At 37.9% G+C, this 144179-nt stretch overlaps 1 protein-coding gene across 2 annotated transcripts; it reads right to left on the reverse strand.

Moving 5' to 3' along the window:
- Positions 1–20165: 20165 nt before the first annotated feature.
- Positions 20166–69815, reverse strand: LOC149791614 (endoplasmic reticulum membrane sensor NFE2L1-like). Of its 2 annotated transcripts, none has more exons than XM_089970172.1 (9): positions 69476–69815; positions 52501–52632; positions 50642–50741; positions 43199–43275; positions 35068–35373; positions 34466–34778; positions 32927–33205; positions 29779–29861; positions 20166–29124 (listed from the first exon to the last, which is right to left on the reverse strand). In XM_089970172.1, exons 1-9 carry the CDS (start codon positions 69524–69526, stop codon positions 28300–28302), a joined length of 2166 nt encoding a protein of 721 aa, XP_089826298.1. In that variant the 5' UTR covers positions 69527–69815; the 3' UTR covers positions 20166–28299. The 2 variants fall into 2 exon arrangements, with proteins under 2 accessions (XP_089826298.1, XP_089826297.1); XM_089970171.1 differs by lacking the exon at positions 69476–69815 and adding an exon at positions 68137–69133.
- Between the last annotated feature and the right edge of the window lie 74364 nt (positions 69816–144179).

The raw sequence follows: 144179 nt of genomic DNA on the forward strand, positions 1-144179 counted from the left end.
GAATCGTTGCTCTAGATGTTAAATAAAAATGGAAAAATTACATTTCCATCACTCGTTTTATTTGCCTATGTTCTTATCGTAAAGATAACAAAAACCCACGATCATCTAAATTGACTGTGTTACGTATATCTGATTTAATATATATTTATTTTAATTGAATTGTTTGTTTGTCAGTTTTAGTTTTGTTTTTATTTTTCTTACATGCTATTGTAATGTAAATTTATTCACTGGAGATGATATTTTTTCCAGAAAATAGGTTGCCCTGAATCATTCTTATCATAAACACCAGATGTTGGCCTGGATGCTGACCTTGATTCAAAATTAGTAAACACAGTTATATTTTATTTTAAAGTGATTGGTTGTTGTCAAGGTCATGATGGGGCTTTGGATTTAAGATGTAAACAACTTTTTTTTAGTTTTTATTTCTTAGAGAAAATGATCGGTTTTCGTCAGGGTCATTTTTGGTGTACGTGACATAAACACGATCACGTGCCCCCCCCCCCCCATGATTTCGCAATTCTGTTTTTTCCTTTTTCCATAACTACGCATTTGTTAGTTTTAATAGAGATGTTTAAACAGAGATTTTTCCGTTTTGGGGCTTTTTACACTGATGTCAAGTTAGTTTCTTGTAGCCAGATTTTGAGCTATAATTGTCTTCAGATCAGTTGGATTTCAAAAGGATTAATTAATTTTTCTCTGGAAATACTTTGAGGAGTGCTTACACAGAAATTTTGGAAAGACATTGCTTACAAATTTAATTTGGATTTCCAACACCGGAGTGTCATTATTTGTATTTCTACAAGGAACTGTAGATAAACACAGTACTGACTACATCATACATCATCGTCATCCATCTTGGATTTTCCAAAAGGATTTGAACTTGAAATTATTAGAACATTTGTTACTAGGAGTTTTGCAAAATAATTCGTGGATTATTCTTAGATTATTTTTGGATTTGATTCTTGAAACCGTAAGTTCTTCTCCTTTTTTCATTTTTACAGAATTTGTCCAGGAAAATAAATTATTTGTTAAATTTTAAAAAGCTTGTTGTTTTCACTCTTTCTGTGTTACTGTTTATTCGAGCCTAAACACGTAACAACTTACTCCGTTGATATCTGTGTACAACGAACACCAATTAAATTACATACCCGTTATCAACCGTGTGTAACGCGGACAACTGAATTTGCACATTCCGTTGTCAACCGTGTATAACGCGGACCACTAAATGTACACATCCCGTTGTCAACCGTGTATAACGCGGACAATTCAATATACATATTATGTGGTTATAATGCGCGCCATTACAAATCCATTATTATGTGTGCGTAACATGTACCACTGAATTGATATATCCCGTTGTTATCCATGTATAACAACAATCTCTATCATGCATAGCTCGATGTTATGCCGATAAAACAGATAGGGGTCTTGCATGTTATGGATGAGATGAATCATTAATGCACACGACACAATATGTTATTAAACTGATACGCACATTTCGCTTCTCGCGTATCAATCTTTTAAAAAGCTAGCGATGCGACTCGACCTCTTACATCTCATCTCTTTTCTAATATGTGAAAATATGAACATGTAAAACATTGGGTCCGCTTTGTGTCATGTAGAACAGTTTTACCTAATATATGTACAACAGTTCATCAATTAGATATACAGATAAGGTAACTATCAATCAGATTATGTGATATACGACATTGCTTCACAAGAAATAACAGAAGCAAAACGTCACCTTTAGAATAATTTTTCAGAGAAAGATTATTAACTGTTTAGGAAATCTCAAGGAAAATCAGAGTAAAAATAGCACTGATTTTCTTCGTGACTAATACGATGCAGTAACAGTAGACTGACTCATTTAGTGTAGAGATATACATCGATGACTAACTTTTCAAAGCAATGGCAATGTATTTGTTATGTTATTTTTCCTATTCAAGTTTCGCTCATCACATATATCACGACCTGGCGAAAAATGCATCACCGAAAGTCTTTGGAACACAATTCCAAAAATTACAGATATCCAAAGAAAAGTATTTTGGAGAGAGAGAGAGAGAGAGAGAGAGAGAGACAGAGAGACAGAGAGAGACAGAGAGAGAGAGAGATTTTATGTATCAGACAAGTTCTTTTTCATGCAAACAGTGCACTTGTAGCCACTTTGAGCTGCACAGTTTTATCCTTTACTCTGAATTTAATGAACCACAAACTACTCCAAAATTAATCTTTATCCTTTTCTGAGGTATGATCCAAGACAGATGGACCACGATACCATGGCAGCGACCATAACGTACACTGCCCTTTATATTTACCCGCCACAATTACAGCTCCTTTGAGACAATCACGATTATGACCTTTGATTTTATTTATCTGGTTCATATTTTCAGAATGGTATCTTCAATTTTCATTCATGTATTGCGTCATTATTTCCTTGTGTTCCTTGACAACATGACATCCAATCCTCTTTAGAAAACTTAGTTTGTTCAATGCGAATCACCCCATGTACCGCGTGCTTCCATATATCAAAGTAATGTGTATTACAGCGATGCGTTCATGTTTAAATTTTTATGTGAACGACATGTAAACTGCTCAGTAAAACGTCGAAATATAGTTTTGTTTAAATTGTATTTTTCTTATTACATCACATAATTTTTTATGTAGTTGTACTTAAAGGGTATAACAACATGTTTATTGACTGAGTATTAAAAATATTGGGCTCTCATTTATGTGGCGTAAAATGCCCCGCGTCACGTGACCGCGGATGCAGCAATTTTTTAAAAATTCAGTTAACAACCTACACATTTTACTTCATGTGAAATACTAACTTTTATGATTTCCTTCCCGTTTGGGAACTGTTCTCCTAGAGTGCTCTCTAATGGGTACGCTGTCGTAGCCTTTGACTCGGGTACTAAACCCGTCCAGACAACAGCATAAGCGTCATGGCATAACTTTATAACAATCTATGGCTATTGTAATCGATGAGGAACATATGTCAGTCGTCTGAAAGTATTGACATATAACGAATACATCAGACATTGCCGCAGTACAAACAACAATACATAACAATTGCACTAGAAAAACTTAGTCCCTGATCAATACGACTTGTGATTACTAGAATTCTGCACATTAACTCGCGAAGAAAACAGCGTTTGCAAATTATAAAGATGAATATACTTAACTAATGGCTGATTAATGTCCCAAAACGTCATAAAATAAACCATGTATGTCAACGCCCATAAAAGAGACAGGCTGTCTCTTTATTCATATCAAGTGATCAAAGCTTGAAGCGTATTTTATGAGAAGGAAAAAACACAATCAATCGAATTTGCCTATTTTTAACGTTTGAAAAGATGTTACGTCGCCTATACAAAAAGTTATAACAACATGTCTCACTTTCTCAGAACTGATGGGATTCTGTCGTAAAAAAAAACAGTGTGGGAAACCGTTTATTGTTGTTTTTGTTATAGGGTTTAAAGCAATTTTTCAGCACAAGATAGGCTATACATGGCGGCCAGTATTACTGGTGGAGGAAGAACCCGGGAAAACCCCCAGAAAGAACCACCGACCCACGAGAAGCTACCAGCAAGCTTTCTCACATATCCACATTGGCCGAGCCCGAGACTCGAACCCACGCAGACAGAGGTGAGATGGCAGTGATCCGTGACGGAGAGCGCTTTAGACCACTCGGCCACTCGGGGCCCCCCAGAAACCATTTAGCCTTGTGTGGGCAAGAAAGGGATTCACTCCAGTAACCACAAGCAGGCAGTCGATCTCACTGCCAATATGCACTTGTTGTATACAGTGTTGCGTATTTAAGCTCGAATAAACAGTAACACGAGGAAGAGTGAAAGCAATAAGCTTTCAAAATTACAATAATTTATTTTCCTGGAAAAATTCTGTAAAAATGAAAAAAAATATGAACTTACGGTTTTATAGAATCAAATCCAAGAATGATCCACTAATAAAATTTTAGTATTCCTAACAACAAAATGTTCTAATGATTTCAAGTTCGAGTCCCGACGAAGAATCCAGGATGGAAGATGATGACGTATGCTGTAATCTGAAGTGTTGAAGTCTACAGTTTCTTGTAGAAACAAGAATTATCACTCCGGTTTGAATTTTTTTAATTTAAAAACCGTCTATGTTCAACAATTTCACATTAGCACACGTATTTTCCAGAAAAAAAGAATCCTTTTGAATCTAAAATAATTTGGAAAAACTCCAATCCAAGTAATTTGAAATAACTAAATCCAAGTAATTTGAAATAATTACAAACAGCACAAGATACCACTTCCAGTGTAAGAAAAAGCGAAACTTCTACAAGAATATCTCTCCAAAACAAAGGTTAAATCGTAATCTAAAACACAAAAAGGGGGTCACGTGATCATGTTTCAGAACCTCGTAGAAATTATGTACTTGTTAAAGATCACGTACACCCAGCGTGGCCCTGACGAAAACCAATCATTTTACTCTCAGAAGTAAAAAGATGGTTACATCCTAAACACGTATTCCCATCATGACCATGACAACAACCAATCATTTTAAAATAAAAATAGAACTTATTTACGTGGTTGCTACTAATTTTGAATCAAGGTCTGGATCTAGATCAACACCTGGTGTTTATAAAACGAATAGTCAAGGTCAAACTATTTTCTGGAAAAAAGTATCATCTCCAATGAATAAATTTACATTACAATATCATGTCATGAAAAATGAAAAAAAAAATGAAAAACAATTTAATTGAAATAAATATATATTAAATCAGATATAATTAAATCAAATATACATAACAACAGAAGGTTATACTAGAGATTTGGTCATTTAGTTTTTAACAAGGTTTACACATACCCCCAAATATCTTCCTATCCAAATACTACCGCTCCGTCCCAAGGGCCTGATTAAGGATTAAGACGCGCTAAACTACATAATACATAGCCTACTTTAGTAATAATAATTCTACATACGGGCCCCTTATATTAATTGTCTCACCCACTTCCCACCCCCACCCGCCCTAATCCGGCCCTGTCCCACCTGTGTAAAATTTATTTTTTTGTACCGATCTTACGACACACTCATTTCGTCTTTTACTACACGGGTGGAACAAAACTATGAGGTAATTAGAACGAAATAATGAAGTAGTCATTCGGACCTGATCAGATCAGTTCAAACTGGTTTGAGGCAATTTATGTCAGCTGAAATTTGTAATGCTGATTGATGACTATTGAATAACAGAACGACTTTATGCCCGATATTTAAAAAACATAATTTGTAATGTTGATTGATGACTATTGAATAACAGAACGACTTTATGCCCGATATTTAAAAAACATCATTTAATCTATCCGTAGATGGTTTTACAAAAATAAAAATCATGTAAGGCTTTCTAAACCAAAATATTTGCCGTAGTAAAGATGCTAAACGTGTCTCCGGCTCTTTATTATCAACTGTACTTTTCTGCAAATGTTGGAACTTGTATCAAATTATATAATCTTTAAATCAGACGAGTAAAGAATTAAAAAAGCGAGTGTTATCGGATCATCGTGCAATACAAACATTATCTAGGCTGTATCAATGACGAATATACCAAAGGTAGATTCAGTTATTTTCTCCCTCGTAGATTGATATACACATTTAAATACAACTGGATTTGTGTTTGTAAAACACGTATGCTCCTATGGCAGACCAAGAGTAAATGAACGCCCAAAATTAAAAAAAGCGAGAAATGGCTTTCATAAAATGAAAATCTGTTCAGTATATTTAAAAATATTTAGATATATGATATGGAATTTCATATGTCTATAACAAATGCGTTTGCTTACTTGTGCATTGAAAATGTATAAAAACTTGAAAACTCATGACAATTACTTACATGCGAATACAGACCCGCTTACTAAATTTTAGCGGTTTTCACGTAATCGTGCAAACAAGATGTCCGCTAAACAAGTATACGCCCCAAGAGTTTCTAAAATGTGGGAAAGAAACATTTAAAAATTGGTCTGAAAAACTAATCATGTCAGGTACATATGCAATAGAATATGTCTGCGAAGTCTCACTTGTCTATGTTGAGCAGTTGGGGGCACAATCTTTCTGACAAGCTTCTATAGAATGACTGACGAAAGAACAGGACCAAAACAAGAAGCGCAAGAAGTGGGGCCAAAATAATCACGTCTTACTGCACGAGATTAATATATATATATATATATATATATATATATATATATATATATATATATATATATATATATATATATATATATATATATATATATATATATATATATATGAATTTCCAGCCAGAGGATTAAGAGGAGATAATAGTACAGACAGTCGGATAAACAGAAGGAGGGCATTACAATATTACAATATCCTCCATGAAAGGGTGGGGATAATAATAATAAAAAAATAATGAGCAAGAATATTTGCCCTTATTTATTTCCATATTCAAAAATTGGATATTTTACTTAATTTTTACAAAACATAATTTAAAAAATATATCTTTACTTTTTATGATGTGTTATTATTCTCTTTGGATAGCTTAGAATGTATTTATCATAATTTGGGTTATTCACACTTTCCTGACCACCATCACAAGCTGCTGTGTTTCGTATACCTGGCTATCTACTGGAAGGATGCGAGTTCGAGTTCTGTCCATATCAAGCCGAGCTGGTCACTGTGGTATATCTCTGGGAGACAGTTTACTTCTGTAGCCTCGAGATGATGTAAGCTGTAGTGTGTTGGTGTGCTGTTGAGTACCATTCAGTTAATCCTAGCACACATTGGTAGATTCTTGTTGAACTGAAAAAAGCGCCAGCTGTCCCAATTAAAAGGGCAATCACTGTTGATGAACTTTATTTCTGTCCATTCGTAACATGATTCGATTACCTCGGCACTTTGGTAACATATGATGCGTAATTGAGCAAGTAATTTCATTGTAATGCAACGATGACTGACTTGCGCTTGTACGCATTGTTTATCCATTGTATTATTTATTTATCTGATTATTATTATTATTATTATTATTGTTGTTGTTGTTGTTGTTGTTAGTAGTAGTAGTAGTAGTAGTAGTAGTAGTAGTAAGAACAGTAATCGCTTATAGAATGATATTGATACAATAACTATATCAGCATTTTATTAGCATAATTATTGTCATATCTTGTTTTAGGTAAACATATATTTACTAACGTTAAGCTTTCTCCTAAGTTTTGTATTTTACATGTTCTGTTTAAACTTGACAGTTAGAATTTAGACAAAGTCAAATTCATCTACCAGGCCTGGAATTGACCCAACTTTAAAGTAGAGATAACCACGCCCTAACTCATGGCACAGCATTAATAAAAAATCAGAGTAATTTGTGAAATAGTAATACGAGTGATACTGTAAAGTATACTGAACATTTTGTGAACGGTTATTGATAACTCTTGAAATTAGGACGATCTGAATTTGCATTTGATATAATGTAGATACTCGACTAGCTCCAAATAAAAATGTAAACCATCGATGCATGCACCATTGTCATCGACAGCATAGGTACGCGGTTCCGTTATCCAACTGGAAAACGGCTAAGAAATTATTTCACAAAACTCACGTGTAATAAATCATAGTTCCGGAAATATTTATGGGATTAAGAGATTCAGAATCTGAAATTTCACGCAATAAATTGCTCCCCATGACAACGAATGTGTACTATGGACCATTTGGTTACTGTTTTGTAAAATCTTGCTCAATAGCAAAGCGGTTAGAAATAGAGAACAAGTCTATATATTCCATCGTATACTAAAGCCAGGTAGCGAATTTTATGAAAGAGAAGTTAAACAAAAATGAGAATGCAAATAAATGCTCAACGTAAACACACGAGCATCAAACTTACTCATTAAGGAGTCTACATATTCACCTGGAAAATGTTCAATAATTCCTCTTCTTAGAAAAAATCATAAAATTATATTTAAAACAGGATGATTCTTTTCTACAAAGTAAAATAGGACTGTGCAAAATGCCAGTGTCATTCGAATATTATTCACTAAGTTTATCATCAATCACATCATCATCGCAAGATCATTGCCTTCGTCGACCTCGTCATTTTAATCCAGGGGTCTCAAACTCACACCACCCTGACGGCCGCATGAGGGAATTTTCGATGGCACAGAGGCCGCACCACCTTTACTATCTCTCATGACATCCTGTAACGCCAATCATTTTGCGGTCCACAGGATACGGCTTGGCGGGCCGCATGCGGACCGCGGGCCACGTGTTTGAGACCCTTGCTGTTGTCAGGGGCGCCAGAAAAAATTCAGATTAATTGTTGAAGATAAAATTGAATGAATTAGGTCTATATGTGACCATTTCGATCTGCGTGTACGAGTATTTTGATTTGGAATGATGGCAACACTAGTATTTTCTCACCTTTTTAGCTTTTAATATCGTTTATTTGAGTTTCACATTTTGTAGAAAATTGGGACGGGGGTGGGGGTGGTGGGCACCATACTATTTTCAGTCATTAGGGCCCTGGCAGGTCTTAATCCTGCACTGACTGCAGAATCATCAATTTCATGCTCCCCATTAAATCCCTCTGCTGTGTACGTTCATGCAGACATGTTAAAACTCTGCCAGCAAAAGAAGAAACTTTCTTACACGTTACTAGCATGGACCTGAAATACTGGCGAATTAAACATTCTTTTAAGTTACCTGCTTCATAAACATTGCTTATAGATTTATGCAGTGCATATCTATGTTCAGAATTTTCCTAAGACATTCCTTAGAAAGTCTTAGACGGTTTCTTGAAAACGCCGAATGATTTATTTTTTTTATTAGCAAATAGACGCTAGCCAGTTGTGGGTGTTTTTGGTGTCTTTTTAATGTAAAGTTTTCTCCGTGCAATTTTTCCCAGAACTAGTCATTTTTGAATGTCACGTGGCCATAATGATGATAAAAAGTGCTTTATTGTCATTCCTATTTACTTTTTTAGTTTAACTACTTTCGAGATAATGTTATTGTCAGAAATAAATCTCTTAAAGTTCAGGTCATGACCCAGACTTTTATTTTTATTTTATTATAAAACCGTGATCAGACCATCAAAATTACATACAGAAATAAAGAGGTGGTAACTTGAATATTTAAAGGGAAGTGGTCGTGAATTTGGTGAGGAGGCTATCGATGTATCGATGTTTTAAAAAAATAGCTAGCTATCAATTCTAGAAGTCGGAAATAACCCTTCGGCAACCACTCATCTTTTATGTACGAACTGGAGGGCTTCATAAAGTTTCAAACAGATACAAAGAGCTGGCAAATTTGAATATTAAGAAGGAAGTGGTCGTGAATTTGGTAAGAAATCGGTTTTAACGTATTAATTTGGGGGATAAATTCTGTCACATTTGACCCTTAGGCAAAGTTTATGTATTTTTTATGAGAATGGGATCGCTCATTAAAGTTACACGAAAGAACAAAGAGTTAGCAGACGTCAAAAATTGATAAGGAAGTGGTCGCTAATTTGGTAAGAAGACCTTTGTAAGCTTATTAATGTGGGATAAATCAAGCATGTTTCGGATTCGACTCTCCGACAGCCATTCAGAATTTGTTCTTTTTTTATATAATTTTTAGAAAACAGAATCACATCTTCAATGTTGCCTGCAGAAATAAAAGATGTTGGTCCGTCGGTTGGTTGGTTGGTCTGTTGGTTGTTTGTTTGGTTGGTCGGTTGGTTGGTAGGTTGGTTGGGTGGACCTACCACATTTTCCAATATTTTATTTTTTAAAGTGGTTATGCAAGAAGACACGAGTTTATTGTATCCGTTTCACGATAAGCATCACATAAATCTACACTTCTGCAACCATTCAACCAGAGTACTTGCATCCTGCCTGATTTTTTATTATTATTTTCAAATGCTTGCCGGAAGTCGTGGATGAGTAACGTCTGAGGTATCAGCGTCTATCCTGAGATGAATGTCAAACATTTCAACAAAGCAAAATATGTATATGATCCTTGACCTTAAATGATTAATTGTAAATTTTAAAAAAAATTATTTACGAACATTTTCAACCCAAAATGTTTCATAAGAAGGAAACAACTGCATTCAATCAGCACCTATGACATGATTTTGATGTTTGGATAGAGATGACGTCATAAAATCACATGCAGGAAATCAGTTGTATAAAAATTTACATTTTCTACCATTGACATTGATCTTCGAACTTGCATATGGAAAGCAACTACAAATACTCAACAACAACGAAAAGAACAAGTTTTAACATTCAAAATGAATATTTGTATGGTTGTGTTGATTTTAACTGAACTTCCAACACTTTATTGGCTATATCATGCCCATGACATGGGAAATAAGTGTCTCTGCCAAGGGTACACCGAGGCAGCCGACCAGGGGTGGATAGAGCTGGTATCAAACTCATAACTATTGTATTAGTAGTCCGACTCTCTACCAACCGACCTACGGTGGTTCCCATATTTGAAAGTCAATTTTCAGAATATCTGTTAGAGGCTTAAATTAATTTGGATGAAAATGATGCTAATGCAAAAAGACTATTCAGTCACTACGTCAATTCCTCATTTTCATGTCACGCAACTGGGCAACATAGGTAGACAAAATTACTGCGCATTAATGGATCTGTAGCGTGTGCAAAACCAGACAACACAAAACTTCCTATTCGGTGCAATTCTTCAGTACAGAAAGAAAGAACGAAAGAAAAACAGAATGAGAAGAAGAAGAAGAAAGAAAAAAAAGAAGGAGATTAAACGAAATAAATGATAGAGATAAATAGAGAAAGGATTTACTTAGCAATTTTTAGGAAATCTACAACTCAGCCTTACAATGTACAGCGTTAAAAATCCAATAAAACAGTGCTAAAATAAAAGTTGTGTTGGAATGGGTTGCACATTGATGAAGCGTCTGAATTATATGTTTTAATATCTATGACATTTTAAAGACATTTGTCGGCACAGCAAAACTTGGCTATTTTGAGAAAAACAATTACGTTACACTATTCCCTGTGTGTGTGTGTGTGTGTGTGTGTGTGTGTGTGTGTGTGTGTGTTTGATTTGGATTTTTAACGTAGCTTTAACAGTCTTTCGGTCATATCGCTACGATGTCTGCAGTGTGGCAGTTTATAATGATGTCTAACACTGGGCATCATGCCGCAGACATGTAGCATTGTGTTCCACCCGATCACTATATCCTGACACCAGGCCGACAAGTCTTAACACTATCATCTTAATGCTGAGCGAGGGGCCCCGAGTGGCCGAGTGGACTAAAGCGCTCTCCGTCACGGATCAATGCCATCTCATTCTGTCTGCGCCGGTTCGAGTCTCAGATTCAGCCAGTGTGGGTATGTGAGAAAGCTTGCCAGTAGCTTCTCGTGGGTCGGTGGTTCTTTCCAGGGTTTTCCCGGGTTCTTCCTCTACCATTAATACTGGCCGCCATGTATAGCCTATCGTGTGCTGAACAACGGCGTTAAAACCCACAACAACAACAATGCTGAGCGCCAAGCGAGGCAGCTGCCAGTACCATTATAAGTTTTAATATGACTTGGCCGGGGTTCGAACCCGCGAACCATCCTTATATTCTGCAGATGAGAGTCATACAAGAGACCCGTGTTATAAATGAGATTTATACAATGGTATTTTCTAATAAGGCTGTGTCATAACATTAGCCATTAACTTCCCGTTAATCGGTGGTTCATCCATGGATCTTCCTTCACCAACTATACTGGCCGTCATGTATACCCTAAAACAAACAACGAAGCGAAAAGAAGGAAACAAACAAAGCAAAAATACAAATTATTGTAAGATCTCTCTTACCACCAATATCTTCTTTTCCAAGAAAGTAACGTGAAAGAGTACGTAAAAACATCTCTCTATAGCTACTTAGTCATATCAACATAATGGATTTATCTACGACTAAATATGACCTATCTCTGTCTGTCTGTCTGACAAAAAAAACCCCCAAAACAATACTTATTAAATACGAGCATTTCCTGTCGGGATACGTGCACGTTCATATTAAGTTCGCATAATACGCGAAAAGAAAGTATTCACAAAGTGATGAACACGTGACCTTTACGTGCTTTATTTGAACCGCTCCCATTTTATCCAAGTTAAATTATTACTCACGACAGGGGCTACGAGGAAAAGGAACTCGCAACCAAATAACAACATAGTTGTTGTTCAGTTGATTTTAAAATCCTTTTTGCGTCATTTGAAATAATGAATAGTTCAATTTAGGCACTGGAGAATAAGAGACATACATGCTGAAATAAATGAGATTAACCTAGCCATTACAGTCTGCATGCATATCCATCCGTTATTATATTTAATGGTGGAGGAAGAACGCCGGAAAACCTCAAAAAGAACCGCCGACCCACGAAAAGCTACTGGCAAGCTTTCTCGCATACCCACATTGGCTGAATCCGAGACTTGAACCCACGCAGACAGAGGTGAGCGCTTTAGACCGCTCGGCCACTCGGGGCCCCGCATACGTACGTACATAAATATATGTGCGTTTATATGTATAAAACAGGAGCTTAGGCAAACTGAAATACAGACTTTGAAATTATTTGAAACCTGCAAAGTATAAAATTACACTAAACTCCATGTAGGAGAAAAAATAATAATAAAATGCCGATTGTATCGCACGTTATAGTACAGCACACTAGTACATGTAGTTAGTAGTGCTTTATTATATATTAAAATATAAAATAATTAGTAATCGTCTAGGAATTTAAAACCACATTTATAAGCTATTTTAGTATCGTAATGATCGATTACTGTACGCTCTGTAAAGGAAGGGGTTGTGATATGAAAATAAATTTTCTAATCAATTATATTTTCCTTTACGTAAATATTTGATGACGTTTATCACTATAAAGAAAATGGTATTATACATCCATGTATTGTGAATTCTACATACTATTATGTAAATTTAGTTAGTTAATTTAGTGTGAATTTAATTAGTTAAGTCGCAGATATATATGTAAAGAAAAATCAAAATATCGATGAAACCAAAATCATCGACTCTGTTTCTAATCTTCTTCTGTGACACTGTTAGAGTTTGTGACAAATTCCCTTCATTAATTGTGTGTGTCTTTGTAGCGTGTAGTCCCCTCCCCTCGTTTTGTTTGCATTTTTTTTAACACTTGGTGAACGTAATCTACTTACACATAGTATTTGGGTCAATTTGGTCCAATGGCTGAATGTCAATATATAAAACTGGCATATAATTTGCTTGCATTGAACATGTTTCACGCGCAATCCCGCACTCACCTGGTATTCCCACCACCTAAATGTGTCTTTCTAAGCCAAAGTCCGAAGGGTTCGGCAAAATCTCAGACAACTAAAATTATTAATTGACCAGGGCACCAGTCTTGAAGCGCGCGGGCGTGTCTGTGCACACGGTAGAGATTATATGTAATACTTCGAGCTCAGGCCATTGACTGTAATGCCAAAGTTTAAGTTTTAATTTTTAATTTTCAGAGACATTTATCAATGCATTCAGTTCCAACATAGATTTTGACTGTGCACTTACATGAATCGATTTTTTTTTTCTTAGGCAAGTCAAAACTACCTTTTACATACACGGTGATTAGCGTTTACCGGTATCCTGCGGTAGAGTCATGTATCTCAACAACAGAATAAAATTCAGCGGCGCACCCCATTCTGATTGTTTAGAAGGCTTGTGTTAGCTCCGCTCAAGCAGAACCCGCATTGAGTTTTGGGTCAGCAAGTGCACTAAATATTTGTATTTTCTCAAAGGTTAAAATAAGTGTGAACGGAAAATTAATTAGTGGTCTGATTCCTTAGGAAACGTTCGAGGAACTACATAATATTGTCAATTTTTCTTTTCATGCCAATACATGTATTTATTGTTATAGGGTGGGGATCTTACCAGTTTCTAAGTTATGACCTAGTCGTCGCATCTGTATACCTTCAAGGTATGACCCGTGTACCTGTATACCTCAAAGACATGACACATACACCTGTAAACCTCCAAGGCATGACCCATGTACCTGTATACCTCAAAGACATGACCCATACACCTGTATACCTCCAAGGCATGACCCATGTACCTGTATACCTCAAAGACATGACCCATACACCTGTATACCTCCAAGGCATGGCCCATGGACCTATATGAGTCCAAGGCATGGCCCATGGACCTGTACGCATCCAAGGCATGACCCATGTACTTGTATACCTCAAAGACATGACCCATACACCTGTATACCTCCAAGGCATGACCCATGTACCTGTATACCTCAAAGACATGACCCATACACCTGTAAACCTCCAAGGCATGACCCATGTACCTGTATACCTCAAAGACATGACCCATACACCTGTAAACCTCCAAGGCATGACCCATGTACCTGTATGCGTCCAAGGCATGACCCATGGACCTGTACGCGTCCAAGGCATGACGCATGGACTTGTATGCGTCCAAGGCATGACCCATGAATGTGTATGCGTCCAAGGCATGACCCATGGACATGTATGTGTCCAAAGCATAACCCATTAACTTGCATGAGTCCAAGGCAAGACCCATGGACCTGTATGCGTCCAAGGCATGACCCATGGACCTGTATGCATCCAAGGCATGACCCTTGGACTTGTACATGTCCAAGGCATGACTCAGGGACTTGTATGCGTCCAAGGCATGACACATGGACTTGTATGCATTCAAGGCATGACCCATGGACATATGTGCGTCCAAGGCATGACCCATGGACATATATGCGTCCAAGGCATGACCCATGGACATATATGCGTCCAAGGCATGACCCATGAATTTGTATGCGTCCAAGGCATGACACATTCGTCTATAAAAAAGTATGCTTATTTAATATGTGCTATAATGATCATGTTGCAATTCTACGACAGAAAAGACCAAAAAGTCTGGAGATATGTTGACGCTATGAAAACCATTTGTACCCGCACCCTCATGTCCCCCCCCCCCCTCCGACCTGTACGCGTCCAAGGCATGACGCATGGACTTGTATGCGTCCAAGGCATGACCCATGAATGTGTATGCGTCCAAGGCATGACCCATGGACATGTATGTGTCCAAAGCATAACCCATTAACTTGTAAGAGTCCAAGGCAAGACCCATGGATCTGTATGCGTCCAAGGCATGACCCATGGACCTGTATGCATCCAAGGCATGACCCTTGGACTTGTACATGTCCAAGGCATGACTCAGGGACTTGTATGCGTCCAAGGCATGACACATGGACTTGTATGCATTCAAGGCATGACCCATGGACATATATGCGTCCAAGGCATGACCCATGAATTTGTATGCGTCCAAGGCATGACCCATGGACATATATGCGTCCAGGGCATGACCCATGAATTTGTATGCGTCCAAGGCATGACACGTTCGTCTATAAAAAAGTATGCTTATTTAATATGTGCTATAATGATCATGTTGCAATTCTACGACAGAAAAGACCAAAAAGTCTGGAGATATGTTGACGCTATGAAAACCATTTGTACCCGCACCCTCATGTCCCCCCCCCCCACCAAAATTCTAAAAACCTTGTGAAAGTCTACAGACCATCCTAAAAATGCAATTGTGCGACATTACGCATACAAATTAGGTCACAATAGCCTAGCCTTTTCTTAAAAGCGAATATGTAGTGATACTGATTTTTACAGAACAATATTGATAGACTTCTCTAGAATATAGATACATCAATGTATGTATATATATATATATATATATATATATATATATATATATATATATATATATATATATATATATATATATATATATATGAGAGAGAGAGAGAGGTCATTATATGCATTCGTTTGTTAAACTGAAAAGAGATTAGGGTAAAGCAAATATTAACATTTCAGAAAATTCATACCATTGCCATCTATTCGTGAATGCTGTTACTTCTGTCCACTTAAACACTGTGCAAATAATTGTTCAGAAATTCAAAACAACCAGATTATGTCTTTCAGAATTCAAAACCAATTCATCAATAATGCACTAAAGTAGATAGATAGATAGATAGATAGATAATGTACGTTTACTTTGCTCCTCAAGAATTCAGATCTCAAGATCTCTCTTACTTGCACGTGTCTATTTTTTTAGGTCCAAATTTCAACGACAATTTCAAAGTCTGCATTGTTACCTAATCCGGCCGGTCCTTGCCGGTTTGGCGGGTGTGATTTTATTAGCGCGGTGGCTTAGCTGGATTGTCTGGGCCCCATTGAAAAGCTTTCCTGATCGATATCGTCCAAAAATAATTCGTGGGCCCATAAGTTTTGCCTAGTCCTGCTATATGGTTGCTACGTCCCTATACTACCCACTCGGATTAATCGTACGTTCTGTTTCTGCATTATCGCTCTACGTTCGACTTTATCATAGTACATAAGGATTATATATGATAGTCGATGACCGTACGATCGTGACACCTCTGCCGTGCCGACGGACCAGTTTGAATTACAGTCTGAATAGGAATCAGGATCCTCACCATTGACTTGTCAATAATAACAGTATCAGAACTAGACTCAGCCTCAATAGCTGTCAATAATAACAGTATCGGAACTAGACTCAGCCTCAATAGCTGTCAATAATAACAGTATCGGAACTAGACTCAGCCTCAATAGCTGTCAATAATAACAGTATCGGAACTAGACTCAGCCTCAATAGCTGCCAATAATAACAGTATCATAACTAGACTCAGCCTCAATAGCTGTCAATAATAACAGTATGAGAACTAGACTCATCCTCAATAGCTGTCAATAATAACAGTATCAGAACTAGACTCAGCCTCAATAGCTGTCAATAATAACAGTATCAGAACTAGACTCAGCCTCAATAGCTGTCATTAATAACAGTATCAGAACTAGACTCAGCCTCAATAGCTGAGGCTGAGGTATCCAACTTACAACTACTCGTAGAATTGGATCTGTGGAAAGACGAGTTTCAGCACTGGAACTAAAACTGGATCAAATGCATCTACATCAGCAGAATGTAGTTGAAGATTTATAGTTCGTTCAGCTAAGCATCGTGAGTGATATTCCTGTTTCTCGCTCATTAAAGATTCACATCAGCGTCTTGAATTGTAAATAAATTTACCTTATGCAAACATAATCTGCACTCTCTAGGTTTCTTTATAGTAATTAAAATATGTACTCACTGTATGTGTTTGTGGTACAACTTATCTAATGATTAGACCCAGGCCCGGCCCTAGGATGTGCGGAGCCCAAGGCAGCATACGATGAGCGCGGGGCCCCAATAACAAAAAATGCATTGCCTGAACGTGCGGGGTTCATGGCGGTTGCCTCGTTCGCCGTGCCCTAGGGTCGGACCTGATTCGTTTGTTTACATGCGGCACGCGACAGCTCCAATAACTGCTTAGTCATGTATTTGAAATTTACTCTTCCATAATCCAGAGTCAACATGTTTGATTGCATGTACACACACCACTCCATATCGAAAGAGTAGTGTTGCTCTGTATTTTGATTCAGATGGTGTTGAAATTACTCGTGCAAGAAACGAATTCGGTAAGTTTACAGCTACAGTCGCATGTATCATCCACGATGTCGAGCTGACCGAGCTATAACAACATTGCCATGGTCTTAGCATGCATCCTGGTTCTATATTCGAAGCGAATTTTGTAATACAGCTGTTGTTTAATAGTATCGTATTAGCAGTAGCATACTAACGGGGACGGACGGGCAATTGCCCCTGGCGCTAGAGATCTTGGTGCACCAAAACCTTTTTGTGCCATCATCATAACCATGAATAGACCTCATGTTCATAGCTTGAAACTAATAAAATCTGCTATCAACTTTTTTTTTACAAGAAAGCGTGGTTTGGAGGAGATATTTCTTTTTGGAGAAAAAAAATCCATATCAATCATAAAGGGAATTTATACCTCGCTTTGAGAAGAAAAAAAAAGCGGAAATGTATGCCTACCTGCGCAAAGCTCCTCTTGCGCAATGTAAGACTGGGAATAGGTATCATGGGGTAAGATTGGTTTGGTCTGTTATGAGACTAGGCATGGGATAAGATTAGATTAGTGTGTTATGTACATAAAGGTTTGATAATTTTAATGTTATCTGGGGACGGAGCTCTTTGGAATTTATCAACACTTGGGGTGGGGGAAGACAATATAATTGAAAAAAGCGCGGGGGTATACAGTGATCACATACATGTTCCAAAAATATCGTTGCTTTTATCAGCTGGTAAAAAATAGACAATCTGCACTTAAAGGAAATAATCAAAGAATAAAATCCATTTTACATCCGTTTCCTCCATAATTTGAATCTAGTCTTGATTACTTTTGAATTATCTGGGAAGAAAAGCAGCATATACAATAATTCAAATGAAACGGCAAGTCTAGCAGTGCGGTTATGATCTTTACTTTAGAAAAAAATCACCTCTGAATTATCCGTCTGCAGTTCGGCAAGTCTGATAAAAAAATTCTATAAATGAAGAAAAATCCCTAAATCTGGCCGTCCTGGATATGCCTATAAACACAAACTTAACTCGACTAAAGAAGAATAACGATCATATAAAGCTGAAAAATTGAAAGATTTGGAGGAACAGAGGGAAAGACGTTCAAGCGAAGGTGATAACAGTATTGTGTTACTTTTCATCATCACTTTCATCTCCAGTGGCCAAGTGGTTAAAGCGTCCGCCTCGGATGCGGGAGGTCGTGGGTTCGATCCCCGGCCGAGTCATACCAAAGACTTACATAAATGGTACTAACAGCTGCCTCGCTTGGCGTTCAGCATTAAGAGGTTAGTGTTAGGACTGGTCGGTCTGGTGTCAGGATAATGTGACTGGGTGGGACATCATGCTACACGTCTGCGGCAAGATGCCCCAGTGCTAGACATCACTAAAAAAAAATCTGCAACATTGCAGACATCGTAGCGATATGACTGAAAAATTGTTAAAAGCTACGTTAAAATCCAAATCACAAATCACTTTCATCTTCTTTCTGTGGACGAATAAACATGATTTTCAACTAGGTATTGAAGAAAAACTACTAAAAACTGCCTAGGTGAAGTTTAAAACTAGTTTCAAAGGTGAAATCTCTAGACCTCACAGCAAGTGCGCTAACATTTCTTAGAGCCGATACAATTATTGATACTGCTCACGTAATTGGTGGGGGGGGGGGGCTGCGCTTCACAGTACAAAAAATACTTGTTAATAGTCTTAGCACCCACTTGGTTTCCTTGGTTCTCGTATAACATTTGTGGCTGCAGGTAATAAACAGATAGACGATGTACGAAGCTTATATGTTCTAACTATGTGTGAATTTTCTCTAATGTTTCATTCATTAATGCATATTACAGTTGGAACCATCGCAGTCTAGCTTCAAAAATAGTACTGGGTGAAAGAAAACATGTGAATTATATTAGGTACTTTGGGGTAGAACTGCATTTCCCATTATGTCGAGTCGTCAGTGTATGTAATGCATCAACACGTTTACTCAGTTCGGTGAGAACTGTGTAAACCAAGATCTGAATGACAGATTATTCCATATGACCTTCAAGTCGCAAAGATCTGATGTCGGTTAGTTTCAGTTAGTGTACAATCATCATCTAAAGACTATGTTAATTTTGTTCTTTTTAAAATGCCAAGATTTCTCCCAACACTACTCAGGTGTAGATAAGACTATACTGTCCAGCCACATGTATTTTTTGCTCATCATGAAGTGAATGTCGTATCCTCATAGGCGAAATGATGCACATGCTACGCGTGCCATTTACCTTATACTTTGCTATCATTTCTTATCTGTAATGTTGTACTTTTATTACAGAAGTCGTCGTCAAGGCACCAGCTTCACTTGGGCTTACAATTTCCTGGTGCATACACTGAATGTTCTTTTAAATGCGCGCGTGTGTTTGAGAGAGAGAGAGAGAGAGAGAGAGAGAGAGAGAGAGAGAGAGCATGTAAAAATATTGGTGTATTACGTAAATTGACACTGAATTAATGGTGCGATATCGTGAGGGCTGGGACAATAATATTTCTTTTTTTGCGGGAGGGAGGGTTAAGGCGCGGGACTATGTCGTAGGCTTCTGGTCTATTTCCTTGTGATTTAAAAAAAATAATAAAAAAAAATAAAAAAATGCTTTATTTCTATACCTAAAATGGTTTCTCAGTTTTCAAGTCCGAATGAATAAACTGAAGTCAGACACTTGTTTAGCAAAATATTTATTAGATAATAAACAACAAGAGCTACAAACACAATTCCATAGTTATGTCATTTTTATACAAAAGTGAATTTTAACTCATGTACCAAACATACAAGGGCCAGCAGGTGGAAAAACAAAAACATTCACCTGCAATTCCATTTAACAAAAAAAAAAAAAAAACACTGTCCATATTTATCCATATCTAACCCCATTTCCAAGCTGAGCTGTAAGTGGACTCAACTGAACAGTAACCAACGAGCGAAGATGATCTTAAATATGGCGTACCAAGTCCGTTTACCTACGGCACTGTGTAAATCAAACATTATGGAAATAAACTTAAGCAGATCGTATGACAGTGGCCAACACCCATTATTTGTCCTGTCTTGCTTTATGCCTTTTAATGTATTTACAATATTCTCACCTACATTTCACCTTCTTGACGGGGAGATTCAATGGTCTCAGATTTGGATCAATAATGCCAACAAATTGCTGCTGCATATAAATATACAGCAACTGTAGCATACAAAAACCGCGTTTTCTCTTCAGGTAACAACATATTCAGGAAGGTCACAATCACCTGCCCATTGTCGTTTATGACTAAGATACAACACACTGCTTTACAACTCATACCAATCAGACAAAACGTCACTGTGACACTTTTGTTCTTCAATTTATGGAATACAATCTTGTCATACATGACTGCACATAATGTTGCATGAAATTCTATACAGGCTGACCTCATCTATGTCGAGGTATAAAACCCGTGTTCTGTTACAAAATGAATTGGCAAATAACCCCTTTCGTGCCGCATGTCCCGAAGCAACTAAGGAGGAAGAGGAGGGGTATCAACCAAGCAAGAGGTGCTCCCTTCTTTTAATACAGCATTTGACAGATATATTCAGTACATTTCTGGCACTGGAGTCTTTTCCAAATCTTGGGTAAACATTTTTGCAGAATGAAATAAGCTGTATCATTGACCACACTGACCATCCACTTAGATGAAATACCCCCCCCCGTCTTGAATCATTTTTCTTTTAAATCCATATTCTCTCTGAAAATGTATGAAAATGAGGTTGATGCGCCCAGTTGTTTTAAAAGTGCTATACAAATAGCATTATGACTTTTGATGGGATTTTCCAACTCCTACAAAGACCTATAGAAAAAGTATTAGGTCTACTGATGGGACTCCTGGCTCCAACAATCTTGAGAACATTCCTGACCTCCCCTATGGGCCGTAGACTGTACGTCACCATCCAAGTACCCGAGTTGGGTGACAGACAAATGGAAGAAAGACAGCACAAACTGCAGGTTACTGCTCAAGTGATCAATAAAATTTGATTCTATGTCACTGGCCTAGGTTAAAATCGAAGTCAAAACATAGCTTGCTGATATGCTTTCTCTCTAGGCACAATCAAGAAGACTACAGGCAAATTCATTAAAAAATAGTCACAAAAAGTACTTGAGAGTGACGGGAACGCCGAATCAAAGGAATGTACTTTAATAACTAATACTTTTATCTCATAATTTTAAGCCTGTCAAGGAAAGGGAACATTATCAGTAAAACAAAATATTAAAATAAATAGGGAAGTTATTTCAGCCAGGATTTAGACAGTTAACTTCAACAGAAACCACATCCTATTTTGTATGTGAAATTTGAGCAATAAAACCAGCAAGGAACAAAACATTTCTTTTTTCCATGACCAGGTTGGAATAAAAGCTCCTACTCCGTTTACCAGTCAAATCAGGACTGTTAAGTTCATCTCTAAAAAACATGTCTGTACATTTTGTAAAAAGGTATGCAAGTGGTATATGAAATCTTGGAGACTGGGTTTTTCAGCAAATGAAAATACACACACACACAAAATACCCTGTAGTCTGATCAACATGTGAATTAAGGTCAGCAGCAATAATCACAGTTGTTGAAAGGCAGAGAAATTTTGGTTTTTTTTTTTAAATTAGCACATTATACTTACAAATCTGTCTGATGCATAAAGGCCATAACATCACAGAAATATGGGACCAAACTATAGGAGAGAAATCTGATATGATTTGACATTACCATAAACTGTTGTATACAAGCTGAAAAATGTACCAATAAATTATATCCAATGTTCGCATTTTGATTCTTTATCATGTCTTCTGACTTAAAAAATGTTTATTTTAATGTAATTGTTTTGGTCGCTTTCTTAACTTAATTCTTCAATTATTAACTCTTATGTTTGGGCAACCGAGTCCTACCAAGTCCTTGCTTTGGGTAAAATAAATTATAAACCTTAAAAAAATTGGCCTCTAACAGTGGAAGCAATAACCTCAGAAAAGTACAATCATCTGTTCACTTCAGTGCTAATTAATTAGTTACTTAGTTAAGCAGTTAATATGGTCCAATTATTTCAATACTGATTCTTAGAAATCATTCAAGTTTCTTAGAAAAAGACATAGCACTTTTCCTTGAACTTATTCATTAAAAAAACATGCTTAGTAATAGATTATCATGTGAAATGTTACCATGCTGAAACAAATGGACCCAAACATGGTTTCAGCAAGTTTCGAACTTGCACCATTCTGGTCTCAAGTCCAGCATATTAACCAATCAGTCACCACATCTCCCATTTAAAATGAAGGTACATTACAGAGATATGTGAAGGCAATACCGTCTCTACTCGGTTATAAGACGAGTCAAATGGTTAACAACAAACATTCTGATCTGCCATAGCATAATGTGCCTGTAGATCAGGGTCTATGTTACTTGTTCCACTGGCTACTCCTAACAAACTGCACTGACCCACATCTGCTGACACATTATGCAACGGCACATCTAGAACTGTGCAGCTTGCAGTTAAACTCATCTTATATGCAAGTATATATATGATACTGTTGTTGTTCCAATGTTAGAGACAGTTTACATAATCTAAAAATTCCAAATGACAATTTTAAAACCCAGTAGAACACATGCATAGTTCAATATGCTATGCAAATAAATTGATATACACACAAAAGAGTAACTATCACAGTATAATTCACAGTAAAGGAAACGAAGGAAGAGACCCAAACATAAAAAATCTGCATTGCGAAAATCACAGAGTCAAATCTTAACAAAGGCAGCATATGCAGAGTTACAACACTTTTTCAATGGTTTATTCTGTTCTTGTTCATAACAAAAAGGAATTAATCAACAATGTTAGTGTCAACATATTTTCTATAAATATAAGTAATAACGAAACCTATTTGTTTTTCTTAATTTCTGAAACATTACAGAATGCTCTTACAGGAAAAGTACATTCAATAAATTTTATCCTTGCTATTTTCCAAAATCTAAGAAAACTGGCACCTTTAGAATATAAAGCTAATTGGTTTGGTTATTTTATGGCATATCAACCCAAGAAGCATATTTAGTAACAAGACAACTGGAGTAAGGTGCCTTTCCCAAGGACACACCACAGCAACTGACCTGTCTGATTTAACAGTAGGATTCAAACCCATGTCCTGCCTCCATTAGTTACCTTTTATGCATGCAGGAGAGTGCACTGGTTTATTTAACACCCCTAAGCCAGCAGATTGCAATAAGAAATGAATTTAAAGTGTGGAGAGATGAAATTAAAACCAAGCCAGTTCCAGGAATGGATGTCTTCCACTTTTCATTGTCTCATTAAAATCAATCTGTCTATATAATTGTTTTGAAATGGAAAAAACAAAAGAGTTTTATAGCTGAAAAAAAGGTGGATGGGTCTGACAATCAAGGGCTGAAGCTCCACTAAATGATATAGAACGTTGTTAACTAACCTCAGCCATGGTAACATCAATGTCAAAATATATTGTTATAGTATAATAGAAGTTAAGGGATTTATTGTCGATACAAGAGTGGGTGGGTCTGATGCATACATGCCAACCGCTGGCGAGGAAAAAGTGTAATCTAAGGGGACAAAAAGAGTAATCTGAGCAGAAAAGAGTAATCCACATATAACATGATAAAAATTCAATGATCATATGTACAAAATGATTTATTTATCCCTCTGGACTTTTAACATCAATTACTGCTTCAAGTTTTTGTATATCGCGCTTTGTGCTTTAAAAAGCAACATACTCTCATACTGCATTTCAAAACACTTTGTACCAGTTGAAACTATGAATGTTTTGCACACCAGTAGATAACTAAGTGCTGGGTTACAGAACCTGGATCTGAATTTAGTTTTATTTTTGTTAACAATACTGAACAATCTCTCTCAGTCAGCCTTAGAATGGTAAAGAACCAATATTCCTTTCATAACCTGACAAAGAAGAGGAAATTTGTATCTTACAGTTACTGAGTCTTTTAGCTGGGAAATAAGATGAAAAAATCAACTCTATCCATATGAAGTACATTGTCAGGTAGAGTGGAGTGACAACTTGATACTTCAAGAGTTCTTCTTCTAATTTATCAGCAGCTTTTCCTGCAACATGATGCATCATACGACAGAGACAACCTGATATGTACAATGATGGAGATATTTTTCAAAATACAGAATTCAACTCCTTTATGAATTCCAGTCATCACTGATGCAGTATCAGCTGAAAACCCCATACAGTTCTGCCAACTTATGTTTATTCAAAGCATCATCAAGCAAATAAAAAAAATGTTTTCTCCAGTGGAATCTACTGTTAATTCTGGTAATAAAAGAAGATCACTCTGACTTTGCCCTTTCCATTGTCAAAGTCTCTTACACAGACTGGGTACAACTTTTTGTCATAATCACTACTCCTGTCTGTTGCAATAATGAACGGCCCAATTTTCATGGCTTCTGCAATTTTAATAAGTATCTTCTGCTAAACACCTAACAATATTTGATGATTTTGTTCTTGCACATGCATATTTTCTGCAATTTTGGAATCAGGAAACGTTCATTTGAACAAAGGACCAATGTAGTCTTCTACCTCTAGAGGTAGTCCGTGTTCTATTAAGAACTCAGTAGATAATGCCTCTGCAATTATAAAATTCGTGTCCACAATTAAGTTCTGCTGTAAAAAACAAGTTAGCATAGTACTGCAGTTAGTAAAATGAGCTAATTCAAGTGTCTTTGTTTTACCATCATGACCAATATTAAAATCCTTTCCATGTAGCCTGCAAGGGGCGTGAAGCTGCCCTGAATGGAACGCTGTATTGTGTAATTCATGTATTCATCTCTGAATCGGTTTTTCATCTTTTCTTAATCCATCTGTGAAATTATTTGAAAAATAATTTTGCTCTAGCACATGCATCGACTAGAATAAATCTGACTTGACTTCTAGTGCCAAATACCTACAGACTGGTTCTGTACCAGATATGAATTAGAACAAAGAATCTGCGAGCAAAGATAAAAAGTTAGAAAACCATTCTGTTTTCTCCTAACTTATTCGGAGAGCTGCTATAAACAGAAACCGAGGTCAAAAGTAGAAACGAGCATGTTTTTTTGGAAATAGGGTAACTGCTATAAATAGAACATAATACTGTTAGGAAAGTGCATGCAAGACTTCGGACAAGTGTACTCTTACATCGTAGTTACATAGAAGCCTTCTTTTCTACAATACGGTCTGTGTGATTAATGGGATGTTAATAAAAAGGAGAAAACCAATTATAATTTTTTGGGGGAGGGGGATAAACCGAAAACGCGTAATCTGAATACAGTTATGCGTAAGGCATAATTTAGTGAAAAAAAGTGTAATGATTACGCCAAAAGCGTAATGGTTGGCATGTATGCAGATGATTAGAGACCATAACTATCCTAAATGATGATACATGGGGCTGGCAAACTCAAAGTTTTCATCAATATCTAGGTGCATACCAAATATGTTTGAAATAAAATAATAATGAACTGAGTCACTGTGTGGAAACTTAAGCTGGATGGATAGAGAGGCCCTATTTAATGTCCTCCCCCTCCTCTTCTAACAGAATAAACTAATAGGGAACTAAAAATTTTGCAATGCATCAGGATTTTTTTCATCTGCCTCAAAATTTATCAAAGGTACATGGTTATTAAAATCTTTTTCTTCACACACGTGTTTTATTCTCTTTACTCTCTATTAAAGCCATACTTTACATGAAACTTTAAAACATAAGCTTGCAAAGAAAAGTTCTAGTAAATTCCTATGACAGACTCTTCACGTTTTCAAATAAAAAATGCTGTTATTCATACACAGTAGCACATGCAATTAAATTGGCTTATCATTCATTTTACATGCATAATTTTTGTGACATTTCCTTCATTACGTACTCCATAAATATTTGGCATAGTGTCAGTCAACACAGCTTTACATACAAGCAGTATACCCTAGTCTAGTTGTATATTAAAAGGCGAAGTCAAAACTTTTACAATGGTTGGGTGATTGGGTTTAATGGCACTTTTAACAAATTACAGCATATTTCATGAAGAGGAAATGAGAGCTAAGTGTCTTTTCCCCCAAGGAAACACCAAGGGAGCCAACCAGAGCTGGGCTGGGCAGCTACTGAACCTACGACCCTTGAATTACTAATCTGATTTCGTCCCCACCTATTTACTGTGGATCTATGCATTGAATGGGTGTATCCAGAGTACTGTACAAAGTAAAGATTAAAAGATAAATGCTAACTAAGCAAGTAGATGCATATCAAGTTAAAACTACCTTTAAGTTAAGATTAACTATTGGGAATATGATACTACATTCTTCCACACTAAACAGCTGCACCATGACCTTAATATGTCAATTTTTTAAATATATTATTAATGGAGTATAAATTATGCAGTAACAAGCAAGCAGTGTATTTTGTGTAGTATAAAAAGATGACATGCAATAAATGATAAAATTTAAATGCATAGGATATTTCTGTATCAACAAGGTTGTAGGGACAAAACCATGTCATGAAAAACACACTCTTTTAAAGAATACAATGGAATAATCTGTAAAAGGATAGACTTAGATTAGGAATGCAAACTGTACATTGTATACAGTACAAGAGAAACAATCAAACTTTCTACATTCTATGGCTGTATCTCTCTCCAAGGGACACAATAAACAAATCATTATGCATTTTAGTGTGGTACAGTATACACAAAGTGGATTTCTGTATTATTGGTCATGCCTGTGCCAATGCATATTATTGCTGGATGTATTTTGGACACTTCCTGTACAACACTCATGAAGTGCTGGCATATATTTGGGATTCTACTGGGTCCATTTAGGGAATAATGTGTGTAGCTGACTCTCTTCCTCAGGGATTCGCAAATGGCTGCAACTCAACTTGTAAAATCAGAGATCCAGCACCCAACAGGACAGTGTAACATGGGTCTGTCTACAACAATAACACATGGATAAAGTGGAGCTCTGTGTGTGTGTGTGTGTGTGTGTGAATGGCAGCTACACAGACTTCAGTGGAAAAAATGGTAAAATATGGTCAATACACTTTGTGCATACTGTACATTTATATTATCTGATTGCAACTGCTTTCTATATTTTACATATCAAAAGATCTTAACTCTGTGTATTATGTACTTTCACAACCATTATTTGGTACAATGCATTTTTACAAAATATTTTGCAAGGGTCATATTTAGAAGCATTGTAACTGATGTGCCGATGTTAAGATGTTTATATGAAAGAAACCAGTCAACATAAATGGTGTCCTGCATATAAACAAAAAAAAACAAAAACGTTTAAAATTTAGCCTCAAATTACAAACTAGTTGGATACTAATTAAAATTCTTTGATAAAAGTTTCCACATTTATTTTTTACTTCTTTGATTTCAATTCACTCCCATTTCCAGACAGTTAAAATTTGTTATCACTATGATAGGTGAAATGACTTAAAAAAATAATGACCCCATTTTCCCATTTGTTAGAGATTGGAATTAATGAAATTTTCCTACCCTTTCAAGAATCACTTTTGAGGTCCTCATACACTGTGATATCATATATATATATATATATATATATATATATATATATATATATATATATATATATAGCCATATTACTGCCTCCCATAGTTCAAGATATTTCTCATTATTATCATCTTCTGCATCATTTTCATATGTATTTATGACAATAATTTATGGTACATTTCCTTTTCATATAATGAGCAACATTCATTATATCTGGATAATGAATTATATATCTAATACCTCAAAAATAAAATTGCTCATTACTGAGTCACTTTTTGTCATTTTTCCTTTTCTTATTTTTATCATCATGATTTTCAGGTGCTGTAGTAAAATTTCTGGGTACCAAGAAAACATCACCATCACTGGACTGCTGCAACGAGAATCTAGCTGGATCATATGGGCGACCATGCTCATCTCGTAAGGAATGGAAAATTTCCTGGTAGAGGGCACCAAACTTTTCCTTTAGTTCTCGTGTTTCCTTATCAATCATAAATCTCTCCTGTACAAGTCTGTCTCGGTCTGATTCCAATTTTTGCATTTCATCTCCCAGGGTGTAAATTATGTCCATTTTTCGTTTCCTACAGTTATGTGCTGCTACTTTATTTTTGCCCCGCCTTCGAATATCCCTTATTAGTTGTATCTGTTGCTCATTGAATTTGTGATGAGACATGATGTCATTGAATTCTTCCACTGGCAAATTCACAATCTGATCCACGGTGAATGGAATCTTCATCTCAACCACTCTTTTGTGGTCACGGCAATGTGGGCCCTTGTGCTTTGGCTTGTCGTTACCAATTTGTTTCTTAACATCTTTTGGATCTGCTCCTGGCTGGAGAGGATAAGAGTGATTGTGGTGAATATGGTTTGTATCTGTGGGACTACCTTGGCTTCCGTAACCAGTATCATTAAAAGAGGAGCTGTAGTTTGAGTGGCCATTTTCACTATGGCTGTAGCTACATGAATGGCTGAAGCCGTAATCATCAGGATCATATTTGGAGGTCTTGGAGCTTCCAGGTGAGCTGTCATAGTCATGACCACCAGTTGCACCCTCCAAGCCATCATATGGAGACCCTGTGGATTCACTGAAGGTGTCCTGTAAAACAGAATAGTTCATTTAGACTAAAATTCTATTTTGTCACCTGCTCTATGGCCCCAAAAGCAACAATTTTCAGAGAAGACCAGTGATTTTTTGAAGGAAGAAATAAGATAAGAATTTTGCTAATAGTTTCAAAAGTTTTTTTCCCCCCAAACAGGCCGGCTCTTAAATTATCAAACACCAAAACTAAGACTAACTGACATGAAGCTGAATCTATTTTGAGGTATTACAACATTTCTTAACCCATATGCCACAACACAAAAAAGCCATCTTAAAGCTGGAGATGACACATCACTCCAGGTCCATGACATGCACTCTCAGTTTATACAGTACTTATCCTACTATTTTGTTTCCATGGCAACATAGACAAAGATTGGAAAATTTTAAGTATAAGAAAGTATCTACACAGAATTGGCATCACATGTACTTATAAGACTATGAAACTACATATAAGGAATGAACATTTACTTAACCACTAAGAATTGCAGTCACTAGTTTGTCAGCAGGACAGAATCATTATCTATGGTACAAGGTTCCACTGATGTCCAGGCTTGTCTGTGGGCAAGACAATTTATTCCTACTGCCCTAGCATTAAATAGCTTTAAATGTGCTGATATGCCATTAATTTAATCAATAATTTAAACCACTAACCTGTTCAGGTGACCCAATGGACATGGCTGAATCGCTGCTTGCTTCATCACTGTGCTTCTTTACGGGAGGTGACAGGTTGATGACTGTAAAAAGAACAATGGAAAAAATTACTAATGGGTTACTTTAGGATTTCAAAAGATGATGTAAAGTTAAATATTGTTATTACTGATAATAAGAATCATTCCAGCAGACTCATTTCTGGGTAGCAATGCCTTATTGTGTGTGTGTGTGTGTGCATGTGTAATAATTAAATGTCTGTTTATGACATATCACATTTTATGATACCATGGTGGGCATGATTTAAAAGGTATAATAACTAATAGGAAGCACTTTCTATAGCTCACAAGTCAGCTCTCTGCGGTCTTAGAGGTCCACCACAAACTTCGTACAGGCACTACATGCCCCTGTGGCTGCAGGAACTGGGGAAACAATCCTGAGACTACACAGAAGCAAAGTAAGCAAGTTACCACTGCAGCATCATGCTGCAGGTCCCACAGAAATGATTTCATGGAATGATAAAAAGTGTAAATTTTTCTTAGTTATTTATCCAATAAACAGATGACCCCATGCTTTCCTTTTGGTAAAGTTTGCACTGGCTTAAAAAAATATAGACTGTATTGTATAAATATGAAAGTTTAAGCATACATCGTTGAAGTAATTATTATTAATTCTTGTTTACTTTTCAGTTACACTCCAATTTAACAAGTCAACGAGCTTCTCTTTTTTTTTTTTTCCTTCTTTTCCCTTTTATTTGAAGGTCATTGTCTTTCAAGCCATGGAATACCAATATAATGAGAAGAAGATAAAAGATGGAGGAGAAGACAAGGATGGAGCAGAAAAAGGGAAACAAGATGAAGAGCCTTACATTTTTAAATTTGTTTTCTTCAAAATAAGCATTTCAGAAAATATTGGCTAGACTTTGTAAAAATGAGTAAAAATGGAGAATACTGCCAGAATGTCACTGAAATTTCATTCATGAAATAGATGAATCATACAGTTACAGTAAATATGACTATAGTGATTTATATATTGCATACCACCACCTGCATAACTTCATTTTTTAAAAAGGGTTCATACTGACTTTATCACTGTCTCATTACCATCTGATACAAAGCTTTGACATGCTAAATTACTGCATAACATGGTTTTCAGGTAGTGTTACATACAGAAGTTGTAAATTAACGTTGATAGCAACCAACACATATAAACTGTTGCTGGCACACAAAAAACATTTTTATTTCTAGTAAGTGAGGTCCTTCTACAATTCCTACTGATTCAGACACACGTGACACAATTTTTCGCTTAGCCATTAGTATGATATTTTTGTGGAACCAGGAATCTTGCTTCCAGTTTAAAACAGAAAAAAACCAAACAATCAGACATCAATAATATCTGAAAATGTAAATTCCTCTATTCTCATTTATATTAAATTTTGTGGTTTTGTAAATAATTTTAAGAAATGTTGGGCCTAAATTTGTGGATACCACTCTGATCAAAATGGCATTTAAGAATGATCCCCTGCGAAATGTATTTTAATTTTAAAAAACTGAACTTTTTACATAGCTAAGGGTCCCATGCAATCCAAAATCACTACAAAATGCATAGGTTGGTGTGCATTTTCCTGCTTTACTTTTCTTTTTATGTCTATCCCCAAGTCTTTACAAAGATAAGTATGGAAAACATATCCTATTGCTAACTGTCCACAAAAAGAACTGCTAAATCAGCATTTACAAATCCATCAAATAAGCACATACTGAAGATCAACTTACCTTATCAAATACTCAAAGACAAGGGTATGAAGGTGTTTGAACTTTTCAGTATCACACAATTATTGAGATCAAATCGGTTTTCTGCAACCAAAAGCCAGATGGACGATCTACAGGTAGTTGCATATCATTGCAGATTTCTCAAGGTCTAGAACACATTTTATTGACTTTTTCTTTCACAGGACTGTTAATGCCGGAAGTAAACTTTTATCAGTTTCTTTTTTCATTTTTAATTAATATACAGACTTTACAACCAAGTCATTTTACATACAATCTCTCCCCGAGTTTAGAGTGCTGCAATAATACCTACATAAAAAGTGATGACATTTTAATATAATAATCACATCATTTCAAGCTGTGAAGAAAAGGATGATTTTACAAATGCTGACCCCATTAAGCAAAGCCAAGTGAAATCAGGCATTCATGAAAATTTTAACCCATGAATATAAGTGAAATCATGGTACTTTTGAACTTTTTGATATCAACAAGATGAACTAAATTGCCAGTAAGATAACAATATACTGTTTCTATAATAAGAAAATACAGCTACTTCAAAACATTTTCATCAAAAACAGTCGACATAGGTTGATGAATTGAAGGGTGGGATCATGACCCCATTGTATCCATCATCCTGTAAGCATGAGTTGCTCAATTTCCTTTGCTTCAGCTGGTTAATGGCATGTTCTGTTATTGCATGGACAGTTTTCCAATTTCTGAATCTCTTATTATAGTTGTTACTGTATATAATGGTGATTCCAGGTTGGGTCACATAGCCGGCATATCTGGATGATAATGGATGAGGGATGAGGTCTGGTTTTAGGCACATTATAATGCTAAACCCAGACAGAATATTTGTAAAAACTTAGCAGATCTACTCCAAAAAGAAATTGTCAAAATTCTGTTTTGACTGTTTGTTTCTTTCTCCTTCTGACTGTTAAAGCTATTTTTTATGCTAGAATAACTATCATGCACAATATACAAATTCCAAACATTTGATGCAACATGGGTTGGATGTTTGGTATTTAATGACACTTTGAGCACATGATTGGCTAGATAATGCAGATGAAATGGTACTTTAGTGCATTTCCCAAGGACACAATGAGGAAGCCGACCCAGGCTGACCTGGGCAGGTATCAAACCTGTGCTCCTTTGAATATTACTCTGATGCTTTTCCAAATGAGCAACTGCAGATACTGCTGTAACATTAAGGAACTAATTTAAATCCAATGTCTTTACTGTCTGGTTCTAATCTTTTTTTGGGTTCTGGCAAACATTTAAACTTCACATACCCCAAAAAATCCCCATTTTACCACATTCCTTCTAGGCAAGATAATTATGTTGCAAGATACAAAAACTGAAGAAGAAAAAAGTGATCGGCTTACCCGTGTCATTAATGCCCATTTCGGCTAGGTTGATGCCATCCAAATCATCTTCTGTGATGAGTTCAGGCAAAAGTTCATCAACATCTTCCAATGATTCGGTTTGATTGATGCTGCCAGAAATGTTTGGAAACAGCATATTTGAGCTTTCCCATTCAACTGGTGTCATGCCACTGGTACTGGGAACAGTGGAGTTGTAGTTCTGTCCAGGTTGGGAGGACATGGTGTTATTCTGTCCGCTGGGGGAAAGCATTCCTGAGCTGTGGGCAGGGGACATCATTTCTGACAAAGAAAGTAACTTCATTCTATAACAGGCCTAAAACTGAAAAAAGAGTACTGCAGAACAGAATGATATGTTCATTTTATGACTTTTCCTTACTGATGACCCTGACCTTTATATGTGTGTGTGTGTGTGTGCTTTAGATTTTTAACGTAGCTTTAACAATTTTTCAGTCATATTGCTATGATGTCTGCAGTGTGACAGTTTATAGTGATGTCTAGCACTGAGGCATCATGCCATAGACATGTAGCATGATGTCCCACCCAGTCACATTATCCTGACATCAGGCCGACCAGTCCTAACACTAACCTCTTAATGCTGAGCGCCAAGCAAGGCAGCTGATAGTATCAATTTTGTAAGTCTTTGGTATGACTCGGCCGGGGTTTGAACCTGCAACCTCCTGCATCCAAGACAGACGCTCTAACCACTAGGCCACTGAAGCGGTCTCCCTGACCTTTAAGCAGAGAGATCTGACAAATGTATGGTAAGGATTGGAATTGGGTAAAGCTTCATTAAAATATTTGAAGTAGTGATAAAATGAAAATCAGGATAAGAAAACAAAACACTGACTTGGCATTATCCCTCATTTTGACCTTCACCTTGAGGTAGGGAGCCTGGTTATGGTATACAACATACAGTCTATTTAAATATGCAGGAAATCATCATCATGATTTATAACAAACTAAAATCTCTTTAAAATATATTCAATGGTTCCAAAAACTAATAATCATAGATGAACAGAGGTCACTGATATATATTTTCCATGACCTTGCTCTCCAGGCAGAGAGCATGATTATGGTATTCAACATACAGTCTAGTTATGATATGTAAATCATTATTTTAAAATATTTTCTGTGATTTTAACATTGTCCTCCAAAACAAGGACACAAGTCGTAGTTGATTTTCCCTTGCAGTGCCTTTCACCTTGAAATTATACATCCTTCCTTTTAACACAAAATTCTACTGTTGATGCTACCTCTGTCACCAACAACAAAGTCATACTTTGTGTTGTGATGCTTATGAAGGGAAGACAATACAATCTCTCAACTTTCTGAACATTTTCCAAGTCAAAATGCAGAGAATAACTCATTATAAACCCTTTCTAAATTATTGTCTTGCATGTACTATGGGATATCTGATTGGCCTTGATTTTTGATGTCTTCTGACCTTGGTCATCATCATCATCTGTAATGTCTCCTTTCCTTGTCCATCATATCTGATAAAAAAAAATTGTTTATATTAACTCTGCAGTAAATAAGTACCTGTGTTGTTGAAGCCAGTGAAGTTGCCACTAACAGCTGGGGGAGTAGGGAGGGTAGCATTTTGAATCAGAACTGAGCTTGTATTATCTGTTGGGGATGGCATCATCACTGGGCTGGAAGTAGGAACTGTAGTGCTGTTCATTCTGGTCATAATCATGTGCCCACTGGACAACTGACCAGTGGTGTTGGTCATTCTCTGGCTCTGATTAACCATTTGGCTGTTGTTCTGCAGTGGGAGTTCCAAAAGATTGACCAAATCCTGCCATGTCTGCTCAAAGCTTTCCTGTCGGCCATATCTCTGCTGTGGGGACATCTGCGGTTAGGGAAAAGAAACATTTTACTGACTTGTATGTGACAGTTTATTTTATAAACACTCACTTCATAAAAACCTTCCTATTTAACATACACTAGTTTAAAAATCTCACATCTAATTAGCATTTATTTTTTTAAAAATCTGTATCTAACAAACTGATATAGGATTTCATATTTAATGAATATTTCTTCACTAAAACATGTTTATGTAACATACTCTATTAACTCAACAACTCTCAACGGTGTGTTTGTTGTGTATGTCATTTTATGCTATGCATTAGGAGACTCACCTGTGTCATGGATGTGTTATTGTAGGAATTCATTTGTACACTGTATCCCTGCTGCATCTGAGAGTTGTTGTACTGCGGAACCACCTGGTGGGTCTGGTATCCCTGGTTATTGTAAATTGGCTGGGGGTTCGGGACATTTTGCTGTGACCCCTGATGCTGATGTTGAGAGTAATGTGGGGGTGAAGGTTGTGGAATGTGGTGATTAACAGGTGACTGTTGATGGGATACGGAGGGATACCCAGTGTTGGGGTCTGTTTGTGGAAGGTCCTCATTTAGGAGCTGCTCATAGTCATAGGAGAGGAAATTCTGCAATAACATAAATACTAGATATAGAATTGTCAATTTGTTACTGGGCCAAGAGAGAAAACTGTACACAGAAATAAATTAATGGTAAATGAGTTGTTTCTGAACATAAACTCTTAAGTGTTTTCATGCAATATACACAATGCTGTCAAGTAGGTTACACTGAACCAGATTTGATGCCCAACACAAATTCATACCAACATGCACACATACTGCAAATCTGATGCCAATAAATGAATACCTGTTTGAACATTTTTTTAAAAGCAATGTTGTCTAAACACATCAAAATGTTTATCACACTGATCTATATAAGTTGCATGAAGCAAACTCACCACATGATGCAACCATAAAGAGAATTAAATGCAACCATGACAACATCACCTTTTCATTTTTAGGCCTGTTCTTTGAATTGAAATTCTATCATAAAAAGCACGAAGCTAGTGGGAAGTCAACCAAGCCTTATTCTTCCAAACCACTGGTTAGTTACATGTAGGTAAAGGTCTATGTTGATAACAAAATAATACTAATACTAATACTACTAATAATAAAATATTTACCATGACTCTTTAAATTCTATTAATGACATGTTCTGATAGGACATTTTAATTTTAACAAGTTTAAAATATACACTCTATGTATAACCTCTGGTCATATTAATCCTGGACAGCTTTTGGCAAGTGTGGTAAAAGTGCTGATAGTCAAGTTGGTCAAAGAGTTTTCTAATAAGAATAACTGTATCTCTGAATCTGGCAGTCACGAGTTTCATCCCACATAGTGGTGGCCACAAGTACAAAATGTACCATTTAAAATCATATTTTAATGTTGATAAAGTCTGGTTAAGTATGTCCTGCAGAACTAATGTCATTGTGCTGAAACCTTTTTTTTTCAACAATAGTGACCCTGAGTTTTGACCTCTGAACTCCAAAATCAACAAGATTCTTCTTAACACTAAGTGCAAGCAATCCACAAAGTTTGGTAACCAATGATAATGGAGAACTGAGTTTTTGTGTGGAATCATTTATCTACTTTCAGTCAGTGACCCTGACCATTGACCTTTTGAGCAGGAGATTTCTCCTTACCACAGCAATCCAGAAAGATTAGTAACTGTAGACAAAGAACTAGAGTTATTTTGTGGAAACCATTTCGTTTTTAGTCAGTGACTCTGACTTTGAGATATTTAGCCCAAAATGGATAGGGTTATTCATTACCCTAATTACAAGTCATCCACAAAGTTTGTTAACTGCTGATGGTGAGCAACTAAAGTTTTTGTGTTGAAACCAAACTGGTAACATCTGGATGGATGGACAACATCATAATACACTATACCTTATGGGAAACATATAAAAAAAACTGTTCGTGTTCACACAGATGGTAAGGAACAAAATGACTATTAATTTGTGATCTAAAACCGTAGCAGCAGACCATAATGAAGGTAGCTTTCTCTAACAATACAGTCACATTGATAATCAGTCTCTTTATCTCTTTATTACTGATCTTCAAGAGCAATTGAACCTGCTGTTCAGGTATACGATACCATATTTACAAAAAAATAGTTTACATGTCTGTCACACATTACCCTGACTTTGACATAAATCTATTGCAACATACAGATCCATCTCAATGACTTCATTTGTCTATGAGTTACTGCACTGATTTTCACTGGTACCTAGGTAACCCCCATATATACTCACTTATAAGTTCAGTCAAACTGCAAACAAAGATTCCTTATCTGTATAGTATAATGCACCTACAGATCTGGGTATATATTGTTTGGTCTACTAATTACTCCTACCAAACTGCACAGACCCAGATCTACCAGTGCATTATGTGACACCAGATCTGGGTCTGTGCAGTTTGCTGCTGGACTTGACTTATAAGTAAGTATACATATACTACTGATTAAGCATCTTACCAACGCAAATTGCTTTGGTGCAAAACTAAACCTCAATTTTATCTTAAACCAATTATTACTCTAAATGTAAAATGTATTAATTTCTGTTCACATGTATGTACACACAACGTAGTACAAGTGCACTTAATGTAGGTTAATTTAAGAACAGCGACATCAAAATTACTTGCTCAATTTCTCAGTACATGCTTTGATATAAAGCTTATTGTAAAAATGAAGCCATAATTTGAAATAGCTAAACTCCATGGGACACTTTAGAAAGTATAGAAGTTTTGAAAATCAAAAATGGTTTTTGAGTAAGGACCTTTTTTCACTTTCTTTCTTTGTTGACAATGACAGTAGATTGAGAAATTTTCTCATCCTGCTGAATGTGTACAAGTTCTTCCCACAAAACTGACTCAAAACAACTGAAACTTTACCGGTCTGAAGGACTACTGAATTTACTTGCTAGCAGGCTGCCACTAATGTTGAGCCTGGAATTGACTTGTGTTTTTGTTTTGGATGACATTGCATTGTGCCCATACTACATGTACCAGTCTAGTAAGCTAACTCTGTTGCACATAAGCTGCATTTAAACTTTTTTCCCCACACATCTGACCCAATTAAAATATTTCCAAACTTAAGAGCAAGCCATCTACAAAATCTGGGGTGGTCTGTGAAGTGGATCTGATCTTATTATACAGAAACCGTTTTTACTATTTCATTTTTTTTATTTATTAAATACATTACCTTGACCTTTGATCTTTTGATTTAAAAATCAACTGCCTACTTCCTTACTCAAAGTGCAGACTGAACAAAAACAAATTTCATGACTTTTCCAAAACTTTTCTAGGGCCATTTCACAAAACTCAAGGACCACAATACATAATGTTTATTGATAATAACTGTGTCATGTTTGAAACAAGTTTTTTTAATTGTTGCTCGCTGCTTCATGAAAGTAGCTGTTATCAATTTTTAAACTCCAATCCATTCTCTGACATTCCATGACTTTTCCAAAACTTTGCAAGGTTTCGAGAAAATCCATATTTCAAGGTCCTTGAAATTAAATTTCTTTAAATTATGAAACTTTTCCACAGTTCCAGGACCTGTCACTAATTTTGAGACTGGAATTGACTCAAGTTTATGTTTAGGGTGACATGATATTGTGCCCATACTACATGTACCATTCAGATTAGGCACTGTAGTTGCATGTAGGCTGCATTTCAACTATTTCCCTTCAATACTTGTGACCCAATTAAAATATTTCCAAACTTACGATCACTTGCTTGTTATCAGCCATTTAGCAGCAATCCAAACTTGTCTCATGTCACGTATTTCTTTCGAATGAACATAATAAATACCTGATTTTGCACAATGCTTACATTTCAAACACAAAATGACGCTGTTTAGACAAGTACATGTGAAAACCCTAATACTGTTACATGCATTTGATAATACTGTAAGTGGTTATGATGACACCCATTATTGGTTGAATTAAAATTATGACAGGATCATTTTTCATAATCACAGAGATGTCAACACATGACAATATTTATCAAGAACCCCAGCACAAACTGTTCAGAATTAAGCAGAATGTCTGGAACATATAACATGTTCACTGGAAGTTAACATATTGCATTTACCCATGTTCCTAGATATATACCTATAAACAGTAAGAAACAATTAATGAATAATGTAAATAAATGTTCCATCCATTCCTCCAATACCTGAAATCCTTCAAAAAACTGTACCCCAAAAATAAATATATACATTACCTTTCCTCATGAATTACCTGAATCACAGCCTAACTGACTGGGTTTCTTTTTATTATTTAAAGTTAGGTTTTCAGTTACTCAACTATATTTTATGTACCAGCTTATCATCCTTGTGCTGTAGTACTTTTCTTCCTATTATATTCAGAACACTCCTGTGCAAAAGTTGTCACCAAAAATGTGATTTACTTTACTTTCATCAGTACAAATGTGAATGCTGAATATTTGCTAATATCCATAAAAATTACATCAAATCAGAAATGGTTGGCTATTACATAATCAATCAGCACAATGGATTTATTTAGGAAGGAAACAGGCATTATTGTGCTGATAATATATCTAATGAAATTAAAGAGCTGGTCCAAATTCATTAAAACCTCCCACACTATTAATACCAGTGTATTACAATTTACTGTGTCTAGAATATTTACTTTAAATATTAAAGCTTTTCAAAATATTTTCCTAAAATCTTAACATCCGTACTGACCACAGCACTAAGGAAACTTACACCCATCCTCCTGTGGTCACTGGAATACTGCACCGTCTATAAAGGAATCAATTCTTTAAATGACTTATAAATAATTAAAAGTTGTCGTATGCTCATTTGAATTCTGAATATAAAATCTCTAGCATTTGAATAAGCTGTAAATGCAACCGCAACTTTTTAAACTTGGACCACATGTGCAGGATAAAAAATTACTTTAGCATTTTAAATATGTGTGGAATGCATGTGATGGACTTCTATAGTTATTAGAATATGCACCATAATATTTCCTCCTGATTGTATAAAGAGATATTCTATTAATCACTATAATGAAGTCTTCCAACACTGAAAATTCCTTGAATATGACTACGTACATATTTACATTAGAGATTGCAGTCATCAATCTGTCATCAAAGTTAAAGAATTGAAGTATATCTGAGCTAAGTTTATAAATCAAGGTAGTAACACCTGTTCTAAGAGTAATACTAATTATATTATGCTCGAGGGCCATGTTTATTATACAGCACACAATTTTAATTAAACCAAATATGGTCTGTGTTTTAAGTGGTAAATTCATTTGTAGGCCAAAATATGAACTCTGATATTTTGAATCATCAACATATACACATACAACCACACACACACACTGCTGCAACATATTTTTTGTAATCATTCAACCGGAATTTTTTATATATAATGACAATGATCAATCAAAAACAGAATTTGTTAACAACCCCTCCAAAAATGAAACATTTGGAAAATCAATTTGCTTGGGTGTTTAAAAAACCACAAGATGTGTTTATTACTACACTTCTCTCTGGACAATTTGCAAACAATAGGGTCCAAAATTATTGACAGCAGCATAAGCGAGGGTGCAAGATATATTGACACCTCTGAAATTTTTTTTGAAATTTATGGACATCGACAGTGAGAAATGAAAAGACTCATTAGTACCATCCTTATTAGAAGTATCCAATTAGCTCAAGTTGACAAGCATGCGAAGCACCTTGTAGACAAGTATGGTAACATTTAAGTCCTTATGTAGTGGATGGAGGGTGCTGAACTGTTCATGTTACTATGTATCAAAATTCTGTGCTTCATGATGTTAACCTATTTTATTTTCGATTTTGGTTTAGTAAACAGCAAGTTCAATTTATTGCCACTGGATGAATTTTCAATGATATTTTGAGGGGCATAAGGCCCCCCCTTGCCAGATGAATCTCAATCTTCGTAAGCTAAACAATTCTACCAACAAACTAGGTAACATTGTTCCTTGCAACCCAAATGGTTGAAAGAACTCAAATGACTGAGGTATCGCAAGCAGAAACAAGTCACGTACCATTTGTCAAAGGAACGAACAATTTCAAAAGCGATATCATATTTCACAAGGCTTCTAAAATGCATAAAAAGTGCATTTCTCTTCTAAAAGATGCATCCAAACCAGCAGCAACTAGCATAGCAGCTCAGTGTTTAGTCAAGTTAAAGGAAGCAGAATAAATTCAGAACAGCACATACACAAGCAAACTCTCATCTGACCTTTAACCTCTATAGAACCACAAGTCGCTTAAACCAAGCAAAAGGCCTGGAAGTTGGTTCAAATGACCCGAATGACAAGGCAGCAGCACATTTATAACTGCCATAGCCAATACTCTCAGACAATGTGTAGTATAACAGTTAGTGATACTCAGATTTTACAGTTTGACCACTGATGGTACAACTGACAATAGAGTGTTGACTTTGAGAAGATACATACAGAGTATAATGGAGGATACTTGTTTGCATACTGGACCAGCAATCTCCTCCTACAGTACAGCCAAGACATATATCAACATGTTAAGACACTTGGAGTGGATGGAGACCATTATGAAATAGAAGCTTGTAGGATTTACAGCTGATGGTGCATCCAATAAAACAGGGTCAACAAAATTATAGTGTATTTCTAATAGGTTGGACCTCTAAATGAACAGAACCAGAAACTAAGTAATCATCAGAGGGTAGCTGTTCTGAAAGTGACAAATATATTGAATATGAGAAGGGGATGCTAGAAGAACTTGTTAATTTTATGATGTATTCTTTTATGAGAGAATAAGTAAGAAAAATATGTTATTTTTCTCATTTTTCACAGAATACATACTTGATTAAAGTCAGTTTAAGATTATTATGAGATAATAAGGAGTAAGCTAACTATTTTTATTTTTCTGTGACACAATACTATTTTTTTCAGCCAGTGCATTTCAGAAGTTTGCTGACCCAGTAGGCCAGTAGTATCAAAATTAAATTATAATGACTGGAATAAAACAAGATTCTTTATTTAAAAAACAATGACATTAATTTATGAATTTCATAATATTTTTAAAAAATTCTGGACTCCAAGCACTGTTTTTAATTATAAAACGATCAATATATCAAGGTTTCATTTACCAATTTTGATCACAATTTTATTCATGTTCAACAAATGGGAACCAATTTTTGAGGGGCTTTTTCTTATACAGAAAAGAATAAAATGGGATCAGTGTCTGACCCCGTTATAAGCAAGTTCACAAGTTACCCAGGCACATGTTACCAATAAAAAAAATGTGGTAGTTACAACAACAAAAAAATTATTTTCAAAAACTGTTCTTCTTGTGAAGGTGTGAAATAAATATGGGACACAAAGGTCAGTATTCAATTTTTGTGATTATTTTTTTTTAAAATCCTGCTTGTGCTAAGTTCACATACAGCAACCAATCTCAAGTATCCAGCGATCTAAAGTAACCAATTTGAAAGTGAAAAATGTGGCACATTTTGTAAACGAAATTAATTTTTGTTGCAGCTGTGATAAAAAGTTACATGATTAGGATTGTGAAAATTGGACATGTTTGTTTACTTGAACTGCACATTTTTCTTTCGCCTAATGCTTTGATTTCATTGTTAGACATTTCTTTGGCCTAATGCTTTGATTTCATTGTTGGACATTTCTTCAGTACATCATCATCAAGTAATCATGTTAAAAAACAAATTCATTCTTGGAAACATAACATATCTTTGAGAGTTTTATACACCTATTGGTTAATGTCCCATGGCCAATAAGAATAATTTTAATAAACCAGTTAATTTTAATAGCTTTTTCTATCAACAGATCTTTAACTGCTCTAAAAACTAAAATTAAAACCAAAATAAATGGAAGACTTACTGTATCGCACTGTTCAATACGGTGTAAATAAAATCAATATCAGAAATAGAGTTCAGTTACAACACTAACCTATCTAGGAATAAAAAATATGGGACCAGAAAAAAGTATGCCCAAGAATCGATTAGTGAAGTGTGTTTTTTAGATTTTTAACAATTTTTCAGTCATATCACTATGATGTCTGCAGTGTGGTAGTTTATAGTGATGTCTAGCACTGGGGCATCATGTCGAATAATTAGTGAAAAATATAAAGTTAAATATTGGCACAAAGACAGAGAGCATGTTTAGATCAAGTATTAATTTCAAAATGTATTTGTTTTAAAGCCTGACGATAAGCAACATCATTATCCCAATTTTCTCAGTTATCATATTCCCTATTCTGTATAGCCATTTCTAGTGGAATAGAATAATATAATCTCCATATTTTCTTCCAAAGCCTGGAAATAACTATTACTGCTGTTTGTATACATCAACTTTTTTGTGATTATATATGATTATCAATGCGAAAGCCCTACCTGCATCTGACCATTTGTCATCAGGTCGGGAGCTGGAGGTGGAGGTGGTACTCGGCGACCAAGTGGTACCCATTCACCTGTGATAAAGGGCAAAGGTATTGAAAATTAATAATAATAATTTACAAGGTTTTTACAAAATGTGGTGCCAGTCATTTTCAGATTGATGGCCATCCACAAAACTTAAACACTTGTGTTGATGTTGTTTTCATTATTGAATTCATCATTGTTATTTATCAGACTTTACTCCTTGAAAAAAATTTTTTGTTAATTTTTTTAAAGGACCCTAGAACTCAAAATTCCTGAGAAAATTGCTTTCCAATTTTCAAACTGTTTATCAAATTTCTTCAGAAATAAATATGATTTATTCTTATTTCTTAAATGGCTCCACCGAGTTCTTGATTTTGGCAGAACTTCAAGTAGACAATTAGGTAACATATACTGTTTTGATATAAAACATTTTGGGATTAAGTTGACATATGTTGAAAACAGGCTCACAAGATGTTTGGAGAGTGAACTGGCAGCATTTATAATGACATAAAAAATGTAGATTATGGGGGACTAATTTCCAACCACAATCTAACAGTCATCATATACAAGATTCCTTTCCACAGATGTACAAATCTTTTCATTTAGTCAATGAAAGATTTATACCAGAAGAAAACATCAGGATGGCCAGAGTAACAAGAACAGAAGATTATATGCACACCCTGTGTTTAATAGTATTTTGTGTACGCACTAGCAGGATATAATTTATCATGGAAATCTTTTACAACCAAACTTCTACAACCTGAACTTTACTAGAGAATAAAACTTATTCTGTAAAATCCATTCTTTCAAAAATCACAATGACATGGAGCATTTACCTGCAAATCAAAAGGCCTCAACGTACACAAACTTTGGTTAAGTTATGTTGTCTGAATTAAAGTTATTCTATATACAGCATGTTTCTTGTTTCTGTCAAAGTGACCATTACCAGCTGACCCCCAAACCAATAGACCTTTGTTTGTTTTTTTTCACCCAGCATGCAAGTTGCCCACAAACACTAGAATAGGCACATGGTCAAGAACTGGAAGGTTTTTAATGCAGAAATAACTTTTCTATATTCAGACATCGATTTATGACTTGTTGACTCCAAAACCGATAAGATCTACCTTATCCCACGTGCCAGCCATCTACAAAGTTTCCTTCTGATATGTGATATAAATCTAATAGTTTCGTTTAACTACTTTTTTCTTATTAGACAGTGTGTCTTGGACATGGAAATTTATAGCATTCTTCTTTGTACCCAAGTGCATGCTATACACAGTGTGTGGTAGATGTATATGGTGAGCAGCTTGAGTTTTGTGACAGATGGATGGCTGGATGACATCATAACATAGTATGTTCCATCTTTTAGTGTATATATTAAAAAATATGTGAAAATTAAAAAAATATTTAAGAAAAATTTTAAACATTAAAGTAAACAAACACAACAAATTAGCTTTTTTTAAATACAAAATATGTTGATATGCTGATTGAGTATTGTAGGAAAATGCTAAAACTGAACAAAAAAAAGTCATGTGGACAAAACAATATTCTCAAGTCAATACAATTATATCACTCAATTATGTCATATTTGATTCATTCAAGCTGAAATCTCAAAATTGTGCTCAAACTTGATAAAGCACCAGCAGATCTGGGTCTATGTTGTTTGTTAGAAGTAATTAGTAGAAACAACACAGATCCTGATTTGCCAGCACAATCTGATGGCAGATTAATGTCTATCAGGTATGTTGTTTGCATTTAACCCAATGTATAAGCGAGTATATACATTTTTTCTATTGTGATCTGGAAAGCACAGCAGTACAGTGGTCGCTCACTGTAAAGCACTTCATTATACAACTGCCCTTCTCATAAAATTGTAATTGGACAAGGGTCCCGCTAAATTGTCTGAATTTTATCTTAATGCTGCTACTTTAATTATTACACTCAATGATAGTCCTTGGCTTAGCCCCAACAATGTTTGCTATTGCACTTGATTTAAATTAGGATAGGCAGCAATGAGAAACAGGCACAGTTGGCTGACCAGAAAGACACATTGTTTTTGCCTTACAAGAAACAGCTATCATGTGATTTCATTAGATACAATTTTTCTTACTAATTAGGCAAATTAATTAAAGATATGGCATTCCAAAACTTGCAGAGTGATATTAACAATTAAAAAAAATGTGTATATTATAACATGAATAAAACTGCATAAGAACCAGAGAAAAAAAAAATATCACATGGATTATCATGCTGTTTATGGACGGTACATGCTAAATTTAGGTGCTCAGTGCATATGCAGAAGAAAAAAGATACAGGTAGGCATATTAGGATTGAGAGAAATAATAGGTCCTGTCAATTATGCACGAAAAATATTTATTTGGTAGATGATGAATTCTGTTTGTTTTTTGTCTGTCCACCTTATCAATTTGGCTTTCCATCTTTGACAATCTTTGACAACTTATACAAAACGCAAATTATATACCTAGTGGTAGTAACACATTTACAATTTTATGCACTGATTATCTATAGGAAAGTATGTACGTATAATTATGCTCAACACCATATTTAATTACCATACACCATGGCATACTCTATATTTACTTGTTGTTTGTAATATGGGACAGTGGCCTAAATTATTTAATCAAGTATTATTATTGAATACTTTATTTGTGTGTTTATGTATTATGATAATAGGGTTTTGTTTGGACATCCCTCACAATAAAGCTCTCTCGTTCATGTTGTCTATATTTGATTTAATTATATCTAATTTAATATATATTTTTTTCAATTTAATTGTTTGTCAGTTTAAAAAAAAATTATTTTTTATTACATGATATTGTAATGTAAATTTATTCACTCTCTATGATATGTTTTTCAGAAAATAGTTTTACCTTGACTGTTAGTGTATAAACACATGGTGTTGATCTAAATCCTGACCTTGTTTCAAAATCTGTAGCATCCACATAAACAAGTTCTATTTTATTTTAAAATTATTGGTTGTTGTTGAGGTCATGATGAGACTTCGGGTTTAAGATGTAAACAATTTTTTATATATTTTTAATTTCTCAGAGAAAAATGATTGCTTTTCGTCAGGGACACACTGGGTAGATGTGATCTTTAACACGTACCTAGTTTCTATAAGCTCTGAGAAGATGATCACGTGACCCCTTGTTTATGTTTTAGTATACGATATAACCTCTGTTTTGGAGAGTTATTCTCAGCAGAAGCTGGGCTGTTAAACTGGAAGTTGTATGTTGTACTGTTTGGAATTATTTCAAATTACTTGGATTCAAAAGGATTAATTCTGTTCTTTTTCTGGAAAATACATGTGCTCATGTGAAATTCTTAACCAAAGACAGCTCTTATAAGAAATTTATTGTGATTTCCAAAACAGGAGTGATAATTCTTGTTTCTACGAGGGAATGTGGATTTCAACACTACAGATTTCACCATAAGTCATCATCTTCCATCTTGATTATTCGTCAGGATTCAAACTTGAAATCAGTAGAACATTTTGTTATTAGGACTACTAAAAGTGTATTCTTGGATTATTCTTGGTTTATTTTGGGATTTGATTCTTAAAACTGTAAGTTCATATTGTTTCATTTTTACAGAATTTTTCCAGGGAAATAAATTATTGTATATTTTCAAAGCTTGCTGTTTTCACTCTTTTTTGTGTTACTGTTTATTTGAGCCTAAACACGTGACATAAGACTCATAACAAGGGTAATCTACATGGTTCCAATAAATAGCATTACACAGCGGATTCGATGTATTTTGTTTCCAATGACCCCCTCTGTCCTAAATAAGCAGTATATCTGCATATTTTATACATTTTATAAATGGATGTGTAAAGAAATTTAAAAATGCGACAGAATAATGCAAAACAATTTAATTTTATTTTAGTCGGTCAAAAATCGATAGTATTAATCCTGCCGAAGGCACAGACCATGTTTTATGATGGCAGGTTCAAACAATATAAGCTATGCTATTGGTGCAAGTTCCAGATGTTCTGGGCATGTTTGAAATGAAAGTAATTGATCAATGTGGAAACACTCCGACTTATAACAATCAAATACACTCATGATCAGCCTTGGTCACTAATCACATTCAAAAAGGTATGATTAACATCCTGCTGATTAAGTCTGGTATCACAAGTTTAAGTTTTAAAGTGTTTTACAAAATGCCCCATCAAATTTGTAAAACAAGGGCAATTAGCTAAGAACTCTGCTATTTGATCCCTGGTTCCAACACATGCCAGAGTATGTCTCTGTCCACTAGCAGATCTTTCTAAATAAGAAAGTTAATGGGCCCTCATGTTGGGTCGATGACATATTTTTCTGCTTCAATAATGCAAAATTGACAGAAGAAATTTGCCATGGCCTGCATGTTGAGTCTGCACCTTAACTTTTGGTAAACTGGTGTAGTACAGATCAAAATCAATTCACACAACAAGTAACATGACTGGCAAGCTGAAAAACTGACTACAAACAAACCTTTAACACTGACGTTAATCTTAGGTGCTGACAAACAAGAATGTACAACTATGCGCATGAACACCAATGTCAATGTTATGTCGAGTTTCAGCTAAGGTGAACTCAACAAAAAACAATCTGCCATTTCAGAAGTTTCAGGGCCATCAAGAAAATGTGACAGAATGTGACAGACTGGTAACTTTTAATATTGCTCTTGCAGCGAACACAAACGTCATATTTTAATTGGTGATATAAGGGACTCAAAAGATTATATTATCACATGGCTACTGAGTTACTAGCTAAAAATATACTCTTAACTTTTCTATATGCAACATGTACAATAACACCTAATGACATCATGAACAATGTCACAGCATCATGTAAGGCAAAGGCATAAGTTATACAAATGTCTTTCAAAGTTGTTTTACTATACTAATCTGTGGTTTCTTCAATAAAAATTGGCAGTATTTATCGCAAGATAGAATCTAACATCTATGCTCATTTTAATTTTTCTTTTACAAATTGAATGACCAAATTTATCCTTTTCTCATCAAGACTCAAGAAAGATGTACAGTGCAACCCCGCTGTAACACAGTTGTTGGGGTCCCGAATGTGTTATAAACTGAACCATGTTATAACCAACCAAGTCAATTAGCTGAAGAATATGATGCATTTACCTAAAATATGGCAGGCAGGGTGGGGTGTGTGTGTGCATGGGTAATAAAAATGGGAGCAAAAATAGGTGCATTTGAATAAATGAAGACAAACATGTCTGAAAAACACTTGTATATTGCAATCCATAATCCATCAAGTACTGTAATTGTATATAATAAATCCATGAATTCGAGTATAGATCAAATGTTATAAACTTCATGTATGACTCACATCCTGTTTGAAAACACAAAAAACACGTATTTATTAAAATGGTAGTCCTCGTTTTGATCTATATCCAATTATCACTTAACAATTCACTACAGTTGCCACAATAGCACATGGCTATAGCTGTTTACATGCTACATGTACATGTACTTAAACTGGCCTAGATTTTGGTCAGTTCGAGATAGTATCACTTTGCCCAGGCTGCCCAGAAGATGAGATTACCGATAGGGAAATGAAAACTTAAACAAATTAAAAAGTTTAAGAAACATCTTTGCTATATACCCCATCTTCAGTTAACTTGATGGCCATATATCTATGGTTTGAAAAGATTGGAAATTTATTTACATTTTATGCCGCCGTTGGTAGCGACCGTTAGCATATTGTTTTATTCCCCTGCAAAAATGAAACTTTCATGACACAATAAATGTGTAGCAGTCACTTTGGAAAATGCAACAGTCTATTAGATTCCAATGCTTTTATTTAAATTTGGTGCTGACTTCCTTCGATGAAAGGTTATTTGTTTTTATTGGAGATTGTAGTTGGCTTAATTTGATAAAGGGTGCATGTGTTATTGAAGTTACCGTTAAAGGACACATCTGGAGGTCCAAACAGATGTCTGTTTCTTACTGTGTTGGCAACATCACATAATTATAGAACACTGATTGAGACTGATTTATTTTCTCATTTGCTTAGTGTCTGTGCAGAACAATCAGTGCTTTAAAGGTGATCAATTTCCTTTAAAGTTTCAGCAAAGCTATTTTTTTTTTTGGGGGGGGGGTACATTTTAAAAACAAAAAGAATTAGCCATCTTTTGGTTGCTAGTAGCAGTTACTTTTCCAGCCTTTCAGAAGTTGGTTGCTTGTAGCTATTCCTGGTAGCATAAGGAAACCAAAAAGTAAATCTCGGGGTGGGGGGTGTTGTTTTGTGGCAGAGTGATGCTATATGCCATGCATGCATCAGAAATTTTATTTTAAAAAAGGGCCAACGGACAACTTATATATACGGGTGTTCTGTTATGTTTTGTTCCAAGAGGGATTACTACAAAAAATACAAGTGTTCTGAAGGATTTAGTTCTGTAAGTGAAAAGAAGAGGAATTTTACTTACCATCCACATTCAGGTCAGTTAAAATATATTAATTACTAGCGAGTAGCAGATAATCTGACACTCTTTCATCCGAAAGATCCATTATGACATAGTGCCTCGTCAAGGGTGATTTCCCCTACCAAAAATGTCATCAAGTAAAAAAATAAAAAATGCAGAGAACTCACAGCATACTGTACTCAGGTTGGATGTCAGAATAAGCGGATATGATATAACAATGCACTGTTAACACAGTTTGTCAATATCAACAATAGATAAACTCCAGTGCATTTTATATCAAGTTTGTGGCTTCCTCTCATGATGCCTCTGAATTTCTTCACTCTAAACCGAAGGTTGTAGATATAAGTTTACAGAGTCAATAAACTCATTTTTTTTTTAAATTGTCAGATGTTAAAATTTGTTTTGTACTTTTAAGAAGAAAAAGAAAAAACTTTCTTTTTGATGAGAAAAATACATGTATATGAAATTGCTTGAGCCAAGCCATGATGGTCTTATATAAGAATCTCTTCCCCAAAAATGATAATAATCTTTTTACATGTTAATTTTCATATTTTTAAGAAAGAAAAAAAATATTCAAGTATGAGAAAAGTACATGTATAAGAAATTTTGGGAGAGATGCTACAATTATGTTATATCTGAATGTGTTATAATGGAGCATGCTAAAGCAGGGTCATACTGTACATTATTCAACTTCTTTGAAATTCATAAACTACATGTGAAATGAGCATTCATGCAATATCCTCTACATATGCTATACTTTTCTTGTGAAATTACACTGGTCCATCCCAGAATTATTCCCCAAAGCTGATGGTTTCTTCAAAGCTTTTCAGTACCCTCCATTTTGAAGGCCAGACAAGTCTGATATCTGAGTGCAGGACAACACACTGGATAACCTATCAGAACATTTTATGCAATCATCAAACAAAAGAAATTCAGAGAAAATCCCCAAGGCAATCTCACCTGTCTCTCCATCTTGTGTAAAATTGTCAGACAGCCATCTTTGCTGCTGTTGCCTTCGCTGTTCATCTTGTTTGGCTTGTGCTAGTTCTAACTCTTTTTGCTGAAAAGGTCAATGAGACAAACTTTTAAAAATGCAGACAAAAAGACTAGATAGTCATACTAAAAATACTGAATACTGGTCTTATATTAGAAGAGCAAAATGGCATAGATAATTACCAACAAATAAACATGATTAAAAAAAGCAAAAAAAACAACAAAAAAATATATACCAGCTTAGAATAGATCATTTACCCCCAATTTCTTATTCAATGATCTTTTATGACCATGAAAACTTAGCAGGAATCCCCTGAAGTTTGCTATTCTACTCCATAACTACTGGCTAGGGAAAACTTTGAATGATAGCATACAGTCCTGACTTTGAGTCTAGGCCTTTTATTTTACATCTGACCAATAACCCAAATGCATTGAGTATTTATGCAGAGTTTTTCTTCATGCTCATACAGTAACATCTGTTTTGTACAAGCTTCCTATGAAATCTGCTGGGCTTGTTATGTATTTAAGTATGCATTTATATATGCTAACCTTTGAACTAAAAAAATCAGTAAACAGGCTGGAGGCTGCCAGAGGGATGGGTGGAACCAGATTCCCCCCATGGCCAAAAATTCTTTTTGGCATTTCGGATGCTGAAAATGTCATTTTCTCAATCCTCTTCATTGCCTTTGCTTATAGGGTAAGTGTTTTTTGGAGCACAAATATTTCCTTAGCTCTGTAACTCCTCCATAGCAAAGGGCTATATCTGTTCTCCCTAATTCTCTAAACGTTTTGGCACAAGTCTTTCCAAACCAAGAACTGCCCTGACATCCAGTAATACATTAGTGTACCTCATCAAGTATTGCACCTTGAGCACAGGATCAAGGATCAAGGGTGTCCTGCAATTTTGTCCTATGTCATTAAAATCTTGGTCATGTACCATTAATCAGATATTCAAACACATTAATGTTTCCACAAGAGTTACCCGAGCACATGATACAATGTTCACTGTAATAAATTTAAATACCTAAGGAAGCTGTAACAGTACAGTGCAGATGAAAATGTGCTGGTGGTAAAACTACCAAAGAAAATAAGATTAACTCATTCTTAAGCTACATTATGTGCTCCAATTTTCTGTTGTCCATCTAAAATGCTGCGTGTCCCCCAAATCAGGAGGGTGGGGGACACTGTAAAGCAAATACAAATAGTGGCTCTTTTATTGTATACTGGGATGGAAAAAAAAATTCCATGAATATGAAAAATGGAAGTCTCATAACTTCCTGAAAAGAAGGATTATGAAGCGATAATGTAACATCTGTTACGAGATTTTGATGAAGATTATCATGGATCTCCCTAACTCCAAAAAGCAGTAGACCAATGCCCCATCTTCCTATACAAAGCAAACTTCGGAATCATTTCAACTGAATCAAAACGGCTGGGGGGTATATGTAGGCATGTATCAATGTAAGTGTTTGATGGTACATCTGCAGTCCTTGCTATATAGTACTGATTAGAAGTCTGGTTCGAAAAGTATAAAAAAAATAGTCCTTGAATATAAAATACACATGGTAAAATAGGTGGATAAATTGATGTATGAATGGGCATGTCAAAATGCATTGTTCAGCTGCTACTGAAGCTGTGGAAACAAACAAGTGTTCCATGAAATCCAATGTCTTCTCACTTGTGACAGTGTATTGGTATCACCACTATATATGACCTGCAAAAACTGTTTATGTTGCTGCTTCCACTGGCATAAACACCAGCAAAGTGTTGCCTGTCTCTCACTGTACTAATGCAGTTAGGACAAAAAGAAAAGAAAATACACTCACCTTTTGTCTTTCTTTGGCGAGTTCTATTTCTCTCTCTCTTTCTAGCTGTCTGCGAAGGTTTACATCAAAAACCTCCTTCCCAACACCCAGATCTATGTCTTGCCTCCATAGAACCTCTATCAGATCCAAATCCTGAAGAGAAATGTTTTTCTTAAAGTATTCAATGCACAAGATTTAGAATCGATTTTATCTCTATGGTGAATGTTTAATTCACCTTCAGAAAATAATGTATCATTCACCATCAGAAAATAATAGTTTAGACAAAAATTACATTCCAGAGATCAATGCATGTGACAAATATAATACAGCAAACGTAGTACTGCTGTAACATTAATTCTGCATAATTCTGTCGCATCTGTTCTGCCAAGATATATTACAAACACCCCCAAAGTCACTGCAGTATGAAAAGTAGGTAAATGTGACTATTAACTACTATGGGATACATCACTCTTGTATATAGATTTGTAGTGAAGTGATATAGTGACAAATTCAAATTTAGATAAAAGAGTAGACTGCAAAGCAAATGACAAATAACTAATCCCCCGCCCAACTCATTTAAACTTTTTAAGTGCATGAGAAGGTTATGGAATTGAATCTACATGGTAAATAGTCAAATGCTAAAAATAAATCTTTATACGCAGGGCCGTCAAAAGTAAAAGGAAAACAGTGTCAAGCTATAAAATAATGTTGCAAGTTTTGCCGCTGTCCCAGCCATATTATCATTTGTTACGAGTGTAATTCTTGCAATGCTTTTCAACATTGTTCATCCATCCATGAAATATTCTTAAGTTGGAATTTAAAACTACACATAATACATATTGGTCAACTTTCTGCTTTTCATAAAATACCAACATTGTATTGTCCGTACTGAATTAAATTTATGCATATATTTTTCTTTCCGTCTAGTTGAAAGAGCTGTGAACAGGTACCCAGATACCTGCCCACTGATATTAACCTAGGTAATAAAACAAGCAACTGGGTACCTGTTTACCGTATACAAGTTTTATAACAGTGCATGTGGCCCACAAGCCCTTGGGTTGTAAAGACAGCACTCACTTTGTTTTCAATCTGAGAATCCACAAATATAATATATGTATTTTTTCAGTGCCAAGTAGAGCTCTGCCTCTTCCAGTAAATGTCTGACCTAAATCTCTTAGCTGTTTTCCCATGTGACAACCTTTGATTGAGCTGCAAGTGACACTTTGTGCTTAAAGACTCAGAAATATGAAAATATCATGATATTTTATTTATCTGTATGATTGCCATCACTTCCTGTCGAACCAGGAATGACTAGGAAAATACTGTCTTTGATCTGTTGTTTTAACTGGAAGAATTTCACTCCTGCTCGTGAATGTCATGTTCTCTTCACACAATCAGGAGACTCTTGATTAAATCGGGAGAGTTGGCATGTCTGCTGATTAAGCAGTTCAAGCCTTAGCATATTTTTCCCTTTAAAAAATCTCAGATGTATCTGTCCATTAAGGCATTAATAATCGTAAAAGAATATTGTTATCAAACAAGTTCTGATGAAGACAATATCATAAATGCAAGAGTTCCTTGATATTTACATATTTACAGAAATTGGAATACCACTCTCTAATTCCAGTCTGACTTGAAAATAACCCTGTGCTGTGAACATCTGCTATATTCAGGACTTCTTGCATGAAAGATAAATACAGACTGCTACAATAACAAACTCCTTTACCACTCCGGTGACCTAGTGGTTGGAGCATCCACCTCAGATGTGGGAGGTCACGGGTTCAAAACCCACCCACCCCAGAGTCATACCAAAAACTTACAAAAATGTTACTAGCAGCTGCCTCGCTAGACGCTCAGCATTAAGAGGTTAGTATTAGGACTGGTCGGCCTGGTGTCAGGTTAATGTGACTGGGTGGGACATAATGCTACATGTTTGCAGGATGATACCCCAGTGCTAGACATCACTATAAACTGCCACACTGAAGACATCATAGCGATACAACTGAAAAATTGTTAAAGCTACGTTTAACATCCAAATCACACACGCACACACAAACTCCTTTCAGAGAAGACACCTTACTTCATGCGAAATTTTACATTGATTACCCTAACTGGCACAATACCAGGTATAGCACCTCAGCACAATATTGGCTATAAGATGAAAATTAATTTAAATATAGAGTTCTAAATCTGTGAAAATGAAGGACTGCACAAACATTTTGGAAGATAGACCCTTCCAAATATATATGTACAGTATGTATGCATGTAGTACAAGATAAAACAGTAACGGTAAACAGGCAAAGATGTGAAATTTCTGTAGAAGTTTTATGAACAGAAAATAAAAGATGATGGTAAAGTAGGTAAAATTCACCAATGATCAAATTATTATATATATCAACCACATTTCCTAAAATAATCCAATATTTTCTTGGGTAACATTATAGCCATAAAGTTCTTCACTAAGTTCACATCAAAATACATCTGTCTCACAGAGTGGAAGCTGACAACACTAGAATGTGTTCCACTGTCAGTGGTGGTAGGATACATACTCTTGTCAAGGCTCACCCTTCAGCACATACAGAATATATGAATCTGGTGTCTGATATGTGATCGGTCCCAGTATCTCCATATCCTTGTGAATTGTTCTCCACGATAGATGTTGATCTCCAATAATTGATTTGTCGTTTTGAATCTTGTTTGTGGAGTTTTATTCTGCTAAGCATAAAGAATATACTGATTTGAAGACTATTTTAAAGTCAGTGTATGGTATCTTCCATTTGGAAATGGGCATCTTACACAGCAGCTTTGGCTGCTTTATCTGTCCTTTCACTTACCCTTAGTACCGATGAGACCAAACAGTCAGAATGGTGAACTATCAAGATATTTATTAATTGTATTTATTAACTGATCAATCTATAAGTAGACTGTCTGTAGACCTTATTATATTTGTTTCAATTTGTAATCTAAGAAATACCAAAAATGTCGACTTGCTCTACAGTATACCACATAAATGACAATATGTATAGTTTCTGGGAAAATTACATGAACTGCTAAATCCGAATACACATATAATCATCACATTATTTTTTTCACCTAAAAGCAGCTTGTCCTCAGAAAATATTTTTGGGGTGATCTGAGAAAACCAAATAAGTATACTCGACTGGTATACCACATTAAAAAATGCTGCAGAGTTTCTGAAGAACTACTATTAGCATCTAAAAATAATCATTATATGTATTAACCTTAAAGCTGCCTGTCCTAAGATTAATAAATTTGTTATCATCTATAATTTCGAACTACAGTGTATTAGTTTTAGATTTATCAGTAGACTACTGGAATGTTGGTATGCTTTTATTTTTAAAGTATATCACATAAAAGACACTGCAAGGTTTCTGAGTAATAACAGACCCTATCTCTCCACAATTCATTTTCTGTGTAAAGATTTTATCTCTTTTCTCTGGTTTGCACCTGCAAAACAGTTGTACTCTACACCTGTATTTGACCTGATGTCCAATATATCAAGTTAAGGCAAGGCAGGAAAAGTGAGTCACTTAATTTCTTCTGTGGCTGAATGAATGGTGACAGTGTATACTGAAACATTGTATTAATTTTTGAGTGCTCTTAAGGTACACCACAGTGGTTGAAAATGTCTGACAGGAACTCTTAAAATTTTATTTCAAAATTCATGACTTTTAAGTTGAAGAGTAAACATCTTCACTAGCAATGTAATCCTTATGTTTGATCATTGCAAGGACAGGCATGGACAATTCTTAACAAATTTGACAATTTCACCAAGATGATTATTATTATTTTGCCCCACACCCATATTAATGTATTCATGTGTTAAGTACATATATTTGATCCATCACAATTTTATTTCTTCTAAGTAGGAAAAGTTTCAGACTTGTAATCCAAGGGTATTGCAGGTTAAATACTGCCCATTACAGCTCAAGTTGGCTGCCTTGGCGTGCCACTGGGAAAGAAACTTGTGGTAGTTGCCAAATTTACCTGCAAGATATAGCCAATGTGTGTAAAGTGCCATTACAGCCAAAAAAAAAATAAAAAAAATCCATATGCAAAATTGGTACTCTACAGATAGAATCTTCTATTTTATACAAACATTTAAACTACCAAAAATAAATTGTCTGCTGCACAGAGAGCTATGTAAAATACTTGTAACCTCTGTTCAGTACGTTTTTCTTTGCAAATGCATACAAGGCAAAAACAAAATGGCTCTTTTCACAAGATATAGTTTAATTCTGTACCTAACTTATGTACCAGTACGGGCTTCCTGCTTCAGTGCACACCCACAAATAATGCTACCTATGTCAAATTTGCCAGTTACGATAAGGATGGGTCTCTATTCTAAAAACTCCTCGTCTCTGTGTGACTCTTGTGTTCTTGATATTCAAGCTTTTTTGTAGTACCAAGCTCTTTTCAAACAGCGGACAATGAGCTACTGTCAAGCCTGAATGCTCTATTCCAACAAAGTGTTCTGTGTATGATATATGTAATGTAATTAACATGTAACTTGTCTAGGCAATGTGGGATTTAAAGAGAGGGGACCATATTAACAAACAGCCATATCAATAAAAAAAAAAGTGTGCACTGGTAAATGGAAAACTAAAATGATGCAGACGTGTGTGGGGGAATGGCACTAACATAATATGACTATACAGGTAGATGAAAAGGCCAAGATCCACCTGTTTTCAAAATTGCCTTTCCCAAAAGACTCCTCCCCACCCCCTTATCAGTATTTTCTGTCCAATAAAGTCCTAAAATTTATAACCTGGGCTGCTCCCAAGTCTTGTCAGGAGCAGTTTGGCTTGCAATGATTTCAGACCGTTGCATAGAACACACTTGTTCAGTTTTATGCACTGAGCTTTATAAGGTTTTCATTTTAGGGTTTGGCCAGTGCCTAAATATGTGCCTTTTTATGACTGGTAAGTTCTGAAAGACAGACACCCACCCACCCATTTTGGTTTCTCATATCCAGCCATCTCTCTGGCTTTTCCTGCACTCCAAGTCATTAGAATTTAAGTTTGCTATATAACAAACAATAATTTTTGGTAAGAGTGGGGCAGTTGGGAATTCTGTGAAGACTTCAATTCTCAAAATCATGTAGAGGTCTGCCCTGACAGCTTTTGAGATGTTTAAGAATTAAATGAAGAATTTTAAATTTTACAGCTAAAAATAACACAAAGGCTATTTTGAAACTCACATCTTACAGACTATTCTGAAACTCAATCTTACAGACTATTCTAAACTCACATCTTACAGACTATTTTGAAACTCACATCATACAATTCTGAAACTCATGTCTTACAGACTATTCTGAAACTCAATCTTACAGACTATTTTGAAACTCACATCTTACAGACTATTTTGAAACTCACATCTTACAGACCATTTTGAAACTCAATCTTACAGACTATTTTGAAACTCACATCTTACAGACTATTCTGAAACTCACATCTTACAGACTATTCTGAAACTCAATCTTACAGACTATTCTGAAACTCACATCTTACAGACTATTTTGAAACTCACATCTTACAGACTATTTTGAAACTCACATCCGCATGCATATTTCTTGATTGTTTGAATGATCACTGCAAAGACTTTGGCAATACACAAATTTCATATTCTATAATTAGCCCAAATAATTCAGGTAAATGAATGTACAAGTTCCAGGGAGCTTTGGTAGCTCAGTTGTTTGAGATTCAAACTTGTAATCCATGGTTCAGCTGCTTAGATGCATCCTTGTGAAATGTACTTGTGGCTATGCATCAGTTTTCAAAATATGTTAAATGCTATGAACATGTCATCTGCACGTTTAGTCTTAAAGTTCTTACAGTTAATACTTTCAAATTCTGCTAGTTTTTTCAGCTCTTATAATTACTAATAAGCCAAAATAAAATCCTCTCTATAAGCAGCTTATGGTTTTCTTGTATTTTAAGTCAGAATTATTCTGCATCCATTCAAATCCAGCTTAAAAATGCCTAAAATTTAGCTGAAACTCAGTATTTTTGTCCTGTTCCGGTTCTGACAAATTTTCCTCAGTAACACCTGCGCTCATATGGAAATTTGTGTACCTGAATTTGCCTTTGTACTAATCTGAAAAGATCATATTGTTTTAACCTCACCTTAAACACATTTAGTTTTTAAACCTGAACAGTCACTCGGTGCATAGAGTTTCACGTTTGAACCCTGTGGTAACCATACTGGGGTAAATATCTGCAGCTTCTGGTACATATACTATATGGGTAAACCAATATAATTTAAGCCAACATACATGTAAGCATTCCCGGGTTCTTCTTTTCATGAACAAATGACCCTATTGTTCCTACGTCGTTATTCACTTTTTATTCAGAAATTCGCCCCAGTGCTAAAATAATGAACTGAGGAGTGTAACCTTGTCTCATATTTCTTTTGCATTATGTAGCCAATAATGTATTAAAAGTACCATGAAAAAAGAACCAATATACTTCAGTTTCACAAGTAAAAGTACAGTTTAAAAGATTCCCCCCCCCCCCCCCCCGTGAGACTTGTGTGAACTCGATTAACTTAAGGAACTGGATGGTGATACTTTAACCAGAGGAAATCTTATCCTTTCTGAGGGAATGTGGATTATATATTGATATGATATATACAAATTTATTCTATATACTTTAAGGAATTTAGAGTTTTACCTATATCTTCTATTTTATAAACATTTTACAGAATGTTAATGTTTACGTTTTTTTTCTCTAAATTTGTCATACTACATGTTTATGCTTATTATGGAAGTGCTTATCCTCCAAAGATTTTATATGGTTCTTGATATAAACAATTTTATAAGTTAACATTTAAAGTGTCCCTTATTACCTCTTTTTGTGTAGATGTCTGTTAAATACATATATATATATATATATATATATATATATATATATATATATATATATATATATATATACACATACATGTACTCTATTTACTTATCTTGGAGGTACCTGTATGTATCTGTATGTAACAGTGATGAATACATATGATAGGCATAAATCTGGGTTGACCTGCTTTTTGCAATGTGTGACACCTGGATCTGACAGTAGTAACTTAAAGCTACACCAGAAAAAAAATGAATGCCCTGTTTAAATTATGATGGCCAGATTCTGTACTGTAACAAAAAAAAAAAAACCTCACACACACATTTAAGAAAGTGAAACAGTTTCAAGTTTGGACCCTGATAAAACGGATAAAACCACTGTTATAATGAAGCTTATCAAATGAAGTTCATGTGAACAAGTAAATGTCATATAGAACACTTAAGATACTGTGCCCAAAATCAATGAATGACTCATGGCACAAAGTCTAGGGAAAATACTTAATTCCCATGTTTATCTTTGCCAGCAGGTAGGACAGCAATCTGATGCATAACAACAAGAAAATGAACTGCATTAATGTGTCTAGTTCTCCCAATCTAAATCTATATCCAACTGTCCTTTTACTAATGTCCCCAAACATTGTACACTGATTCTGAACTGGGTTAAACTTCAAATTAAAACAAAACTTTACATGCCATCAATGATTTTGGCAAAAAAATATCCCTTTTAGAAAAAACAAATTAGAGGAGATTGGTGCAAAAACTCTAAATTTATTGAACCATCACAGAAAATTTGAAGATCTACTGCACAATTCTTTTTTTTTAAGAAGAAACAAAAAAGCATCTCTGGGTGTACTGTAGAAATTACACCGAGTTTTATGGGAGTTTTAAAGAGAAAAAAATCAACATCAATTCACAAATGAGTGTCCCAGAACAGACATGTTTCATTTAGTCATATTGTACACAATATATGCAAAATTTTATCATGCTTTATATATTTAAATTGGAAGACTTGTGCAGACGACATTTAAACTCATAAACTCTTATGCAATTCTGCATTTTCTGTAATTGTGGAGTTTTGCTTGCATTCTATTGGTATACACATATCAAAATGTACTTTAAGGTTTTTCAGAATTATTTAATCATGAGTATATAAGAAAACATTTCTCTTACACACAGCAACAATTCCACACACTGGTATAATAAAGTTTCTGACAAAATTGATCAAAGACAGAAAAATCACTTTAGTCCAAAGTGCGAGATAAGCATATATGTTTGCATTTTTCCCCACACAATCCGTTGACTAAAAATGAATTTAAAAAATACTTCAATCCAATCAAATTATGCTGAACAATTTAATTTTAAGCACTGCCAGCACATTGCTTATGCCATAGGCACAGTCCAGGTTTATGATGGCACCTGGGATGATTCCAACAATACAACTTTGGCACACCCAATTCTTATAATCTGAACAGTTTTTAAATTAAAAAACAAATACTTCTGCAAATTTTACTTCCTCACTCCTTTAATTTTTCTTGCATTTTTTAAATATTTCCTTTATAGCTGATTACAAAATTAATATTATATGGGTCAGTGTATCCTGTAAACCCAAATTTGCGACACGAGTTTGTTCTTGTTGTATAGACAAGTCAGTTTTGTTGTTGATGTTGCTGCCATGTTTTTTGGTAAATAAAAACCTAGAACAAGTACTTAATATGAAAGTGAGGATCTAAGACCAACAAATGTATCTGTTTATTCATCTACCATAATAATAATTTAGGATCCATTATATTAATTCTATGTTATTTAAAGGTGTTACTGAAATATAAGTGCTCATCAATCATACAGAACCTTCAGTTAGTTTCACACCAAATTAAAGTTTCGCCATGTTCTAATGAATAGGTACCTTGTGCTGCATATTTACCATGCAAACCAAAGTCAACATAGTAAACAACACAAAAATAAAAACTATAATTCCTTTTCAATTACAAAAAATCCATAAAATGTAAAACATGATTCAGCTGAAGTTGATTAGACATCAATATGTTGAAAAAGTCATTTAGTATTTCACTTTAAACCACAGGATTCCTGGCAAAACATGTTAGATAAATATTGAGCCCTGTGTTCAATTTAGGCAACTCAAAGCACAAAATGTGTACATCAGTCATTACCAGTATGCAGTGTTGTTTCAATTTTTGATCATAATCGAAAATCAGTTAGTTAAGTGAACCAATAAAATAAACAATTGTAAAACACCAAAATTGATTGTGCAGAAAGGGAGACTACTCTGAAGCTTCAGCACAGACTAGTTCCTTCCCCCATGTTGTGTCTGGGAAGAATACTGAGGGTTCCAAATGACATTTTAAAAAGTTGCTAGATCCGATATACATGTCATGAATCAAAATGGTCAAACCATAATATACCCACAGCCTGGTAGAAAAACTTACTGTCATGTTTGGAGTTACTTTGAATTTTACAAAGCAAAGGAGAGGCCACCAAGAAGCATTTAGATATCACATGACAAAGGTAATATGCAAACTCTGCAGTAAGAAGTATGCAAACGAATGTAGGTCCAGTTATTTTCATTTAAATCGATGACAAGAAACAATTTATATTTTTACAATTTTTGGTAAACACATACTCCAGTATGTACTTTCAAAAAGATCAGTATCCTAATTTGTTTCTTATTTTTAACTGCATGGAAAAGACAAAGGTTAGTAAAATTCTTGTGTAAATGGTAAACTATAGGACTTAAGATCCATTAGAGTCAAACTAAATTTATTCCCTTCATAACTTACAAGTATAAAACCATACCATACTTTGTAGTGCAAACTTTCATAATTTGGACAAATATAGTTATGAGTACATGATCTTGCTGTTAAATTTTTGTTAATAAATTTAAATAATTTTTGATGATATGTTTCAGTTAAAATGTAAAATTCTGTGATTATAGCATTAGTAAATAATTACAAACAAGGAAAAACATGCCCTTCTATACTTCAAATGAATAAAAGGTGTTTTGGGGGTATTGCAGGTTCTTCAGTTAGATAAAACTGATCAGCCTAGAAAATATGTCATATTTTTATTACCTAGGTTAAAGTATACATGTCTTTAAAAAAGATTACTCCTGTACATTTATTAACATTCTGAACTCACAAGCAATGTTGTAACTATAACAAAAATTAAAATTTACTCTTTGTAACTGATTATAATCGATTAACAGTTGGTATAGCGGAACCAATTATCAGATAGTTCTGACCAATTCCCATCACTAAGAGCATGTATTATGCTCTAAACAGCCAGTGGAAAAAAATGTTCTAAGGAAGGAAGGAATTCGTATCAAACACTATGAAAATGGAGGAGCTGACTGCTTGCTTGTGAACTCTTCAACAATGCACAAACCAATGGAGAATCGGGGTTCTTTATTAGGCCAAAAATGCACACACATAAGAAATAACAGGCTTTTCTATAACTGAAATCACTTCCTGTATGAAAAAGTGTAAAATTCCGATTAGGATCCAGTAATATGTTTTTGATTTGGATGGAATGCGAGAAAAATTCAGACAAGCAAAATGTTTTAATTTTCAACTAAAAAATTCCCCAATAAAAATTATGCATCCACTAAGCAGCCTTAATTATTATATTAGAATCATCCCTGTGATGCATTCAGTAAATATAATCTATGCTATGATAACATGAACCAGATGTTTGATACACACTTGAAATTACAGTAGTGTTCCAGCAAGTAATTTCTCTCATACAAACGATCACCAGGGGCACTTTTGATGAAATGGGTTCATTTTATTGAAAGTCGTGTCAGTGCATTTTTTGCAATACTTTTTTTAAAAACAAAATAAAATTAATATTTTTGGAAAGAGAAAGACGCAGTGTATATAAATAAAACCTCCATATGTTACTTTCTTAACTGTCAGTATTGCTTCATTGAACCCAAAATTTCATTTAACACAGTAACAAAGACAAGTAACTGGACTGTGATGATGGGAGTCTACTGTGAGCAAGTTATATTTCAGTGTTTCCACTAAAAAGCTGAGACATGTATTACTTTTCAAGGTAGTTATATCCAATCAATCAGTAACAGAGACACATCACCACTGAAAATGTCAAAAACCCAATGCCTGGCACCACCCATCTGACCTAAAATTATCTGCAGAGTTTATGGATTCAGATATTGTCATTTTTCTAATGCAGGGAAAAAGATCCAAGAGACAACAGTAAAGGGGCAGTCACACTACCAGTAAATGGCAAATTTTCTAGCCTTGTATGGAAATCATTGGATTGAATTGTAGCCTTCCATACTGCCAACTTGTACTTTTGATTTGCTTAGCAACAGTTGTGATAGGGGTGGGATACTCTTAGTGTCAAATTCCTTGGGTACTATTACAGTTATTTCACAAGTTAGACATAAATGGGTGCAGAATAAATCTGACTTTAAACTACAATAAAACCATCAACTAAATAGAGAATATAATTTTGCACAAGAGATATAAATGATCTCACTATTGAGCAGTATGACCAAAAAGATTTAACAATATGCGGATAGGTTCTGAGAACTGCATCACTTTCACTCACTTTTATATGACCAGTGGACATTGATTATAAACAGGGCCAGTAATCTAAAATTAAGACAAAGCAAACATATACATACCTGTTTAGGCCAATTCCTAATGGAAAACATTCCATGTAGTTAAAATTATACTACAAGTTTATAATTCTTATATTTATGATACGTCTTAAAAATTTGCTGAAGTCGTTGAGTTCGAATCCCCGCTGGGTCATACCAAAGACATCAAAATGGTACTGGCAGCTGCCTCGCTAGGTGCTCAGCATTAACAGGTTAGTGTTAGGACTGGTCAGCCTGGTGTCAGGATAATGTGACCTGGTAGGATATCACGCTACATGTATGCAGCATGATGCCTCAGTGCTGGACATCACTATAAACTACTATACTGACATCATAGTGATATGACTGAAGATTTTTTAAAGCTTTGTTCAAAATCCAAATCACACACATACAAATTTGCTAATAATAGATTATATTAATGAAATTAAAACAATGACCACTATTTTATTGTGCAACATAAATTGTAATTTTTACTATGTCTAAACAAAAAGCTCTTCAGTTTGGGCTTAAAAAAAAACATTTTAGGTCATTCTTGCTCTATGTGCAAATTAATATTGTAATCTGCTATTATAAGAATAACTTTACATTTTAAGCATAAATTTGTCATAAATTTACTATCCAATCTTCAAGCAACCAATATTGGAGTCATAAAGAAAAGGTAGTAGTCACATCAGATTCAAGTCACCACAACAAGTATGCAGTCCATGACTGAACCCTGGTCATGATAGTGCATATATAAATACAAAATTTGGGTAAAAACTTGTGAAACCATCTTATAAAGTTATAATGGATTTCATTACCATAGAATTTGATTTACTTGAAATAAACCAAACTCTAACAATACAACAGAATTTAATCAATGATAATCCATGACCATAGCTACATTACATGAGCTACAACAGTATAGAAGTAAATTTATTTTGGACCACAGCATTACAAGTATTCATCACTGCTGACAAATTTGGAAGGAATGAAAACAATCCACACAAATATACTCTAATAAGCCTATGTATATACTGCAGCACTAGAAAGTAAATAGCAGAACAAACATACTGGTAATTTTTTATATCAATGCACAACTGGTTTCTCTCCAAATCTGAAAAAGTGTGCCAATTAAGACTACTGAGCAAGTGCAGAAAGCTCTCTAACATTCTAGCTTTAAAATACATAGAACTTACTGTCATACTACCAAAGGCTAAGCAAAATAAAATGGGTTCTAACAAATACAAATCCATGTAATAATTTTTAAACATGTAACTGAGATTAAATCAATGTACATGTATGCTGTTACCAGTCTTGACCCGTTAGTGAAAGATGATGACATTTTCTGCCTCAAAACAGCCAGTGCCCCCTAAATAAAACAGATCAAAGTCCTATATCTTGGTCATTACACAGCAACAAAGTATATAGAATATTTCTTTTGCTGTACATCCAACATGCAACACTGAACAGAATCATGCAAGAGTGTTACTTTATCAAGTTGCACAATGTGGCGACTCATGAGGGCCTGACTCGAAAAACTTTCAAGGGCAATGACCTGATGATACCATATTTCTGTACAAAGCAAGGATCTGGGATCTAGTGCAACAGCTATATGTCCACAAGAAACCTAACATTATCATGGGAAGAAAAAAAAACTTTGCATCTAAGATCCTAGTTTTGTTACATCTATGTGTGTGATTTAGTCTAGGGCTAGAAACCTTTAAAGGCGTGCAGAAGTACTTGCCAAAAAACGGGTCAGTAAAATCGGCTTTCATTTTTGGGAAATGGACTTGTAATGACAATGACACTAATGCTAATAAAAAGCAAAAATTAGTTGAAATTGAGAGCACAGTGTCAAATGAAGACAACAAAGAGCTCAAGTTTGGAGTGTACATTTAATGCTGACCTTGTCACAATTCTGATGAAGGATGTTGAAATAAATGGCAGCAGAACTATGAACATGAGAACTAGAGACTATTAAAAGCAATCTATGTGGTGTAGAACTGCTGGAAATCAAAATTCTTTCACTCGAAATTTGCTAACTTTCAGCTATCACCCTTGAATTTAATCCATATCATTTAATTGTTGTCGAGGGTTACAGTGCTATGCAAACTATGTAAACAAAACTGCATATTGTTCAGAAAATTTCAGAAATAGTATGAGAAATGATAACTGCAAAGCAACAATGTTACATAAAAATTAAACTGAATAAATTAAGCACAATAATGGATGAGCCTCTTGCACTTGTATACACTGATAATCAGAATGCCATACACATTTTAAAGTCACGGAACTAATTGAACAATAAAATAAACTGAGCTTCGACATAGACAAGTGTTTCACTAAATAAATGTTGCTCATTTTTTAATAAAGGAATCTTATTTGCTGATGTATCAACAGTTGGTCTAGTTCCACACTTTGTAGCTCCACACTCACTCAGTTACCACATACCAAGCAGGGAAACAAATTGATCAATGATAACAAAAAGCAGTTACATAACATGCAAATGTTTTCATGTACACATAAAGGCTGTTGAAACCAGTTGGAATAATGTTAACAATGTTTCTGATGCTGGACATCTTGAAAAAAATGTAATTTATACAGAATAATGAATAACTTCATTATAAAAAGTGCTTTATTGACAATTATTCTCAACGTGATTTTAAAACAAGTATTCAGCCCATCCCCCCCCCCCAGTTTTCTCTATGTCTAGCCATAGGATCACATTTTTTTTGGGAGGTCCTTTGGTATCCTGCGCCCTTGCTTACAGTGTGGTCTATGTTTCTGAAATCTGTCGTGTGCGAGTTATCAAGGGACAGTTATATTGTGTACAGTTAGGACTAACTATCTGATAAAATTGTTGAATGAGTTTAATAAGGGCAATCTTAGGGGCCAACCTAAGTAATTTGATGGGATGCTAGAAAAACCGCTGGTTAACTGGATTATTTTTTTTTAGCCATGGGGAAAATATGTGCTAGGGTTGGTAATGATAAACTGGGTTGGTCGGCTGACCAGAAAGTCATTTGTTTTTACTGACCTAATGGTATTTAACGCTTTGGCATATTAAGCACTATAGTATCAGGCTACCTCCAGGGTTTTCAAGAGACATGTACCCTCGGGTTTTGATGCATGGAATTTAAAAATTACCCATTTTTAACACGCAGAAGACTTGTGTGCTCCTTTTTATGCATGCAGATTTGGGCTGGAACATCAATCTTAATTACCCTTGATTCACATCCAGCTTAGTTTCTTACTAAGAGTATGCTGTCCATAACAAATTTACTGTATATAGCCATGCATGGAGGACTGACAGATAATGGTAAACGTTTATGTTTGGTGACCTTTAGAATTTCCAGTCCACTTATTTTAGTATCCTATCAGGTAATGCTTTGAAGGCTGTGTTAGGGAGATTTACTGTGGGTAACAATCATTTCCAAATGATGCATGTCATCACTTTAGGAAATCTGAAAGTTGTGATTTGATTGGTGAACCACAAGGTTAGCAGAACGTGTGTGTGTGTGATTTGGATTTTTAATGTAGCTTTAAAAAAATTTCAGTCCTATCACTACGATGTCTGCGGTGTGGCAGTTTATAGTGATGTCTAGCACTGAGGCATCATGCCGCAGACATGTAGCATGATGTCCCAACTAAGTAACATTATCCTGACACCAGGCCAACCATTCCTAGCACTAACCTCTTACTGCTGAGTGCCAAATGAGGCAGCTGTTAGTACCAATTTTATGTCTTTGGTATGACTTGGCCAGGGGTTTGAACCTGCGACCTCATCAGCAGAACATGCCCATCAGATCTCTACATTGGACTGTGGAGAATTGATTTTAATAGAATACTTCAGTTCCATGAAGATCAATGCACAGAAATTTCTCTGAGGAAGATTGGGAAACAGCATGTACATATCAGTGCACATAAACAGAGAAAACAATAAATTGTCAAAGAAAATTGCCAAGACAGAAAATTCAGATATTAGTGGATTCTGTGGTTTTCAATCCTGCAGTTGTCTCAGCCCTGCTTCAAAGTGAATTAAAAAGTTCCAAAACTACATGAAGTATTCAAAGCGTTAGTTCAAGAGGTTGGTAAAAAAATCCATCTGTACATGTATATAAATACAGTACAAATATTCACTTTTTATATATAACTTATAAGCTATAGATACCTCTGTTGTTGGGTTACTACCCAGCTCTGCAGGTGCTGAAAGCTCAAGAAGGCTCTCTGAATTAGTCAGATTTTCCACGGTTGCATTTTCAGTGGAAGAGTTACTGATGATGGCACTATTAACAGTCGGATTCGACACAGTCTGTGAAGGTTCAACATGATTCCCACCAACACCTTGACTACTGCTTTCTGCATCAGCACCAGTATTAAGATGAAATGATGATCCACCCACAATCAAAAATGTTGTGATGTCCGTCTCTGGACGTAGATATTGTGACAGATGTCTAATAGATCTTAAGTCCCGTAAAATATGTGAGGCCGACAAGTCTATATCAATATTTTTTCTATAAATTTCTTGTTCAGGATTGTAGGGGTTTATTAAATTATGGAAATTACTTTGTGTTATTGCTGCCGTCTGTCCAAGAATAATTTCCTGCACTTCTGGGTAATTCACATAGTTGTCATTTAAATTGTTAATGTCAATCCTCAACAAACTCAAAACTATTGCAATCTGAACAAGTCCGTCGAAAAAGTACTGCTTGATCATTTCTGTTGGGGTTAAAATTCAGAACTTCTGTGTTTTTCAAGTTTTAAACCAGCTTTTCGCTATTCAATAATCTTACTTTTGTCTAAGAACAACATCCCGTTCTATATGGTAGTCCTTGTTCACTGAATAAAATATTGCAACAATAACGCAGACAATATATCATTTACGCATCAGTTTCAAAACGTTTTTTGTTACGAATTACGTCCCCTAACATGAAAATCTTCACATAAATAGCAACAACATGGTTCTTGCTATATTACCGCTTACATTCGAAATTAAAGACTTAAGCTATCGAAACAAGCCCTACTGGGCTTTCATTTATAGTCCAAGTTATTCCATGGTTTGTTCTTTAACAATTCTCTACAAAAATATAAATATTTCCATCAAAATTCTAGATAATTCTGAGTAAATTTAATCTCTTGTTTTGTTCCTCCTGTGAATCAGCGCTATTGAAAATGACGTCAGCAACACATGCGCTCTTTTAATGTGGAAGTATCCTTTACTTCCGGTGATAAATTGGTCCATGGTGACCTATATTCCTTTTCACACATGACAGGCCACCGTCTTACTACTGAACAAGTCTAATGCCCTTGATTAGTTGATTGACTGACTGATCTCCTCAGCTGTAATTGATTCATAAATAGACGTGCCCTTACAAGTTGACGATGTCATTTAAAAATGACTACAGCAGTAAACAACACTCTAAAAATATGCATTATGATAAAGCGTTACTTAACTAATAATCAGCTGTAAGTACAATTTAAAGAATAAATAAAAAATATATAAAACTTACCTGTTTAACAGACTGATTACGCGGCAGAACAATATTCTCTAATTCCATCATTTTGAATTTGTTAATCCAAATCCTACACCGAAGAGTGACACCGTTTCCCTACATTTAATGACAGGGGTGCTCCCTAGACTTTTTTTCACGTTCGCGCGATTTAACAGAAATACACAACTCTCTTGTAAATTCCAGCTGGTAAAGAACGTTCACGATCGAAGAATTATTCTCTCTGTTTATAAAATCGACACAAAACAACGTAAGATTTTCGATCAAATACACAATTCAAAACACAAATACATCCAAGCCCTATGATCCGTAGGAAGACACTAACGTAACTGTTATAGCTTGATGTGTTAACTATGAACGAATAGGTCACCGATACACGAATGCTATTGGATCATTTTTATGTCACGTGAAGTGCGCCTCTGTGTATACTCAGTATACACCTTTGCGTTTTTCTGACAGCTTTACCTGGACGGCGTTATTATATCAAGGCGAATTGCAACAAGGTGCGTAACATGCTGTTATGTGCTGCATCTAGGGTGGGCAGTCAATACACCACTGTATGCATGATAATAACTTTAGTTAATGATCATCTACCATGTACGTAACTTTAATTTACAATGGCTGGCAAAAACCGGAATTTTGTTCGTTGAAAAGTCTGGGAAAGCAGGAATACTGAATCAAGTTTAATTTTTTTATTTATTATTTATTTATTCATAATCTTGATAGTTTAAATAGATTGTTAATTGTCAGTCTTTCACATTATAGAGTGCAAGAATTTCCCCCTCCCACTAGTAAAAACTTTAGGCAAATAAAATATTTGTAAGTCATAAATATTGATTTTATTTTAGTTAACTCGAATTAAGAAATATTTTGTTTATTTTAGTTAAATCGAATCAAGAAACACTGCTGATGAGATTCCTAAACTGTACAGAGCAAATGTAGGTCAGCTGTTTTCTTTTTAAAAATCGAAACTCATTTGTGCTATCTTAGGGAGTGGAAATTTGAATTTATTAAGCACTTAAGGAACTTAAAAAAAGGAAAATTTAAAATACTATTTACGTCCACTGCATAAAATTGAAGCCTAATTTTGTAAACCTATCGATAAAAATTACATGGAGAAAAAGCACTGCAGTATTGTAATCGTTTTATTTATTAAATAAAAACTTGCTCGTGGCCATGATCATTATGTTCTCTCTCTCTCTCTCTCTCTCTCTCTCTCTCTCTCGTTTATTTGTCAGTAGAAACAACAAAGCGGTAAGGAGCTGTTCTTGAATCAGAACAGGACTATAGTGCTGTTTTCTTCGAAAGTAACAACACACATATTTCAAAACAAATCATCGATAATGTCATTGTCATAGTCGCCGACGCCGCGCTGTCATAGAGATAATTAGATGATGTCATCCTCCTGTTCCTTTTAGTACAGCTTGATATGGAGAGAGAGAGAGAGAGAGAGAGAGAGAGAGAGAGAGAGACAGACAGACAGAGAGATAGATGTTTTTCAGAATACAATGTCGTATATGTGTTTTTATTGTCTTTCCACAACAAGGTCGATTGTTCGAGATGATTACATTGCAATTGTTATCAGACAGATCCGATAGAACAAGCCAAACTGGCTTTAAACCATAGCTGGACTGATAACAGTGTCCTTGTCTTTTCTTTCTGATGTGTACATAATTCAGCACGGCAGTGGTAGGGTGTTACCATCGTATTTCCGTCTGTAGGAAATATATCGTTATCCCTGTCCGTCATTCCGTCACACCTAATCGCATTTTTGCATATTAAGTAACTTGTCAGGGACATTTTTAGTTTTCACCATACATCAGTCTAAATTTATTATCAGACTTTGGAACAAAGACTTTCGGGTATTTATAATATGTGGATGGATTGATATTGTTTAACCCCCGTTTTATAAAGACGCCGGGTCTAACCATACATTTCAATATTCTGTTTCAATAGATTCCATTCACGGCGTCGCCCCTGCGCATATTCAGTACAACTCAGTTACATCAGGTAGTGGTGGTAGTGGTTTGGCATTTTACGGGTTTAGAAGTAGGTTATTTAGTGTCGAGGCAATCAGGCAAAAATGCCATGCCCAAGGACACACCACGGCTGCCGACCTGATCCGAGCATAATGTAACGTTTTGAACCCGCTCTCTTTCCTGTGGAGTTAAGTGGTAAATGTATATGACTAAGTTCAGTACAGTGAATTCGTCGTTATCAGGAACACATAGTTTGGATTAGAAGAAATGAAAGGCAAACTAGAGATGAAAACCGAAAATTCAGTTTCCCCGGTATGATACTATAGTGTTTTTAAGTGCCGTTAACCACCATTTCCCCCATTCTGGGACTGTATCCAGTATCCATAATCTTCGTTCTTATCTATTCACGTTCTAGAAACGTCATACCCAACATAACAATCGTTGTGGAGATTCTATTCTGCATACCCAGTATAACAATCGTTGTTTCTTAGCATCATATGTCATCCAAGTAAACATCCTGGACCTGCAGCATTCGTTGTCATTTACTCGCTCTCGTGAAACATGATACGAAATATCGTCCTCCTTGCAGACGGAGTTCACGTTACAAATAAAACTGCCTTAATTTACCTATGGAAATTTGACTCTTACCCCCCCCCCCCCCCCGGCTATCAACCCAATCAAATTAGGTTAAGTCCACGGAACCAACATGTAAAAGGTCAATTCATCAAAGTTTGTTGTTGGTGTTGTTGTTGTTGTGGGGTTTAACGCCATATTTCAGCACACGATAGGCTATGCATGGCGGCCAGTATTAATGGTGGAGGAAGAACCCGGGAATACCCCGGGAAGAACCACCGACCCACGATAAGCTACTGGCAAGCTTTCTCATCAAAGTTTCCTTCTACATTTGATATTTGACATACAAACGAAGGTGTGATTTTCAAACGACCTCACTGACCCCACCCTACAATCATATTCACTAAATATTATCAACAATTCCCGTCAGCGTTGCAAATCCTCATGTGCATATTGTACATTTCCTGCCATTTAAATTATGACAAAAGGGTACACTCACAATGTTCATACATACACATCCTTTCCATGCTATATTTAGATTGACCTATGTTTTGTTGTCATTCAAGGACGTGTTTAATTGTTATGCAAATGCACACAAAGAAAAGAATCAGTTTGTTTAGAACTTTATTAACCCTACACAACTCATGTATGTATTTTCCTTCCGTATGTCGCCGTACCAATTGGCACACTTTCCATTTTAGAGGGGAAGATATATCGGCTGCACCATATTATGACTATGTAGCAAATTACAGACTGTGATAAAAAATTTACAAGGGCAGAGTGTATGAAAAAACAATATTCAGTGATATATAATGAAATCTTCAATTTTATTCCGTCTGTTTGTATGTCTGTCTCTGTCGGTGTGTGTATGTATGTATGTGTGTGTGTGTGTGTGTGTGTGTGTGCGTGCGTATGGATGGATGGATTGATAGATGTGTGTGCGTGCGTGCGTGTCTGCGTACGTATGGATGGATGGATTGATGGATGTGTGTGTGTGCGTTCGTGCGTGCGTGCGTATGGATGGATAGATGGAAGATGGAGCGGCGGTAGCTAAGCTGGTAGAACCTCTCTTGGGCACAAGGACAATTCATATTACGCATTAGGTTAACATGCTTGAGCCACTCTGGAGCACATGGTAAATTTTACATGGTAAATGCAATAAGAAGCAGTCTGGGACACTAAGGGGGAATTTAAAATAGGATGTATCTATGTCCAGTACTGCCCTAGAAATTTAGGGTCTGGGGCCGAACGGAATGGTAATCCAACACATCCGATACACTATCCAATAAACCGTGTGTAGTGACCAATACTTCTTCATTTACTGTACAACACCTCACACTATTCTATTACCAAGTCATATACAATGACCAATATCTCGTCATCTATTATCCAACAACTCACACCATGCGATCAACATGCCTTGTGTAGTGATCAATACCATGTCAACTACTCTCCAACATTCCGACCGCTTAGTTATTTGCTAATTCTGTAATAATATTGTAGTAAATTTAGCGCATGTGCACTTGGTTATAGCGCCCCGTTTTTTAAGCAATTCTTAGATTCGTGTGATTACTTGTGTGATTATTGGAATTCGGCACCATGGAAATATTCCTGGCCCGAACAAATGAGCTAATTATTAGGAGAAAACGTCACGGAGTGAAGTGTTAGTGTTTCCATGATGTCCTGGTTCAGTAGTAGTGAATTCCGACCAAAACCGAATGAATGTCCCTGTCGTAAAATAGTCCATATTAAAATCTAGTGGTATACATTGGTAGCGTGACTGCAAGGACAGTACTTACGGTATTAAACCGGTAAATTACACAAGGGAATAAATAAAAAGGGACTTGGCAGACACCGTTTATGTCGCCATGTGGGCGAATATGGTGCAGTTATATCGGCGAAATGTGCCTGGAAAGCATACATTGACTGGCCTAAGGTGGAGGAGTTAAAATAGTTACCATTGTTAGGGAGTACTCATATATGTTCTAAGACGTGAACGGTTGGTGGTACGGAAACATAATGAAGCCAAAACACGCAGACGTACGGTTGATAGATAGTTGGCAGTTTGGTTTATCTGTGGTCTTGCATTAATTAGAGGAAAATTTAGGTATAGAATGGACACGTCGGGCTTTCTAATTTACAACTGAGGCTGTATGGAAGTCTTTGGAAAGTCGGGGTAAACTTATGACTTCTAGCGAGAATCGCGCCAGGGTTTGACAACCGCTCGGTCAAGTAAATACCCGTGTGCGTGTAACAATATGATACGGCGATAAAAAAAGGTCTAAGCTTTTTTAAGAAGTTATTGTCCATGCACGATATCAGTACATCTGTAAAGCAGGCAACTCGTAGAACTGTCATAGCAAATTATTGTCCATGCACGAAATCGGCATATCTGTAAAGCAGACAACTCGTAGAACTGTCATAACAAATTATTGTCCATGCACGATATCGACATATGTATAAAACAGGCAACTCGTAGAACTGTCATAAATTAAACATAAATTAAACAACAACTACAAATATGGGATGAATAGTTTAATTACATTATGTTAATACAATTCTTCATTACATCTAGATTAATACAAATATTATACCTCCTTGACGACAGTGGTTGTGTGTGTGTGTGTGTGTGTGGCTTTAACAATTTTTCAGCCATATCGCTACGATGTCTGCAGTGTGGCAGTTTATAATGATGTCTAGCACTGGGGCATCATGCCGCAGATACGTAGCATCATGTCCCACCCAGTACCATTATCCTGACATCAGGACAACCAATTCTAACACTAAACCCTTAATGCTGAGTGCCTAGCGAGGTAGCTGTTAATACCATTTGTATAAGCTTTGGTATGACTTCGCCGAAGTTCGAACCCGCGAACTCCCGCATCCGAGGCGGACGCTCTTTATCATGGTCCCTTTACTAGAGCAAGAGAATCTAAGATAGTTTCGATACATACACAGCTGATATTTAAATAATGTATTTGTAAATTACGGAAATTCAAAGTTTGCAGTAGATTTCACTGAAACGGAATGCAGGTACTTCCACAAGTATAGTGACATCATCTAGTGACATCATCTAGTGACATCATCTAGTGACATCATCAGTCCAACCTTCATGAGAAACAAGTCTTACGCAAGAAATGGTATTTTTTTAATGATGACAGTCAAATATTGAAAGATCTTGGTTACAAATTTGACAAATGGTTACAGGTACCCGTTACCCATTATTACCGCACTAATACTCCGTCTTTGAGAGACAGTTGACTGAACGTAAATTATGCAAACAAGAAGACAGCAAATCTAGGTAAGTATGCATTTCTTAGAATTATTATTCAAAATATTTGTTGAAGGTGCATAAATATAATTAGTAAAATAAGGACATGGATGAGAATGCTGCTTGTTCTTTTTTTTTTTTAAAAATAGTCTTCTACTCCAAAAATAAGAAGTCGGTAGAATTTGTGTTTGAGGAAGAAATGTGATACGCGTGGTTACTGTGTTATTTAGGTACGTATGGTTCCTGTGTTATTTAGGTACGTGTGCCAATATCATATATGTAGCACGTATAATAACACATCATGACGTCTCAAATGACGCCATAACGTCAAGTAAAGCCGCAACAATAGATGCATCTCTACATCTCTAGTTCATTTTAATACACTGTTCTGCATTTCTGTCACATAAAACAAGTATTTTGTGCATTGGGAAAATAAATAAAATCTTTCATTTCCCCTCATTTTAGAATGAAACTGATAAATGTATAAAACTCGCCGTAAAACAAGGCACAGAGAAGATATATGACAACAAAATTATCAACGAGTATTTTGTACGCTAGTTCTCTTAAAACGATTGGCCGCCTGCTTTCCAAATACAAGTACACTAATATTCATAAATTTTGGAATTCTTGTCAAAGTTAGTGTTTTTCATATTTGTTTATCGTTGGTTCATTTTTTTTGGTGTTAATTTTGTCTCAGAGTGGTATTCAATAAATTTTACGAGTTCAGTCTTGTTTTTTTGGTCAGGTAATACGTCCATACATCTTAATCAGTTTCAAACTTAATCTAACGTGCAACTATTACGATAACGAATGACATCATTTCTTCATTAACGTTTACAATAAATAAGGTCCTGACGGTTTTCTATTAGTATGCTAATAATGTATTCTTTTGTGGAAATAAATCAAACTCGTATGGAATTAATTGTTCTGGTGCTACCAATTAGTGTCTAAAATAATCGTGTACATGAGTTGGTACCTCTAAATCTGCATCCAAAAATACCAAGAAAATGTTCATTGTCTTGCCAAGAATTAATTGTCTTTCATGACTTCAATTTGTTGCTTGATTGCCAATCTAACTGAACTGGCTCATGGCCAAGCAATACAGGTTCTTTAAATTTAAGTACATAATATATGACCATGATCTTAATTTATGGTAATCTCAATAATCGTTAATTGAATCGTCATCATCAATAGAGTACTGGTGCTTTCCTTTAGAGTTTCTATGTAAAATCTTAAGATTCCTTCATCAAATTGTGCTGTGATTTGCTTTAGAGTATCTATGTGAAATCTTAAGATTCTACCATCAAATTGTGCTGTGATTTGCTTTAGAGTATCTATGTGAAATCTTAAGATTCTATCATCACATTGTGCTGTGATTTGCTTCAGAGTATCTATGTGAAATCTTAAGATTCTATCATCAAATAGTGCCGTGCTTTGCTTTAGAGTATCTATGTGAAATCTTAAGATTCTACCATCAAATAGTGCTGTGATTTGCTTTAGAGTATCTATGTGAAATCTTAAGATTCTATCATCACATTGTGCTGTGATTTGCTTCAGAGTATCTATGTGAAATCTTAAGATTCTATCATCAAATAGTGCCGTGCTTTGCTTTAGAGTATATATGTGAAATCTAAAGATTCTATCATCAATACTGTACTACAGCTTTGCTTAAGAGTGCCTATGTGAAATCTTAAGATTCTATGGTCAATAGTTTACTGGATCTTTGCTTTAGATTGCATGTGTGAAATCTTCAGATTCAATCATCAATACTGCACTATTTGGAATCGGGTCGCAATTAATACTTCCAGTTCAGTACCCACGAATGTAGTTCTAGTCTATTTTTAGAACATTTTTCCCTCTCTCATTTTGGTGGTGATAGAAGAGTTTTTATTTATTTTTTTTTTTTTTTTTTTTTTTTTTTTTTTTTGGTAGGGATTTAAAGGTAATTGTTTATTCTTGAGAATATGAGCTCATGGGTGTTGTTGTCTGTGTGTATTTCGGCGACAGTGCACAGTGAGTAATAAGGCCTTGCTGATGATCCGGAAGTGAAATCTGTGTTCTGTTTACATACTGCTATGTTGACAGTCCAGCATCTAAAAAAAGAGCAGGTCAACCTTTGACGAGAACTTCACGGTGAAATCATCTTTGAAGTTATTTTAGATTAACATATGATTTGTATTGATTGTCACACAGTGGAAAGGTCAGTACTGAGAAACAAATGTAGAGAACATATAGTAAAATTAATTGTGTTCTATGTCCTGTCAGGGCAGCATTGATTCAACTTTAAATCGCTAAAATAAATTAATTATTAACGATAGACACATAGGATTTTCACACCATGTGTATTATATTGACTGTAGCAATCAGAAAATATAACTAAAATTAACAAATTTAATTAAAAAATTTTTAAAATAAATTTTAAAACTTTAAAAATTTAAAAATAAATTTTTCCCTATAAATTCACAGAAATGGTATCTGTTGGAGATGACACTCATTATTATTAGCTGCAGTGTATTCCTACACCATATGGAAGTTGCAATGGAGGATTTTTTTCAAAGCCTGTCAGCGAAAATCTCGTTAAATTCTGTAGTAGCACATAATAGTGTTTGTCGGATATGGACAGGAAATGTAACAGCCAATGGATTATATGGCCTATTGTCATATAAGGATCCTGTGACAAACACATGGAAGAAAAAATATGTTCACAGACTGGTACTGATGGTGAAGTTGAGAAGTCTGACTATACCAAAGGAGCTAGATGCATCCCATTTATGCCATAATAGTTTGTGTGTGAATGTGGATCATCTGATTCTAGAGCGTCGTTCTGTTTACAATAATAGGCAGTATTGCAAAGGCTATGGTCATTGCATTGGCCATGGTGACTATCCAGCCTGCATGTTAAAGTTGAAATTGTAATATGGAATAAATTCAGGTATCATGATATATCCTTTACACCCACCCACATCCATTTCAATTTATGTCTGGCATGGAAGGATGGATGGGTGGATGGATGGATGGATGTGTTGAGTAACAAGGAGAAAGGAAAGGGTGAGGTCTTTATTTTAGTAGACCATACTGGTATGACAGTGCTTTCTTAAATACATTCCTCCCTCCTCCCTTCCTTCCTTCTTTCATTTCATTCATTCATTTATTCATTCATTCATTCAGCTAGTCTAGTAAGTCATGTCTTGTCATGTCATGTTATTTTAATTTTGAATTTTTTAGTCTTTATTTCTTTTGTTTTTTAATTTCTTTATTTGTGTCTTCATATTCAGAGAAAACTGTTTCGACCTCTCCATATGTCTCATCAGGTGGTAGTAAGTAACAGAACTGCACATAACATGCGTTGTTTTACCTACGGATTTCCCCACTACAGTTTTCCCTTCTGTACAATGTTTTCTTCATGGTGTCTTTGAGCACTTTTATTTTACACATAGAATTAAGATAATTTTTTCTGTCTGCAGTGTCCATTGGCTCCTGCTAAACCTTTGCATAGGAGTGATCGCCCTTGGTGTCTAGCAGTCCTTTGCAGTAGTCAGACTTCCTATTGCCTTGCTGTATCCTGTACCTCAGATTGGCCTGTATCATATTTCCTCGTCTTGCTAGAATACATTTCCTGGTTTGTGGATGCTTTTGATACAACTGATGGTAAGTGCAGTCTTTATCCATTGTCTCCAGTGATCTCAGAGTCCTTGTTGAAAGTTTACCTCCCAAGTGTGTCACTTTTATTTTCAGTGATGATCCCATGCTGTTATTGAGTCTGTGTATTGTTGAATGCACTCTTGTCTCAAAGTTTCTGGAATAGTTCACATTTTTAGGTAATGAAACACCGATTGATCTGTTCACCGCTTCACATTTCTGTGTGTTTGTGTTCAGTCGCAGTGTTTCTACAATATCACAGGAGAGTTTCATTTTGCAGAACTTCTAGCAGGATATTCTTATCATTTTCTGTCATGTTGAGATGAGTCACTTGATGAGGGCCCAGGTATGCTGATCGCATCCACCAGCTGTTAGTACTTCCTGCCCCACAGACCTTTGAATAATGCTGGCATTTTGAGCAGTCCCCTGAATAGAAGCGCAGAGTGGCATCCAGTACATGGGGAAGTTGACATTTAATTTTTGTAACATCACCACCATTGTCCTCCATCATTTGCTTGAAGATTAAACCGCAACGTGCTTTAATGTCTTGGATGACAATTTTCTGTTTGAGCCCTTTTCCTTCTCTTGTTCTTATTCCTGGAAACATGTTTTCGCTAAATATTGCAGAATTACACCGTTTGAACTGTAAACGACCCAAATGGATGGGATCCGACAGTCTTTCTACTTTCCACATTGGATGCAGAATGGTGTAAGCATTTTTGGAAGCCAGCAGCAGCCTGTGCATCTCCATCTGTTGTTGCATGTCTAATGAGAATCTCTTGCAGCACAAACTTGTTTCCCATTTCTCTTGCCATTTCATACTCTGAATGTGGTGCAACTGGTGACAGATTTGCTGGGCAGTCAACATGGCCTCCTTGACATTGCACATCAAAACCTTTCCTCTTCAGCCATGCTCCAGTCCAACACAGTATGTTTTCTTCTGTAGTCCCCACAATGTATTGCTTCTCTGTAACAGTTTCGTAGGCAATTCCAACAGCTTGTGATGAACTTTGACCAGGTTTCTTTTCATGTCCAAAGCTAATGGCATTGTATCTTGCATCAAAAGCAACATTTATTTGCTCAGGATGCCGAACACCACGTATAACATTAACTTGTCTGACTAGTTTCAGTTTGTCTGTCATGTCCATTTCATTGAGCTCCACAGTTGTTTTGCCTACAAGGTTGGAGGTCCTTTGCATAGATGTTCTGCTAGGTGGCGGAATGTCAGTGGCTGCAAGCAAGTATCTAGCCCTGATGTTGCCCATTGGTGTATCTTCTAGTCCAGCTTGAAACATCATATTTACAGCAGCAGGATTTGGGCCAGGTTTATTTGTTTTTATCTCATCATACAACTTATACTCTGGTGACTTGAAACTGCCGTTTTTACACATCATAGTATGCTTCCAAGCAAGTCCCCATTTTTATTTCATTAGCAATTTGGAACTCTGGTCTGCCGCATATGTTGATTTGATTACCATGGAGATGAATGATATAATTCCACATTTCAACATTTGTTTTCATACAAATCATACGTGTCCCATCGTGCTCATTCAAATTTGTTTCTTTCAGGTCCAGTTTTGCTTTGGATGATGGTCGTATAATTTTTGCAGACCCAGGTGTGCCATTACAGTCTGGTCCCTGAACTGACTTGAGACCCCCATTTGTCGGCTTTGTCACTGCTATGAGAGAGAACTTGTCTGCATCAGTTCTTCTGGTCACTGGAACAGATGCAGCACTGGAACTTAGTAGAGTATCATCAGTCAGATATGTGACTCCTTTGTTATGTGGAATATATCCAGGTTTAAAAAAAGTTGTTTTCCTTTTCTTGTACCCTTTACACGAATTATCCTCTCTCTCTCTCTCTCTCTCTCTCTCTCTCTCTCTCTCTCTCTCTCTCTCTCTCTCTTATATAACTAGGAGAAGGCATGCTAGCTTGGTTTCAGAGAACTTCACCAACTCTTCAATACTACTGGAAGCCTAACATCTGAAGACTCCTCCCCTTCATGGGTGGAAATGATGTCATGTACTTGGTTAGACCAAGCTTGCGTATTTAGATGCTACCAGATTTCAGGTGTTACCTTTCATTGACATGCTCTGGTTTAACTGCATCACACCTGATAAGGAAAACCATTGATGTTTATGACAAAGGAATGGAGAGACTTTGCCATAGAACAAAATTTGTCAACTTCAGGTTTTAAATTTTCATTAAAATTTAAGTTAAATTTAAATTTTCATATAAAAATATGTATCATTGTTTAAAATTGAATTTTCTAAGAAAGTTAAAAAGTCAAGTTTAATTTCTAGCATTTTCCAGATTGGTGTTTGAACTAAAAACTAATTACAGTTTATTTGAAGTGTTTATCTTGATTAGCAAAATCACAGTTAAACTTTAAGTTTTGTGCATTTTTGAAATTCGGCCATTTGGAATTGGCTTGTGCTTGTGTTACAGTGGTGTCAGCTAAAAGCCTGTAACTGTCCTATTCATGGATGAAATTCCTTAAAACTTTGCAGCAGTATTTAAGAGACATTGATTTGATCACGGATGGAAGTTTTGTCCATGGAGGTAAAATTGTCTAACCCTGTCAGGAATCGGGTCGCAATTAATACTTCCAGTTTAGTACGAATGTAGTTCTAGTCTATTTTTAGAAAAATTTTCCATCTCTCATTTTGGTGCTGATAGAAGAGTTTTATTTATGCTTTTTTGGTAGGGATTTAAAGGTAATTGTTTATTCTTGAGAATATGAGCTCAGGGTGTTTTTGTCTGTGTGTATTTCGGCGACAGTGCACAGTGAGTAATAAGGCCTTGCTGATGATCCGGAAGTGAAATCTGTGTTCTTTTTACATGCTGCTATGTTGACAGTCTAGCATCTCAAAAAAGAGCAGGTCAACCTTTGACGAGAACTTCACGGTGAAGTCATCTTTGAAGGTATTTTAGATTAACATATGATTTGTATTGATTGTCACACAGTGGAAAGGTCAGTACTGAGAAACAAATGTAGAAAACATATAGTAAAATTAATTGTGTTCTACGTCCATTTACTTTGCTTTAGAGTGCCTGTGCGAAATCTTAAAATTCTACCGTCAGTACTGTACAGGTGCTTTGCTTTAGAGTAATATATATATATATATATATATATATATATATATATATATATATATATATATATATATATATATATATATATATATATATATATATATATATATATATATATATAATCTTAAGATGTGAAAACTTAAGATTCTCTCATCAATACTGGTGTTTTGCTTTAGAGCAGGGGTCTCAAACTCAAACTACCCTGAGGACCGCATCAGGGCATTTTCGATGGCCCAGAGGGCCACACTGCCTTTGTTACCTCTCATGACACCTTGTGACGCTAATCATTTTGCGGGCCACTGTATACGGCTTGGTGGGCCACATGCTGCCCGCGGACCGTGTGTTTGAGACCCGTTTTAGAGAGAAGTAAGTTTTATTTAAATTGGATTTAACTCGATTTTATACCTCTTCCTTTACAACCTAACCTGTGTGAATGTGATGGTTATTTCAGCAGATTACTAAAGAAGGGGGAAAGGGGCGGTTGCACCTGGTGCCGGGGTTTTGGGGCAACAAAACCCCTCAGGGACTTCATTATCGCCCCGGGCGCCATTTACCCTTAGTACACCGTCGGATGGTTTTGTTTGAAATAATTTAGTGGGAACATTTTAGATGGGAGAGGATATAAGGAAGTTGTAGGGGAAATATAAAATATGTTTTGAAACTGTTTTAAGTTCAATTTTAATTTTTTTTTCTATGTACCCTTTCCTTTTTTTTTGCATACTACCGAGTTGGTTATTTTATTTACAATATGCGAGATGGGGAGGGTCGTGAGATTGTAGAGCAGATGTCTCAAACTGAAACCACCTTGAGGACCGTATGAGTGCATTTTCGATTGGCCAGGGGCCTCACCATCTTTGTTATTTCTCATGACACCTTGTGACGCCAATCATTTTGCGATTAACATGAGATCGCTTGGCGGGCCGCGTGTTTGAGACCGATGCTTTAGAGTATCTATGGGAAATCTTAAGATTCTATCATAAACATAGTACTGGTGCTTTGCTTTCGAGCAGTGCTTCCCAAATGTTTTCGGGCTATCCTCAGCGCCCCTACCTTACCCCGTAAAAGGCATTATTCAGCATTAGCGGTCCCCCAGCCTCCTCGGCAATCCCACTGTACCGCCCACTTTGTGAACCACTGCTTTAGGGTATCTCTATGAAATCTAAAGATTCTGTAATCAATACAGTACTGGTGCTTTGCTTTTGAATATAGAGTATATGTGTGAAATGTTAAGATTCATAAGGAACATATATTAGTCGGTATTAGTTCTAATATTAGTAGTAATATGGGGCACCCTAGCGTCAATGGGAATTAACATTAAAAAGACCCCTGGGCAACTCTAGCGTCAAGGGGAATTTAACATGGAGAAAAATCGTGGGCAACTCTAGCGTCAAGGGGAATTGAACATGGGGGAATAAAGTGTGGGTCTATGTAGGGACAAGGGGAATTGAACATGGGATTTTTTTTTAAAATAAAAAATAAAAAAAAATAAAAAATAAAAATAAAAAAGGGTAGGCAATCGAAAGTCATTCTCTTTTCGAGAAATGTGGGTGGCCCTAAAAAGGGCCTTTGGGTTTATGTTAATATGCCCTTAACATAAAGGGCATCTGCGGCATCTTCTTGTCCTCAAGCTGCGTCTTACTCGAGGGCCATAAATCAGTGTCCTCTTGAGGCAACCTTGTCTTTCTACGTACACTCTTCGTATCCACAGACTGGTGCCTGACTTGTCGACAACGGTCCACTTGGACCGGACATACATGAGCATGTCCGTCCTAAACATCATGGAAGACACAAGGGTGGATGATTCGACTGTGGTCCACATCTTGAAGCGACGAGAACAGGTGAATCAATGCAGTGAACTGCGCTTATTTATAGGTAGAGGAAGGATTGAAACGGATTGAGTTCATTCACCAATCCGAACACGCGTTACAAAATTCAGTCAGCCCGCATCCAATACGAAGAGAGCAGTCTGTGACGTCACGTGGTCTATATAGATTCGCTAGCGCTTGTGTGCAGTCAATCTATGCGACAGTGATTCAACATGACGGAAACCCAGAAAACGATTCATTGGGGTGCACCAGCAGTGGAGACCACCCAAGGGAACCCGGACTTACTTTCAGAAGAGGTAAATTGGGATTTTGTGGATTGTCTTACCTCGCAAGAATTTGTTCCGGAACCTTCGTTACCTTCTTCATTACCGCAAGTGGAGAATTTTAGACAGAGACAGAAAGAAGAATTGGAGAAATTTATACAACGACAAAAGGAAGCGGAACAAGCTTTTCTCCTACAGCAACAGCAGCAAGAAGAAGAGGTAAGAAAAAAACAAGAAGAAGAAGAAGTAGCAGCAAAGAAACAAGAGGGTGAAAATCAAATGGTCACGGTACTGTTGGACATTTTAGCGGAGTTAAGAAGTCTGAAACAAATGTATCAGACTTCTTTATTACGACCGAAGAGAATACGACCTTCCCGAGCTAAACACGTCAACCCTGTGACTAAGCCTGTCGTACCACCCTTAGTGATTTCAACCAAATCATCATCATCAACAGTACGCAGTCCAGAAGTAGGCCTTGGCCGTGGCAAAGGCTTAAGGCAGTTAAAGTTGATTGCTTAAACTCACCCCTACACCAAAAAAGGCCCTTTTCAGGGCCACCCACGTCTCTCGAAAAGAAATACAATTTCAATTGCCAATAATTCAAAAAACCCCATTTTACCCCTATAGTACGTGTCTTTGTATGAGTGCGTGAGTGTACCTTCTTATTTTAAAATCAAAACTCAAAGACACTTACCTTATATAATTAATTTATTCTTTTATCCATTGTTACAATCCAATTCACAATTCACAACAGAACTCTTTAAAAAGTTCATTAACTTCTTCTGTCTCATTGTTTACTCTCTCTGTTTTTTAAAAATCTTCACCGTCTTTTCCTCTTCTTCCTTCTCACTTTCTTCCCTTCTTCTTTTCTTCTCCTGTTTCTTTGCCTCTTGTAAATAGAATTGTCTTCTTTCTTCCTCTTCTTCCTCTGAAGAATCCCTCTCTTCCTCTGAAGAATCCCTCTCTTCTTCTGAAGAATCCCTCTTTTCTTCTGACTCCTCTTGTTTCTTTTTTGGGCAATCTGGAGACCAATGTCCTTTTTCTTGACAATAATAAGAGGTATTTTGACTTTTTCTAGCCCCTTTTTTTCTTTTTTGACGGTCTGGACAGTCTGAAGACCAATGCCCTTTCTTCTGACAGATATAGCAAATATCTTGACTTTTATCTCGCAAGGAAGGAGAGTAGTCCGTCGGCTGGTCTGAAGAGAATTTTCTAATGACCCCTCGCAAAGCTCTGATGAAATGTTCGATTTGTGTAGTCTCTTCCATCGTTGTGCTCGGTTAGAGAGTGAAATGAATAGTGAAAGGACAAGACACACACCCTTTTATATACGCTGGTCTGCCATGACTATAAATTAGTCTATGGTGTTTAAACTTGAGTCATTTGACGTTTTTCACTCAAGATGAAACGATCCTATTCATTCGAGAAGAAAGAAGAAAGCAAGAGGCAGAAACGTGATCTATCGCCTCGTACCAGAGCTGAAGTCTTGGCACAAATTCATGCCAGTGATTTTGAAGAGGACATGAGTGAACCAGAATCCGAACCCTCTAAACCAAGTTCACCACCCTTAGTCAACCCTGAAAAATACTATTCCATTCGAGAGACGGAAAAGCTCTCCTCTAGAAAATTTAGAACCACGGCTTACAAATACACGGTGAAGTTTAAAGATTTCAAGGCTGAAGTACCGTTAGAGAAAGCAGAAGGGTTCATCACTGGGGTGTGGGATTCTTTGCTTACCGCACTCAAGCGACAATGTCAACCCAAAGAAGACGATCGCTTGAGACTTTCCATACAACACGACGGTTTGAAATCCCCTGTTTGGATCGAGTTTAGCAGCCCTGCAGAATTGACCGCTTCCAAAGTCATTGACAAGATTCAACACGTGCAACAATCCAATGACCAGTTTGACATCACCGATGGAAAAGCCACATTGGACATGACCCACGTCTCTCCTCCTCAAGGGACTGGACGCAAAATGGTCTTATTGGTGGACGACCTTCGCAACACCAAAACAAGTCTCGTCCGAATTAACAACCCTCAAGACCAGATGTGTTTACCCCGAGCCATCGTGGTGGGACGAACCTATGCCAACAAGAACGACACGGCAGAATGGAAAAGAGCCTGGAAAACTATTCAACAATCGGACCGAGCCAAACAACGAAACGAAGCAGAACTCCTGTTACAACAAGCTGGCCTGTCCAAAGACACACCCTGCGGCATTCCTGAAATGCAAAACTTGCAAGATGTCCTAGCTCCACGCTACACCTTGAAAGTGCACCCTCAAGAAGTGCGTGGGCCTCTGTTGTTTCGAGGCCAAGACTTTAAGGACGGAAAATACATTCATGTCTATTATCACGACGACCATTTCGATACCATTACCAGTATCACTGGATTCCTGGGATACAGTTATTACTGTGAGAAATGTGACTATGGCCATAATAATCGAGAGCAACACAAGCATTATGGATTGAAATGCTCAGGATGTTTGGCCTCTTCACCCTGTCTGAGCGAAGGACCAGTGCCTTGTTCAACTTGTCTGCGTACGTTTGTCAGCCCTACCTGTTACCAACAACATTTGAAAACACAAGGTTCACAGCAGAAATGCGCTTGTCACCTGCTGAGATTGTGCCCTACGTGTGGACAAGGCCTATGTACCAATACTGTCAAGGCACACGTATGTCGAGGAAAGAAAAATGTCACATTTGTCACCACATCGTGGACTTGGAACACCAATGCTACGTGCAAAAATACCAACCCCCACCAGAGAAAGAGGATGGTCACAAGAAGAAAGGCAATTTCATCTTTTTCGATTTCGAATGCATGCAAGAGACTGCCATTCACATTCCTAATTTCTGCGTGGCTCATCGAGCGTGCGAGAAGTGCATTCAAGAACCTATTTTCAGTCATTGCCCTCACTGCAGCAAGATTCCCGGAGGGCGTGAAAAAATCTTTCGGGGACCGAACACGTTAGCCGATTTTGCCCAGTGGGTCTTAGACCCCATCGACAAGACGTGGAGCCAAGAGGACATCGAACGTTACGGAGATTGTCATTGTCATGCCACGGTGATGGCTCACAATTTTTCCGGATACGATGGACAGTTTCTTTTGAGATACTATACGGAACAAGGCACCGAGCGTCCTAAAGTCACTTTGAACGGAGCCAAAATCATTTTCATGCAAGTGGGACAAGTACAATTTAAAGATTCGATGAGTTACTTGGCCATGCCTTTCAGCCGAATGCCTAAAACGTTTGGAATGACAGAAATGGCTAAAGGGTACTTTCCACACCTTTTCAATACGGAAGCCAATCAACACGCCGTTCTACCCCATTTGCCTGAGGCTCACTATTACGACCCCGACAACATGCGTACCGAACAACGAGAAGCTTTCTACGCTTGGTACCAGGCTCACGCCTCGGACCCTTTCGACTTTTAAGAAGAAATGCTAAAGTATTGTCGTTCCGACGTGGACATTTTACGGCGTTGCTGTGGAAAATTTCGAGAACTGTTCATGGAACACGGAGGGGTCGATCCTTTGAAAGAAGCTTGCACCATTGCCAAAGCGTGTTCCTTTGTATACCGGCAACGATTCATGCCTGAAAACACCGTAGCTGTCATCAGCCCTCAAACGACCCACTATGTCAAACGTCAATACTCGGTCAAAGCCCTACGTTGGTTACATTACTTGTGCGACAACTAAGACAAGTGGATTCAGCATGCTCGCAACGGAGGGGGTGAAAAGACCATCGGAACGTATTCGGTAGATGGCTGAGACTTAGAAAACCCCAAGATCGTGTACGAGATTAACGGTTGCTTATTTCACGGATGTCCCGTCTGTTACCCTGACCGTGGCACTAAAAATCAGTTTTTGCAACGAACCATGGAAAACTTGTCCCAGGCCACTTGTCAGCGACGCCTAAAGTTAGAACAGCAAGGATACCAAGTGGTGGAAATGTGGGAACACGAGTACGATCACCGTATGAAAACCGATCCCGAGTTTAAACGCCTCGTGGAAAGTTACCAGTTCATGGACCCACTGAACCCGAGGGATAGTTTGTACGGAGGAACGACCAATGCCACCTGTTTGCTGTACCAAGCCGACGAAGAGAAAGGAGAAGAAATCAAATACTTGGACGTGTGTTCGCTGTATCCCTACGTGTGCAAATATTGTCGCTTTCCTGTAGGGCACGGGCAATTGTTAACGGAACACATCGACCTGAAAAACATTCGACAATACGAAGGCTTGATCAAGTGTAAAGTTTTGCCTCCCACGAACCTATACCATCCCGTCTTACCTCACCATTGTCAAGGCAAACTGATGTTTCCCTTGTGCCGTACTTGTGCCGAAACGTGCAACCAAGATAAGCCTTGTCAGCACACCCAGGAAGAACGGGCCTTGACGGGAACCTGGGTCAGCGTGGATTTGTTCAAAGCTCTGGACATGGGATACCAACTGTTAGAAGTGTACGAAATTTGCCACTTTCCCAAGACACAACAATACCACAAGGGTGACCCCACGCAGAAAGGCATTTTCGCCAACTACGTGGATGCCTTTTTGAAACTGAAGCAAGAAGCCAGCGGCTATCCTTCCTGGTGTCACACTCCCGAAGACCAAATACAATTCAAAGAGAAATACTATGAACAAGAAGGCATCTCTTTAGACCACATCGAGAAAAAAAAACGAAGGCAGGCGATCGTTTGCCAAAGTGATGTTAAATTGCTTGTGGGGTAAAATGGCACAACGACCGTGTTTACCCAAGACGGAATATTTGACAGAACCTTCCCGCTACTTCCAGATGATTCACGACAAAACCAAATACATGAAGCACGTGGACGTCGTTCGCGAGGATTTGATCTTGGTCAATTACGAAGAAGATCTGGACTTTGTACAAGACGACCCTTTTGGAAATGTCATCATTGCGGCTTACGTGTATGCCCATGCTCGCTTAAAATTGTACGAAGCTTTAGAACTGTTAGGAGAACGCGTCCTCTACTTTGACACGGACAGTTGCATTTACATCCATCACCCGAGTCAACAGCACCCTAACATCGAAGGAGACCGTTTAGGAGCCTGGACAGACGAGCATCCCGACGACAAGATTCTAAGTTTCGTCAGTGGCGGTCCCAAAAATTACGGCTACGAATACCGGGACAAACAAGGAGAAGTGCACACGACGTGCAAAGTGAAAGGACTGACTCTGAATTATCGTACCAGTCGTGTGGTGAACTTTGGGGTATTGAAAGAAGCCTTGCAATCGGGAGAGGATGGAAACTTTAAAGTGACCACCTATCAACCGAACAAGATTGTACGTTTACCCACTCACCACAATCATTTCACCTTACCGTATGGACACGTCGGTATTGGTCTGTATATAAAAAGGAACCCTAGGCAAGATCGATAGTTCATTGTGACTACCAAGACCAAGCGAACAAGATGAATACTTTTAAAGAGACATCGTTCCAGTTTGGGGATTGTAAAAAAGTTGTATCTTCCTCTAGTGTGACTAATATTGGATGGATAAGACCCATGTATTGCGACGGAAAATATCCGGAGGGAAACTGCGATTGTCCATGTGGTTACCATTGTAATTGCGTAACGGAGTTTGCAGACGAGTGCGATTGTGAGCCTTGCGATGGGAACGATGCTGTACGCTGTGACCTTAGCGATGCCGTAAAGCATCATGGGAACTTTGTTCTCACTACCCCTATCATGGAAAGTGATGCTGTGCGTGCCAAACCTGAGGGATGCGAAAGAGATGCCGCTCGTCCTCTTGGACACTTTACTGGGTTTCATTTTAAAGGTGGATGTTCACCTTCTCGTCTACCCCTCTACGGATGTCATCCAGCCCTGACCAAACTCCTGTCCATGTCACCCACCCCTCATCGAAACGAACCTGTGAAAGACGAATATTCGTTTCCTGTGCGTTTGTCGGAATGCTGCGACTTTGAAAATCGCCTTCAATCGTTCAAAGGAAAATGGCCTACGTATCTGGGAGGCCCGACCCCCGAAGAATTAGCCAGAGCCAGATTTTTCTACTTGGGCGAAGGAGATAAAGTCAGGTGCTTCAGTTGCGGTGTGTCACTTCACCACTGGGATCCGCAAGATTCGGCCTACGTAGAACATGCTCGATGGTCACCGAATTGTCATTACTTACCCTTAGTGGGACCGAGACACTGAAGTAACTTACCATAATCTGTTCATGGATACTTTACACGAGAACATTCGTGCTTTGCCTGTGGAGTTGAAAGAACTCATTTACCGAGAGCTGGTCAAAATACAAGTGAAACGTAAAGAACAATTGCATCCGTTACGTCACCGGTGTTTGAACCACTGGTACTTGAATGCTATAAAAGGATTGATTCAGTTGAAAGTGTTCCATTGGACAGACATTGATCAACAACCCCCTGGTTTTAAAAAGGATTGGTTTACTCTGGATGATTCTATCTACTACAATGTAAACGTACTGCATCGAATTCCAGAGGAAGAGTTAACGAATTACCGACATCTTGTTCACAATGTCAACTTAGTGAAAGAGGAAACTTCTGAACGAATTGTAATGTGTAAATTAGAAACTAAACGATTTAAATTCGACACTGAAGTAAAACCATGTCTGTGCAAACGATACATTTCTTGTGTCAGAGAAAAGAGGATTTAGTATGACCTATTTCATGGATACTTCGCTAGAGAACATTCGTGCCTTGCCTGTGGAGTTGAGAGAACGCATTTACCGAGAACTGATCAAAATACAAGTGAAACGCAAACGCAAAGTTATTGAACCGTTTTTAAATTATGCTCTGTTCCAAAGTATAAGAAGACTGATTATGAGTGGATATTACATCAGGGACAAAGGTAAACGAGGCTGTTGGCCACCACCCAAGGATTCCAAAAACAGTGTATATACTTATGGATACTTTACAAGAGAACATTTTGGGCTTGCCTGAGGAGTTGAGAGAAAGGATTTACCGAGAGCTGGTGAAAATACAAGTCAAACGTAAAGAACAATTGCATCCGTTACGTCACCAGATCTTTAACCACTGGTACCTGAATGGTATAAGAGAACTGATTAGTCAGAAATTGTTTCAATGGTCAGACATTGTTCAAAACTTTGAGGTCGCTAATGATCGACATGTTCATAATTATGGTTACTTCGAGATTCACCTAGTGCAACGCATTGAGGAAGACAAGTTAAAGGATTACCAACATTTGTTACGTGGAATCTACTTAGCGGAAGAGGAAACTTCTAAACGAACTCTGACGTTTCGGTTACAGTATGCAAGATTTAGATTCCCTACTGGAGAACGAAGATCTCTGGCTAGAAAGTACGCGTATTGCATCCGAAAAAAAGAGAATATAAAAACAGGCTGCCATGCCACGGTTTATGTCACATGTCATTGAACAGATTCCGTGGAAGGAACTCAATGACGATATTCAAACCGTGGATCATTACCATCGATTATTACAAGAACTGTATCCATTCAATTTGGGTCGACAAGTGGTGTGTGTCTTAGTGACTTGTTTTCTGGGATTTCGTTTACCAGCCGATTCTATGTGGACTCTTTACCATCAGTACTTACCACATCCCCATGGCCTTAAATGGTCACGAAAAACTCCTTTTGCTCAAAGCCTTGCGTTTTCATATGGATACTTCTCGACCTCAACAGGAAAAAAAGATTCGTCAACTTTTAGCTACCCAAGACGTGTATGACGATGTGTGTATAGCTTGTGACTTACATCCCCATTGGACAGATGTCCGTGCCTGGAAAGAATGGGATTTTGAGGCATGGACCCAAGAAGTGGCCCAGTATGCACGAGAGTTGTTCAAGGAAAAAAGTTACTTTTCAACCCGTGTTAGTGACGGTGCCAGAAGAACCCGTCACCCAGGACGGGACTGTCGTGGACAGGCCTGAAAGACCCTTTCGGGAGGACACTTGTGTGACCTTATCCCCTACTATAGAACTGGTTAGAACATTACCCAAAGCATGTTGTACAGACACTTGTGTTTATTCCACGTTAATGGTTATCATGTGCCTTTTATCCTTATACTTAAGCCTTTGGCTTTTATGTATTTTTGTCTTTCGTATTCGTGTTTGAAACATTCAATAAACGTGTTCTGAAAAAAGTATATAAACTCTTGTCTTGTTTGTTTTCGTGTCACAAGTGACATTTCTGACACTATGGCTACCTCTGCTGTCTCTGCTCCCTCTTCCTCTACTGTCAAAGTCATCGACGAACACTTAGATCGTGCCAGTTGGGAGGCTTGTATCTTCGCCATCCTTTTAACGTGCTCATTGCCGGACCTAGCGGTTCAGGCAAAACCGAATTCGTCAAACGTTTGATCGAACATAAACATCATTTGATCGATCGGCCACCTCAACGGATCGTGTGGTGTTACAAAGAGTGGCAATCGGCGTACAGCTTCTTGCGAGAAAGTCAAGGCGATTCCATCGTGTTTGTGGAAGGCATTCCTAAAGAAGACGACAGCATCGTCTCTGACTCCCGTCAAACCCATTTGGTCATTTTCGACGACATGTTAGGAGAAGACGAAGAAGAAATTAAACTGTGGTTCACGCGCAATGGGCATCACCGTAATGCCAGTGTCGTTTACATCACCCAAAATTTGTTTCAACAAAGTAAAGCCCATCGCACCATCAGTCTCAATGCGCATTACGTGGTCTTGTTTAAAAGCCCTCGAGATAAATCGCAAGTGCAAGTCTTAGCCAAACAGTTAGGAACGCCTTGGCTGACTCAGGCGTACGACGATGCCACTCAAACTCCACACGCCTATTTACTCGTCGATTTGAAACCTACGACCCCCGATGATTTGCGATTTCGTACCCACTTGTTTCACCACTGGTGCCAAGACGGAGGGCCTGTCCTGTACACGTCTCCGTCCTCGACTTAACTTCACTCCACATAAAAAAATCTATAAAAACCTCAGACCCTTTTCGTCTGTCTCACACAGTGTGAACATGACGTCCCTTCAGTCGCATCTTCCCGTCAAATTGATTCGTGCCTTGTATGGCATCAGTCGAGAAAAAAATCCACAAATACGGGCTCGTGTCTTAGAAGCTAGTCTCAAAGAAGTCTTACGATGGTTCACGGTGACGGCACGTCAATTACTCCAAGGAATCATTCAGATTCCTCATCAAACCAAACGCTTTTTCGATCGAAACAAAGTCGCTTTGACCCAACTGGCCGATCCCCGCATCGACACTCAAGCCAAAAAACAAATCATTTTGAAACCTGGAGGGAGCGGTACTCTAGGAGGGGTCATCATTCGTTCTCTCTTAAGATGGGATCCTAATGCCCCCAAACTTCTCCCCAAGAAAAAAGTCCAACAAAGCCCCAAGAAGAAGAAAAAGACCAGGTCCCCAAGAAGAAGAACTCCTCCAGTGGCGGGACCCTCCTCTTACCAGACACCACCCCGGAAAAAGAAAAGAAGCCCCCAGAAAAAGAAACAGAGAAAAAGTCCCCAGAAAAAGAAAACTCCACAGAAGAAAACTAGTCGCAAGAGAGGCACTTCGGCCAGGACGCAACTTTACACTCGCAAACCACGACCTGCCACGGCGGTGACCGCGTCTCCGGCAGCCTCAAGTTCATCCACTTCTCCGTTGATGACACCAAGACCTGAAGAGTACTTGGAGACGTTGATCACACCAAGAACTTCTCCGTTGATGACCCCAAAAAGAACTTCCCCAGTGGCAGGACCCTCCAATTTAGTGGCAGTGGCTGCTGCTCACAAAGTACCTTCTCCCAAAATCAAAGTTCAAGAAAGATCGGGCATGTTACAAAGTTTACTGGATTTGTCCAAGCAAGAACTGACTCGATTTAATCCGTTACGTACCCCTGCACGACGTGTCATGCCTGTCCTCAAACTAATACGACGTAAAGACAATCAGTGGCGACGCGTTCCAGTATAAAAAAGGCCTGTGACCAAGTCGGGGTATCAGTGTTTTTTGGTGCTCCTGAAGACTCAAAGATGTCACCCTCCAGAAAACCCCAAGGAAAGAAAAGGAAAGGACTACCACCACGTTTAGTCAAACATGGGGACATGTTATCTGTCCTGTCCAAAGCTTCTCCACCTCTACGAATAAAACTCATTCAATCGGCGTCCAAAGAGGTCATCGATACCGTGTGCGAATGCTGTTTGAACGTCTTGAAAGGCACGATCCCTTTGTCCAAACACCAGAAACAATGCTTAGGTAAACATCGTCACGTTCTTCGCCAAATGGTTCAAAAGAAAATTCCCATTCGTCAAAAAAAGAAGATGTTGGTCCAACGTGGAGGCATTTTTCCCCTCTTGTTAGGTCCCTTGCTGAAAGGAGTCTTGGGAACCATGTTGGGAGGACTGGTGGGAGCAAGATAAAAAGGCCCTCGGAAGTCCCAAGATCTCATAATCGACCGCTGACAACCCCATGGAAGGACGAAAACTAGCTTTAGTGCCTTACAAACGATGGATGGAATACCATCGGTGGCAAGAACAACGCACCCCGCATTTACCTCCCAATCCCAATTTGAGCGAGATGTCCCAGTTACAACACGAATTGCAGTCCTTGATGGATCGCCAAGATTTGTCCGAAACAGAAAAATCGCAAAAGTACGGTCGACTTTTGCAACGACTGCAACTCTTTCACCAGAAAGCTTTAGACGAAACAGCTCTACCCACTTTGAAAGATTTTAAGACCTTGATGAAAAGTCCAGCACCATCATCACTACCACCACCACCACCACCACTACCATCCCCAGGGGTCACCAGAGATGCTACCCCACGAAGACCTGAGGAAGAAGAGATGCGAGAAGTGTTTCAAAACACCGTCAGCAGCTGCCATTTCGAGTAAGATTGCAGCATCCTTGTTGACACCGTCCCCCACACCCCAACGAGAAGAAATGAAAGCTTGGGTTAAAAAGATGATGTCCACTCCTCCTTCGACAGAAGTGAAAAAGAAAGAAGGGAAACCAGAAGTGAAAAAAGAAAAGAAGACCAAAGGCATTCCATTGCCACCTCCACCACTACCTTCGACTTCTACTCCTGTAGCCCATCGGACACGTAAATCCGTTTCCAAACCACCCTTTCGTCCCACCCAAAGTAGCATCACCGAAGAGTGGGTGACTTATTAACACACAAAAGAACACAAAAAAATGGAAAAAGTCTTAGCCAGCATTTACTACGATCCTCCCATCCTGCAGGTTACGCAGGAGTTCAAAAATTGTATCGTGCTGCCAAAACGCGACTGAAAAGTCTCCGTTTACCTCAAGTGCAACGATGGTTACAAGAACAAGCTACCTACACTTTACACAAACCCATTCGACGCAAGTTTGCCAGAAGTCGCACCCGAGTGGAAGGCATCGATCATCAATGGCAAGCCAATTTAGCCGATGTCTCTCATTTGGCCAGCTACAATCGTGGCTACAAATATTTGTTTTGTGTCATCGACGTCTTTTCCAAATTTGCCTGGGTCGTGCCTTGACTTCCAAATCGAGTAGCGAGTTAGTGCGAGCCCTGCAACGGGTGTTGAAACAAAGCGGTCGTCACCCTCTTCGATGGCAAACGGACAAAGGCACCGAATTTCTGAACCAAGCTTTCCAAAAAGAACTAAAGAAACTTGACATTCATTTTTTTACCACCGAGAATCCCGAAACCAAAGCCAGCATCGTGGAACGTTTTCAACGCACTTTGAAAGAACGTATGTGGAAATATTTTAAGCATCACCACACTCTGAAGTACATCGACATCTTACCGCACCTGGTGCAAGCGTACAACCAATCTTACCATCGAAGCATCGGACGTGCCCCGCAAAAAGTGACTCCCGAGAACGAAGTGTTGGTGTTTGAGCGCCTGTTTGGTACGTCCCCGACGAGGGCTGTCCCCAAGAAAAGTGGAATGTTGGCCGTAGGAGATTGGGTGCGCATTGGCAAAACCAAACGCACTTTCGACAAAGGTTACTTACCTAACTGGACGACCGAATTGTTTCGAGTCACTGGACGAGTGCATGGTCGTCATCCTGCCGTCTATAAATTGGAAGACATGAACGGAGAAGTGCTTAAAGGAACGTTTTATTTGCCCGAGTTACAACGTGTCACCAAAAAGAAGACGACGTGTACGACATCGAAAGCATTCTCGAACGCAGAACCCGTAAAGTGGGCAAACGACGTGTCAAAGAAGTCAAAGTACGTTGGAAAGGATATCCACCCAGTTTTGATTCTTGGATCGACGCTTCGCAAGTCATCGACTATAAAAAGAAGTGACCATCATGCCCTTTCACACAGACGCAGCTACGTCGACCACTCCTTCACCTAGTTCTTCTGTGCAAGATTTACAAAAACAACCCTTGTGGGTGTGGTGTGGAGAACGTGTGCCTAAAACGCAAATCGTCTTTTTCTGCCAAATCTTCGTGGTGTATTGTGTCATCGGGGCAGCCATTGCCAATTTGAGTTTGCAACAAGGAGACAAACAATTGTGGACCATTTTATTGAGCAGTTGCATCGGTTACCTGCTTCCCAATCCCTCCCTGAAATTCACCTCGAACGGGAACCACGGGAACCTTGTGTCCAGTGCCAGTGCCAGTCACCACTCCAACAACAACCACATCGACCCTATTTTGGGCGGAGACACTCCTCTGACGTCCAGTAACCCCTCGGACAGCCACAGAACTCTGGAATTATGAGTCACCAAAACCAATTTTACTTAACCTTACCCAGCGACAGTTCCATGGATATGTTTCCCCACAACACGTTTTGCTGTTACACGGCCAAATTACCTCAGGCCATCCCCTTAGATCACGAAGCCCATTGGGAAGTGGCTTTAGTGGAAATCATTCACCCAACCCAAGTCCTCAATGTCCTTCCCAATCAAAATTTTTTTAAGGTGGAAGTTCATGACGAGCAAGTGCAACAGAACTTGGATAAGAATGTCAAATATGACAATAAAACCTATGATGACAAAACTAAAACGTGGACCTACAACTTGTTCGTTCCCCCAGGCTATTATTTTAGTGATCAACATTTGGTCAGCACCATAAACTCCAGGTTTAATGTCGTGTTTCTGAAAGCTTTGGAAAGTGCCCAAAAAAGTGTCACCATGGAGTACCACAAAGCAGCTCGTCGCTTCCTGATGAAATTTCCTGAGCGGGGTAAAATGGTGTCCATTTTATTTTGTCCTGAATTGTTTGACATGTTGGGCGGAGACATGAACATGAGAATGACCATGCTCCTCAAGAAAATCGAATTACCCATCGTTTACGACAACGAGTCTTTTAGCAAGTTTTTCGTGCCCCGGTAGAACTGAACCAAGGACTGAATTTGATGTTCGTGTATTCCGATGTGGTGGAGTATAACGTGGTGGGACACACCTCTGTGCCGTTACTGCGTGTCATTCCTTTCAAAGTGGATTCTGCCACTAACGCTGACGAGGAAGGTGGAAACACTTACCACGTCCACCGCGAATTTGTCCATCCTCACTATTTACCTGTCAGCAAGTCGTATTTGGACACGGTCAACATTGCTATAAAAGGAGATTTGGGACAAAATATTCCATTCACCAAAGGAAAAGTCACGGTGAAACTCCATTTTCGAAAACGGTTCTCTCACGACTCGTAAGTAAGTCATGTATCCAGTGTACCGAGGGGTTGCTCGACAGCGAGGACACGGTTTAGGAGATATGTTAAAATTGGCTTTTCGTTCGGTGGCCCCGGTGTTGAAACCGATGGTGACACGTGGATTGCACGCCTTGAAAGATGCGGCACTGACGCAAGGCAAAGAATTTCTCCAAAATGTCATCATCGACAAACAAAACCCTAAAGAAGCCTTCATGAGGGCAGGCAAAAATGTCTTACTACAAACGGGCAAAGACCTTTTGGGCCGACGAGACACACCTATAAATGCCCTGCACGTTACCGAGTCAGGCATTCAGCAAGGACAAGGCAGAAAGAGACGACGAAGAAAACACCCTTTCACCAGACTTCAAGCTAGAAAGGCCAAGAAAAGAAGAACCGTTCGAGACTTAGACGTTTTCGATTATTGAGAAAGAGAAAAAAATGATGTACCGAGAATCTTGCGCTTGTTCCAAGACGGAACTGGACCTGTTTGCCATGCCCCCCACGATGATGACGATGCAAGAATCCCAGTGGGTGGAATTTCACCCCGTCTCCTCTTTGACGGATTCCGCTCCCATCGAGTTTGAAATCAAGAGACAGCCCGAAGATTACATCGATCTGAATAGCAGTTACTTGTACTTGAAAGTGAAAGTTATCGAATCACCCAACACTAACATAGACAATGATGATGTAGTAGCTCCCGTCAAGAATTTCATGCATTCCTTGTTTAGCGAAGTGGACTTGTACTTGAATAACAAACTAGTCAGCAGCGGCATGGATACTTACCCTTACCGTGCCTACCTGGAAAATCTCTTGACGTACGGAAAAGAAGCCAAGAATACTCATCTGGATGCTTGCGTGGTATGGAAACCTGACCAAGCGACTAGGTTCGACAGCATTACAATTGCTGGGGATGCTCAAAATTTATCGGGATTTGTAGAACGACGAAAGAAAATTCATCTAAGTCGTAGTTTAGAACTGATGGATCACTTGCATTTGGACATGTGGTTACAAGAAAAGTATTTGTTGAACGGGGTGGATATCCGCTTGAGACTGAATCTCAGCAGTGCCGCTTTCCATTTGATGGCTGCTAATGGTTCCACTTACAAAACCATTATCCAAGAAGCCAGACTCTACATGCGTCGTGTGGAAGTGTTCCCTAAAGTGGGAAACGACATCAGTCAGACGTTGAGCAGAACGACCGCCAAGTATCCGATCCGACGAGTGGAAGTGAAAACCTTCACCATTCCTTCTGGACAGCGATCCATGATCGATGATTCCAAGGACAGTTACCCAAGCGTTTGATTGTTGGTATCGTCAAGAATTCAGCCTTCAACGGAGCCTACCACGAAAATCCTTTTGAGTTTAAGCATTACAATGTGTCCAAGATCGAGGTCAGTCGTGATGGCAAGACCTTGTGTACCCGACCTTTCGAGCCTAACTTTACCCAGAAGAATTACTTGAGATGGTACTTGTCCCTGTACGAAGGCACGGGACAGTTAGGAACCAACACCAGTCACGGTATTACGTACGATGATTATGAAGGGGGCTATGCTTTGTGGGCTTTCGATTTCACTCCTGACCAAGGCAGCGACGAGGGACATTTCCACCCTATAAAATCCGGCCAAATTCGTGTGGAAATTCAGTTTGCGAGTGCACTGGAATCAGGGAACACAGTGAACGTCATCCTGTATGCAGAATTTGATAATACGATAGAAATCAACAGTTTGAGAGAAGTCATTCTAGACTATTAGAAGCCATGGAAGACTGTCATCCCTCTTTACCTAGTGGAGAAACTTTGGAGATGGAATGTGAGGAGACCGTGGAAAAAGAAGAAGTGATCATGATGAAGTCAAGATGGCCAGAACAAGAAGCCCATTTAGTCTCCTGTTTTGCCAAACACTTGGTCGAAAAAATGACGGAATTGATCAAGAAAAATTGCTATGGATGTCAAAACGATCATCCCAGTCAAATTCAACACGATAAATGCCTGATGTTGAGTCAAGAAGAAAAATTGGACGAGTATCTGGACGAGGCTTGGAGTCTCATCTCGGACGAAGACGTGTTGCATCAGTGGTATAAAGACTTGCGTGAACATTCTTGTCCACCATTAACCACTCAAGAGATCCATCGTATCGAAGCTCTCCTGAATCAGAGTGAGGAGACGAAACGAAGAAACGGTTATTTGTCAGACATTTTTAAGCAAAAAGTCAGGATCGAATTGATGACTTATTATTACCCGTGAAGAAGAAAAAAAACACACAAATCAATGGATACCTGGGAACTTTATTACCTTTTGAACCACAGTTCGTATACGGCTTCTTGGAATCCTGTCGTCTGTGCTAAAGATGAACTCCCTCATCGCAAACCTCAAGACCATCAAGCTTATGTCATCAACACGGACGACAGTCATCTCACAGGAACCCACTGGGTAGCCGTTTACTTTCCTCAAGAAGGATGTGTGGAATATTTCGATTCGTATGGATTGCCCCCTTTGGAAGTCGATTTCATCGACTTTATGAGAAGAAATGCTCAAACCACCCGATTCAATAATGTGAAATTACAAGGCACAGATTCCTTGGTGTGTGGACAGTACTGTGTGTATTTTCTGCATCATCGCAGCCTGGGCTATTCCTTAGAACATTTAGTGACTCATTTTGATCCTCGTTCTTCTTCAAGAAACGATGTGAAAGTAGATCGATGGTTTTGTGACCATTATGCTTATCTTTTGTCTCAAGCTAGGAAACGTAGTGTCCATCAATGGCCTAATGACTTCCAGCAGTGGAAATCACAATTTCATTCACAACGTTGTCAGCCCTGTTTAAAGTAGAGTGTGAATTGAAAAAAAATGTTTGTGATTAGAAAAAAATTGTTAGAGATTTGAAAAATTGTTTGATGTTATATGGTTGGATTATTGTTAAAAAAATGTTAGAGTTGTTGTTTAGTGTTAAGTGATTTTTGAATAAAAATGTTGTGTTTTGAAAAAAATGCCTTTGTCGTTTGTTTGGCTATAAGAATGTTTGATTGATGCTCTTTGACTTCTTACTATCCCTCTCATGACACTCATTGAACGTTGCGACTCGAAAACCGTGGAGGGATGTTTTCCTTCACGTCCGCGCTTTGAGTTTAAGAACCGGGGTAGTTATCAGTCTAACCATCCATTGTCGACTCATCCTCCTACGAAGATGTGCTCCAAACTAGCTAAGCTAAACGAAGCCTACGTGAATTTGCATAGGGTCAGACACAGTCTGATACCGAAGCCAGAAGAGATAGAGAATGTGAGAATGTTAAAAGTCACTGAAGACCTGATAGAAGAGCTCTTCAGAGAAGTGAACAGGGAGAAAGAAGAATGGACAGAGAAGTACAGATTTCAGAGACAGCAGCAGCAACAGCAACAACAACAACAGCAGCAGCAGCAGCAGCAACCTGAACCCGACAGAGGCTTTGTCGATTGTCGTATCGACACCAAAGAGTTCTTCTCTTTCCGAAGAAGCAGACCTATCGCCAGAAAGTCTATCCTCAGAGGACATCGCATTCTTAGAAACTAAAAGATTGCCATAGCAGACAAAAAAACAGCCCTTTTCAGGGCTACCCAATACTCTAGAAAAGAAATAACCATCGATTTGCCAATGTGTGTAGGTAGAGTAGTGTGAATATAAACACTAACTCTTTTTTTAATAGTGTGAGGGTGTGTGTTCGTAAGTGCTTACGTACGTTGGTGTGGATAGTAGATTAAGATGATGTTTTTTTGGTGTTTGAGGTGTGGGGAGAGTAGATTTGGGGGTTTGATTGGATTGCTTTGCGTATGTGGATAGTATATTGAAGTGATTAATGAAAAAAATTTTTAGAATAGTGATGGGTAGTATAAAAAAGTGAGTGAGTGTTTCTTTTAGGTCCGCGCGTTGTTTTTTTTTTGGTCATGATCTAGGTAAGATCAATTTTATGTTTTTAGGGGGATGTTTTCCTTCACGTCCGCGCTTTCACTATAAAGTCGCTTGGCAGTCTAGCTACCCTTGTTGATTGATCAACACCAGAATGAATACCAGACTAGCGAAACTGTTGGAACTTCATGTGCATCTGGAATATGCCAGGCGCCTGTTGAACGAACTGGCCGCGGAGGCCATTGTCGAGGAGGGAAGAATGAGAGAGGAGCTTCTGAAGCTATTTATCCTGCCTCTGCTCTCTCCCCCAAAAAAGTAAAAAGCAACTGGGGAACAAGATGTGTATGTGGCGCCAGGCCTGGAAGGTGCCATCATTAACCAGGTGTCCATGAAGTTAAAAAAAAAACAGCCCTTTTCAGGGCTACCCAATACTCTAGAAAAGAAATAACCATCAATTTGCCAATGTGTGTAGTAGAGTAGTGTGAATATAAACACTGACTCTTTTTTCATAGTGTGAGTGTATGTGTGTTTGTGTTTGTGTTTGTAACTGGTCATGTAAATTTGTGTGAATAGTAGATTATGGGTTTGTTTATTGTTTCTTAGCGTATGTGGAGAGTATAGTTTGGGTTTTATTATACGAAATGAGAAAGTAGGGGGATGTTTTCCTTCACGTCCGCGTGTTGTTTGGTCATGATCTAGGTAATATCAATTTTATGTCTTAGGGATGTTTTCCTTCACGTCCGCGCTTTTTATATAAGAACCCACAAGGTTCGTCGTTCGCACCATTCTACAAAGAATAAAAAAGAAGATGGCTTCGAACCACCTTGACAAAATGAAAAAATTGCAAGACGTTTTGGACAATTTAGGAATAATGGAGCAGATGTTAGTAAGACTCAATGAAGACCATTATTCTTATAGTCCCCATCGAGTAAAGATGGAAATTAATAACTTAAGAAAAGTAAAGGACATAATAAGTGGTGTCATGAAAGAAATAAAGGAGGAGAAGGAGGATGAAGAGGAAAGGATAAGGATAAGAGAATGGAATGAAAAAATTGAAAAAGAGGAAGAAAATGAGAAGAGGAAAAAAGGAGAGGAGAAGAAGAAAGAAGAGGAGGAGAAGAAAGAAGAGGAGGAGAAAAAAAGAAGAGAAAGAGTGTAGGAGAGAAAATAAGAAGTTGGTGGAGAAAAAGAAGAAATTAGAAGCAGAAGAAAGCAGAAGAAACCCAAAGGCCCTTTTCAGGGCCACCCACATTTCTCGAAAAGAGAATGACTTTCGATTGCCTACCCTTTTTTATTTTTATTTTTTATTTTTATTTTTTATTTTTTAAAAAAAAAATCCCATGTTCAATTCCCCTTGTCCCTAGATAGACCCACACTTTATTCCCCCATGTTCAATTCCCCTTGACGCTAGAGTTGCCCACGATTTTTCTCCATGTTAAATTCCCCTTGACGCTAGAGTTGCCCACGATTTTTCTCCATGTTAAATTTTCCTTGACGCTAGAGTTGCCCAGGGGTCTTTTTAATGCTAATTCCCATTGACGCTAGGGTGCCCCATATTACTACTAATATTACTTTACGTACTTTCAAAGTCTTATCGTTGCTCTTCCCACTGCACGACAATCATGCTCTGGATCTAGTCTGCAACTATTCATGCCGAGATTCCTAAAGTTTTCAAAAATGTTACACAACTATTCATCCCGAGATTCCTAAAGTTTTCAAAAATGTTACACAACTATTCATCCCGAGATTCCTAAAGATTTCAAAAATGTCACACAACTATTCATGCCGAGATTCCTAAAGTTGTAAAAAATGTTACACAACTATTCATGCCGATATTCCTAAAGTTTTCAAATATGTCACACAACTATTCATGCCGAAATTCCTAAAGTTTTCAAAAATGTTACACAACTATTCATGCCGAGATTCCTAAAGTTTTCAAAAATGTCACACAACTATTCATGCCGAGATTCCTAAAGTTTTAAAAAATGTTACACAACTATTCATGCCGAAATTCCTAAAGTTTTCAAATATGTCACACAACTATTCATGCCGAAATTCCTACAGTTTTCAAAAATGTTACACAACTATTCATGCCGAGATTCCTAAAGTTTTCAAAAATGTCACACAACTATTCATGCCGAAATTCCTAAAGTTTTCAAAAATGTTACACAACTATTCATGCCGAGATTCCTAAAGTTTTCAAATATGTCACACAACTATTCATGCCGAGATTCCTAAAGTTTTCAAAAATGTTACACAACTATTCATGCCGAGATTCCTAAAGTTTTCAAAAATGTCACACAACTATTCATGCCGAGATTCCTAAAGTTTTAAAAAATGTTACACAACTATTCATGCCGAAATTCCTAAAGTTTTCAAATATGTCACACAACTATTCATGCCGAAATTCCTACAGTTTTCAAAAATGTTATACAACTATTCATGCCGAGATTCCTAAAGTTTTCAAAAATGTCACACAACTATTCATGCCGAAATTCCTAAAGTTTTCAAAAATGTTACACAACTATTCATGCCGAGATTCCTAAAGTTTTCAAAAATGTCACACAACTATTCATGCCGAGATTCCTAAAGTTTTCAAAAATGTTACACAACTATTCATGCCGAGATTCCTAAAGTTTTCAAAAATGTTACACAACTATTCATGCCGAGATTCCTAAAGTTTTCAAAAATGTTACACAACTATTCATGCCGAGATTCCTAAAGTTTTCAAAAATGTCACACAACTATTCATGCCGAGATTCCTAAAGTTTTAAAAAATGTTACACAACTATTCATGCCGAAATTCCTAAAGTTTTCAAATATGTCACACAACTATTCATGCCGAAATTCCTACAGTTTTCAAAAATGTTACACAACTATTCATGCCGAGATTCCTAAAGTTTTCAAAAATGTCACACAACTATTCATGCCGAAATTCCTAAAGTTTTCAAAAATGTTACACAACTATTCATGCCGAAATTCCTAAAGTTTTCAAAAATGTCACACAACTATTCATGCCGAGATTCCTAAAGTTTTCAAAAATGTTACACAACTATTCATGCCGAGATTCCTAAAGTTTTCAAAAATGTTACACAACTATTCATGCCGAGATTCCTAAAGTTTTCAAAAATGTTACACAACTATTCATGCCGAAATTCCTAAAGTTTTAAAAAATGTTACACAACTATTCATGCCGAAATTCCTAAAGTTTTCAAATATGTCACACAACTATTCATGCCGAAATTCCTACAGTTTTCAAAAATGTTACACAACTATTCATGCCGAGATTCCTAAAGTTTTCAAAAATGTCACACAACTATTCATGCCGAAATTCCTAAAGTTTTCAAAAATGTTACACAACTATTCATGCCGAGATTCCTAAAGATTTCAAATATGTCACACAACTATTCATGCCGAGATTCCTAAAGTTTTCAAAAATGTCACACAACTATTCATGCCGAGATTCCTAAAGTTTTAAAAAATGTTACACAACTATTCATGCCGAAATTCCTAAAGTTTTCAAAAATGTCACACAACTATTCATGCCGAAATTCCTAAAGTTTTCAAAAATGTTACACAACTATTCATGCCGAAATTCCTAAAGTTTTCAAAAATGTCACACAACTATTCATGCCGAGATTCCTAAAGTTTTCAAAAATGTTACACAACTATTCATGCCGAGATTCCTAAAGTTTTCAAAAATGTTACACAACTATTCATGCCGAGATTCCTAAAGTTTTCAAAAATGTTACACAACTATTCATGCCGAAATTCCTAAAGTTTTAAAAAATGTTACACAACTATTCATGCCGAAATTCCTAAAGTTTTCAAATATGTCACACAACTATTCATGCCGAAATTCCTACAGTTTTCAAAAATGTTACACAACTATTCATGCCGAGATTCCTAAAGTTTTCAAAAATGTCACACAACTATTCATGCCGAAATTCCTAAAGTTTTCAAAAATGTTACACAACTATTCATGCCGAGATTCCTAAAGATTTCAAATATGTCACACAACTATTCATGCCGAGATTCCTAAAGTTTTCAAAAATGTCACACAACTATTCATGCCGAGATTCCTAAAGTTTTAAAAAATGTTACACAACTATTCATGCCGAAATTCCTAAAGTTTTCAAATATGTCACACAACTATTCATGCCGAGATTCCTAAAGTTTTCAAAAATGTCACACAGCTATTCATGCCGAGATTCCTAAAGTTTTCAAAAATGTTACACAACTATTCATGCCGAAATTCCTAAAGTTTTCAAATATGTCACACAACATTACGGCATCTTTCTTCACGTATCAATCATGTAAATCACATGTTAATTTTAATTTTAAATGTTTGATGACATCTTTTAACCCACTGGCAATCATCATCTGTTATCCCTGAACCTCGAAGAATGGAATACAAATTGCTTATTGGTGGTAATTTAGTTTTCCTAAACGCTCTAAGCTCACCCGTGTACTCGTACTGTAAACACCTTTTCTCAAAATAATTTTGATTAATGTTTTCCAACAGTTTCATGCTTTCGGTGAATTTATCATTACTGAGAATCTTTGCTTGTTCACATGTTTGACGTATGAGCCGAACACTATAATGGAACATATATATCCCGTTTACAACAACCTCTTTACAGTCTTGTTTAGATCTATCGACTATGAAATACTTACAAAACGAAATGTATTCTTCATCATTATTTGGCGTTACTGTCATTTCTTGATCAGGGTAAGTTTTCACCAGTGTGTTGATAAACAGACGAGACTCTTAGCTAACAAAATGGCAACAGTTGACACAAAATCGAAGAAAGGAAACAAATTCGGGAGATTTATTTATGTCTATGTGTAATCTTCATTCGCCTAATATCCGTATTCTGCTTCCGGTACCGTATCTTTAATCCGTGTATACAACAAAAATGGCGTCCGTTATTTTTGGTGGAGGAAGATCCCAGGAATACCCTCCGACTGACGGGAAGCTACTGACAAGCTTTTTGCACATACCCTCATTAGATGAGCTGAGATTCGAACCAACATAGAGAGAGTGTCAGTGATATGTAAAGGTAACGGTCTTACACCACTCGTCCACCCGGGGCCTTAATTAGTATTCTAAAAGCTGAATGGGGCTTAATAGGAATCATAATTTGTTTTCCCTTCTGGTAAAATTTACTCTATACAAAAAGTAGTTCCCACTCACTGAACATTTAGTGTAGCAAGTTCCTTCAGATTTATAATAGCAGTTTTAGAGTTAGATGTTTGAAGAGAACCTGAACATTGATTTGATAATGCCTCAGCGGAGGCGGACCCCAACTGACGACTTCATGATCGCCGTCTTGCATTTTTCTCTGAATAAGACAAAGATAAAAGGAACTATACCGAGCGCAAAAGGAATGCGTCTATTGTTTTTTTCTCTGATAGAAAAGAGGAAAAGAATGTTATGTTCTTTCTATCAACGTGACGCAGCTGCACTTGGCTGTCTGTATTATTTAGTACATTCAGACGAGTACTGAAGGATCAAACATATCAATAGAATAGGGGACTATGCGGCGTCAAAGGAATTTAACATTTCGTTTTGGACCGTATGGCTCACAAAAGTAATTTAAAATTACGTGTGGGTAAATCTATGACAATTTAAAATTATGTTTGGGATGGTATGACCTCAGTAGGACAGGTAAAGCTAATTTGTAAACCCAACACTTTTCCCGATTTCTCTAAGTTGGTTTTGGACTCTACGGCTGGGTCGAGCGTATTAAACGCGTTATCCCACCTTTCACAAAAACGTTACAGCGATGACTTACAATATGTCTGCATACACCATACCGACATACAGAGTTCTTTTGAAACATTTTTGGTGAAAGGGAACTGAATACTCGCAAGTTATCATGAATGGAATTAAGATCATTACCATGAACGTTGGGACATTAGAGTTAATAGATTCCATGAGATACTTCGTTATACCATTGAATAAGATGCCTAAATTCCTGAAATAATTGAAATAGCTAAAGGTTATTTTTCTCACTTTTTTTAACAAGAAGGAAAATCAACATGTTGTGGTAACCCATTTTCCCGATCTGCGATATTGCGACCTGGACAGTATGCAAGCTTAGCAGCAGAAGTTACACATTGTACCATGAATGTTATTCAGAAACCTTTGACTTTCGGCAAGATATGCTCAGCTATTGTCGGTCCAGTGTCGACATTCTATGATGTTGTTTTGGAAAATTTGACAGTAACTAACTTATCGAGCAAAGCTGTATCGATCCTTTAAAGGCTAGTTGATTGATGTGTTGAAATAATTTCACAGCCAAGAACACGTTAGCTGTTCTACCACCCCAAACGTATAAATTATGAATCTTAGATATTCGGCAAAGGCTTTACGTTGGTTCATTACTTATGCAAGGTTCGAGACAAGTGGATATAACACGAAGGCAGAGGATTGGTAGCTACTCAGTTTATGGTACATGTGTTATTAAAACCGACTATGATGGATTTACTATGAAAAACCTATATGAATGAAATCATTAACGACGTCAGAACTTAGAAATTGAACCTTTGGATCCTTACGACATTTTGTTAGCAGGACGTACTTAAGCCACACTCTTGTTGTACGATGCAGACAAATCTAAAAGTGAACAAAGGTAGGATGCCAACGCATGTTTGTTTACACTTGTTTTTGAAAATATTCTCGTTTCCCGATGGGTCATCCCGAAATTCTCGTAGAACACATGGAAGTATTAGCAAATTTGCAAACACGAAAGACTGCTCCAGATGCAAAGTTCTTCCGCCCGCTGACTTGCAATATTCCATTGTACCTCATCAATGCAGCGCAAAATTCAAGAACTTCGCTGTATGTTGAAAGAACATATGATACCGATCCAATTATTGCCTAACAGCCAAGTTGAAGTTGTACTCAGTTCTGGAACATCTAGGTGGCAGCATGCTTTACGCTGACACAAAAAGATGTACGTACATCAATAGAGTTGGGTGATAGCACCCATACATCGAAGACAAACGCTGAGGAGCGTGGTAAGACGTATATCCCGAAGACACCATTATCAGTTTTGCAAGTGGCCGACCTAAGCATTACTTATGACAGTACTAAGATTAGAAAGCACAACTCCACACTGAATGCTAAATACAAGGCGTCACGCATATCTGTCGTTCAAATCAGGTGGTGAAATTTAATGTGCTGAAACCAGCACTGAGATCCTCTAGGACAAAAACTATCGTCAAAACTCATGATTCACACAAAATGGCACTTTTCAGATCATTAAATCGCTAGTAAATCTGTGGAGAAATTATATAAAATCGTCAATGATAAAGTGGTGCGACTTCCCGGTTATAACACCATGCAATACTGTTACCAATGACTTTGAAAGGCTCGCCAGACTCCTCGAAAATAAAGAACTATGCTCTAGGGCAGCTCTCTACACAGTAATAGAAGCATGTGAGGCTGTGCGTTACGACAATATCAATAATGGGTCTTTGCATTATATGCTACCACATTTCCAAACTCTGGGTATCATTAGCTTTGTTAATATATGTTGCAATCTACACTCAACTCGACATGCTAAAGAAAAATAAATCGCTCCAGAACCACACCAACGTTATTTCGGAGAATCATGGATGATCGCAGATCACAATTACCGTTACACTGTTTTGTCTGTATATTAAACACATTAGAAGAAAGATACAAGGGGTCAAAATACGTCGTTTCAGTTGGAACTTGAAACTCTATGTAGTATCATGATTCACCCTTTAAAGAACTACTGCTTTTTGCTGCGTCACTATATTGACTTTGTCGGTCGAGACGGAGCTCATTATCACCACATAAAGAGACATGACCGCACTGTGTTTTAGAATATTGTTTTGTTCAAAGTGTTATGATTGGTGATGTGCACGAATCTACTCCAGCGTTAGGGATAACTTTGCTGCATCTTGTCGTCTTCCCAAGAATTTTGAGTAGCTTCTGATCTGAACCAGCATACTCCAAGCGACTGAAAAAGTCCTAAACTCTTTGCCTGGATACGAGTTGTAGTTCGTAAAACAGATGTCCTTTGAAACTTGTGGGAAAATCGATGCCGTCAACATCATGAACAAAAAGGATTACTCAAACGGATGGTGCTGTGACTAATAGAAATGAATGACGGGGTTTCCACAAAGACAAGGAATCCCAGTTAAGGAGTTACTATAATTGTCTCCCCATGCGGCTTAATGTATAAAATACTATGCTGGTTTCACAGTTGAAACAAAGTGTGCGCTGACTGAGGAGATTTCAGATTAATCATAATGGTATTACTGATGCAACGATACACTTCATGGAATTGTTCTTGTACAATATCGTGTGGACTAATGAAGGAACCACTCTTATTGGTGCGTTTTCATTTCCAATGATATTACAATGTTAAATTCAACTAGGGTTGGTTGGGGGTATTCGACAAACTTTGAAAAACACAGGCCTGACATAACACAATTCTAGATGTTGTCGGCTTTGCAGATACTCTTGAGAGTTTGGATTTTTGTAGCCAGTGATGTATATTGCCTGTGTGTCTTTAACAGTTTTTTCTGTAATAGTTCGTTCCACACAGCATCGCGATTTTATCATCTCTATAGCTCTGTAAATTTTCAGGTCAGCATAATTGAATGTAATAAAATTACCTTATTCCATTCGTTTCATACGAAGTAATTAATCAAATTTGGTACTTTAAGCTACATTTAATAACGCTGACCTGAAAATTTGCTGAGTTACAGATAGGATCAAATTTACCATGCTGTTTATGTAACGTACTATAGTCTATAACATAAAACCATGTAGCTCGACTTTGTGTGCGTGAGTGCGTCTGTCTCTCTCGAAATGTTTGCATGTTGTTTTATCAGATTTGGAGAAACCTTACGTTGCTTTATGGGTGAATTTCTTTCTGTTATATATCTTTTGTTGTTTCTTTTTATAACAACTCCGTCACGCACAGCAGAAGACAAGAGTTTCTTCTTTTTAAAAGAAGTTCCTTGCGCGTGAACACCATGCCTGAGACAACTTGACTTAAACAAAGAGACTGAGATAAGAAAAGTAAGTTTAGAAAACCAGCTAGATTTCTCTATCACATGGGCGAGAAGAAAGAAAGAAAAAGCAAAAAGAACATATCATCCAAATTTGTAAGCGTTCTATCTTCGTTATCCTTTTTACATTTCTAAATGCAGGGCATAGAAAACTGAACTTGTCAAACTGATCGAGCACAAACTGATTTAGTTCGCTCGTCCTCTACAATGAATTATATGGGGTTGCAAAGAGTGGCAATCTAATTCTTCGTTACTCAAAGAAAGTCCAAATAGCTAATATGGTTTGTGTGGACGTATTCCTCTCAAAGAGGTCGAGATCGTGTCTTCTTATTTAAATCCATCTAGTCATCTTCGCTGATAAGCCACGTGATGAGATGAAGAAATTAAATTATGTTGAAGACGAAAGAGGAATTGTCGCAACGCTATTTATTCCTGCTAAAGGTAAAAATTAAAGTCAGCTAATCTTTTTGCTCATCCGGTACACACCCTCTTCTTAGTGACTGCTATTATTGTCGTTCAACATGACATCACTTAAATCTCGTTCAATCTCGTTCTCGTCCAGTGCTCCGGCAAAGGGACAAACAAAGACAAGGGGGAAAACTAGGAGAGTTGTTGCTAAACAGACAACATTCCCCCAGGGAAATAAAGAAGACAAAGACAAAGACAGAAAAGTAAACCAAAAGAGTTGCAAAAGGAAACAGATGAAACAAAGAGAGGTACTGCAGCCGGAACGCACACGTACCAACATAAACCTCAACCAGCAGCTATAAGAGGTGTAATTCCAGAAGTAGCATCATCAAAAACACTATTGTCTGTGTCCTTATAATTTATTCCATTTTTTGATGATAACTGCATTACCCAAACTAAGAAGAGTTTCAAACTTTGTTGAACACAACAGCCAAATGGACAACAGTTCATAAAGCTCGTCCTCCTCTTGCTTCTTCAACTTCTTCTGTTCCTGCCTGCTGCCAGAAAGTGGCACTGCCCAAGAAAGAAGTGTGGGAAATATGGATGATTTATACAATTTAGCTGAGCTGTGAAAACTATAACTCAGTTTGATCCACTGAAAACTCATATTTCTTCCAGCATCCGGTGTAAAGCTCGTGCGACGCCCTGAGAAGTCTTGGTTACGTGAACTTGTATAAAATTAGTCTTTTTTTAAATTTTCGCATCAGTCACCTCGACAAGAAATCATCCCAAATGAATTCATATCATCATCGTCGATATCATCGTCTGAAAGTAGTGAATGGGGACGATTTGGCGACAATGGGAATTAGCATTACAAAACCCCCTGGGACCATATAGCGACAATGGGAAATTTAACATTACAAAAACCCCTGGGACTATATAGCGACAAGGGAAATTAACATGGGAAATTTATTTTGGGACTGTTGAGCGACAAGGGGAAATTAACATGGGAAATATATTTTGGGACTGTTGAGCGACAAGGGAAAATGGAACAGGGTCGGGACCCTATTTTAAAAAAGTTAAAAAAATAAAAAAAGGGGAAGGCAATTGAAAGTCTATCTCTTTTCGAGAGATTGGATTGGCCCTGAAAAGGGCCTTTGGGTTTATGTTAATGTATCCATTAACATAAGGGGCACCGCATTGGTCTTCTTCTTGTCCTTAGGCTGCGTCTCACTGTAGGACCGTAAATCAGGACTCTTTTGAGGCATCCTTGTCTTTCTACGTAGATCCTACGTATCCACAGACTGGTGTCTGTCCTATGGACAACTGTCCAGGTGGATCGGACATACATGGGTATATCCGTCCAGAACATCATCGTTGACACAAGAGTGGAAGAGCGCACGTCGGTCCACATGTTGAGGCGCCGAGAACAGGTGAATCAATGCAGTGAACTGCGCTTATTTATAGGCAGAGGTAGGATTGAAACGGATTGAGTTTGTTGACCAATACAAACACGCGTTACAAAATTCAGTCAGCCCGCATGCAATCCGAAGACAGCAGTCTGTGACGTCACGTGGTCTATATAGATTCGCTAGCGCCTGTGTGCAGTCAATCTATGCGACAGTTATTCAACATGACGGAAACTCAGAAAACGATCAATTGGGGTGCACCAGCAGTGGAGACCACCCAAGGGAACCCGGACTTACTTTCAGAAGAGGTGAATTGGGATTTTGTGGATTTTCTTACCTCGCAAGAATTTGTTCCGGAACCTTCGTCACCTTCTTCATTACCGCACGTGGAGAATTTTAGACAGAGACAGAAAGAAGAATTGGAGAAATTTAGGCAACAGCAAAAGGAAGCGGAACAAGCTTTTCTCCGACAGCAACAACAGCAAGAAGAAGAGGTAAGAAAAAAACAAGAAGAAGAAGAAGCAGCAAAGAAACAAGGGTGTGAAAATCAAACGGTCACGGTATTGTTAGACATTTTAGCGGAGTTAAGAAGTCTGAAACAAATGTATCAGACTTCTTTATTACGACCGAAGAGAATACGACCTTCCCGAGCTAAACACGCCAACTCTGTGACTAAGCCTACCGTGCCACCCTTAGTGATTTCAACCAAATCATCATCATCATCAACAACAGTACGCAGTCCAGAAGTAGGCCTTGGTCGTGGCAAAGGCTTAAGGAAGTTAAAGTTGATTGCTTAAACTCACCCCTACACCAAAAAAGGCCCTTTTCAGGGCCACCCACATTTCTCGAAAAGAGATAGACTTTTAATTGCCAATAACTAAAAAAAACAAAAAAATTTTTTTTACCCCGATAGTACGTGTCTGTGTATGAGTGCGTGAGTGTACGTTCTTATTTTAAAATCAAAACCCAAAGACACTTACCTTGTATACCTAATTTATTCTTTTATAAATATTTACAATCCAATTCACAATTCACAACAGAGCACTTTAAAAAGTTCATACACTTCTTTTGTCTCATTGTTTAGTCTCTCTGTTTTTTAAATTTCTTCACCGTCACGTTCTTTTCCTCCTCTTCCTCCTCACTTTCTTCCCTTCTTCTTTTCTTCTCCTGTTTCTTTTTCTTTACCTGGCTGCTTTCTTCCTCAGATGAATCCCTCTCTTCTTCTGAAGAATCCCTCTTTCCTTCTGACTCCTCTTATTTCTTTTTTGGGCAATCTGGAGACCAATGTCCTTTTTCTTGACAATAATAACAGGTATCTTGACTTTTGTCTTTTCTAGCCCCTTTTTTCTTTTTAGACGGTCTGGACATTCTGAAGACCAATGCCCTTTCTTCTGACAGATATAGCAAATATCTTGACTTTTATCTCGCAAGGAAGGAGAGTAGTCCGTCGGCTGGTCTGAAGAGAATTTTCTAATGACCCCTCGCAAAGCTCTGATGAAATGTTCGATTTGTGTAGTCTCTTCCATCGTTGTGCTCGGTTTGAGAGTGAAATGAATAGTGAAAGGACAAGACAGACACCCTTTTATATACGCTGGTGTGCTATGGCTATAAATTAGTCTATGGTGTTTAAACTTGAGTCATTTGACGTTTTGCACTCAAGATGAAACGATCCAATTCATTTGAGAAGAAAGAAGAAGAAAGTAAGAGGCAGAAACGTGATCTATCGCCTCGTACCAGGGCTGAAGTCTTGGCACAAATTCATGCCAGTGATTTTGAAGAGGACATGAGTGAACCAGAATCCAAACCCTCTAAACAAAGTTCACCACCCTTAGTCAAGCCTGAAAAGTACTATTCCATTCGAGAGACGGAAAAGCGCTCCTCTAGAAAATTTAGAACCACGGCTTACAAATACACGGTGAAGTTTAAAGATTTCAAGGCTGAAGTACCGTTAGAGAAAGCAGAAGGGTTCATCACTGGGGTGTGGGATTCTTTGCCCAAAGAAGACGATCGCTTGAGACTTTCCATACAACACGACGGTTTGAAATCCCCTGTTTGGATCGAGTTTAGCAGCCCTGCAGAATTGACCGCTTCCAAAGTCATGGATAAGATTCAACACGTGCAACAATCCAATGACCAGTTTGACATCACCGATCGAAAAGCCACACTGGACATGACCCACGTCTTTCCTCCTCAAGGGACCGGACAACGCAATAAGGTGTTATTGGTGAACGACCTTCGCAGCACCAAAAAGAGCCTCGTCCAAATTCACAACCCTCAAGATCAGATGTGTTTAACCAGGGCTATCGTGGTGGGACGAACCTATGGCAACAAGAACGACACGGTAGAATGGAAAAGAGCCTGGAAAACTATTCAACGATCCGACCGAGCCAAACAACAAAGTGAAGCAGAACTCCTGTTGCAACAAGCCGGCCTGTCCACAGACACACCCTGTGGCATTCCTGAGATGCAAACATTGCAAGATGTCCTAGCTCCACGCTACACCTTGAAAGTGCACCCTCAAGAAATGCGTGGGCCTCTGTTGTTTCGAGGGAAAGACTTTAAGGACGGAAAATACATTCATGTCTATCATCACGATGACCATTTCGATACCATTACCAGTATCACCGGATTCCTGGGATACGGTTATTACTGTGAGAAATGTGACTATGGTTGTAACAATCGAGAGCAACACAAGCATTGCGGATCGAAATGCTCAGGATGTTTGGCCTCTCCACCCTGTCTGAGCGAAGGGCAAGAACCAGTGCATTGTCCTGCTTGTATTCGCACGTTTGTCAGCCCTGCCTGTTACCAACAACATCTGAAGACGCAAGGTTCACAGCAGAAATGTGCTTGTCAGCTGCTGAGATTGTGCCCTACGTGTGGACAAGGCATAAGTACCAATAGTGCCATGGCACACGTATGTTCAGGAAAGAAAAAATGTCACATTTGTCACCACATCGTGGACTTGGAACACGAATGCTACATGCAAAAATACCAACCCCCACTAGAGAAAGAGGATGGTCACAAGAAGAAAGGCAATTTCATCTTTTTCGATCGAATGCATGCAAGAGACCGGCATTCACATTCCTAATTTCTGCGTGGCTCATCGAGCGTGCGAAAAGTGCATTCAAGAACCTAAGATTCCTGGAGGGCGTGAAAAAATCTTTCGGGGACCGAACACGCTAGCCGATTTCGCCCGATGGGTCTTAGACCCCATCGACAAGACGTGGAGCCAAGAGGAAATCGAACGTTACGGAGATTGTCATCGTCATGCCACGGTGATGGCTCACAGTTTCTCCGGATATGATGGACAGTTTCTTTTGAGATACTATACGGAACAATGCACCGAACGTCCTAAAGTCACTTTGAACGGAGCCAAAATCATTTTCATGCAAGTGGGACAAGTACAGTTTAAAGATTCGATGAGTTACTTGGCCACACCTTTGAGCCGAAAGCCTAAAACATTTGGAATGACAGAAATGGCTAAAGGGTACATTCCACACTTTTTCAATACGGAAGCCAATCAACACGCCGTTCTACCCCATTTGCCTGAGGCTCACTATTACGACCCCGACAACATGCGTACCGAACAACGAGACGCTTTCTACGCTTGGTACCAGACCCATGCCTCGAACCCTTTTGACTTTCAGGAAGAAATGTTAAAGTATTGTCGTTCCGACGTGGACATTTTACGGCGTTGCTGTGGAAAATTTCGAGAACTGTTCATGGAACACGGAGGGGTCGATTCTTTGAAAGAAGCTTGCACCATTGCCAAAGCGTGTTCCTTAGTGTACCGGCAACGATTCATGCCTGAAAACACCGTGGCTGTCATCAGTCCTCAAACGACCAACTATGTCAAACGTCAATACTCGGTCAAAGCCCTACGTTGGTTACATTACTTGTGCGACAAGGAAGACAAATGGATTCAGCATGCCCGCAACGGAGGAGGCGAAAAGACCATCGGAACGTATTCGGTCGATGGCTGGGACTTAGAAAACCCCAAGATCGTGTACGAGTTTAACGGTTGCTTATTTCACGGATGTCCCATCTGTTACCCTGATCGTGGCACTAAAAATCAGTTTTTACAACGAACCATGGAAGACTTGTACCAGGCCACTTGTCAGCGACCTCTAAAGTTAGAACAGGAAGGATACCAAGTGGTGGAAATGTGGGAACACGAATACGATCACCGTTTGAAAACTGATCCCGAATTTAAACGCCTCGTGGAAAGTTACCAGTTAATGGACCCGCTGAACCCGAGGGACAGTTTGTACGGAGGAAGGACCAATGCCACCTGTTTGCTATACCAAGCCGACGAAGAGAAAGGAGAAGAAATCAAATACTTGGACGTGTGTTCGCTGTATCCTTACGTGTGCAAATATTGTCGCTTTCCTGTAGGGCACCCGCAATTGTTCACGGAATACATCGACCTGAAAAACATTCGACAATACGAAGGCTTGATCAAGTGTAAAGTTTTGCCTCCCACGGACTTGTACCATCCCGTCTTACCTCACCATTGTCAAGGCAAACTGATGTTTCCTTTGTGCCGTACTTGTGCCGAAACGTGCAACCAAGATCAACCTTGTCATCACACCCAGGAAGAACGTGCCTTGACGGGGACGTGGGTCAGCGTAGAATTATTCAAAGCTCTGGACATGGGATACCAACTGTTAGAAGTGTACGAAATTTGCCACTTTCCCAAGACACAACAATACCACAAGGGTGACCCCACTCAGAAAGGCATTTTCGCAGACTACGTGGATGCCTTTTTGAAACTGAAACAAGAAGCCAGTGGCTATCCTTCCTGGTGTCACACTCCCGAAGACCAAATAAAATTCAAAGAGAAATACCGGGAACAAGAAGGCATCACTTTAGACCACATCGAGAAAAACGAAGGCAGGCGATCGTTTGCCAAAGTGATGTTAAATTGCTTGTGGGGTAAAATGGCACAACGACCGTGTTTACCCAAGACGGAATATTTGACAGAACCTTCCCGCTACTTTCAGATGATTCACGACAAAACCAAATTCATGAAACACGTGGACGTCGTTCGAGAGAATTTGATCTTGGTCAATTACGAAGAAGATCTGGACTTTGTACAAGACGACCCCTTTGGAAATGTCATCATTGCGGCTTACGTGACAGCTCATGCTCGCTTAAAATTGTACGAAGCTTTAGAACTGTTAGGGGAACGTGTCCTGTACTTTGACACGGACAGTTGCATTTACATCAATCACCCGAGTCAACAGCACCCTGACATCGAAGGAGACCGTTTAGGAGCCTGGACAGACGAGCACCCCGACGACAAGATTCTAAGTTTCGTCAGTGGCGGTCCAAAAAATTACGGTTACGAATACCGGGACAAACAAGGAGAAGTGCACACGAAGTGTAAAGTGAAAGGATTGACTCTAAATTATTGTACCAGTCGTGTGGTCAACTTTGGGGTATTGAAAGAAGCCTTGCAGTCTAGAGAAGATGAACACTTTAAAGTGATCACCTATCAACCCAACAAGATTGTACGTTTACCCACTCACCACTTCGTCAGTCGACCCTTGAAAAAAGTCTATCAAATCGTGTACCAGAAGCGAGTTCGACTTCCCAATCATTTCACCTTACCGTATGGACACGTCGGTATTGGTCTGTATATAAAAAGGAACCAAAGGCAAGATCGATAGTTCACTATGACTACCAAGACCAAGCGAACAAGATGAATACTTTGAGAGAAACACAAAACAAGTTCACACAGGTACACTTCAAGTGTGGGACTTCTGAAGTGGAATGCGATTGTGAGCCTTGCGATGGGAACGATGCTATACGCTGTGACCTTAGCGATGCCGTAAAGCATCATGGGAACTTTGTTCTCACTACCCCTATCATGGAAAGTGATGCTGTGCGTGCCATTCCTGAGGGATGCGAAAGCGATGCCGCTCGTCCTCTTGGACACTTTACTGGGTTTCATTTTAAAGGTGGATGTTCACCTTCTCGTCTACTCCTCTACGGATGTCATCCAGCCCTGACCAAACTCCTGTCCATGTCACCCACCCATCATCGAAACGAACCTGTGAAAGACGAATATTCGTTTCCTGTGCGTTTGTCGGAATGCTGCGACTTTGAAAATCGTCTTCAATCGTTCAAAGGAAAATGGCCTAAGTATCTGGGAGGACCAACCCCCGAAGAATTAGCCAGAGCCGGATTGTTCTACTTGGGCGAAGGAGATAAAGTCAAGTGCCTCAGTTGCGGTGTGTCACTTCACCACTGGGAACCGCAAGATTCGGCCTACGTAGAACATGCTCGATGGTCACCGAATTGTCATTACTTACCCTTAGTGGGACCGACACATTGATGTAACTTACCATGTCGTTGACGAAGAAGAAACCAGACTGGTTAGGAGTCAAATGTTGGACATCACCGAGACCAGTATTTAGACTTCATTTCAAAAACGATATTGAATCATTACCTAACGAAATGCAAGAGAAGATTTACAAGGAAGTTTGGCAGGGGTTTGCCAGAGTCAAATCTCAATGGGTCGAGAAATTCATAAGAGGAAAGTGAAAAAAGTCAACCAGTGTGTTAGATTTCTTTGGGTCAAGTGTGCATTCGTCCTATTATATTACTCTAGACCGTTTACATCAAAAGAGTTCAGTGACATTCTTGGACTTACCCTGAATGGCAGTGGTCAGAAATTACTCACTATGTGGATTACTTTTGCTCTAGGAGAAGATTGTGAATTGTACGGACTGACCTATTCATGGATGCTTTACAAGAGAACATTCGTACTTTGCCTGTGGAGTTGAGAGAACGCATTTACCGAGAACTGGTCAAAATACAAGTGAAACGTAAAGAACAGCAGCATCCGTTACGTCACCAGATCTTTAACCACTGGTACCTGAATGATATAAGAGAACTGATTCGTCAGAAATTGTTTCAGTGGTCAGACCTTGTTCAATACTTCCAGGCCCCCGATGATCCACGTGTTCATCATTTTGGTTACTTCGAGATTCACCTAGCGCAACGCATTGAGGAAGACAATTAAAGGATTACCAACATATTTTACGTGGAATCTACTTAGAGGAAGAGGAAACTTCTAAACAAACTTTGAAGTTTAGGTTACAGTATGCAATATTTAGATTCCCCACTGGAGAACGAAGATCTCTGGTTAGAAAGTACGTGTATTGTTTCCGAAACAAAGAGAGTATAAAAACAAGCTGCCATGCCACGACTTTTATCATATGTAATTGAACAGATTCCGTGGAAGGAACTCAATGACCATATTCAAAGCGTGGATCATTACCATCAATTATTACAAGAACTGTATCCATTCAATTTGGGTCGACAAGTGGTGTGTGTCTTAGTGACTTGTTTTCTGGGATTTCGTTTACCAGCCGATTCCTTGTGGACTCTTTACGAACAGTACTTACCACCCCAGTGGCCTTAAATGGTCACGAAAGACTCCTTTTGCTTAAAGCCTTGCGTTTTCATCTGGATACTTCTCGACCTCAACAGGAAAAAAAGATTCGTCAACTTTTAGCTACCGAAGACGTGTATGACGATGTGTGTGTAGCTTGTGACTTACACCCCCATTGGACAGATGTTCGTGACTGGAAAAAGGTGATTTTTGAGGCTTGGACCCAAGAGTTGTTCAAGGAAAAAAGTTACTTTTCAACCTGTGTTAGTGACAGTGCCAGAAGAGCCCGTCACCGAGAACAACCACACGCTTCAGGACAGGACTGTCAAGGACGTTCCTGAAAGGTCATTCCGGGAGGACACTTGTGTGACAATACCTCATGTAGAGAATGTAAGAACATTACACACTGTCCCTAGGACATCTTGGTTACCCAAAACATGTTGTACAGAGACTTGTTTATATTCCACTTTGAACGTTTTGTTGTGTTTTTTATTCCTGTACATAACTATTTGGCTTTTATGTATTTTTGTCTTTCGTGTTGTTCATATTTGAAACATTCAATAAACGTGTCCTGAAAAAGTATATAAACTCTGGTCTTGTCTGTTTTCGTGTCACAAGTGACATTCCTAACACTATGGCTACCTCTACTGTCTCTGCTCCCTCTTCCTCTACTGTCAAAGTCATCGACGAACACTTAGATCGTGCCAGTTGGGAGGCTTTGTATCTTCGCCATCCCTTTAACATGCTCATTGCTGGACCTAGCGGTTCAGGCAAAACCGAATTCGTCAAACGTTTGATCGAACACAAACATCATTTGATCGATCGTCCACCTCAACGCATCGTGTGGTGTTACAAAGAGTGGCAATCGGCGTACAGCCTCTTGCGAGAAAGTCAAGGCGATTCCATCGTGTTTGTGGAAGGCATTCCTAAAGAATAAATTAAACTGTGGTTCACGCGCAAAGGGCATCACCGTAATGCCAGTGTCGTTTACATTACTCAAAATTTGTTTCAACAAAGTAAAGCCCATCGCACCATCAGTCTCAATGCGCATTACGTGGTCTTGTTTAAAAGCCCTCGAGATAAATCGCAAGTGCAAGTCTTAGCCAAACAGTTAGGAACGCCTTGGCTGACTCAGGCGTACGACGATGCCACTCAAACTCCACACGCCTATTTACTCGTCGATTTGAAACCTACGACCCCCGATGATTTGCGATTTCGTACCCACTTGTTTCACCACTGGTGCCGAGACGGAGGGCCTGTACTATACACGTCTCCGTCCTCGATTTAACTTCATTCCACAAAAAAATCTATAAAAACCTCAGACACTTTTCGTCTGTCTCACACAGTTATAACATGACGTCACTTCAGTCGCATCTTCCCGTCAAATTGATTCGTGCCTTGTATGGCATCAGTCGAGAAAAAAATCCACAAATACGGGCTCGTGTCTTAGAAGCTAGTCTCAAAGAAGTCTTACGATGGTTCACGGTGACGGCACGTCAATTACTGCAAGGGATCATTCAGATTCCTCATCAAACCAAACGCTTTTTTGATCGAAACAAAGTCGCTTTGACCCAACTGGCCGATCCTCGCATCGACACTCAAACCAAAAAACAAATCATTTTGAAACCTGGAGGGAGCGGTACTCTAGGAGGGGTCATCATTCGCTCTCTCTTAAGATGGGATCCGAATGCCCCCAAAGTTATACCCAAGAAAAAAGTCAAACGAAGCTCCAAGAAGAAGAAAAAGACCAGGTTCCCAAGGAGACCCGTGTCTCCAAGAACTTCTCCAGTGACGGGACCCTCTTCTTACCAGACACCACCCCGGAAAAAGAAAAGAAGCCCCCAGAAAAAGAAACAGAGAAAAAGTCCCCAGAAAAAGAAAGGTCCACAGAAGAAAACTAGTCGCAAGAGAGGCACTTCGGCCAGGACGCAACCTTACACTCGCAAGCCACGACCTGCCACGGCGGTGACCGCGTCTCCGGTAGCCTCAGGTTCATTCACTTCTCCGTTGATGTCACCAAGAACTGAAGAGTACTTGGATACGTTGATCACACCAAGAACTTCTCCGTTGATGACACCAAGAACTTCTCCAGTGGCAGGTCCCTCCAATTTAGTGGCAGTGGCCGCTGCTCACAAAGTACCTTCTCCCAAAATCAAAGTTCAACAAAGATCGGGCATGTTACAAAGTTTACTGGATTTGTCCAAGCAAGAACTGGCTCGATTTAGTCCGTTACGTACCCCTGCACGACGTGTCATGCCTGTCCTCAAGTTGATACGACGTAAAGACAATCAGTGGCGACGCGTTCCAGTATAAAAAGGTGTGTGACCAAGTAGGGTATCAGTGTTTTTGTGCTCCTCAAGATGTCACCCTCCAGAAAACATCCCTCTTCTAAACAATCCCAAGGAAAAAAAAGGAAAGGACTGCCACCACGTTTAGTCAAACATGGGGACATGTTATCTGTCCTGTCCAAAGCTTCTCCACCCCTACGAAAAAAAACTCATTCAATCAGCTTCCAAAGAGGTCATCGATACCGTGTGCGAATGTTGTTTGAACGTCTTCAAAGGCACGATTCCTTTGTCCAAACACCAGAAACAATGCTTAGGCAAACATCGTCACGTTCTTCGCCAAATGGTTCAAAAGAAAATCCCCCTTCGTCTAAAGAAGAAGATGTTGGTCCAACGTGGAGGCATTTTACCCCTCTTGTTAGGCTTATTGCTGAAAGGAGTCTTGGGAACCATGTTGGGAGGACTGATGGGAGCAAGATTAAAAGGCCCTCTGAAGTCCCAAGATCTCAGAATCAACCCTTGACAACCCCATGGAAGGACGAAAACTAGCTTTAGTGCCTTACAAACGATGGATGGAATACCATCGTTGGCAAGAACAACGCACCCCGCATTTACCCCCTAATCCCCATTTGAGCGAGATGTCTCAGTCACAACACGAATTCCAGTCCTTGATGGATCGCCAAGATTTGTCCGAAACAGAAAAATCGCAAAAGTACGGTCAACTCTTTCAACGACTGCAACTCTTTCACCAGAAAGCTTTGGACGAAACAGCTCTACCCACTCTGAAAGATTTTAAGACCTTGATGAAATGTCCAGCACCATCACCAGTACCACCACCACCACTACCAGTGACCAAGACAGAAAAAGGATCAGAAGAAGAAGAAGGGTTTCAAACTCCACCAGACAAAGTACGCAAGTTAACAACACCACCTACCTCCAGAATTGGATGGATTAAAAAGATGATGACAACCTCTTCTTCATCAGAAGAGAAAAAGAAAGTGAAGACAGAAGTGAAGACAGAAGTGAAACAAGAACCGATATGCCCTGTTCCGACATCCTCTTCTGCGACACCTATTGCTGGTCGCACACGCAAAGCATTGCAATCCAAGAAAGTACCCCAAGAGAAAAAGAGTAGCATCTTCCAAGAGTGGGTGCCTTATTAACACACAAACATAAAATGGAAAAAGTGTTAGCCAGCATTTACTACGATCCCTCCCATCCTGCAGGTTACGCAGGAGTACAAAACTTGTATCGTGCTGACAAAACTCGACTGAAAAGTCTCCGTTTACCTCAAGTGCAACGATGGTTACAAGAACAAGCTACCTACACTTTACACAAACCTATTCGACGCAAGTTTTCCAGAAGTCGCACCCGAGTGGAAGGCATCGATCATCAATGGCAAGCCGATTTAGCCGATGTCTCTCATTTGGCCAGCTACAATCGCGGCTACAAATATTTATTTTGTGTCATCGACGTCTTTTCCAAATTTGCCTGGGTCGTACCTTTGACTTCCAAATCTAGCAGCGAGTTAGTGCGAGCCCTGGAACGAGTGTTGAAAGAAAGTGGTCGTCACTCTCTTCGATGGCAAACGGACAAAGGCACCGAATTTCTGAACCAAGCTTTCCAAAAAGAATTAAAGAAACGTGAAATTCTTTTTTTTACCACCGAGAATCCCGAAACCAAAGCCAGCATCGTGGAACGTTTTCAACGTACTTTGAAAGAACGTATGTGGAAATATTTTAAGCATCACCACACTCTGAAGTACATCGACTTCTTACCGCACCTGGTGCAAGCGTACAACCAATCTTACCATCGAAGCATCGGACGTGCCCCGCAAAAAGTGACTCCCGAGAACGAAGTGATGGTGTTTGAGCGCCTGTTTGGTACGTCCCCGACGAGGGCTGTCCCCAAGAAAAGTGGAGTGTTGACCGTAGGAGATTGGGTGCGCATTGGCAAAACCAAACGCACTTTCGACAAAGGTTACTTACCTAACTGGACGACCAAATTGTTTCGCGTCACTGGACGAGTGCATGGTCGTCATCCTGCCGTCTATAAATTGGAAGACATGAACGGAGAAGTGCTCAAAGGAACGTTTTATTTGCCCGAGTTACAACGTGTCACCAAAAAAGAAGATGACGTGTACGACATCGAAAGCATTCTCGAACGCAGAACCCGTAAAGTGGGCAAACGACGTGTCAAAGAAGTCAAAGTACGTTGGAAAGGATATCCGCCCAGTTTTGATTCTTGGATCGACGCTTCGCAAGTCATCGACTATAAAAAGAAGTGACCATCATGCCCTTTCACACAGACGCAGCTACGTCGACCACTCCTTCACCTAGTTCTTCTCTGCAAGATTTACAAAAACAACCTTTGTGGGTGTGGTGTGGTGTGGAGAACGTGTGCCTAAAACGCAAATCGTCTTTTTCTGCCAAATCTTCGTGGTGTATTGTGTCATCGGGGCAGCCATCGCCACTTTAAGTTTGCAACAAGGAGACAAACAATTGTGGACCATTTTATTGAGCAGTTGCATCGGTTACCTGCTTCCCAATCCCTCCCTGAAATTCTCTTCCAACGGGAACCACGGGAACCTTGTGTCCAGTCACCACTCCAATAACAACAACAACCCTATTTTGGGCGGAGACACGCCTCTGACGTCCACTAACCCCTCGGACAGCCACAGAACTCTGGAATTATGAGTCAACGAAACCAATTTTACTTAACCTTACCCAGTGACAGTTCCATGGAGGTGTTTCCCAAGAACACGTTGTGCTGTTACACGGCCAAATTACCTCAGACCATCATATTAGATCACGAAGCCCACTGGGAAGTGGCTTTAGTAGAAATCATTCACCCGACCCAAGTCCTCAATGTCCTTCCCAATCAAAACTTTTTTGATGTGGAAGTTTATGACGAGCAAATGCAACTGTACTTGGATACCCATGGCAAATATAACATCAAAACCCCTGGCACACAAAATCAAAAGTACACCACCTATCACTTGTTCGTTTCCCCAGGCTATTATTTTAGTGGTCAACATTTGGTGAGCACCATAGCCTCCATGTTTAATGACGTGTTTCTGAAAGCTTTGGAAAGTGTCCAAAAAAGTGTCACCATGGAATACCACAAATCAGCTCGTCGCTTCTTGATGAAATTTGACGGGGGTAAAATCGTGTCCATTTTATTTTGTCGTGAATTGTTTGACATGTTGGGCGGAGACATGGACATGAGAATGGTCATGCTCAAGAAAAACGAATTACCAATCATTTACGACAACGAGTCTTTTAGCAAGTTATTTCGTGCCCCGGTAGAACTGAACCAAGGACTGAATTTTGATGTTTGTGTACTCCGATGTGGTGGAGTACAACGTGGTGGGACACCCCTCTGTGCCGTTACTGCGTGTCATTCCTTTCAAAGTGGATTCTGCCACGAACGCTGACGAGGAAGGTGGAAACACTTACCACGTTCACCGCGAATTTGTACATCCTCACTATCTGCCTGTCAGCAAGTCGTATTTGGACACGGTCAACATTGCTATAAAAGGAGATCTGGGACAAAATATTCCATTCACCAAAGGAAAAGTCACGGTGAAACTCCATTTTCGAAAACGGTTCTCTCACGACTCGTAAGTCATGTATCCAGTGTACCGAGGGGTTGCTCGACAGCGAGGACACGGTTTAGGAGATATGCTGAAATCGGCCTTTCGTTCGGTGGCCCCGGTGTTGAAACCGATGGTGACACGCGGATTGCACGCCTTGAAAGATGCGGCACTGACGCAAGGCAAAGAATTTCTCCAAAATGTCATCATCGACAAACAAAACCCTAAAGAAGCCTTCATGAGGACAGGCAAAAATGTCTTGCTGCAAACGGGCAAAGACCTTTTGGGTCGACGAGAAACACCTATAAATGCCCTGCAGGCTACCGAGTCAGGCATTCAGCAAGGACAAAGCAGAAGGAGACGACGAAGAAAACACCCTTTCACCAGACTTCACACTTCTAAAGCTAGAAAGGCAAAGAAAAGAAGAACCGTCCGAGACTTAGACGTTTTCGATTATTGAGACACAGAGTACAATGATGCAGCGAGAGTCTTGCGCTTGTTCCAAGTCGGAACTGGATCTGTTTGCCATGCCCCCCACCATGATGACGATGCAAGAATCCCAGTGGATGGAATTTCATCCCGTCTCCTCTTTGACGGATTCCGCTCCCATCGAGTTTGAAATCAAAGGACAGCCCGAAGATTACATCGATCTGAATAGCAGTTACCTGTACTTGAAAGTGAAAGTGATCAAAACGGACAACACCAATCCAGGAGGCGATGCTAGAGTAGCTCCTGTCAGCAATTTCATGCATTCCTTGTTTAGCGAAGTGGACTTGTACTTAAATAACAAACTGGTCAGCAGCAGTATGGATACTTACCCATATCGTGCCTACCTGGAAAATCTCTTGACGTAGGGAAAAGAAGCCAAGAATACTCATCTGGATGCTTGCGTGGTATGGAAACCTGACACGGCAATTGTAGCCACGTTTAGCGACACAGTCCTGACAGAAGATGACAGTCCTCACAATGTGGGGTTTAACGACCGTCGTAAGAAAATTCTGCAAGGGCGAAGTTTAGAACTGATGGATCGTTTGCATTTGGACATGTGATTACAAGAAACGTATTTGCTGAACGGGGTGGATATCCGTCTGAGACTGAATCGTAGCAGTGCCGCTTTCCATTTGATGGCCCATGCCAATGAATACAAAACTATCATTCAAGAAGCCCGACTTTACGTGTGTCGTGTGGAAGTGTTACCTAAAGTGGGAAACGACGTCAGTCAGACGTTGAGCAGAACGACCGCCAAGTATCCGATACGACGCGTGGAAGTGAAAACGTTCACCATTCCCGCTGGACAGAGATCTATGATCGAAGTTCATCTGTTCCAAGGACAGTTACCCAAGCGTTTGATTGTTGGTATCGTCAGGAATTCAGCCTTCAACGGAACCCACGATCAAAATCCTTTTGAGTTTCAACATTACAATGTGTCCAAGATCGAAGTCAGTCGCGACGGCAAGACCTTGTGTACCCGACCCTTTGAGCCTAACTTTGGTGTCGCGAAGAATTATTTGAGATCGTACTTGTCCCTGTACGAAGGCACGGGACAGTTAGGAACCAACACCAGTCACGGTATTTCGTAGGACGATTATGCAGGAGGCTATGCTTTGTGGGGTTTTGATTTCACTCCAGACCAAGGCAGCGACGAGGGACATTTCCACCCTATAAAATCTGGTCGTATGCGTGTGGAACTTCAGTTTGCAAATCCACCTCCGGATCACATAGTGAACATCCTCCTGTATGCAGAATTTGACAATACCATAGAAATCAACAGTTTGAGAGAAGTCATTCTAGATTATTAGAAGCTATGGAAGACTGTTATCCCTCTTTACCTAGTGGAGAAACTTTGAAGATGGAATGTGAGGAGACCGTGGAAGAAGAAGAAGAATCCCAAGACGAAGAAGTTATCATGATGAAGTCAAGATGGCCAGAACAAGAAGCCCATTTAGTCTCCTGTTTTGCTACATTCCTGGCAGATATAATGAAAGAATTGATCAAGGAAGAGTGCTATGGATGTCACAACGATCATCCCAGTCAAATTCAACAGACAAATGTCTGATGTTAAGTCAAGAAGAAAAATTGGACGAATATCTGGACAAAGCTTGGGATCACATCGAGATAGAATTCGTGTTGAGCGAATGGTATAAAGACTTGGACAAACATTCTTCTCCTCCATTAACGTCTCTGGAGTGCCGTCGCATCGAATCTCTCTTGACCAGAGTAAGAAGTCGGATCTAAACGCCTTTTACTTGTCAGACATTTTCAAGCAAAAAGTCAGGATCGAATTGATCACTTATCATTACCTGTGAGGAAGAAAACCACACAAATCAATGGATACCTGGGAACTTTATTACCTGGGAACTTTATTACCTTTTGAACCACAGCTCGTACACGGCTTCTTGGAATCCTCTCGTCTGTACTAGAGATGAACTCCCTCATCGTAAACCTCAAGACCATCTAGCTTATGTGATCAACACGGACGACAGTCATCTCCCAGGAACCCACTGGGTAGCCGTCTACTTTCCTCAAGAAGGATGTGTGGAATATTTTGATTCGTATGGATTGCCTCCTTTGGAAGACGATATCATTGACTTTATGAGAAGAAATGCTCAGACCACCCGATTCAATAATGTGAAATTACAAGGCACAGATTCCTTGGTGTGTGGACAATATTGTGTGTATTTTCTGCATCATCGCAGCCTGGGCTATTCTTTAGAACATTTAGTGACTCATTTTGATCCTCGTTCTTCTTCTAGAAACGATGTGAAAGTAAATCAGTGGTTTTGTGACCATTATGCTTATCTTTTCTCTCAAGCTAGGAAACGTAGTGTCCATCAATGGCCTAATGAAATCACAATTTCATTCACAACGTTGTCAGCCCTGTCCAAAATAATGTGTGAGTTGGAATAAAATGTTTGTGATTTGAAAAAAATGTTTGATGTTATATTGTTAAAAATGTTATAGTTGTTTGTTAGTGTTAAGTGATTTTGAATAAAAAAATTTGTGTTTTGAAGAAAAAATGCCTTCGTGGTTTGTTTGACTATAGAAATCTTAATTCATGCTCTTTGACTTCTTACTATCCCTCTCATGATACTCATTGAATGTTTCGGCTCGAAAACCGTGGAGGGATGTTTTCCTTCACGTCCGCGCTTTGACTTTAAAAACCGGGGCAGTTTCCAGTCTAACCATCCATTGCCGACTCATCCTCCTACGAAGATGTGCTCCAAACTAGCTAAGCTAAACGAAGCCTACGTGAATTTGCATAGGGTCAGACACAGTCTGATACCGAAGCCTGAAGAGGCAGAGAATGTGAGAATGTTAAAAGTCACTGAAGACCTGATAGAAGAGCTCTTCAGAGAAGAAGTGAACAGGGAGAAAGAAGAATGGACAGAGAAGTACAGACTTCAGAAACAGCAGAGAGAGCAGCAACAGCAGCAACAACAGCAGCAACAGAAACCTGAACCTGACAGAGGCTTTGTCGATTGTCGTATCGACACCAAAGAGTTCTTCTTCTCTTTCCGAAGAAGCAGACCTATCGCCAGAAAGTCTATCGTCAGAGGACATCGCATTCTTAGAAACTAAAAGATTGCCATAGCAAACAAAACAAAACCAGCCCTTTTCAGGGCTACCCATACCTCTAGAAAAGAAATAGTAATCCATTTGCCAATGTGTGTATGTAGAGTAGTGTGAATATAAACACTGACTCTTTTTTATAGTGTGAGTGTATGTGTTTGTGTTTATGATTGTGTGTTTGTAAGTGCTCACGTATGTTTGTGTGGATAGTAGATTAAGATCATGTTTTTTTGCTGTTTGACGTGTGGGGAGAGTAGATTTGGGGGTTTGATTTGATTGCTTTGCGTATGTGGACAGTATATTATTGGTTTAATAAATTTTTTAGAATAGTAATGGGCAGTATAAAAAAGTGAGTGAGAGGTCCGCGCGTTGTTTGGTCATGATCTAGGTAAGATCAATTTTGTTTTAGGGGGATGTTTTCCATCACGTCCACGCTTTTAGCATAAATTGAAACTCGCTTGGCAGTCTAGCTACCCTGTTCATTCGTTAACAAGACAATGAATACCAGAATAAGTAAACTTCTTGAACTCCAGATACATCTGGAATATGTCAGGCGCCTGTTAAATGAACTGGCAGCGGAGGCCATGGTAGAAGAGTGAAGAATAAAGAAGGAAGAGGAGGAGAGAAGACAGAGGGAAGAGGATGAAAAGAAAATAGGAGAGAGGATGGCTTACAAGATATCAGAGACAGAGGATTGGGGTGCTGAAGCCAATCATCCTCCCTCTGCGCTCTCAAGAAAAAAAGTAAAAGGAGACTGGGGAAGAAGATGTGTGTGTGGTGCCAGGCCTGGAAGTTGCCATCATTAACCAGGTGTCACTGGAGTTCAAAAACAAACAGCCCTTTTCAGGGCTACCCAAATCTCTAGAAAAGAAATAGTAATCCATTTGCCAATGTGTGTATGTAGAGTAGTGTGAATATAAACACTGACTCTTATGTGGTGTGAGTGTATGTGTTTGTAAGAGGTGACGTACGTTTGTGTGGATAGTAGATTATTGGGCTTTGTAAGTGATCACGTATGTTTGTGTGGATAGTAAATTTGGGGTTTGATTTTAATGCTTTGCGTGTGTGGATAGTAGATTTTGGGTTTGTTTATTGTTGCTTCAGGTATGTGGATAGTAGATCATATGAAATGAGAAAAGTAGGGGATGTTTTCCTTCACGTCCGCACGTTTTAAGTGATGATCTAGGTAATATAACTTTTGGGCTTTAGGGGGATGTTTTCCATCACGTCCGCGCTTTAACTATAAGAACCCACAAAGTTCGTAGTTCGCACTATTCTAAGGAATAAAAAAGGAAGATGGAAGTGTCCCAACTGTTTAATGATTTAAGGCATGTTTATTTTTGGATGGTGGATGGTGAATATGGAGTTGAAAGGATTGAAAGAGATTGGAAGTTAAGAACAAGTCTGCACTACGTGAACGAACTAAAATTAGCCAGGGAGATGATAGAGGGATTAATTGAAGAAGAAGTAAAGAGATTGAGAGGGCTGATAAATCCCCCTTATGTCAGAGTGGGGACAATAAAAGAGGCCATGGAGAAGGTAAAAGAAGTAAGAAGGTTCTTGGAAGAGATAGAACAAAGGTCAGAGTGGCTGGCCCTTTGTCAAAAGGAGTGTTGAACAATTGAAAAAAGGGGAAGAAAAGATGAGAAAGGTGATAGATGAAGAAGTGGAGAAAATAAAGGACAGGTGGGCAAAAGATAAAAAAGAAGAAGAAAATAGAAAGAAAAAGGAAGAACTAGAGAAACTGAACGCTAACTGGATGAAAATCCAACAGAAGTTCCGAGCCATGGGTCACCCAGACTGGATACCGGAAACAGAAAAGAAGAAGAAGAAAGGAATGATGGAAAAAATAAGGGGATGGATAAAGAAGTTAAGGAGTTAGAAGAAGAAGAAGAAACCCAATGGCCCTTTTCAGGGCCACTCTGATCTCTCGAAAAGAGATAGACTTTCAATTGCCTACCCCTTTTTAATTTTTTTAAATAGGGTCCCGACCCTGTTCCATTTTCCCTTGTCGCTCAACAGTCCCAAAATATATTTCCCATGTTAATTTCCCCTTGTCGCTCAACAGTCCCAAAATAAATTTCCCATGTTAATTTCCCTTGTCGCTATATAGTCTCAGGGGTTTTCGTAATGTTAAATTTCCCATTGTCGCTATATGGTCCCAGGGGGTTTTGTAATGCTAATTCGCATTGTCGCCAAATAGTCCCCATTCACTACTTCTGAAGACTTAGAAAAAATAGGATACTTACCTCCCAGCCCACACCCCGCTTGTTTAGTCGAGCATTGTGATGTGTTGTTGATATTACCCAAAGTTAAAGTAATGATGCAAAACAGATCATTCAAATGGGCTCACAAAGAAATCGTTGATACTTTGTGTGACTGTTCCTGTGACAAAAAATCTCTTCATCAGCTATCTGGACAACAATGTCACATCGTTTAGAACATTGTGAAAAAACACCGCAGTTACCTAAAAGGAAACTTTTCTCGTTCATCAAGGACGAATTTTGTCTCAATACTGATACCAAAATTGTTGGCCGAAGTAGCTATTCCAATGTTAGGTGCGAGTAGCTGTTCCAATTTAGCAGCGAGAGCTTGTCTCATATTAAAAGGAGTATGGAGTCCGTTTTAATGACGTCAGTGGTACACAACTTTACTCTATGGAGTGATGAAATTAAACCCTGGTCCCTTATGAAACGTTGGATTTAATTCTACAGTTGATGCTAGCAACGGATACCGCACCTGCAACCAAATCATAATAGCACTAACAACAGCTCATGTACAACAAGGACTACAGTTTTTGATGTATCGACCGGGCTTATTAGCTACAGAACAATATCATCAGTATCGACAATTATTGCACAGTCTTCAAACATTTCACCAGAAATCTATATCCGAGACATCAAAACTAATCGAAATGCTATCAAGGATTGAAAGACTAAAGTTAAAAAAGAAGCAAAACAAGCTCCTATTTGAAACACGATACATTATAATAGCAGGTGCCAGAAAGCGTTCTGAAAGGAAAGCATATTTGCTTCTCAACGATTATCCTCACCTGTATTAAGACGAATATAGCAACGTTTAGTGTATCAAAGAAATCAGATTCCCGTATCCGACATAGTGGATTTGGTCAAAGATGCTCTCAGACAATGTCAACGACTAGAATGGAAACAATTCTCTATAGGAATGAAAGAAACCAATTTTCCACAAGATGCAAAAAAAAAAAAAAAAAAAAAAATAATAATCTCGAAATGGAAGAAAACGAAAGAAACGTATGGAAACGTATGGAACCTTTCCAAACACGGGCAGTTGAAATAAAACCATGACACAAACAACATTGCAACCAGGTTCAAAACTATTCCGATTTGACAAAAAATAATTACGTGGGTCGTAAAGATGGTGTGGACTTCATCCCCACCATGACAAGAAAAGAAGTGGATAAAGATGGGAAGAAAAACGGATCACCCGTTTAGGTATAAACGTAGACACAATTGAATCGCAGTAAAATTAACAACTACAACCACAACCACAACAAGAACAGAAGAAATTATTTGCGCCATCAAAAATCATTTGACAATTGGAGCATTGTGTCACTCATGGCTTGCATTTGTACAACCCTGAGTAATCCGTTTCCTACGGAAGAATTATAAAAAAGGTATGGTGGTACAATCGAAAAGCTCAAATGTATCCACCTCCCGTGGTGCGACGATAGCTGCAAGAACAATCTATATACATCTATTCGACGCAAATGTCCAAGAAGTAAGACAGTGGCAGCATGTATTGATCATCAAACAGAAGCATACATGGCTGATGTTTCACGCTTGGTTACGTACAATAGCGGTTAAAAGTATTCGTTTTATGCAATCGATTTATTTTAAAAATATGCTTGGGTTATAGATCTGACATTGACAACTGGTTCCGAGTTAGTGAGAACTCTTGGATGTAATGTCAAATTCTTTTACTGACCATATACTGACCCAAACGTAATATTGAATTCACATGGACTCAGTAGTGTCCAAAACATAATGATAAATTATCATACACTCTCGCAGTTCTCATAGACCCCCCCCCAAAATACCCCATAATGGTCAATTTCCATCGGGTTCCATGGTAGCCCAAAACATTAATTTCCATAGATCCCCATCATGGCATCCGTAACACTACATTTCCACACAATGAAGTAGTGTGTCATCCGTAATGTTCAGTTCCAATAACCATCATAGCTGACGATTGCTAATGATACAGTTACATAACATCCATAGTGGCCCATACGTAATTTTAAATTTCCATATTCGCCATACAAACCAAGGCGTAATGTCAAATTCCCATATGATCCATATTGTCTCGATGTCCCAAACGCAATGTTAATTTCTAAGAACCCCATGAATGTCCCAAACGCAATGTTAATTTCTAAGAACCCCTATAATATTCCAAAGGCAATGTTAATTTCTAAGAACCCCATGAATGTCCCAAACGCAATGTTAATTTCTAAGAACCCCATTAATGTTCCAAACGTAATGTTAATTTCTAAGAACCCCATAAATGTCCCAAACGTCAATGTTAATTTCTAAGAACCCCATTAATGTTCCAAACGTAATGTTAATTTCTAAGAACCCCTATAATGTCCCAAACGTAATGTCAGTTTTTAACAACCCCCATATAATGTCCCAAACCTGATGTTAATTTCTCAGAACCCATATAATGTCCCAAATGTAATGTTAATTTCGAAGAATCCGTATAATATCCCAAACGCAATATTTATTTCCAAGAACCCCTATAATGTCCAAACGTAATGTTAATGTTTTTAGAACCCCTATAATGTCCCAAAGGTAATGTTATTTTGCAAGAACTCCTATAATGTCCCAAACGTAATGTTAATTTCTAAGAACCCCAATAATGTCCCAAACGTAAAGTTAATTTCTAAGGACCCTATTAATGTCCTAAACGCAATTTTAATTTCTAAGACCCCCTACAATGTCCCAAACGTAATATTAATTTCTAAAAGCCATATAATATCCCAAACGTAATGTTAATTTCTAAGAACCCGTATAATGTCACAAACGAAATGTTAAGTTCTCATATTCTCAAAGTGATATCTTTAATTTTAAATTCCTATAGACCCTCATGTTGTCGCAACATCGTCCCAATCAGAAGTAAATTTTCTATTGAGCTTCCACCATACACATAATTCATTCCATAATGCTATAATAAAGCACCATAGTTTCCCAATTCCTCATCCCCTTTATTGCCTATATTGTCCCCCAATATTCCTAAAATCGGGCATTCATGAGGAAAGCCTATTTTCACACGCCAGACTATTAAGTACAAAACGGAATTTGCCATCATTTGTAAAAAAGGACCATATGGGCCAAACCTGTTGAGTGTACTTCCAGATATTTACATACAAAAGGCACAACGAAGTTATTTTGACAGATGCAGCTTTAAAAGATCATAACACTCAGTGGATGTGTAAATGTCATGCAAACGAGCTTGAAGTTTGGTATTGCTGCGTAAACGTTTACGAGTTGCCGAATTCTTCAATGAAATCTATACAAAAATAAAAAAATACGTACTGCTGTACATCGTAAACGTTATATCTTTCTTTATTTTAATTAAAAAAACAAACATTTTCTAATTCGCCAAAATGCTCATCTAAGCAAGAGTAAAATAAAATAAGATTAAAAATTGTCGTTTTAAGAAAGATACATATTAATCGACCAAAACTATCTCTAAGTTACCTTAAAAGATCTCAATTTTTGATGTGAAAAACATAGCACATATAAGGAAACTGAGAGTGGCAGTGACTAGAGTTCTGACGATCTACAATTCCGCTGACATACTATGTTGTACTTGTGGCGAGGCGAACTTTCCTTTCCGTTTTTGATATACTTTTCCAATAAATGTATATCCTTCCATACCAAATACTTGAAAAAATAATTAAGGAATTCATGTAGACTTTCGGTATATAATCTTTTTTTCTTCATTTTTACATTATTTCGTTATTATTTTACTTTAATTTTTAATTGTTCCACTTCTTTTGTCTTTATTAAGTACATTTTTTTTTTTTTTTTCATGTTTGTATATGTTAAGAACAGCAAATTAGTTCCAAACACGTGGCCCCATTACTTTGTTAAGTTTTATGACTTATGAAGTCAATCTAAGATATCTCTTGGAAGTCATCTTAAACTAAGCACAGTTCTTTCTTAAAAGTGTGTTAAAATGTGTTTTTGCAAATCGTAATATGGCCGATGCTTTTAGGAGCACATCCATTGTGAAATCTTCATTTTCGGAGGTGCGTAGTTTTGTTGTGCAACTTTTCAATATCGGAGGAAAGTAAATCTTGCAGTCCACAATCCCACAATGCCGAAATGACTGACACACGTTTCTAATGATATGGAAAAATGGGAACCATCCTGGAAATGGGTGAACATAAAAGAGAGTATACATGGGTTTGGCTGACCAGGATTGGTTAATAATGTAAGTTATTTTTAGGAAAAAGAATCTTTTGAGAACTTATCCTAGTTGTAAGTGAAAAAATAGAGACATTGTTTTATTGATGGAATTTCAGTCATTTAACAGTCTTGAGTTTCGAACACTCATTACTAAAATTGGCACCTGACTCTTTGGTGCGGAATTGAAAGCACATGTTTCAAACACATGCAGGCCCAGAAAATTCTGCGGCTCAAATCCTTTCCTCAACACAGAAGCTGACATCCAGGTTTCCTCTATACTGATAAATATAGGTTTAATCACGAGCACTCAAAAATTTTCAGTTATTGAATTTTTAATATCATGGTGTTTGCATAGGTTTACTATGGGAACTAAAATAGTACCATGAGTCCTAAATAGAAGTGATCGGTTTTCAAAAAAAAAAAAAACTGGAACTTGCGAAGTTTGCTTATTTTTAAAAAATCTGTTCCGCAGCAATTCATCTCAAAACGGTACGAGACAAACGATGTTTAGGATAAACGCAACTCAGTCGGATGAAGAACAGAAAGTAAAAGGATAATATTCGTTGTGGACAGAAACATATTTTAAATTATGTATTTCAACCGATTGCCCTTTACACGAGTGAAGAGGTAAGGCCCACTAAGTTGTATTTGTTTATTTAGTTGCTGTCGAAAAATTAAGCATGAAAACAAGTAAACAAATTATTTGCCAAATTGCCTATCACTTAGAGATATAACGAAAGTAAAAGATAATCTAAAATGTCCAAATGAAATCATGTTACTTCGCCAATAACATCCGGGGAGGAGATTTGTACCACAAGTAACTGTTATTTTTTTCATATACTGAAAGGAAAGAAAGCCGGTCATTCAGATTGTATCACGAAGAGATAACCAAGTGAACAATTGAACGCACTGAGAGCTTTTCTTTCTTACAGGCATGACCTAATCGGCCATAAACTTTCTAGTCACGTGATGATTTTGACCCGGATATTTGTTACATTAGCGAGGTCATCGAGGAAATGTATATTTCTCTCCATGAAATGAAAAGCAGTGGGATATGATTTATTTTCAAAGTAAACTAACCACAAGCATTTCCTATTGCTTCTTCATTTTCTTGTTTTGTACTTGATTTATTTGACGCATATTGTACAACTTGTATCTAATTCAGTCACTTTATATGGTTCAGGTGTCGACATAATGTGCACATTGAGGGATAAGCAATCTCTTTGTAAGGGAAAGAAAAACAGCGTACAGACAGAAAACACTTAACACGAAGTCTACGAAAAATTCTGGATTCCGTCATGTTAAAATGCTTTGGTGTAATTTACAACTAGATATATAATACAAAGTTGTGCGAAATTAATAGACGAGCGAGTTGTTGCGGCTATAATATAGCGAACCAGTACCGTTTTACCTGCCTAAATTGGAGAGGTTTAATAGTTGCACACCATTAAACTCGTGTAACGGATACAACACTGAAGTAGAAAATCCCATAATACGACCGCACTAACCTATAAAACCCACCCACTTCGATCCCTGGAAAGAGCTACACTGAAATATGAACAACAATAAAATAAAACCCCAGATGCTGATAAATGCATAAATTTACATAAAAGTCAAAAATATAGTAAACTTTACAAGGTAAATTTAATTTTTTTTTAAATATACAAAACTAGAGATGGAATTTATGGAAAACAAAATTTGATTGAATAGAAGAATAAGATGTACGTTAGAAAAGTGTATCTTTCGTTTTAATATGAATTAATAAACAGATAGCTTGTGCTTATTAACCTAATGTCCTTAACTTAAAAGTTGGGGGTGGGCGTCAAAATAAGAAATTATCCAGAAAAACGTAAGGACGATATGCATACCATAATAGCGGAATGGTCTACCAGGCATGTAAGCTATAAATAAACTGGTATGCCCGACAACATTGGACTGTCTCTCACATTATGAAGAAACAAACTTCGCAAGTTCCTGTTTTTTTTTCTTTTCAAAACCGAACATTTATACTTATGCACTGTGGGATTGAGGATTGCAATATTTACTTACTCCGAACGGTATCGGAAATTTTACGTTATGCAAAAACACGTTAGCGTATTTTTGTTACGAAGAACTGAACTTAGTTTAAAAACAATCAAGAGATATATGAGAATTACCTTAGCAAATCATAAAATATATGAAGGAATGGAGCCAAGTGTTTGGAGCTATTCTTTTTAGCCTCAACATACATACGTGACTTCTGAGTTGGTCGGCGTAAGGATAATATTCAAATCTGGATGGTAAATCAACGCATAGCAGAGATGTTTACTTAATGGCGATGGCGCAGAGTGTATGCAAAAAGGCAAACGGATGCCGAACTTGAATAAGACTGGTACTTTAGAAAAGTAACAAGAGAGTACACAGACGTAATGTCATGCATCAAAGCTTTAAATTAGGTTAATATGCATGTAATGTGTGAAAAACAAGAATTTAGTTTCTTTTGTTGCTTATAATTTTTATCTGCATGGTTCTATTTCAATGGTGTTTCTGAGTACATTATTTTATATATGAAGTGATGTTGGTGTTTGGTATATAGGACAGAAAAGTCATATTTTTTAGCACATACGTGAACATTTTATAACCGCATAATGAAGAATATGATAAAAGTAGAAGTTAAAGTAAAATATATAAGTATAAAATGGTTATGTAATAATTATCTACGTCGTCTTGTCAGTGTATACATATTACATTGGGAACACAGTGAAAAAATTCGGCTGAATGGAAGAACTTAACGTATATACATAAACATAAATAATAAAAGATGGCGAAGCTGATAAAAAATATAACTGGAGAGTAGGACATGTTGGTTCTGACAGAAGACTTCGCAATTTCAGCACATGTCAATACAAAATCAGGTAATGTTTTTAAATGTTCAAAAGTCATGGTTCATCAGCACAATTGAATAGACCCAGATGTTCACACTGTTATTTCATTGAATAGACCCAGATGTTTACACTGTTATTTCATTGAATAGACCCAGATGTTCACACTGTTATTTCATTGAATAGACCCAGATGTTCATCAGCACAATTGAATAGACCCAGATGTTCATCAGCACAATTGAATAGACCCAGATGTTCACACTGTTATTTCATTGGTCTTAACCAGACTGTCACTCCCATGTACAATCTGATTAAAGTGAGATCTCCATGGTCCTGGGTGAAGATCTGACGGCGACCTCGTAGGGGTCATGTCCTAGTGACCTTTGAATTAGCCAACATAATTCAACTTTCGAAAATCTGAAAGTGAATCCAGTAGTTCAGAACACATTGATGTGTTTCAACCACTCTGTTCAAGGCGAAGATATAAGGCTTCATCTGATTCGCTGATACCATTAGCGATTATGATAATAACATAGCTCACCAGAACATGACCCCTAAGCGGTCGCTGTCAGATCTTCACCTGGGACAATGGAGATCCAATTTTAATTAGATTGCTCCTGTATATGTACTGAAAATTGCAAAAGCAATAACAATGGATGTAAAATGTTATAATTATATTTATTATTTGCAGAAAACTGACAAAAATATCAATACAAACGTATCGTACAATTTAAAAATGCACCATCGTCTCAATTGTGCTTCGGTCGAACAATACATTTATCAAAATAATGGAAAAGTATCCTCTAAATCTTGGTATAATAGCTTGGTATAATAATCCTACAAAAGGCATGATTCAGTACTAATTTTGAAATGGAACGTCTTTGGATTCTCCGTTTGGATACTATCAGACATATTTAAGACGTTCTAAATATAGATTATTTATAAATTTCAATCATACATATTTAAAAGAAAATAAAATGGCCTGGCTCAGATTCTTTATATATGTTCCACGATATTGGTGGTAAAGTTTTACGTTCGCTACGAAGGAAACACCTACGCTCACGGATTTAGTGAAGTTACATGCAATAATAAAGTGCGCTATCTTTTCACTAGTTGTTGCCTGATATAAGATTTTATCGTTTTCCATGGATATGTATAAACACATTGAACCAATCGCTGCGAGCCCAAGTAAAATATTCTCGGAAAGCTGACCCAAAATCATCATTCTTGCTGACTGCATGAGCTAATCACTTTTCTTCCAAACACATTCTAAGAGGTCACTTCGGAAGATGTGTAAGACCTTATTTCATTGGCTCGTTCATGACATATTTTGGTTTGGGCATATTCAAGAGCGTATTGGAAATATTGACGGAGGTAGCGACAGGTGGAAAGTACCTATTTTGGACTGCCGTCATTTTGCTTTGTTGATAACACTGGACAACAAATTTTTACAAAAGTCATGTTACTGAAATAAAATTAGTCAATTCTTATCAATTTTTATGTGCTGAACACGAATATGACAGTCAAATTGCAAAATTGGCTCTAGTTTTTTTGTAATCTGCAAGAAATTAATGTTTACATAACGAAATGCATTCCAATAGTAAAAGGTCAACTGTAATAGCCTACCTATAAAAAATCAAGTCATTGACTACATCTTAGATTTCTTCGCCTGTCTCTTGTACAGCTGTTCGGGAACATCTCTGAGGAGTGTCCAGCAGTAGTCAGCCAGCATTGTAGTGGACCATTTTCCCTGGTATCTTTGTTCCATTGTTGCGATATCTTGATGAAAACGTTCGCCGTGTTCATCACTAACAATACCACAGTTGCTAGGAAAGAAATCCAAATGGGAATGAAGGAAGTGAATCTTTAGAGACATATTGCAGCCAAGTTTCTTATACTTCATCAACATGTCTTCTACTAGTTCCTTATAGTTTTCTGCCCTAACATTTCCGAGGAAGTTTGTAGAAACTAGGCGAAAAGCATTCCATGCTTGTTTCGCGTCACCTTCCAGCAAGTTGTTGAACCAGTCATCTTTGAAAAGCTCTCGAATCTGAGGACCCACAAAAACTCCCTCTTTAATCTTTGCTTCGCTGAGTCGAGGGAATTTTTCATGCAGGTATCGGAATGCTGGCAAAGTCCGGTCAATGGCTTTCACGAAGTTCTTCATCAAACCTAGTTTGATGTGAAGGGGTGGTAGCAAGATTTTCTGAGCCTCAACCAGAGCTGGGTGTTGGATATTCTTCTCTCCAATGGCTACATTCTGCCTGTGAGTCCATTCCTTCCTCATGCAGTGCATTTCCCTTGCTCGGCTATCCCACTCGCATAAGAAACACATGTATTTTGTATATCCTTGCTGCAGTCCCATTAAAAGGGCAACTACCTTCAAATCACCACAGAGGTGCCAGCTGTACTTGTTATACTCAATGGAATTCAGTAGCTGCCTTAAGTTATCGTATGTCTCTTTCATGTGGACAGCATACGCTACTGGAATAGATGGAAGAATGTTTCCATTGTGCAAAAGCACAGCCTTGAGACTCAGTTTCGAAGAGTCCACAAATAGTCTCCATTCTTGTGGGTCATGAGTGATTTTTAAAGCATTCATGAGGCCCTCAATATCGGAACAGAATATCAGATTACTTTCCTTTCTGAAGAAAGGCTCCAATTGCTGGTGGCGCTTTCGATATGCAGTAATTGTGACATCTTCTTCTAGAAGATTCCATTGTTGGAGTCTTGATCCTAGCAATTCTGCCTTGTTCTTTGATAAGTCCAAATCACGAATCAGGTCATTTAGTTCTTCCTGTGTTATTCTGTGTGGGGTTGATGATGCACCACAGTGAAAATCTGGATCACTGCATGCTGATGGACCAGGAGAAGAACAGGTCGACTCACCTTTGTCTTCGTCAGATGAATCAAGAGAATATTCTGCTGGAGTTCTGGAATAGGAAGTCCCTCACCATGTGGAACTGGTCTCAATGCAGACGGAATGTTTGGGTAGACTATTCTCGACTTCTTTCGCTTTGTTATTCCGCCGGAAAGAGGAGGAACCAAGCAGAAATAACAGTCATTTAGGTGGTTGCTTGGCTCTCTCCACACCATTGGGACTGCAAACGGCATTGATGACCTTTTGCAATTCAACCACTGTGAAAGCTGTGTTGTACATGTAGCACAGCATATATGCGGAGCCCAAGGCTTGTCTTGGTCACCAACCTTGCATCCGAAGTAAAGATGATATGCCTTCTTCACTTGAGAATTGATACTTTTCTTCTGGTTGGCAAATGTCACTTCCCCACAAATATAGCAAAAATTGTCCGCGGTATTAACACACTTTCGAGGCATTACTGTTCTTTATTGTATGTAAATGGATAAAATAATAAGTTTTATGTAACAGTAGCTTGAACTGTCTCGCACAACGTCTAAAATATTTTAAATGCTGAACCTATCTGATTGGGCTTTATATAGTACACTGCTTACGTCAGCTTCAGCAGCCGCCTGGCATTAGTATAATAGGCCTACACATGTATAGTACACTGCTGACGTCAACTTACTTCAGCAGCCGCATGGCATTAGTATTGCATTGCATCAGAAAATGATGCAATCAACTGTGGATGATGTGAGCATGATGGTATTATGCAATGTTACATCATTATTCCGGATGTTGCTGCAGTCCTACTGGAGAAATTTACACAGTGAAACATAGAAAATGAGGTATATGAATATCTTCAAAACGAGAGCCAATACAAATTTTTCACGGTTATATTCGTGTTCGGCACACCAAAATACTACAGATTAGGGCCTTTTCAAGTCAGTAATGATTTCACTGTTGACCAGTGTAACACATAAAGACAATTTGTTGAGTGTAAAATATTCCGTGTATATTTTTGTAAAATTTTAAATATCGACAAACAAAATTATTATATGAAAAGTACAATGATGGATATAAGTACATTTTGACTATATATATATATATATGTGTGTGTGTGTGTGTGTGTGTGTGTGTGTGTGTAGCAATACTCTAGGTAGTGTTAAATCAATGAAAACAATAGAATTGAGATGAAAAATGCAGTTTGATGAAGGAAAAGGATTTGTTCAAGAGGTAAGTTAAGCATTTTATACAAACTGTAAAACACTGTATACTTTCTCAACTTTTTAAGATAAAAGTCATTTTAGAAAAACAAAACTTTGGCATAACATTAAATGCGGAAGTATTTTTTTATACAAAAAATGAAACCATAAACTGGGCTGGCATTTGAATACTTTTATTTGACGGATACAACAATACTACTGATTAAAAAAACTATACACGACTTCGCTTGAATGAAGGAAGGAAGAAAGCAGATCAAGTTTATTGATCATCCTAATTGCTTATATGACGTCATGCGCATTTGGAACACTTCACTTCAAAATACGAGCAAAGCGAATTTTAAGATATGAAACTATTTTGGAAAAAGGCTACCTTTATAAACTAAACGAGGAAATATTGCAATAAGGAAAGTACTTTTGGTTGATCCAGTCATTTCTAAACTGTTAGATTTGTTGGAAGATAATGTAGAGGGTATGTTGTACAAACAAGTTATCTCCATCAGAGAAACGAAATGGCAAACACGAAGCTGAATAGGTTTGAAGACAAAACGAATGACCAGTGAATTAACGTACTGTTGAAATGGAAAATGTATGATGAATTTGGGATTTACATCGCATTCTTCAATTCGCCATTTACATTGTGTAAATACACTAATATATAAGATTCCCCAGCATATATACGGCAACGAGGTTTGCTAACGTTTAATAACTTTTGATGTCGTTTTTACACCTTGGCACAAAAATGCAAATAACAAACCCACTGAACCCAAAAACAAGCAGAATAACCTGTTCAACCAAAAAAGAAGTGACTTGAACAGGAGTCAAAATCAACTAATTTAGTACACTATCAGTAAGCCCAGGAAATGCTTTTGCTGCGTTTTGGATAATTTGAAACAATACTTACCAGTATTGTATAAATTCAAAACGTTTTTAAATTTCTCAGCGAACGAATAATCTTTGACTCCAAATGTAGCAGACCCACCCACCCCCGATAAAATAGGTTATAAGACTGGCTATAGACAGAGCAACTGTACAAAATGTTATATCTATGCTTCGCTTACCTGTTGATCAAAAGGTTTATTTGTGTCTATTGTTTATAATTCTATTTCCTCATGTACATGAAATTATATATATATATATATATATATATATATATATATATATATATATATATATATATATATATATATATATATATATATATATATATATATATATATATATATATATATATATATAAGGTTGTGTTGTGGACTGGGTTTTTCCCTGTATCTCTAAGTCAGCTTGAGCTTAGTTTATTATCTTCAAATTTGTACGTCATGGTTGAAGTAGATTCAGTTTTCATACGGATTCATCCTTGATTTCAAAAATAAATTAGTATACTCACGGTTGGTTCTTCAATGAATATTTGCTAATAGTTGTATATCAGTTTTTATGACCGTTCTAGATTTTGTTACTGGGAAT

The sequence above is a fragment of the Sinohyriopsis cumingii genome, chromosome 9 (assembly GCF_028554795.1).
Source record: "Sinohyriopsis cumingii isolate HCF-2022 chromosome 9, ASM2855479v2, whole genome shotgun sequence".
Classification (NCBI taxonomy): Eukaryota; Metazoa; Mollusca; class Bivalvia; order Unionida; family Unionidae; genus Sinohyriopsis; species Sinohyriopsis cumingii.

Excerpts from the sequence above, each read along its gene's own strand:
- LOC149791614 (XM_089970171.1), bottom strand. The coding sequence starts at position 68,682 with ATGATCAAGCAGTACTTTTTCGACGGACTTGTTCAGATTGCAATAGTT. Across the intron at positions 52,633-68,136 it reads GTAGTAACCCAACAACAGAG|GATTTGGATCTGATAGAGGT; the intron begins GTATCTATAGCT and ends ATTTCTCTTCAG. Across the intron at positions 43,276-50,641 it reads TACACAAGATGGAGAGACAG|GTGAATGGGTACCACTTGGT; the intron begins GTGAGATTGCCT and ends CCTTTATCACAG.